A 138,971-nucleotide genomic window follows, 5' to 3' on the forward strand; every position below is an offset into this window, starting at 1 on the left:
CTGGTCTCAAAATCCTGACCTCAGGTGATCCACCCATCTCAATCTCCCAAAGTGCTGGGATTACAGGCATGAGCCACCATGCCCGGTAAGGTCAGGAGTTCAAGATCAGCCTGGCCAGCATGGTGAAACCCCTTCTCTACTAAAAATACAAAATTAGCTAGGTGTGGTGGCGCGCACCTGTAGTCCCAGCTACTGGGGAGGTGGAGACAGGAGAATCACTTGAATGTGGGAGGTGGAGGCTGCAGTGAGCCAAGATGGTGCCACTGCACTCCAGCCTGGGCAAGACAGAGCGAGGCTTCATCTCAAAAAAAGACTGTACTGTTTCTTGCACATGTGGACATCTGTAATGACTGGCGTTTACCTTATGAAAATTTTTGATGAATAGGAGCATGCCATTAACAGAGAAAAATGTCATCAAGGATTTTTAAAGCTCCTTCAGAGTCCAGACTTTGACTAAATGTAGTATGAATTATATCTATGTTGCATACAGAAATATCAAACAGTAATTCTCAACTGAAATATAAGTATCAATCAATTGCATAACAATGCAAAATCATTTTATTTAAACTTAATTTATAGCAAATAAATACTATAATAGCATAAGCATGCTGATACTTTACAAAGGTGAGAGTGGAAAGGTAGGATTATAACCAATTGATCAAATAATTGTTAAAATTTAAGTTTATTAATACTTTTACTTCTGTCTGTAGGGATCCATGTTAACTTGGGCATACTATAAACTTAACTGCTAATGATGAGGTCCTTTTGCTATTAGAAATCTATTTTTTCATTTTTTTAAATTATTTTTTGGAATCAGGGTCTTGCTCTGTTGCCCAGGCTGGAGTGCAGTGGCGAAATTACAGCTCACTGCAGCCTCAACCTCCTGGGCTCAACAATCCTCCTGCCTCACCCTCCCAAGTAATGGGAACTGCAGTCCTATACAAGGATGCCCAGCTAATATTTTGTTGTTTTTTTTGTAGAGACGGGGATTAGCTATGCTGTCCAAGCTGATCTCAAACTCCGGCCTCAAGTGATCCTCCTACCTCAGCCTCCCAAAGTGCTGGGATTACAGGCGGGAGCCACCATTCCAAGCCTAGAATGAAATATCTTTAGCTAAATTACAGGGCTGGGTGTAGTGACTCATACCTGTAATCCCAGCACTTTGGGAGATTGTGGCGCGAGGGTCACTTGAGGTCAGGACCTGGGCAACACAGTAAGAACTCCATCTCTATTTAAAAAAGAGAAAAATCCAGGGTATATTCTCTTAAACAAAACTCCCATCTGTAATGGTAGTTGATGAGGGTCTATGTAATATGCATTTCTTTGGTGGCAATAGCAAATTATTACACACAGAAAAAGGAAAGCCACATGTCACTCACTCACATATCCATGTCACTCAGCCGCATGTCACTCACTCACATATCCACACACAGGAGGGAGACTCCAGCCACGTGACTTTGAAAATGGCAAAGTTTCACATTGTTAGGGCTTAAGTGGTGCTAAGATTTCCCATCAGTACTCAAAAGATCAACTGTACGAACAAGTCACCTATTTTTAAGGCACTAAATAGTAATTATTCAACAGCACAGAAAACATGGTAGCAGACAAAAGCTGCTGCGCCCTTGTTTTTCCTTCGTAGTAATTTTTATGTGGTATTGCCCCCTGCTGGAGTATAACATTTATACACATCCTTTCTGGCTGGGCTGAAGTCCTCTAAGAACTGCCTAGGACCAGCCTTTTATTAATATTAATTCTTGGTTGTATGCAAAAGCCTTGCAAGTAGCCCCATTGTAAGACAGGAGGAGTAAGGTTGCTTTACAAATGAGCACATACAAGCAGAATGAGGCTGGCATAATTGAGATGAGGGTCCCCGTCCCCGGGTGTGTTCATCACTACTTCACCCTGTCATTCAGATCCAATGTGTGACCAGCCAGCTCCAATAACAGCTCCATATTCTGGGAATTATTTTTAACACTCAGCAGAATGTTTCTTTCATGTAGATTTAGGCTTAGCCCTTTGTGGATTTTTGGTCTCTTTCCCTTTCAATTTAGCCTCCAAGGAAGCGGTTATGACCAACGGTAACGGTAATGTTAAATGACAAAGTTCATCGTTACAGCAGATATTGACCCGGAGCATTATCCTTGCCCCTTCCTCGATAATCTGCAATAAAAAATATGTTCTTTCAAGTACAATATTAGTAAGTAAAGTCTAGGAGATTTTCTCCCCCTTCCTTTCTCTTTTGGAAAAATAAATGTTTTATCAAGTTTTGAGCAGATGATCCTTCTTATCACACCTCTTTCCACTTCTGCCCTCCTTGTTTTATAATTTTCCTCTCCTTTGGGTCTGTGTCATTGCTTTGTGTGGCTTGTTTTAGAGCCATTCACTCATTTCTCAAATCAAAATTCCTCCATATGCCGACGGCCTTCCTTTTCCCTGACCATGCAAAAGCAAATTATTGGCTTGTGGTTTTTTTTTGAGACAGAATCTCACCCTGTCACCCAGGCTGGAGTGCAGTGGCGCAATCTCAGCTCATTGCAACCTCTGCCTGCCAGGTTCAAGCGCTTCTCATGTGTCAGCCTCTGGGGTAGCTGAGATTATAGGCGTCTGCCACCATGCCCACCTAATTTTTAGTAGAGATGGGGGTTTCGCCATGTTGGTCAGGCTGGTCTCAAACTCATAACCTCAGGTGATCCACCTGTCTTGGCCTCCCAAAACCCTGGGATTACAGGCAGGAGCCACCATGCCTGGCCTTGTCTTTCATCCTTAATGACACTTTGGTCCTAATAATGCTAAAACCATTTTCTTCTCTTTGAACTGAAACACAGCTTATCTACATGAGCCCAAGGCAGTAGCAACATTCACCCCCATTTCTTCTCTGATCTCTACCTTCTGAACCCTGTGGACTTGGTTGTAAATGGATGAAGGCAAGTCTTGCTTCCTTCCCCTGTGTTTACAGAGGAGTGTGGCTGAGATGCTGGGCCACACGCTGGGCTTGCTGGCAGCCCTGGGCTGCTGGATGCTGTCCTCGGGGTGCTCGCCACCTAGACCAGAAGAACCAAGGTGAGGGAGAGCTTGTTCTCTTTCTTCCTGTGGCTGCAGGGGCTGTGAGGCATGGGTCCAGTGGCCGTGTTTAGCTGGGGATGCCTCCTAGAAATCAACTCCACAGTTGAAGACATCAAAGCAATCCACAGTGCCACTTGAAATGAAATGATTGAGTTTAACAGCACTTTTGCAAATGTACAAGAGGGTAGCTTCTCTGGGCATCCTGCACTGAGCCATGCTCTTCTGTTTTATGTAACAGCCCAGTGACCCCTGAGTCTTCCCCTGGGGCAGGTCCTTGAGGCTTCATGGAGGATGTTCTTCAGCGCCGAAGGCATGCTCTTGAGCTCCTAAATCTTTGTGATACTGTTTCTACATCTTTGTGCTGTACTTTTTAAGCTGCCTTCATGTTATCACCTGTATGATTTTATGTTTTGCTTCTAAATAAGTAAAGATTATTTTAAACTCTAACAACGGGTGCTACAAAATTAAAGATAACGTCAATCACTGTCTTTGATGAATTATGTAGATTTCAACACAATCATTGATTCATGTGTACTCTTGGTCAGTCATCAGTCATCTGAGTACCTAGTGGGTTTCTAAAATGGGTTCTGGATGCTGGGGATATAAAGATAAGCAACACATTTCTATCCTCAAGGAGCCTGTGGACTGCGAAGAATCGCTGCAGACAACGAGGGAAGTTACTGGAGAGAGCAGTGCACACATGGTCCAGAAATGGGTAGAACAAAGCTGAGAATCACTGAACTAGGAGGAAAGACAGGTCATTGACAATCCAAGCCTGGCCACAGTGACTCACGCCCTAATCTCAGTACTTTGGGAGGCCAAGGCAGGAAGATCCATCCAGCTCAGGAAATCAAGACCAGCCTGGGCAACCTATGGAGACCCTTCTCCACCAAAATAAAAACAAAAATAAACTAGCCTGGTGCGGTGGAGTGTGCCTGTGGTACCAACTATTCAGGAGGCTGAAGTGGGAGGATCACTTGAGCCAAGGAGGTCAAGACTACAGTGAGCCATGATCACACCATCACGCTCCTGCCTAGGGAAGAGTGATTTCACTGTTACTTTTCACCTCTCCTCATTTTATATCTCTGACCCATGCTTGTCCTCTGAGTATCTAGATATTCCTAACTACGGACTTGACATCTCCACATGGAGCCTCACAAGCACCCCAAACTCAACCTCCCCTAAGCTGAACCCATGATCTTTTCTTCCAAATCTGTTTATCACCAGGGTTCCCGTTTAACTATCCACTCAGTTGTTCAAGTCATCCCCAAGACCTCCCTCTCCTTCCCTGTCTATTCTACCCCCCAAATATCTGCTAAATCCCTCCCTCCTCCCCCACCTCACAGCCACCATCCTAACCCAAGCAGCCACCCTTTCTCACCCTATAATGACTTCCCAGCTGTTCTCTATAGAGTTGGTGAATCTTTTTGTCTTTAGCCTGAACCCCTTTCGACAGATTCCTTTTTTTTTTTTTTTTTTTTTTGAGACAGAGTCTCCCTCTTTCACCAGGCTGGAGTGCAGTGGTGTGATCTCAGCTCACCACAACCTCCACCTTCCAGGTTCAAGCAATTCTCCTACCTCAGCCTCCCAAGTAGCTGGGATTACAGATGGCCACCACCACGCATGACTAATTTTGTACTTTTAGTAGAGATGGGGTTTCCCCATGTTGGCCAGGCTGGTCTTGAACTCCTGACCTCAGGTGATCCACCACCCACCTTGGCCTCCCAAAGTGCTGGGATTGCAGGTGTGAGCCACTGTGCCCGGCCAGATTACTATCCTGAAGATGAAGCCCCAAACCATCAACACGGCCTGCAAGGCCCCGAGTGACTTGCCTCCTGCCCCAGCACCTCGTGTCATCTTGCTCTACTCTCACACAGCTCTTGAGGCTTTAGCCACCCTGGAATTCCAAGTCCCTGTGGCCATTTTTCTTTCCTGCTGAAGGTGTCACCATGTGCCATCCCCTCTGCTCTTATCTACACCCGTGCGTCCTTCTCTTGCCCCAGCCACACTCATGAGGCACACTGTCCTTCCCTGGCTAATCTTCCCACACTCAATACCACTGTCTCCAGGAAACTGTACCCGATCCTCAGTCGCAGTTGTCATCCTACAGCCCATTCCCACAGCACTTGCCTTGACGATAATTGCTTGATTCCCACTTGCCATCCCTGCTAAGCAGCAAACCCCAGAGGACAGGGGCCCTGTGTTCCTCTTCGCCTCTGGATCATCAGCACTGAGTACCTGGCCTACAAGAGATGCTAATGATGCTGAATGAATGAATGAATAAATAAGTAGAAAGACTCTCAATAAAGCAAAACCTTTCTTTACCATTTTATGGCCCTCCAGGAGAAAAACACATTATCACTGGAAAATACAAAATGAGGGGATTTGTTTAGGAAACCATGAATGCCTCCGGTAATCTGGTGGCTTTGGTTTCTTTTGATGAGGTCCACGCCGTTCCATCCATCTTCCGAGCTTAAGAGATCAAGCAACATGTTGTGGAATTAGATACTGGTGCTGGTTGCACAACGTTGTGAATGAACTAAAAGCCACTGGATTGTACAGCTGAAAATGGTTAAAATAGTGAATTTCATGTTACATGAATTATAACCTAATTGGGGAAAAAAAAGCTTAAAAAAAGACAAAGCTTCCCCCATGATGAAAAGAAAGGTATAAGAGAAACAGCAGTGCTCAAACCTTGGCAGCATAATCAAATCCTGTCTCTACTTTTAAAAATTAGCTGAGCATTGTGGCACGTGCCTGTAGTACCAGTTACTCTGGAGGCTGATGTGGGAACATCTCTTGAGCCTGGAATGTTGAGGCTACAGTGAGCCATGATCATGCCACTGTACTCCAGCCTAGGCAACAGAGTGAGATCCCACCTCAAAAAAATAAAACAAAACAAAACTCATCTCTCTCGGCTCCTGAGACTGTAATCCCTCACGGTTCTTTTCTACTTCTCTGGCTTTCTCTTCTAGTCTCCCTTTTTTTCTGGTCTCTCTGTCACCCAGGCTGGAGTGCAGTGGTGTGATCATAGCTCACTGCAACCTTGACCTCCTGGGTTCAAGAGATCCTCCCACATCAGCCTCTCGAGTAGCTGGGACTACAGGCGCACACCACCATGCCTAGCTAATATTTGTAGATATTGTAGAGATGGGGTCTTGCTATGTTGTCCAGTCTGGTCTTGGGCTGCTAGCCTCAAGTGATCCACCTACCTCGGCCTCCCAAAGTGCTGGGATTGCAGGTGTGAGCCACACTGCACCCAGCCAAAAGCAATTTTATTTCCTACCCCTGATTGCCTCTTATGCTGCTCTGCTGAGGTCTCAGATGCTTCAACCGTAGTACCTCTCAAATGACAGGCCTCATTTCCTCCCCAGTACCTGCTCTCCCCTTAAATTACTATCTCAGTGAAGAGTGCCCATTGACTCTGGTAAGAAACTGGGAATTTAATGTTCGCATTGCCCTCCTCTCCCTGACCACATCGCACTGACCACCCACCTGTGGATCCCTGCTCAGCCCCTTCCACCCCAACCAGTCCACGGCCCCACCTTGTCTCACCTGCACTACAGCCATAATTGTAACTGATCTCCAGACTCGTAACTCGTCTCTAGACCTAGTGTACCCTGGCGCTGTAGTCCCCATCATGGGTCATCTTTCATACATCTGCTAAGAGTGATCCAAAATCAAAGTGAATTCAAGTTATGACTCCACTTAACTTCCACTTAACTTATACTTTGTGAATTAATTGTTGTACATGTAATCATTGTATTATGAATGTACCTAATTTAATAATTTTTTTAAAATCCATTTTTAAAAATCATTTCCATTTAAGGTATCTATTTGTAAGGCCGGTTGCCTCGCCGGGAGCTCGGACGCACACCCCCCACCTTTTTTCCAAAAGCTCGGACATTCTCGGGCATGTTCCCTTCTCTCCTTCTCACACAGCCTGGCCTTTCCTTAAAGAACCCAGTATGCAAGCGGGGTCTTGTGATTCTAGCCAATAGCAGCCGAGTCTTTCTAGCCAATAGCACCCGAGTAAGTCTAACCAATAGCAGCCAAGTCCTGTATGCAAACAAAGGCTTGTAACCTTACCCAATAGTAGTCCTGCTCTCCCACAACCAATCGAGCTCCTTCACTCCCTATAAAACCCCATGTCTGAGAGGAGTCCGTGTGACTTCTCTGGCCCCTCCTGTTGGACCGCAGAACCTCGCCCGGGAGCCTGAATAAACCCTTCATATTGGATCTTCTTGTGTTGGCCTCAGTTTCTTCCTTTTAAACTCGGTAAGAACAAACCTTACACTATTTACAGGTCAGAAAATGAGAAAATGATTTAAAAAAAAAACAGAACTGTAAGTAAAACAGACTCAGTCAGGACATGATGGCTACGCCTGCAATCCCAGCACTGTGGGAGGTTGACATAGGACAGAAGCTTGAGGCCAGGAGTTTGAGACCAACCTGGGCAACATAGCGAGGACTTATCTCTACAAAAAAATTTTTAAATTACCCAGGCACAGTGGCATATACCTGTATTCTCTGCTACTTGGACAGCTGAGGCAGGAGGATCCCTTGAACTCAGGAGTTAGAGGCTGCAGTGAAACATGATTGTGCCACTGTACTCCAGCCTGGGTGACAGAGCAAGACCCTGTACCTATTAAAAAAAAAAAAAAAAGACTAAATCCAAATTTTAAAAGCTTCCTTCAACTTGCTCACCCCAGCCAAATAAAATAACTGTGAAGATGATTTATGTTTTAATCTTTCCAGGAATATAATATTTGCTGATCCTGAAAATATACTTCATGGCTTTACTCAAGTCACAGCGATGAGGCCTCATTGTCACTGTAGCCTAATTACAATTTTATAACTCCATTTAAAATTCAATTTAAAAACAGTTTAAAACAAATTCAGTCCAAGTCAAACACACGCTCAGTAGCTAGAAGCAAAATTCTGTTCAGGTCCTTGATGGATCTGTTTGTACCTCCCTTCATGAAAACAAAAAGAACTTTTTGACACACCTCACAACAGGAAAATACATAAGGGACATTGTTTTACCTGTTCTTGGCAAAGACAGCTTAGCTCTTAACAAGCAAGGTAACTGTGGAGATGATGGTTTGTTCCTGGGGCAACAGAGCAAGACCCTGTCTCAAAGAAAAGAAAATGATATTGCAGAAAAAGTACAATATTTTTAATTTTTTTTTCAAGACAAAGTCTTGCTCTGTCACCCAGGCTGTGAAGCAGTGGATCGATCTTGGCTCACTGCAACCTCCGCCTCCTGGATTCAAACAGTTCGCCTGCCTCAGCCTCCTGAAGGGCTGGGATTACAGGCATGTGCCACCATGCCCGTCTAATTTTTGTGTTTTTAGTAGAGACCGGGTTTCACCATGTTGGTCAGGCTTGTCTCAAACCCTGACCTTGTGATCTGCCCGCCCCAGCCTCCCAAAGTGCTGGGATTACAAGCGTGAGCCACCGCACTGGGCCAAATGTACAACATTTTTAATGACTTGTTCATTCTTTGTGGTTGCCCTGGGTGAGAGTGACTATTGATACCCAATAATGTTTCTTTTGTTTATGCATTGTTTCTATAGTGAAAATACCCATTGGCTTTGTATTAAAAAATGTATAGTAAAAATGCTTTTATTAAAAACAGCAAACAACTACAAAAACTCCATGGCAATGGAAAGCAGCCCTTGGATTTTCTACTTGAATGAAACAAGTAATTTATCCAATATTAGAAATGTCTAAAGGCTCGCTCAGGTTTCATGGGTAGAACAGGAATTGTATATCCAATTAAACGTACAATTGCAAAACCTGGTGAGGTGGTTTGTGCCTGTAATCCCAGCACTTTGCCCAGGCAGAGGGATTGCTTGAGCCCAGGAGTTTGAGACCAGCATGGGTAACATAAGAAGGCCCCGTCTCTCAAAAAAAAAAAAAAAAAAAAAAAAATCGTTAGCTGGGCAGGTTGGTGCATGCCTGTATTCCCAGCTACTTGGGAGGCTGAGGTGGAAGGATCATCTGAGCCCAGGAGGTTGAGGCTGCAGTGAGACATGATTGATGCATTCCAGCCTTGGTGACACACACACACACACACACACACACACACACACACACAAGGTACAATTGCAATTAAATGTCTTTGCATGGGTGGCTCCTGACCAAATTCCCTAAGCAAGCAGTACATGAATGAGCAGAGAGGCCACAGGCTCACCCTCCTCAGTTAAAGGCACGAGCAAGCATGAGCCAGACAGAAATCAAGATGTGAACTGGGCAGATCCTCAGATCCGGTGCTGAACTTGGCTTTGATGAAATAAAACATTACATTTCAAGGCTGGCAGAGAGGAATGAGGGTGGAAAAGGAATCTAGGGCCTTTTCGGGAAGCTGTGGACCCTCCTGCCCACACTAACGGGTTCCGGGGGCAGGCATTTTGCTAGGCTTGCTGTATTTCTTGGCAGGGTGCTCTGCTGCAAAAGCCAAGAATTCTAAACTGGATTGAACAGCCAGACACGATGTTAAACACTTGGACGTGACATCCTCCCTCACAGATTAGCTAGAGTGTGGTCTGCTATGCTAGAGACTTAAGTAAGTATCTCCCTCATTGTGAAGCCTACTTATCACAGTGCTGTATTTTAGGATGAGGTAATTATTTTCCTTTGCATATACATGCATTGTATCATCGTGCCAATGTAGGTCAGCCCAAAAGAATTGATAAATGTGTAGAACACACACTGGATTAGCTCGGGACAAAACTAGTTTACCAAAAGATGACAGATTTCTTAACTAATTTTATGAGCCAAGCAGCTTTGTATTCCAGCAGAGACAGACATTAGGAATCTTCTAAAATGAAAATTTTTAATTTTTGCCTGATAGCTCCAAAGGGCTAAGATCGCAAACAAATGTGTGTAGGTTTTGTTTTTGTTGTTGTGTTTAGAGACAGGGTCTTGCTCTGTCACCCATGCTGAAGTGCAGTGATGCAATCCTAGCTTACTGCAGCCTTGAACTCTGAGGCTCAAGTGATCCTCCTGCCTCAGCCTCCCAAGTAGCTGGGACTACAAGGGCAGGCTACCACCCCTGGGTAAATTTTTTTTTTTTTTTTTTTTTGTAGAGACAGGGGTCTCAATATGTTGCTCAGGCTTGTATCTTAACTTTAAAGCTACACATTCGCAAATGAAGATGGGATGGAATACAGACTTGAAGTATTAGCTGGTTTGGAGCGTCTGTCTTTTAAAGCAACATTTTACTTCACCACAGGGTGGTGGAGCAGGGGCCATCCTAGAAAGAAAAGTGTGAGTTTTATGGGATAGGGTCTGGGGAGGTGGCTGGAGGAGTTCGGGTTCTTTTGATCTCTGTGGTACACAGACAGATAACCAAGGAAAATGTCCAAACAGTGAAGTCAAGTGCTCACGGCACTAAAACACAGAAGGACCCTGCTGCCTGATCGCTGACCTTTGTTCTCATTGACTTCAAAGCACTTCTTGATTTCTACCTTAATTTCATTATTTACCCAGGAGTCATTCAGAAACAGGTTGTTCAGTTTCCATGTAGTTGTGTGGTTTTGAGTGAGTTTCTTAATCCTGAGTTCTAACTTGATTGCACTGTGGTCTGAGAGACTGTTTTGATTTCAGTTCTTTTGCAGGGGTGTTTCATTTCCAAGTATGTGGTCAATTTTAGAGTAAGTGCCATGTGGCACTGAGAAGAATGTATATTCTGTTGTTCTGGGGTGGAGAGTTCCGTATATATCTATTAGGTCCACTTGATTCAGAGCTTAGCTGAAATCCTGAATATCCTTGTTAATTTTCTGTCTCGTTGATCTGTCTAATATTGACAGTGGGGTGTTAAAGTCTCCTGCTATTATTGTGTGGGAGTCTAAGTCTCTTAGTAGGTTTCTAAAACTTGTTTATGAATCTGGGTGCTCCTGTATTGGGTGCATATATATTTAGGAGAGTTAGCTCTTCTTGTTGAATTGTTCCCTTTACCATTATGTAATGCCCTTCTTTGTCTTTTGTTTTTTGTTTTGTTTTGTTTGAGACAGAGTCTCGCTCTGTTGCCCAGGCTAGAGTGCAGTGGTGCAATCTCAGCTCACTGCAACCTCCACCTCCCGGGTTCAAGCAATTCACCTGCCTCAGTGTCCTGAGTAGGTGGGATTACAGGCGCGCGCCAACATGCCCAGCTAATTTTTTTTTGTGTGTGTGTATTTTTAGTAGAGACGGGGTTTCACCATGTTGGTCAGACTGGTCTCGGACTCCTGACCTCATGATCCACCTGCCTCGGCCTCCCAAAGTGCTGGCATTATAGGCATGAGCCACTGTGCCCAGCCTTCTTTGTCTTTTTTATCTTTATTGGAATAAAAGTATGTTTTATGTCCCTCCTTCCTATAGTTTGTCACCGAGGGATGGCAAAAGTTGACAGGAGGAAGACATTTGGACATTTGGTTTTGGATTATATTAGGTTATGGGGTTCATGGCCTTCAGTTTCTACATGAGTCCAGCTTTAAGTGACTGAAGGAAGGCCACGCACAGCTTCATTTCTCAAATCTTTGGAATTTTTCCTTGAAGAACTCTCACAGGGAATGGGGCTGTCTTGCTTCATAGTTACTCTTTCGTATACCTGATCTCAAGGACTGCCTGATCACTGCTAGGGTTAAACTAATACACTAACCGCCTGAAGTGCTGAACGGTCCAACAGGGGCTTAGAACCTCACTGCAGATCCTACACAAGCAGATGGTTCTGTTCCCAGAAACAGCCCGGCTTCCTCATTATCTATGGCCAGTGCCTTGGCAAGGAGCCGAACACCCCTTAGTGGGCTTTTCGGCTGGACCTAGAAATTAAATTGACACCAGGCAGATTAACAAGAGAAAAGTATACAGATTGTATTGGTTTTATGTACACGGGAATGAAGGGATGAAGACCACCTTTTTCTAATTTGCACAAAGATGCATTTGGCCTAACAAAACGGGCAAGAATTATCCCAAATCTCTTTCCACTTTTGTAGTTATATCCACATTTTTCTGTATAATTTAGCTATGCTATGGGACTTTTAAACCTTATCTATAGTAGGAAGATGAGGCTACATGGTATGGTCCTTTGCATTTTGATCCCTAAGCAAACAGTTGCAGCCTGGGCAACAAAGCAGGAGAATCGCTTGAACCTGGGAGGTGGAGGTTGTAATGAGCCGAGATCGTGCCACTGCACTCCAGCATGGCCACAGAGCAAGACTCCGTCTCACAAAAAAAAAAAAAAAAAAAGAAAAAACTAGTTCATCTCTGCTACCAGGAAGCACTTGCTCAACTTAGAAGACAATGACCTGTCAGCCTTTCACTATCAGTCATCTGTTCTTTAAGACCTATCAAATTAGTTAAGCTCCAGTGAAACAAAGGCTAAAGTCTGCCTCTCAGGTTCAAGCAGTTCTCCTGCCTCAGCCTCCTGAGTAGCTGGGATTACAGGCATGCGCCATCACTGCCAGCTAATTTTTGTATTTTTAGTAGAGATAGGGTTTCTCCATGTTGGTCAGGCTGGTCTCGAACTCCTGACTTCGTGATCCACCTGCTTCGGCCTCCCAAAGTGCTGGGATTACAAGTGTGAGTCACCGCTCCCGGCCTAGTATAATATTTTTTTAATGCTTAAAAGTTTTTTGTTGATCCTCCATTATGCCTCTGCAACAAAAATATTAATATAAATTAATATTTCTGTGGCCTTCAATTTCTGTGGTCTTAAGGCTTTAAATGTTCAAAGATTCCTTCAATTTAGTTATTTTTACAAGTCTTTTTATTGTTACCATGATCCACATACAATCAAAATAAATAAATTTAATCTTTTGTAAATCATTGTTAAACAAAATTTTATTGGAAATTATCATTTTAATGAGGGTGGGTATTTCAGAGCCTTTATTAAAGGAGGCTCTGCAGGCATCAGCTCGAATTTCATTTACTTGGGAAGACGGGCTTTTTATATACCTCAGGGCAATGCATGATATTAAAATGAAGGATGGGCCAGGTACAGTGGCTTACACCTGTCATCCCAGCACTTTGGGAAGCCGAGGTGGAAAATTGCTTGAGCCCAGGAGTTCAAGACCAGCCTGGGCAATATAGTGAGACCACCATCCCTACAAAAAAATAAAAAAACTAACTGGGTGTGGTGATGCACGCGTGTAGTCCCAGCCTTTCAGGAACAGACCTCGGACCCTTCCCAATTTGTTCCAAACCTGTTTTTGTATTCATTATTCCCACATTTCTGTTCCTGGATGGAAGCTTCCATATCTGCTCTTGACCCTATTTGAAATTCCCTAGATTTCCTTCCTGGCTTCTGGACTTTGGCTTTTCGTGTGTTCCTGATCCTACACACTCCCTTAATTTGGATTCTCCTGTCATTTCAGGTGAAATTTCCCACTACAGCCTCTTGGCCTCACCCCCAATACCCATTCCCATCGCAATAGCCTGGACCTTACCCTATGGTAAAGTAGAGACAGGATTTAAATGGGTTCTCAAGAAGTGCTTGGACTCATATCTAGCAAAATTACATGGCATTTAACCTCTGACACAAAAAAATGCAGCTTCTAAGAATCTATCTAAAGATACACTGTGGCAAATATACAAAAAGACATGTGCACAAATGTATTCACTGAAGCGTTATTTGTCAGGCAGTATTTCCTAATAAAAGAATTCTTAGGTCAGGCACAGTGGCTCAGGCATGTAATCCCAGCACTCTGGGAGGCACAGGAGGGCAGATGGCTTGAGCTTTGGAGTTCAGGACCAGTGTGGGCAACATAGCAAAACTCCATCTCTAACAAAAATACAAAAATTAGCCGGGCATGATGGTGTGCACCTGTAGTCCCAGCTTCAGGAGGCTGAGATGGGAGGATTACTTGAGCCTGGGAGGCAGAGGTTGCAGTGAGCTAAGATCGCACCACTGCACTCCAGCCTGGTGACAGAGTGACACCCTGTCTCAAAAGAAAAGAAAAAAAGAAAAAGAAAAAGAATTCTTACTAATAAATGCAGGAGGAATGACAGAACTGAAATATTACCATTTTTCAATTCCTGATGAAATAATGGATCTAGGCAATGACCATCAATAGCTAGATACTAAAATCATCTGATCAAAAACTGATGGGAATTTCATAACAGATGGATCAGGCTAACAACATCTGAAACCACTCATTGGTGTGGATGTCATAAAAAGAAAAGCAACCAGACATTTTGTGTCTCCTGATGAGTTATAATTGGAACTACGTATCACCTGTAAAGTCTTCAGGCCAAATAATTAAACCTGGCTGGATCTTATTAAACCTTTAACTCTAACAGTTAGCTTTGAAGCTTTTACAGATTAAATGAAGTCTGAGATTTGCTTCAAAATGAACCAGTGGTGGGGAGAAGAAGGTGAGGCGTAGAGGAAACAAGATTGACCATGTGGGTAATTGCTGGAGCTGGGCAAGGAAAGCGTGGGCATTTATCACACCATCTCTCTACTTTTGTGTATGTTTTAAATTACCCCCAGATAAAATATTTTTGGAAAAGTACTCGTTTGGATTCAATAGCTTTTTTTAATTATTATTTTAAAATCACTTCAATTTTTTTGCTTGCTCCAACCTGCCATAGAAATTCCTGAGGTTTCACTTGTCGCTTTATAATGAATTGTGTAAACACAAGCTGGAAGAGATTAGCTACACACAAGAAGGGTCGGTTAAATATTGAGATTGGCTTACTGAGAGAAGCCTTTTAATGAATCTCAGTAATTTTGCAAGAGAAAAGATAACAATGAACACTACCCATTAGACATCATTCTTTTGCACTTTGCTAAATACATGTATGTAATTACTGTCTGACTCTCACTGGATATATACAGCATATACATATATACTATTTATACATTTTTAGTATCATTTTGCCTTTACATTTTACATAATTTCAGATACATTTTCCTCATATCAAATAATTCAGTGTTTTTTAGTACTAACACCATAATCTGCAAGCCATTAAAAAATGTATTTCAAAAACTAGGCTATCTCATCCTTTGAGCTATTGAGATGAATTTTTTTTTTTTTTTTTTTTTTTTGGACACAGAGTTTTGCTCTTGTTGCCCAGGCTGGAGTGCAACGGCACAATTTCGGCTTACCACAACCTAGCCTCCTGGGTTCATGTGATTCTCCTGCCTCAGCCTCCCAAGTAGCTGGGATTACAGGCATGTACCGCCATGCCCAGCTAATTTTGTATTTTTAGTAGAGACGGGGTTTCACCATGTTGGTCAGGCTGGTCTCGAACTCCCGACCTCAGGTGATCCACCCGCCTCAGCCTGCCAAAGTGCTGGGATTACAGGAGTGAACCACTGTGCCCGGCCCAGGTGAATTAATTTATACTCCTCCTAAGATCCCTCTCATCACTAAGATTCCTTTATTTTATGACAAAATCATAGTTCTAGAAGCTTGTTCCTCCCACCTGAAAAGACTGGATTTGGGACATGATCCTGTAGAACTTCAGAGGTAAGCCTGGTGAATCTAAGCATAGGGGATCTGGAGGGTGAAAAAAAACCAGTTTGGTGCTCATGGATGGGACTAGTATTGGGGTTGGGGGGCGATTAGGTCAAAGCAAGAGGATTCAAAGGGGAAATGAATTCCTTTAGCTTGGGGAAGATAATCAGAAGAGGTAGATGACGCCATCCATGACATTTCCTGGGGAAGCAGATGTATGTGTAAGTATGAGTGCTGTGGTTTTGTAAAGAATGCATTCCTGAGATGTTGCATAATTTAAAACCTACATATCTGGATTTTCTCCAGAGAATAGCAGGACATGTGTTCTCAGGGTTCATGAATGTATAATCCATTGCGGCATATTTTTGCTTTAATTTTTTTATTTATTATTGTCACAGGTTCTGTGACAGAGTTCGGTTTCTAAATTCACAGCACATCAAGGTTTTTGATAAAGTTCTTGATACTGTTTTATCACATCTAATTTGTATTCCAAAATGGTTGATTTGGGGGCATATTTTTCCAGCACTAGCACCGCTATTTAATGGATGGTTGGAGAGGGGTCCAAAATTTCTAAAATTATGTTAAAAAATAACACAGCAACAAAATCGTAAGGAAAATCACTGCCAGAGTATTTCTTAGCTTGAAACAATATGATTCACATTGATAGAATATCGTATCTATTTCTGTTTAATCAGTTAACCCTGCAAAGTAGAAAGAGCTTACAGTTCATGTCTAAGATCATGATTTTACTAGTTTTTTAAAAAAATGTGGGCTATATATATACTTAATTTAACATTTTGCATATAAGACTTAATTTTGCCTGGGTATGGTGGCTCATGCCTGTAATTCCAGCAATTTAGGAGGCTGAAGTGGGAGGACTGCTTGAGCCCAGGAGTTCAAGACCAGCCTGGGCAACATAGTGGGACTCCATCTCTAAAAAAAATAAAAAAAAAAATTAGCTGGGCATGGTGGTGCACACCTGTAGTCCCAGCTACTTGGGAGGCTGAGGTGGAAGGATCACTTGAGCCCAGGAGGTCACAGCTGCAATGAGCCATTATTGCACCATGACACTCCAGCCTGGGTGATAGAATGAGACTATGTCTCAAAAAAAAAAAAAAAAGACAAATTTTTATATCACACTATTAATAAATTTATGGCCACATTATACCATATAAATGTGGCTTCTTAGGTAAGAAAAGAGGACAATACAGAAGAAAACGAAACTGATCCTACCAGAAGTGATCCTTTTATTTGCATAACTCTCAAGCAGTTGTGGCAAATAATTTGCAATATCTACCCTATTGTCCTGAAACCGGTTTTCACAACTTTTATAGGAAACACCATCCCCTCTCCTGCATGATCAGTTTCTCCTTTCCATGGATCATTCATATGAGTGCAGTCAGTGGTGTCCTGATAAATGATTAAGATCTTGTTCTTTGCGGAAAGAAGGTCCTAAGTTGTGGCAGTTGCCCTGGACAACTTCAAGGTATCGCCGTGGAAATTATGTGCAAAATCGGCTGTCACGAGCCAGTATGAGCTAACATCAACACACCACTGAGTGTTCTTCAAACTTCAGGTCACAGCCCATTAGTGGATCTTGCAAACATTTTAGTGGGTTATAAGCAGCATTTTTTAAAATAAAAAAGTAAGTTGCTTTACACGAGTATTGTTTTGTAAAAAAAAAACAATTTTTTTTTTTGTTTGAGACACAGTTTGACTCTGTCGCCCAGGCTAGAGGCCAGTGGTGCAATCTCAGCCCACTGCAACCTCCGCCTCCTGGGTTCAAGTGATTCCCGTGTCTCAGCCTTCTAGTAGCTGAAATTACAGGCATGCGCCACAGGGCCCTGCTAATTTTTGTATTTTTAGTAGAGACAGGGTTTTACCATGTTGGCCAGGCTGGTCTTGAACTCCTGACCTCAGGTAATCCACCTGCCTCAGCCTCCCAAAGTGCTGGATTACAGGCTGGCCACCGTGCCCAGCCAAATTTTTTTGTTTTAATAATTTTAAGTACATATGTAGTAAGTCTCAATGGAAATGTAATTCTTATTATAGGCCACTTAAAAAAAAAGTCTAAAAGTCGCCAGTGTAGTATCTTCTCTTTTTAAAAACAAAAACAACACGAGAAAACCTGAATCTCCCCTTTGCTCCACAGTTTCCTCAGCCATAATGCTGCCTCTCTGTTCCTACTCAGAGCAAAAAGTTTTGAAATATTTACAGTCACGGTTTCCACCAGTTCTTCACCACACATTTTTCAACCCACTCAGAGTCAGAGTCAGCAATGACTTTCGTGTTCCTAAGCCCATTGGTCACTTCTGTCTTCCTTGGCCTCTCAGCACACTTGGCAAAACTGGCTGTTCCTTTTTTTTTTTTTTTTTTTTTTTGAGACGGAGTCTCGCTGTCACCCAGGCTGGGGTGCAACGGCACGATCTCAGCTCACTGCAACTTCCACCTCCTGGGTTCAAACGATTCTCCTGCCTCAGCCTCCTGAGTAGCTGGGATTACAGGCGCATGCCACCATGCCCAGCTAATTTTTGCATTTTTAGTAGAGACGGGGTTTCACCATGCTGGTCAGGCTAGTCTCGAACTCCTGACCTCAGGTGATCCACCTGCCTCTGCCTCCCAAAGCACAGGGATTACAGGTGTGAGCCACCGTGCCCAGACTGTTCCTCTTTCTTTGGCGTCTGTGACAACACTCTCATCAGATTCCCATGGTTGTCCCGTCTCAGTCTCATTTATTGGTGTTATCTCCCCAGGGCTGTCCTAGGTGATTTTCTCCCTCTATCTATTCTCCTGGGTGGCCCATCCAATCCCATGGACCGCGTATCATTCTCTCCTCATGCTTCAGCCATGCTGATTGGTGGCCTTTGTTTCCTGAACACGTCTAATGCATTCTCAAGACCCTCGGGGACTTTGCAGTAGCTGCTCACTCAGGCTGGAATGCTCTTCCCCACCATCTTCAGATGGCTGTTTCCTTTAGCTTAAAACTTTGCCTCCCCTGAGAGAATTTCCTTGTCACCCAACTAAGGTTGCCAGTCAGGTGCTCCCAATTACATATATTAATCTTCTCTAAAGCACGTTACTACGTGTCCTCAGTTAGAGTCTAAGCTCTCTCGAAACCAGAACAATCAGAACTCCCTGCCCTCATGGAGTTTATAGTCTTATGATGGGTGAAGTAAAATAAAATAAAAAGTCACCTTCTATAGTCTATTAGAATGACAAATGTTAGAAATAAAGCAAGGACAAGTTGATAGGGAGTGTGTATGAGTGAGTTTCAGGAGAGTATTTACAATTTAAATATTGGTGGTCAGGAAGAGCCCCACTGAGAACTGACATTTGGATAGACTTGAAAGGGGAAAAGGAAACACTGAGTAAAGCTTTTAGGATGGGAGTGTGGCAGGCCTGCGGGAAGAACAGCAAAGTCAGTGTGACTGCTGCAGAAAAAGGGAGGAGGAAAATAGTAGAAGATAAAGTCACAGCGTGTGAGGTTGGGGCAGATCATGAAGTGCTCCTGTAAGAACTGGATCTTCACTCAAATAATGAGCGAAAGTTAGTAGATGGTTGGCCAGACCCCAGTGGCTCACACCTGTAAGCCCAGCTTTGGGAGGCCGAGGCAGGTGGATCACTTGAGGTCAGGAGTTCGAGACCAGCCTGGGCAAATGGTGAAACCCCGTCTCTACTCAAAATACAAAACTTAGCTGGGTGTGGTGGTGGGCGCCTGTAGTCCCAGCTACCCAGGAGGCGGAGGCTGCAGTGAGCCAAGATCACACCACTGCACTCTAGCCTGGGTGACAGAGTGAGACCATCTCAAAAAAAAAAAACAAACAAAAAAAAACGGTAGCTTTTAGTAAGGGATTAACATGATCCGAATTATGTTTTGTCATCATCTCTCTGGCTGCTGTGTTGAGGCTAAATTGCAGAGGGGCAAAGGCAAAAATAGGGAGACCAATTAGGCTATTGCAATAATAATGTAAGAGGTGTGGGACTATCTAGAGGGACCCATAGGTCCTTTGCATGCTAGTATTCTTTACTGCTGTGCCTTGCCATGATATGCATTCAGTGCATATTTGCTTATTTAAAATGACACACTGGGCTCATTGAACAGTGCCAAGGGAGGGAGATATTTCTAGGAATACGTTCTTAGGATTTATGGATATTTTAATCCAGATTTTCTTTGTTAACTCTGCTCTCTGGCCCTTTTACTTAGCCCCATTTGCACCTAAACACCACTTACCAAAGAAACACAGCATTTATGTGTACTTATGTCAACTTATTTTACCTTTGGAAAGGAGAAGTACTAGGCAGACTCAGGGCCCAGCTTGGTGTCTCACGCCTGTCATCTCAGCATTGTGGGAGGCCAAGGTGGGAAGATCTTGTGAGCCCAGGAGTTTGAGACCAGCCTGGGCAACATAGTGAACCCTGTCTCTACAAAAGATTCTAAAAATTAGCTGGGCATAGTGGTGTGCGTCTATAGTCCCAGCTACTCCTGAGGCTGAGGTTGGAGGATCACTTGAGGGAGACCTTGTCTCAAAGGGAAAAAAAAAAAAAGACTCAGGCAGAATTGTGAAGACAGTCAATGGCTCCTGACTTTATCAATAATCTAACATTTCAACCTAACATTGATATCTATTTTATGCAAAGCATTACATTATGGACTGAGCAATGCGTAAGACAAGTTTCTTTCCTCAAACTACAATCGAGATGGATAGATAAAACACATAACGCACATCAAAAGATGACTACACATCCAAGGCAGTGTATGTCCAGGGTAAATTCAGCTATTCAGATTGGATCTTGGGAAGTGCATCAAACTTGGAAAATGGGTAAGGAGGAGAGAAAAGCAACAGAGTATCAGAACATGAGTTTCCAGTTACGGGACTTGTAATGAATTCCTTAATTAAAATAAAAAATAATAAAAACAAAAGCCAGGGAGGAGAAAGCCCATGTTGGTGACACTAAAATGTATCTTTCCAAATAAATGTGGATAAAAGCCCAGTAGAGAAGGTAAGAACTTCAAGGTCCCTAATCCAAAAGCCATTCCAAGTGGCTGACATGACTTTAACCTTATTTGTATTTCTGGCTGGTGTTTTGCAGCCAGTAGGTCAAACTATCAGTCAGTGCGGGCCCCTGAGAAGCTGGCTAATTACGGAGCACCTAATACGCACCGAATTGTGCTCCATACTGCTTAAATCCTTCCCTAAGTAAGGGTCTAATTTGGAGAAAACACCAACACACAAGGTAACTGGCGAGTGACGCAGAGTTGCCAGTTATCCTGTGTGTTATCACTAACGGGAAGGGCGCTTGGGGATGGGCATAGTCCAGCGTACTGACCCCTTCCCCCAGCGTTTCACCCACACCGAGATGTGTGTACTGTCAAAAAGCAGCGCTTCCAAGTCGAGTTACCTCTTCAGCACTGTCTGGACTCCGATCCGAGGCAGACGAGGAAGTAAGCTCCGAGAAAACCCTGGCGCTGACCCCGCGGACCTGGGCGCCCCGGGAAGGCCAGCGCTGGGTCCAGGGACGCGGGGCCTGTACGGTGACCTCCCTGGTCCTGAAAGGTCCCAGCCCCGAGCGCTCTCCCTCCTAGATCTGGAGGCTGGAACAGCCTGGTGGACGTCGGCCCACTTGCTGCGGGAGACAAAGCCTTTCTCTTCTTTCCTTCCCGTTTTCCTACCACCTCCCACCCAACTCCGCCCTCGGGGCAAAGGCGGCCGAATCCACCCAGGACACATTTGTTTGTCTTTATCACTCTGTGCTCGTCCCACAGCAAGCCAGTCGCGGTCCAAGGCCCCAGAGGCTGTGCAGGAGGCCGAGCTGGGTGGCGGTCAGCGGTCCAAAAACCAGCAGAGTCACCAGGACGCCCAGACACAGAAGACGGGGCGCGGGGAGGGTCGGGGGAACCGCAGCCGTAGGGCGCGCGAGCGCGGACGTGAACGAGAACTGACTCCTGTCGCTTCCCGTAGCCGCCCACGGACGCCCAAGCCGGGAACCCGGACAGCACCTAGCGGCGGACAGACAACTACCTCCGTGGCGCGCTTGTAACACCAGTCCCTGGGTGAGTCGCGAGACCCCCGGCCTCGGGTGGCAGCAGTCGCTAGGGCCGTGGCTGTGCTGAGGGTCGCGCCAGTGGAGGATGGCATTCGGATGTCACGGCTCCTAAATCACAATTTGATGAGGGGACAGTGTCTAGTTCATCCTGACCCGCAGGTCCTCACCGCGGCAGAGCCCGGGCTGAGTGGCGGGGACGCTGCCTCTGCGGGCGAGGCGCTCCGAGACACGGGATTATCAGGAGTCGCGGCCTTTCTTGGACATCCCTGGCTGGCCTCAGGCTATTTGCCCCGGGGTGTCTCCTCGCTGCAAACCCACCCCACCTGGGCTGCTTTCTCACCTGCTCCCTCCTAGTCTGAGGCCGAGCGCCACCTCCCAAATGGAGGAATCTGGGGAAGTTTCCTTCCCGGAATTTGTAGTGACAGTGGAGTGACCTCCATTGCTCTCCCTGCCTCTCACACGCTCTTTAGGATGCGGAGTCATTTGACTGCAGTATTAAACATTACAAAGCGCAAGTCATGTGACTTCCTCTGCCCCTATGTGAAACTTAGGTGATGGCTTCTGGTGATGCAAAGTGTTCCTGCTAGCGAGACCTGTCTCGGGGGATACTTTGGGGGTTGCGTGATTTAATGCAAGCCTATGGCTTAAATTGGGTCACTCGCTGGTTATTATATATGTGTGTGGCAACTCGGCATCCATTCTTTTTTGCTCTTGTTCTTGCTTCCTGAATGTCACAGAGCCAGAGTTTTGAGGTTTTGACTAACGTGTTAAGTTAACGACACAGGCTGGGGCTATATTTAGGTGGTAAGCCAAGAGGGAGACAGTTTTTTTCCTTACTAAAGGAAAAGTAATAGATTTGATCCGTGTATATTGTTGGTGTGCAGTATAATGACAGAGTTGCTGGAAGTGAAATACAGGAAGCTCTAGTTTCATTTCCCTTTCAGTTCTGCTTAAAGTCATCAAGTTTTTCTTGGAGCTATTAAATGGGGTGTCCATGGGTGCTTTTATCTTTAAAAATGTGGCTAGTGCTTTCCAACACTGCCTTGCCCTGTGATTTTTTTTAAGCAACAGAGAAAACTGTACCTTAATCATATTAAAAGAATTTGATTCCCCCCCCTTTGATTTGTTTAAATTGGAGAAGGAAGAGCAATTCCTTTTATTCACAATAATAATAGCTAACTTATTCTTCCACTGTTTTATTAACACAATCCTCAGAACAAACCAATGATGTGAATACTGTAATTATTCTCATTTTACAGAAATGAAAAGTTAAATGAACACCTCTGGTAATTGTACAGGACTGTTTGATTAGTATTTGCTGTTAATTAACTAATTAATTTTTGAGATGGAGTCTCGCTTTGCTGCCCAGGCTGGAGTGCAGTGGCACATTCTCAGCTCACCGCAACCTCTGCCTCCTGGGTTCAAGCAATTGTCCTGTTTCAGCCTCCTGAGTAGCTGGGACTATAGGTGCATGCCACCACAACTGGCTAATTGTTGTATTTTTAGTAGAGACGGGTTTCACCATATTGGTCTGGTTGGTCTCGAACTTCTGACCTTAGGTGATCCACCTGCCTCAGCCTCCCAAAGTGCTGGGATTACAGGCGTGAGCCACCACACCTGGCCTGTTAGTATTTTTAATAATAAATTCCATGTTAGAAATTTTCTACTGATGTGCTTTTTAAATCAGTATTTCCTACACTCAAAATCTAAAATTATTTAGTATATGAGCACACTGGTAAGAATGGGAGGCAGAGCTTTGACTGTAATAACATTCTATTATTTGGTAAATATCAGTAAAACAATGTATAATTTAGATTTTAAAATAAGTTAGGAAGATAAATGCTGCATGTTTATTTTTCTTTTCCTCTATTTTTACTTTACACAGGGCCAGTGCCTCAGTTTCAATCTAGGTAACCTTTAAATGAAACCTGCCTAAAATCTTAGGTCATACACAGAAGAGACTCCAGTCAACAAGAAGCTGGAAAGAATGATGTCCTTAAACAACCTACAGAATATCATCTATAACCCGGTAACTGATTTCTATAAAGTGACTTTCTACCTATGGCAAGAATGAGAGAAAATCCAATAGAGTAGTAATTATCTGGTGGGAGATGGGGCAAGAATAAAAGCCAGTGAACATATGTAAAGTACCTCCTGTGTAATACAGATGGTGGTGGGTGCTGACTGTAAAACAGGTATGGCTCTTGTCCTCTAGCAGAGGAAGAAGTCACAATGACAATATGGCATGATGAAACAACGTTGTGAACAGGGAAGTCTGAGTACAGTGGAGGGAATGCCAACTTTTGGTGATGGCAGGAGGCTCAGATAATCATAAAATGTAATTCTTTTTTCTTTTTTTGAGATGGAGTCTCACTCTGTCACCCAGGCTGGAGTGCAGTGGTGCGATCTCGGCTCACTGCAACCTCCGCCTCCCAGGTTCAAGCGAATCTCCTGCCTCAGCCTCCTGAGTAGCTGGGACTATAGCCATGTGACATCATGCCTGGCTAATTTTTGTATTTTTAGTAGAGATGGGGTTTCACCACGTTGGCCAGGATGGTCTCGATTTCTTGACCTCGTGATCCACCTGCTTTGCCCTCCCAAAATGCTGGGATTACAGGCATGAGCCACCATGCCTGGCATAAAGTGTAATTTTTAAAGGAAAATGGATTTCTCACTCTACAAGTTTTTCATTTTCTTTTTAATTAGAACTGTCCCTGAGAAGTTAATGCCTCGACCTTTCCCTCAGCCTTTCAAATACTGCTTGGCACTTGGGCAAGGAAAATGTGAAAAGCCAGTGGGGAGATGGGGAGTGAGAAGTAGTAGGGTCTTGTGTAAGGGTTGTGTGCAGTTCAGCCTGGTCCTGGAACGCCTGAATGGCTGTAATTGCTGGAAATTGCCCTGTTATCCTGGGCAGTAAAGAACTTGTTTCAGTTTTATGTGGTGGTGAGAATCTTTAGGAATGTCTGGTTTTCACTTATTTGAAGCTGAATCCTGAATGGAGGTCTGAGAAAGGACAGCCACTTTTTTAGTAACCCCTTGGAAGATTCTTGGGCAAAAGGAAGTGTGAAAATCCTTGAAATAAGGCCCTAAACCAGTTTTGTTAGTGTGTGTGGGTTCAAGTTTTTGTTATTTACTTTATAGCTATAATTCCTTTTCCTCTAAGTTTTAATATCGTTGTGTAAGAATGAGGTACCACTGCTGTATCAAGTAAAGTCAGTTTTAGGAGAAATAGACTTTCAGTGGTAATAAGTTTAAAAAAGATGACTTCCTGAAATGGAACCTAGTGAGACATTTAAAATGATTTTGTGCATGTTAGAGTTAAAAACAACTCAAGGTTGTAGAATGATTTTCTGCAAAGATCTTTAAAAAAGAACAGAAGACTATTGGCTGCCTGCCAAGAGTGTCTGAAGGAACATCTTGGCTCAAGCTGGGAGGATGGATGAAGGTTACACTGTTCATTTCTGCTCTTCACACAGAAAAGAAAATAATTTTATAGGTAAAATTCCTGCATATCTTGATTCTAGCATACTGATGATTCCTGTAGTTTCTGGAGTCGGTACTCTCCACTATTGAGGTGGAACACGAATAAGTAGACTTCATTTCTTGAGGAAGGGGATCTGGAAAAGTTGTTCTGCTCCAGAGCAGGAAATGCCTTTAGTCCTGTGGAATGGCCTGGATGCTGTCCTCAGGATAATGCATTTCCAAGGGAAATATTTTTGGCAAATAGTTTTTTTTTTCTTTCTTTTTAAATTTGTTTTATTATCAGTTCTCACAAAAGAGTAGGAAAGATTAGAGGAAGAAAGACTGAACTGAATGGCAAAACCATTTTGCTCTGTCTTTAAATGTCACTACTGTAAAATATTTGTAGAATTAAGGGTCCATATTGCACTGAAGTTCTCTCGTTTGTAGCTAGCTGCCCTTTCAATGTTCCAAAATAAAAAAGGCTGCAAATAACTTAGTTATTTGATTAATTAATTTAAAAAAATTTTTTTGTGACACAGTTTCGCTCGTCACCCAGGCTGGAGTGCAATGGCGCAATCTCAGCTCACTGCAACTTCCGCCTCCCGGGTTCAAGTGATTCTCCTGCCGCAGCCTCCCAAGGAGCTGGGATTATAGGCTTGCACCACCACACCCAGCTGATTTTTGTGTTTTTAGTAGTTTCTCCGTGTTGGCCAGGCTGGTCTTGAACTCCTGACCTCAGGTGATCTGCCCATCTCCGCCTCCCAGAGTGTGGGATTATAGGTGTGAGGCACTGTGCCTGGCCAATTTGGTTATTTTAAGTTAATTATTTAGTATATTTTATAAGCTAGACTTAGAAAAACTGTTTTCAGCCGGGTGCGGTGGCTCATGCCTGTAATCCCAGCGCTTTGGGAGGCGGAGATGGGCAGATCACCTGAGGTCAGGAGTTCGAGACCAGCCTGGCCAAGATGGTGAAACTCTGTCTCTACTTAAAATGCAAAAATTAGCCAGATGTGGTGGCGGCCTCCAGTAATCCCAGCTACTCTCAAGGCTGAGGCAGGAGAAGCGCTTTAACCTGGAAGGTGGAGGTTGCAGTGAGCTAAGATGGCGCCACTGCATTCCAGCCTGGGTGACAGAGCGAGAGTCCGTCTCAAAAAAACAAAAACAAAAACAAAAAGACCTGTTTTCTTGCGTCATGGTTATTTTGTTACTGATGGGTTCCAACAGTGAGTAAATGTTTATAGAGTGTCTGCTGTATTCTTTGTTAGGCATTGTAAGCACACTGCTACTTTTACATTTTTATTTCATTAATATTTCTAAAAAAATTTTTAAGACAGAGGCTTGCTCTGTCACCAAGGGTGGTGCAATCTTACCCCACTCCAGCCTCCACCTCCTGGGCTCAGCCACCCGAATAGCTGGGACTGTAGGCATGCACCACCATGCCTGGCTAATTTTTGTATTTTTTTGGTAGAGACAGAGTTTTGCCACGTTTCGCAATCTGGTCAAGCACTCCTCCTGCCTCGGCCTCCCAAAGTGCTAGGATTATAGGCGTGAGCCACCATGCCTGGCCTATTTCTAATATTTTGGTCCACATTGGTGTTAGACCAACTGTTTACATTAAGCTTTCCTGGAAAAGATGAAGTAAATATTGTTACTGGCCTATGTATTTTTTCTCCTATTTAGTATGTTTCTTTGACTAGTTTAATAGGATTCCAAGACTTTAAAAAATCAGGCTCTAAGGCTGGGTCCAGTAGCTCACACCTGTAATTCCAACACTGTGGGAGGCCAAGGCTAGTGGATCACTTGAGCCCAGGAGCTTAACACCAGCTTGAGCAACATAATGAGACCTATTTTGTATATAAAAATACAAAAATTAGCTGGGTACTGTGGTGCACATCTGTAGTCCCAGCTAAAAGGAAGGCTGAGGTGGGAGGATTGCTTGAGCCCAGGAGGTTGAGGCTGCAGTGAGCCATGAGTGTGACACTGTGTTCCAGCCTGGGTGACAGAGAAAGAACCAGGCTCAAAAGTAAAAATAAAAAGTCAGAGGCCAGACGTGGTGGCTCATGCCTGTAACCCCAGCACTTTGGGAAGCTGAGGCAGGCAGATCACTTGAGGTCAGGAGTTCAAGACCAGCTTGATTAACATGGTGAAACCCTGTTTCTACTAAAAACACAAAAATTAGCCAGGCATGGTGGTGGGCTCCTGTAATCCCAGCTACCTGGGAGGTTGAGGCAGAAGTATCACTTGAACCCCAGAGGCGAAGGTGGAGGTTACAGTGAGCCAAGATTGCACAATTGCCCTCCAGCCTGGGTGACGGAGTGAGACTTCATCTTAAAAAAAAAAAAAGTCAGGCTTCCTTTTCTTTTTTTTTTAGAGACAGAGTCTTGTTCTGTCACCCAGGCTGGAGTGTGCAGTGGCATGATCTCAGCTCACTGCCACCTCTGCCTTCTGAGTTCAAGCAGTTCTCCTGCCTCAGCCTCCCACGTAGCTGAGACTACAGGCATATGCTGCCATGCCTGGCTAATTTTTTTTTTTTTGTATTTTAGTAGAGACGGCATTTCACTGTGTTACCCAGCCTCATCTCAAACTCCTGAGCTCAGGCAATCCACCTGCTTCAGCCTCCCAAAGTGCTAGGATTACAGGTGTGAGCCACTGCACCTGGCTGCTTTCTTTTCTTTCTATTCAAATTGAAATTGAATGAATAATTTGGAAGACATTATCTTCACTTCATACCAGGGATGCTGTCAGTGAAATCTCGTTTGGCAGTTCATTAGCTACTTATATATTTTATTATTGCTGTTGTTTATAGAGTTCTTAAGATATGATTAATGCTAGCTGGTTAAGAAATGACTTAGAAATGAAACAGAATTGGTTGTTACTCCAAGTTAATAAGCCACTTGTCAACATGAATCCTACCTGGTACAGAAAAGCTGATCATTCCAGTTTTCTTAGGAACCTTGCTTCCATGTTTATCATTTTCTCCTTAGTATTCTAAGTACCTCTCTTTCTATCTTACAATTTAGTCTTAAAACCCTCTAAATAAAGTCTTTCTTATGTAACCTGTGAGGTCCCTTCCAGCCTTTGTGCTATTTTTCTTCTTGTTTTTTGTTGCCTGCTTTCCTGAGTGAGCGCTGATTTCCTCACTAAGGCTCTGCCCTCTGATTTTTCTCTGTCTTAATTTCTTTTTTGGCTTTACTAATAAAATTTTGTCTTTGATGACTCTATTTCCTTTATGTCTTTACCGACCACTCATAGATTTTTTTTGCATATGTATCCAGTTCCAGCCTTTCACCTAATGTGAAGCTCCAGCTCTCAGTTACTTAGCCAGCCCTTCAAGACTAGGAGTTCAAAACCAAACTTGCATCTTCCTTCCCAAACCAGCTTTCCTCTTGTAGTTTTCCATTTCTGTCAGAATCCTTCTGCTGTGTAACTTTTGCCTCCTCCCTTGTTTCCTAGCACCCAATAGTTGGAAGATAATCTGTCTTCAAAATTTTAAACTACATGTATGTACAAACCAGTGGCTTTTCCTTTTTATAAAAATTTTCATTAAAAAATTTAAAGATAATATATGCAAATCATTTTTAAAAAATTCAAACAGTATTTAGGAGTTTCAGTGAAACATACATTGTCCTTCTACCCTTATACTTAGTTTTCCTCCCCAAGGGCAATCACTTTTTACCAGTTTTTAAATATATCCTTCCTGAGATAGTTATGAATATCCAAAAGTGTGTTTGTTGTGTATATCACCTTTTATATACCCTATCTCTTTACATGCATGCATTTTACTCTATGAACTCTTTTCTACCCTGCTTTTTCTGTTTGACATATTTTGGAAATGTCAGTTTATTTAGAACTCCCTTTCCCTCTCCCTTTCCCTTTCCCTTTCCCTTTCCCTTTCCCTTTCTGTCTCGCTCTGTTGCTCAGGCTGGAGTGCAGTGGCACCATCTTTAGCTCACTGTAACCTCCGCCTCCTGGGTTCAAGCTATTCTTCTGCCTCAGCCTCCCGAGTAGCTGGGATTACAGGTGTGAACCACCACACCCAGCTAATATTTGTATTTTTAGTAGAGACAGGTTTTCACCATATTGGCCAGGCTGCTGTCTTGGCCTGGCTGATCTCAAACTCCTGACTTCATGATCCGCCTGCCTCAGTCTCCTAGAGTGCTGGGATTACAGGCATGAGCCACCGTGCCCAGCCTAGAACTTCCTCATTTATTTTAACAGCTGCATAATTCGTAGTAAAACTTATTTTCACAGTGCCTTGTTAAGGGCTATAGTGTACATCTTTGTGTGTGCATCTTGGTGCACCTGTGCTAAGTATTTCTGTAGGATAAATCTGTAAAAGTGGAATAATTAATCAAAGGGAATGATCCATTTTGTTATCTTTATTTTCTTGGATCCTTCTTAGCTTTTTCCATTTTAAAGATATTGACAATTGCCCTCTTATTGAAATTGATGAATCCATTGATTCTCTTGATATTATTGCCCTGGCCTCCTGACTGATTCTTCTCTCTCTCTTCTCACCCCATGTTGAGGTCCCCAAGGTCACACCCAGTTTTGATGAATCACTAGCATAGATTTGTACTCGTGGCTATGATTTATTGCAGTAAAAGGATATAGAGCAAAACTGCAAAGGGAAAGGCACTTAGGGTGAAGTCCAGGGAAAACTCACTGCAAGTTTTAAGGTCAGCTCTTGCTAGAGTCACATAGGACGTGCTTGCATCCTCCAGCAAGCTGTGACAACACTTATGAAATGTTGTCTGCTAGGGAAGCTCATTAGAGACTCAGCACCTAGGGTTTTTATTGGAAGCTGGTCACATAAGCAGCCTCACACATATCAAAAAATTCTAGTCTCTTAGAAGGAAAGCAGGGTGTTAGGATAGCCATATTATTTGCATAAACAGTTCAGGTGCAGGAAACCCCTTTCATCAATTAGGCTGGTGGGTACCCTTCTAAAACCCCAAGTTCCTAGTCACCAGCCAGGGGCCAGCTTTGTAAGGAGGACGGCAGTCAGGCCTGCCATGTTAACTCTTTTCTGTGTACCTCCCAATTTCAGAAACCTCCGAGGCTTTGCTGACTGACCTTTCCTATCTTTCAGTGTCTTTATCTACTTTGATATCTTTACCAATTATCTCTACCCTGACTTTTAAATATGTGCTCTGGCCATTCACCTAACATGTGGTTCTCCTCCAAGTCTTCTCAGCAGATTTGCTCTTAGATGTCTACCAATGCTCCACACCAAGTGTTACAAACTAAACTCATCGTCTTTCTTCTGAAACCTGTTTCCCAGTCCAAGCACTGTGGCTCACACCTGTAATCCCAGCACTTTGGGAGGCTGAGGCAGGCGGATCACCCAAGGTCAGGAGTTCAAGACTAGCCTGGCCAACGTGGTGAAACCCCGTCTCTACTAAAAATACAAAAATTAGCCAGGCGTGGTCGTACACACTTGTAATCCCAGCTACTCAGGAGGCTGAGGCAGGAGAATCACTTGAACCTGGGAGGCGGAGGTTCTAAGATCGTGCCATCATACTCCAGCCTGGGCAACAAAGGTGAAACTCCGTCTTACTTAAAAAAAAAAAAAAAAAAGAAAGAAAGAAAGAAAAAGAAGCCTGTTTCCCCCAGCTTTGTCATTTGTATAGAGGCCCTATGTAGAGAGTTTCCTTTGAAACATCTCTCGGATTTCTTTGCTCTTCCAGGGCTGTTGCCACCAACCTGGATCATGTCTGTATTGCTTCACACCAGGCTTATGGCAGCAGTCAGTCACCCAGATGACCTCCTGATCTCTGGCTTATTTCACCCCCACTGGACTGTTGTTCCTAAACACTTCTTTCGTATGTCACTCTAAAACCTGACCCTGGCCCTACCTTTCTTTACTCCCTGACTACTCACTGAGAGCAGATAGGTCTTGTCTTTTCCTGCCTCTCTGCTTTTATAAACTGCCATTTCTACCTGAAGTGGCAACTGAAATCGCACCTTCTTCATAAACTGTTTTTGGCCACCTCAGTTAGAATTCCTTATCCCATTTTCCTGAGGCATTTATTTGATTCTTTTTTACTGCCCCATTTTTTTTGAAGATTTTGAGTTGGTCAGGGCTTGTAGTTAAAGCAACAGAAGTCAACTCTTTAAGCAGAAAGGGTATTTGCTAAATGATAGTGCAAAGTTCTCAGAATCTCTAGCAGGATGAAGAACCAGGCTTGGAGACTAGGTAGCCACAGATACACAAGCATGCTGTAGGACCGTTCCCTTGAAGAGGCATCTCTTGTCACCACTGGACCCAGATGGTACTGTGTCTCTGCTACTCTACCAATGCCACTGCTGTCTCTGACCCCGGATGCAGCTCCCTCTGACCCCAGATGTAGCTCCCTCTGACCCCAAATGCAGCTACCTCTGACCCCAGATGTAGCTCCCTCTGACCCTGGATGCAGCTCCCTCTGACCCCGGATGCAGCTGCCTCTGACCCCGGATGTAGCTCCCTCTGGCCCTGGATGTAGCTCCCTCTGACCCTGGATGTAGCTCTCTCTGACCCTGGATGCAGCTCCCTCTGACCCTGAATGCAGCTCCCTCTGACCCTGAATGCAGCTGCCTGTGACCCCAGATGCAGCTCCCTCTGACCCCGGATGTAGCTCCCTGTGACCCTGGATGCAGCTCCCTCTGGCCCCAAATGTAGCTCCCTCTGACCCTGGATGCAGCTCCCTCTGACCCCAGATGTAGCTCCCTCTGACCCTGGATGCAGCTACCTCTGGCCCCTGATGTAGCTCTCTCTGGCCCTGGATATAGCTTCCTCTGACTGCGGATGTAGCTCCTTTTGACTCTGGATATAGCTACCTCTGACCCAGATGTAGCTTTTCAACCCCAAATATGGCTGCTGTGCCCCCTTGCCAGAGTGAATACTGCATCATTGTGGCCTTTTCTTGTCGTTGGTTCTAACTTAAAATCTGAGCTGGAAGTTCAGATTGGCAGTTTTGTCACTTGCTCTTTCCTTGTTGCAGTCTAGATGAGGTCTCATGTTCATAAGGTAGAGGATTTTCCAGATATGGATGGGGATTCCAATTTTCAACAGCCAAGCAGAGTATCACATTTCCATTCTAATCATTTTTCCTGGGTGTCTGACTCTTACACTTCTTTCTAGCTGCAGTCTGCCTACTAGAAAACCTTGCATACAGCAGACATTTAATAAGTAATCATCAGAAAGGCAAAGCAATATGAATCATCTAGGATGTTTTGGCAAATAACGCCAAACCTGACTATGGCTTAAGCTTGTCTCCAGTGTGATCAGATCTGTATTTTAATTTTTAAAATGTAAATTAGTAATATCTATGAATCACCAAAATAGCTTGGAGTAGCCTAGAAAACAATGAATGTCCCTCTCTGTTTTCACAGGAGCCATAAATAGTAGTGGTTTAAATCAGTTGGGTGCAGGGCATTGTGTCACACTAACATAATTAAAAAAAAAAAAGAGTATTACTGAAGTAACATAGGATCTTTTCTGAAGTAGAAAGCATTAACCCAGACAACGAAAGCAGCAAGTGGCCACGATTCTCAGCATAGTTGTTTTCTGGTGTCATGGGCCTCCCACCCTGCTCCTAGCAATTGCCATGACAACAAACACATAGATAATTGGCTTCCATAATTTCTCATCTTACTGCCTAAGGCAACAGGGAGCTTGTGGCCTCAGCTTGCCGTTCAGCAGCTGCTTTGTTGCCTCTCTTCTGCATGTGTGAGGACTGCCAGAACCCACTTTCCAGACGAGTGAGAGTTCATTCATTCACCATGCAACTACCGATTGTCTCTTAGCCTCTGTCCTTGGGAGGTAAAGGTGATGATCCAGTCCTGCCTCATGCAGCTCACAGTCTACACAAAGTGCATGCAAACAAGCAGAATCCAAAGTGCTATAATGAACCCTCTGAGAGGGGCTGACTCAGTCAGCCCAGGGAGCTTGAAAACGGCTCCACACAGAAGGCTGTGCCTGAAGTAGATTTCAGTTTAGGAGCCACCAATTTATAACCACTTTTCTGTGGCCTGTCCTATTTTATTTCGTATTTCTTGACAATCCTCGCTACCTTGGATAGGTTTTACCATGCATATCATAATTTGGGTGAGCTTAGTGTGAGGCTTAATGGTGTGTGGGCTGCACATCCTGGTCAGATGTTCCAGATGGAGGGAGATGGTTGTGATGCAGGAGAGGAAGCCACATAGCACACATCCCCAGCCAGTGGACTGGGAGGACAATGTAGTCATCTCTGGGGAAGGGGAATGACAAGATCTGGCAGTGTGGCAGGTCCCAGACAAAAGGGGTGGGTTCTGGGCAGAGAGGGTGCAGGTAGAGACCTGAATACTGGGTGGGGCCAACTGTCAGAGCCCACATCTGCAGACTGGAGTGGTCCAAGGCAGGTAGATGCTGTGTCTTGAAGACCTACAAGCACCCATTCATCTTCATGATCATGCAGTTCTCTAGTTTCTAACAGTGCAGTCTGGGAGTCCAGCAGAGAAGAGCAGGCCCTGGAATCCCAGGTGTGGGGGCATGGCTTAACTTGGAGCTTCCTTCAGAGGCAGTGAGTGCTTGTCATTGTCTCCATCAGCATTGGCTTTGGGCCTAGTGAGGTCTAGAACCTTCTGTTGGGATCAGCAGTGGAACAGGAGGAAAAGGAATGAGTAGACATGGCATTGCAACAAGTCGTTTTGTTTATTTTACTAGTAGAATTATATTAGGCAGAAGTTTTGCTTCATAAACTCTCAGCTATATACAAAATATTGTGAATAGTATTTACCTTGTATCTCTTTCCAAAGAACTCATAGTAGTTTGCAGTTATTGCAAATATCCTAGCCATGTGGTTCCTTTTTATAGCTGTTTGAATAGGTAAGATGACTTGGAAAATGCTGGATTCTGAGCAGATTTATGTGCACTTAAAAAATGTAGTTTTTCTCTATCAATAATGGGTTTGGGTTGTAATTGCTTAGTAAGTAATTTTGTTTATGTAAACATGTTTGTTAAAAATTTTTTTCTTAGGTAATCCCCTATGTTGGCACCATTCCTGATCAGTTGGATCCTGGAACTTTGATTGTAATACGTGGGCACGTTCCTAGTGATGCAGACAGGTAAAATCATTGTGCTAAAGGAGGGAGCATGAATAAGCTGTCTTTTTGTGATTGTGAAATGGTAACAAAGAGTAATGTGGGAGAGACCATATGATACTTAGAGGCCTAATTTGCTTTCATCAGCAGCCCTGTCCAAGGTGCTGAGGAGATTGGAATGAATGACTAAATAAAGGTTATTGGGATTTGTTTCATTGCTGTAAGTCTGATTTCAGTACAAAAAATTAGAAATATCAGCTGGATTTGGTGACTTACACATGCATTTCCAGCACTTTGGGAGGCCAAGGAGGGAGTAGTATTTGAGGCCAGGAGTTTGAGACCAGCCTGGGCAACGTCGTGAGACCCCCATCTGTAAAAAAAAATTTTATCGACCCCCATGTGTAAAATTTAACTGGGCATGGTGGTGTGTGCCTGCAGTCCCAGCTACTTAGGAAGCTGGGGTAGGAGGATCACTTGAGCCCAAGAGTTTGAGGTTGCAGTAAGCTGTGAACGAGCTACTGCACTACAGCCTGGGTGACAAAGAATTACATATGTCATTAAAAGAAAGGAGGTGTGGTCAGATGACAGGGACCATCTGGTTGTAGTCTGACATTCCCACAGCATCTCGGAAGATCTAGTTCAGATGGTTTTACTGAATACTCGCTTTGGATACAAGCTGTGGTTTCATCAGTGTTGGGCTCAGCTCTGTGTAGCTAACACTTGAAGAGCAGTGGTTTAAGTAAGATGTGAAAATTAAGTCTCAAGGAGACAGCCCAGGCCTTTTCAGTCAACTCCTTTAAGTCATTAGAGAAGTAGGCTCCTTCCAGCTCACCACACTGCTGTCTTGAGGGTGAGGTGAGGTCCCCTTTCCCATTATCCTTGGCAGCTAGATTTCCAGCCCTCACATCCGTGCTTTGGGTAGCTGGATGGGTGCATGTGTGGTGTTTGTGGGGAAGCAGAGAAGGACAAAAGGCAGGTGCTTGCTGACTTTGAAGGCAGTTTCCAGTAGTCTTCCCTGAGCACTTCACTTCCATCTCATCAGCAGAGTTTTAGCGGCACAGGCAGGCCTAGCTGCAAGGGAGGCTAGGAAAGGTACGGTTCTTATTCTGGGCAGATTCAGACCCGTTTCAAATTCAGGGACTGTGTTACTGAGGAAGACGGAAAAGATTAGGCAGCTAGCTCTTTAGGCCTCATAGTGAATGAACGAGGAGGCATCAGTCAGTCCCTTGTCACTGGGCCTGGAGTCTGGGCCTTTCCTGGTGGCTTTCCTTTCTCAGCCCCTGTGTCTTCCCTCATACAGATTCCAGGTGGACCTGCAGTATGGCAGCAGCGTGAAACCTCGAGCCGATGTGGCCTTTCATTTCAATCCTCGTTTCAAAAGGGCCGGCTGCATTGTTTGCAATACTTTGATAAATGAAAAATGGGGACGGGAAGAGATCACCTATGACAACCCTTTCAAAAGAGAAAAGTCTTTTGAGATCGTGATTATGGTGCTGAAGGACAAATTCCAGGTATGTTTTGGAGAGGGGCAGATTGAGTTCTCATTAGTGGGTAGGAGTGCACAGGGGTGCTTTTCAGTTTGCAAGCCCACCCTTGTATTTCCTACACCTGAGACATTGTTTGGCTTTCGTAGTTTTTCTCCATAAAAGGACCAGGAAGGCACCTAAATGTGAGGTGTGGACCCGCTACTCTCCAGCCAGTTGTTGCTCTGCAGAAATATGGTCCATTGTGACCAGATCTTTCTATTAGATCCTATTTCTCCTAGCAGGGCTAAGTTCTGAATTGGCACAGTATTATGTTAACGATGAGAGGGTAAGTTACAATACAACCGCCACCACCCAAAGAACTAATGGGGGCAATCCCGGTGTAGATATCAGAAGGGTTTTGTAAATTCAAGTCTTGCCACAAGATAGTTTTGTAGGATCATGAGATTTTAGACCCAGAGGAGATCCTAGAAATCCTTGATGCCAGTTCCATCTCTGGCTTCTTGGAGTGTCTCCTACCTTTAGTAAGGCTAAATTTGGTCCAGAGGTTGTTACACCTGCTGGCCCTCCTGCCTGTGGAGCTTTCCCAGAGTAGAGGTGTGTACCAATTCGAGTGAAGACTAGCATATCTCTGACGGAGATCCTTTCTGATCCTCAGGATACCGCTCCCGCTCGAAAATCTCTCTGAATTTCCCAAACTCCATTCACCTCTCCCTTCTCTGGCCTTTCAAGCCTTTGTCTGTATCATTCTTTTTAACGGTTTTTAACAGTTGAGCTTTGGCTTTATGTGTTTATTTTGCCCCCACAATGGGATTTTAAGCTCCTTGAGTCAGAGACCATATTGCATGCTGCTTGCATTTTCTGCACATAACCTAACTTGGTACTGGCATTTGAGAGGGAGGGAAGAGGAGCCGCGTAGAGTGCTGAGGACCCGCAGAAGCTACTTCATCGTCATCTTACTGCTGTAGTCTGTTGAGGTGGAGATTGTTCCTACTTCAGAATAAGAAAACCGAATCTCAGATAAGTTGGGTAACTTGGCCATGTTCATTTGTTTCATTTAGCAAATTCAACAGATTTTGAGTGTCTGTCACACAGGTGGTCTCTAGGGACAGCGTTGTGCACAGCTCGCAGGGCAGGTCCTTCACTGGGTTCGCAGCCTGCAGGGCACCTGTGCAGGGCTTCTAGGCGACCGCTGAACGCAGATGTCTCACATGTACACAGAGGCGCACACAGGCACACGTACATATATTTGTGACTGCATGTTTGTCTCGGGAGAGACAGTTCATGGTGCTTATCAGATCAGGAACTCAAATGAAGTTCAGAAACACTGCTAGTGTTTTGGGTGCTTTCAGTTACAATTTGGTCAGATGTATGTGGAGACCTGTGAGAAAGGGTATAAAATTGGATACAAGGAAACATTGAAATTTGGATAAGTTAATTTATTAACTGTTTTTTTTTGGGGGGGGGGTGTCTGTCTTCTGTTTCTCTCTAGGTGGCTGTAAATGGAAAACATACTCTGCTCTATGCCCACAGGATTGGCCCAGAGAAAATAGACACTCTGGGCATTTATGGCAAAGTGAATATTCACTCAGTTGGTTTTAGCTTCAGCTCGGTGAGTGACCTTCCACAGCCTGGGGTGTTTTATGAGGATGGTTTCTGATGAGATAGTAGAAAAAGTCTTCAAATAACACTTCTATTGAGATAAAAAGGACGCGTCTCCCGGCCTGTAGTATAATGTTTTGGATGCGGATTGTTCACACTGGCAGAAGGCTGTTTATCAGCCAGGGCTTGATTGTCTGTAGGATCTCAAATCTAGTGTGGGTTTAGCAAAACACACACCGTTTTCAGCCGGGTAGCGGCCATTTCCTTTGCATGGGTGTAAAATGGAGTATTTCTGTTAGAAAGTTTCCTAGGCTGGGAGTGTCTGAGTCAGAGAGTGTCCTTATGTGTTGCATAAGGGCAGTTCAGTCAACGATGAACTGCATAGACAACAGTGGTCCCATAAGGTTGTCACACTGCATTTTTACTGTACCTTTTCTGTGTTTAGATGTGTTTACATGCACAAATACTTACCATGCTGCTCCGGTTGCCTGCAGTATTCAGTACAGAGCATGCTGTACAAGTTCGCTGTCCAGGAGCCATAGGTCATACCCTACAAGTCTGTAGTAGGTGGTACCATCTAAGTTTGTTAAGTAATATTCTATGGTGTTCGTACGATGACATAAACCACCTCAGAACACACTTCTCAGAACGTACCCCCTTCATTAAGCAACACATGACTGTATTTGCATTCAGAATTTTGATAGATACTGCTAACTCGCCCTCCAAAAGGGTGAAACAATTTGCACTCTCAACCACTGTGCCCATCTTCTCACCTCCTTGTTGCTGTTACATCTTATTCTCTGTAATGTTTGCCAGTTTGATGGGGGGTGGGAAGGACCCCAGTGTTAAGTGTATTTTCGGGTCATAGTTTCAAGCATATTTTTAGTGCCATTTATAATTTTTTGATATATCAAACAGGTTGTAAATAGAAAATATTTTCTACTGGATGTTACGAATTAATCTTTATTATCTTTTTTCAGGATTTACAAAGTACCCAAGCATCTAGTCTGGAACTGACTGAGATAAGTAGAGAAAATGTAAATATTAAATATTTTACTGAGCCACTGGTTTAAAAATGTTCGTTTAACTGCCATGTAAATGAAGTGAAGAGAAGACCGGGTTTTGGAAATTATGCTTTTAGAATGCAAGTGTTCATTTGAAAATTGAGATATATGTTTGTGATGGCAGGCACTCAATAAGGTTTTGCTGATGCTTCACTTGTCAGTTTATGTAACTGCTACCCACTGCTCTGATGTAAAAAGAACTCTCTTACTCAACTGCTGAATAGTACTGTTCTGGGGTATTTCTAAATATTGAACATCAGCCAGTGCACTTGCAAGTGAACTTCCACATGTATCTTCAACCCCTGGGAGAATAAGTGCAATTTAAAAATGAGCTGGTCCAGGCATGGTGGCTCATGCCTGTAATCCCAGCACTTTGGGAGGCCGAGATGGGTGGATTATGAGATCAGGAGATTGAGATCATCTTGGCTAACATGGTGAAACCCTGTCTCTACTAAAAATACAAAAACTTAGCTGGGCGTGGTGGTGTACGCCTGTAGTTCCAGCTACTTGGGAGGCTGAGGCTGGAGAATTGCTTGAACCTGGGAGGCAGAGACTGCAGTGAACCGAGATCGCGTTACTGCACTCCAGCCAGGGTGACAGAGCAAGACTCCATCTCAAAAAAAAAGAGCTGTTCTTAATGGAGGAAGTGAGGTCTTACCGACTGGCACATTCACACCTCACGGATAAAAGAGAATCTCAGCATTCTGGGGGCATCCTGACAGGGAGACCCCCATCTCTACTAAAAATTAAAAAATTAGCCAGGCATGGTGGCACATGCCTGTGATCCCAGCTATGGGAGGCTGAGGTAGGAGGATCACTTGAGCCCAGGAGGTCAAGGCTGCAGTGAGCCATGATTGAGCCACTGCACCCGTGTCAGTGACAAAGTAAGACCCTGTCTCTTAAAAAAAGTTCATATAGTTCTATGACAAAATATTAATTTATGGTGAAGGATAAAAGGCTCAGATGAACAGGGATATCAGACTCTGTTCTCAACCGGTGTAGCCTTTCACAACTCTATACCATCCCATCATAAAGCACCAGCTGCCTGGAGGTCCCACCAGAGTGGAGCAGGAATGTCCCAGGCTCCGGCCGGGCTCAGCTCAGCAAAACCAAGACTTCATATTAGAAACTATCATTCTTCCCCTTCTAACATTCTTGTGTTTTCTTTCTTTTCCAATAGGTACCAAGGTCTGGCATGCCCCAGTATGTGAGTATTTTTGCCTGGGTTATTTCATGTGGAACATTTTATTAAATTGCATAGAAAATGAACAGTTTAAACCTTGGAAGGCAGCTTCACTCATTCCATTCCTTACTGTAGAACTGTTTCCCTACAGCCTAGTAATAGAGAAGGAGACATTTCTAAAATCGCACCCAGAACTGTCTACACCAAGAGCAAAGATTCGACTGTCAATCACACTTTGACTTGCACCAAAATACCACTTATAAACTATTTGTCAAAGGTTTGAAGCGCCCCACATTTTCTTAACTCTATATAAAACTTCAGTTGTAATTAGCTGTTACAAGTAACCCCCACCCACAGTAGAAGCCCAAAGCAGCCCCTCTGCATCTGTGTGGTGTCCCTGGACAGATTCGAGAGTCAACCAGGCATGCCTCTGAGCCATTCCTGTGTATTTCCTCCATGCCGCCCAGCCTGGCTGCTTCCCCTTCAAGCGGAACAAGTGCTGCCTCAGATCCCAGGCACAGAGGCCTTCCTGGGGTGTTCCACTCATACAGAGGGCATCGGGTCCCACCCTGTCACTCATTTCATCGTCTAAAATGTAGTCAGTGAGTGTTTGTCATGAGCCAGGCACGGTGCTGCTGCAGGGGACCCAGCTGGGACCAAGGCACACTGTCTCTCCCCTCATGGGATTTACATGGTCATGGCTCCTTTTTTTTTTTTTGGAGACGGAGTTTCACTCTTGTTACCCAGGCTGGAGTGCAATGGCGCGATCTCGGCTCACCGCAACCTCCGCCTCCTGGGTTCAGGCAATTCTCCCGCCTCAGCTTCCTGAGTAGCTGGGTCATGGCTCTTAAACACTCTCTAGTGTTCTCTGGACATGAGTTTTCCCTGGAGATCCCTTTCTCAGGCCTCTTGGTCCTGACCGTGCCTTCTTTTCAGAGCCTGCCATTCACTGCAAGGTTGAACACCCCCATGGGCCCTGGAAGAACTGTCGTCGTTAAGGGAGAAGTGAATACCAATGCCAAAGGGTCAGTATCCTTGGGTTACCAGGAACAGTGCAAGTACTTCTGTGCCTGTTAGCGCCTTTCACCCAGTAACAGTCCTGTGAGCTAGAAGCAGGGCTAGTGTCAGAATCTTCATTTCCAAGGTGAGATGATTCAAGCAGGAGGAGGTTAGATTGCTAACAGCTAGCTGGCGGCAGAGCCAAGACTGAAGCCCAGTGTTCTGACTTTGGCTTTTTTTGGCCAGACAAGAGAGGAAAATTTTTGTCCACGAGGCCCACCCTGCCTTGTACAACTCCAGGGCAGCCCCATAGGATCAGGCAACATTTTTTTGTTGTTGTTGTTGTTTGAGATGGAGCGTCTCACACTGTCACCCAGGGCAGTGGCACAATCCTGGCTCACTGCAACCTCCGCCTCCTGGGTGTTCAAGTGATTCTCCTGTCTCAGCCTCTGGAGTAGCTGGGATTACAGGCATGCCACCACACCCAGCTAATTTCTGAAATGTATTTTTAGTAGAGATGGGGTTTCACCATGTTGGCCAGGCTAGTCTCGAACTCCTGACCTCAAGTGATCTGCCCACCTTGGCCTCCCAAAGTGCTGGAATTACAGGAGTGAGCCACTGTGCCCGGCCCAGACATTTTTTGGGGCCCCTCTTGTCATGTGATTCAGAAAATTTCTGCTTTAAGAACTTTGTCCAGACTTCTGAAAGCTTGAAATTAGAGCTATTTCCTAGAAAGTGTCATACTTCCCAGAAGGAAGGAACACGTGTAAATGATGGAAAGAGAATACCTGCTTGGAAGGATCCCAGGCTCCTGCAGCCTGAAGTCATCATTCGGGCTAACTAGTGTTAAGCCTTCAGTTTCTGTCCAACCACATCTCAGCCTCAATGCTGATTTTAAAGGTTTTTTTTTTTTTTTTTTTTTTTTTTTGTATTTTTATTTTGCAAGTAATGAATTAGTAGAATGCTGAGTTTAAAATTTTAACTTCATCTGTGTTCCCATGTCCACGTGGATACATATATTTCATAGAGTAAGAATCATAGTTCAAGTGTGGTCATTAACTCTGCTGAAACTGCCACCACTCTGTCCCTACTTGGTTAATTAAGGTGTTTTTTTTTCTTTCTCAAAAGCTTTAATGTTGACCTACTAGCAGGAAAATCAAAGGATATTGCTCTACACTTGAACCCACGCCTGAATATTAAAGCATTTGTAAGAAATTCTTTTCTTCAGGAGTCTTGGGGAGAAGAGAGAAATATAACCAGTTTCCCATTTAGTCCTGGGATGTACTTTGAGGTGAGGTTATAGTTTTTGAAAATGGGACAGGAACAATAATCCAGGGAGCAGGGGTAGGATAAGTGGTCCTTTAAATCAAGTCCTAACTCAATGTGTGGAGATTGTGTATGTTTTTTGTTTACTTAGAGATTGTAACTTGCTCCCTTTTATAATGTGGTCAATCAGTGTAAATGGCAAAGCCAGCAGAGTGTCATATTATATGCATTGAAATTGACATTTGTCACCATGTTAAAATTCCTGTGTAGTCCCATATTGATAATAGGAATTTAACCAGGAACCTTGTCTCAGGACTGGAGTCATATATTTAATTGTATAAGTGGACATGGGGACATGAAGACCCCAAAACTGCTTGCACTGGGCATCATCTCCCATCATAGTAGATGGTTTCAGGTGGCAGTCCTTTCTCCTAAGGAGTTAGTCCTGTTGGTATGTATTCAAGGAAAAATGCATCAGTCCCTTGGAACTAAAAGGCATGTAGTCCTGAGTCCCCAAATAGATGAATATTGTAACACATACCTTTCCCAAAATATGATTCTGGGATGCTGAGCAGAGAATAGCCTCCTTGTGATGTGGATACTGGGTGGTTGGCCAGCCTCACTCACTAGCTCAGGTGCCACTGCCTCACAGTCACTTAGGGTCATTGGTTTAGGTTATAATTCTACAGCATTTCAAACTGCCACATCCTCTGGACCATTTGGGTTTTTAAGGACTCATCAAAACCCATTACTAATCGCATGAATATCAGGTGGAATAGATGGCAATGTGACATTCATATTTATTCCTAAGTTTCAGTCTAATGCAGTGCCCTGGTATGTGGAGTGTAGACAGATGTGGGCTAAGCATGGAAGGTTCTCTGGAAGTTGTGGATATTGGTTTGGAATTCAGAAAGCTGAGGTGTGGAGGACTAAAGGTTGGCTTTTGTAGATTTAGGGCATGATGTGAACAAGTCCTTAGAGGTGGGAAGGGCAGCACGAGGTTGTTGGCTTGGCAAGAGTTAAGGCATAAAGGGTGACTTGGGGTTCACTGGAGGGAAATAGAGGTGAGTGTTCCAGAAGGAAGTTGAGCCCTGTGGTTAGTGACAGGAAACTAATGATGCAACTTGTTTTTGACCTATCTGGGCCCCAAGTTTGGATCTACCAATTAATATGAAAAAGGACAATAATGATACATTCAAGTAATGCTGAAAAAAACTAAGATGAAAATATCTCCAACTTCATAATTCAAATCATACCATTAGGATTAGATGAAGCACATTCCAGATATTTTTTTGTAGAGACAGTGAAAAGGATGGCTGGCTGAAGGAATGAATAGATGGATATTGTATGCTTCTAACAATTGTCTTTTCCGTTTGTTAATTTTCTACTTCAGGAACAGTCATTATCCTCATGTTGACCACTGCTGACGATGTTCTATACTGACAGGTCCTTTCCAGGGGCTTCCATCTCTTGCTTTTCCAATATGCTTGCACTGAGATTATCTCAGGTCTTTCCATTATGCCATTACTTTCATTTTAAATCTTCTTGCTGTTTCAAACCTACTTTAGTTGTATCTACAGTGTTGTTTTTTTTTTTTTTAATCTCATTCATTGTCATTTCATCTGTGGGCTCTTCTTCTGGATGAAATCCATGTTCTCCCCAGCTGTTCGACAGCATCAGATGGTTGTGAGGGATTCTGTTTTCTGTTTTCCTCTAGGCTGGGGGTCTTGCAAATGATGAGCTTTCTTTTCACTTGCAGTCATCTGCTCACCCAGAGGCATGTCATTTCCTTGCCACTTGGTTGTAACTCATTGGCTCTGCACTTGCTCTCATGTGGTCCAGGCTTTGACTCCCTCTGCTGCCAACTTGGTTTTCACTTCTGAGCTACAGCATGAGGCTGTGTGTTTTGTGTTTTCCTGAGATTTTGTGAAATATGTCCAAGTCCCTTGTACCTGGTTAGGACTGGGATTCCCACCATTCTTGTGGGGATAGAATCTCAGGTTACACATACTTCCCCAATCCTCTGTAGCCATAGAAGCTTCATTTTGGCCAGCTCTGTTATCAGAGGGCAGGACTCAGCTGAAATTTCCTCCTCTTCTATTTTCCTTGACAGCCCTTTCCACTGCTCCTATCAAAAGAATGAAGACCTCAACTTGCTGCTTTGCAGATTCAGGTTTTGTGCTTCAGTCTGGCCTCTGGAGTGGGGCCAGGTTAGCAGCAAGGTTGAGCTTCCCTTCTTTCTTCTGAAGCCTTCATGGGGGCGAGGAGCACAGGGAGAGCTCGGTGCAGGACCTCCCAGTGTCGTCTTCAGTGTGGGTGGAAACCCAGCCTGGCATTGACAGCGTGCACCAGAAGTATGAAGTTTAGGTATAAAGATGATGTAAAAGGCTAGTAGGTTTTCTGAGTTTTCATTGTTTGAGTTTTGGGCACAGACGACTGTCAAGGGCAAAGACTAGTGATGAATTTGAACTGACTCTGCCAGAATGTGCATCCCTGCTGACTGATGGTACCCGGCTTTGAGGACTTTGGAGAAACACACTGAGGCCAAGATGTGCTGAGCTGGGATGGAATCAGGGTCACCAAGCAGCTGTAAAAACCCTAGCAGCAAGTGCCTTAAGCTGCTGAAATTTCATATTAATTGTCTGGTTTGTTCACGGTCCTAGAGTTTGAGGCAGAAAAGTCAGGATCCAAGTCCCTTGGTTCCAGTCTACTAGCTGGAATCAGCATCTTAGTGAACTAGAGTGACAGTGTAAGTTTTCCCACTTTAGGAGAGTCCCCAGCATCGGTGAGGAGGGGCAGCACTCCACCTTTCCAGGAGCAAGGGGCAGGATATCCTGGCCCAGGAAGCGGGGCCTGTCCTGAAGAAAGGAGGGCCGCAGGCCCTGGGGACGTGTGAGGCTCCAAACATGTCCGAGTAACTTCCCTGGGTGGCATGAGGCAGACAGTGCCACTACCAGGGGTACTTTAGTTAGATTAGAGTCTCGGGAGTCACAGAAGGGAAGTCGGCAGCAGCAGGCTAGAACTTTTCTATGTATAAAGCAAATCAAATAGTTTACTCTGACACCCTATTAGTGTGCAACAAACACAGCATTTTAAACCAAGGGGAACCACTAATGGCTTGTTTCCTTTCCTTTCAGATGATAATTTATTGTGACGTTAAAGAATTCAGGGTTGCAGTAAATGGTGTACACAGCCTGGAGTACAAACACAGATTTAAAGAGCTTAGCAGTATTGACACGCTGGAGATTAATGGCGACATCCACTTACTGGAAGTAAGGAGCTGGTAGCCTACCTACACGAAATACAGAATGCTACAAAAACCGAAATACAGAATGGCTTCTGTGATACTGGCCTTGTCGAAACGCATCTCAACTGTCACTCTATTGTTTATATTGTTAAAATGAGCTTGTGTACCGTTAGGTCCTGCTGGGTGTTCTCAGTCCTTGCTATGAAGTATGGCAGTGTCTTGCACTGAATGGGGAAATTGGGGCAGTAGCATTTATAGCCACTTAAAGCCACTCTGCCCTCTCTCCTACTTTGACTCTAAGAATCACATTCAACAAGTATTTATGGAGTACCTACTATAATACAGTAGCTAACAGGTATTGAGCACAGATTCATTGGTTAAAACTGTGCAAGGAGATGGGATATATAATTGGTGGTGAAACAAACCAGTATGTTCCCTGTTGTCTTGGGCTTCGACTCTTCTGGGCTTTACCGCTGTGCACTGCTTCTACAGGCATTGCATCAACTCCTAAGGGGCCCTCTGGGATTAGTGATGCAGCTGTTAAATCACCTGAAGACACTAATTTATAGAAGACACTACCCCTTCCCCAGTGATCACTCATAACCAGTGCTCTAGCATATCCCTTAACTGAGAGGACTGATGTTGACTTACATCAATTAATTTTCTTTAGCATAATAAACATATAGCTCTATTAGCTGCAAGCTTTACCAAATAATAACATGACATCTGAACACAGCACAGAAATTAAGGCAAAAAACAAAACAAAACAAAAAAAATAAATGGTGCTGAAATTAACCATTGATGATGCCAAGCCCAAGGCAGCTGATTTCTGTGTATCTGAACTTAAGGTGAATCAGAGTCTACACAGACTCCTACAGAAAGTTTAAGGAAGAGGCAAGATGCATTCAATTTGAAAGATATTCATGGGTAGTAAAGTAAGGTCAGGATTAGACTTCAGGGATTCATAAGGCAGGCACTATCAAAGTGTACACCAACTAAGAGACCCACAAAGCAGGTAGAGGTAATACAAAAATCTGTTTTGTTCCCATGCAGATCACCACTCAGGGCCTCCATTCTTCTAAAGATTAGTCCATCGTTAGCACCTGAGATCAAAGCGCTCGTCTGCTTTAAGTGATTAAAGTCAAACCTGTATCAAGTTAAATTGTTGCATTTCTGTAATTTTTCTATTATTATTTGAGGGGAGTTGGCAGAAGTTCCATGTATATGGGATCTTTACAGGTCAGATCTTGTTACAGGAAATTTCAAAGGTTTGGAAGTGGTGAGGGAAAAAAGCTCAGTCAGTGAGGATCATTTTATCACATTAAACTGCAGGGCAGAACTCTGCCAGGACTTAGGAATCTTTTCAGAACAGATTTTAGTTAGATATTATTTCTATCCAAATATTGAAAAGAATACCATCATCAATCTTATTTTTTAAAAAGTACTCAGTGTAGAAAATGCTAGCCCTTAATTCTTTTCCAGCTTTTCATGTTATTTATGCAGAGTCTCACCGAGCTCAAAGACACTGGTTGGGGGTGGAGGGTGCCACAGGGAAAGCTGTAGAAGGCAAGAAGGCTCCAGAATACCCCAAGAGTTCTTTTTCTTCATAAAGAACATCAGAGTGCTTAACTGAGCTGTTGGAGACCGTGAGGCCTTTAGGAATAAAATAGCCCACTCACAGCATTCCTTGTGAGTCTTAAGTTCATTTTTATTTTATGTGGAGTAAAAAAAATTTAAAAAGTGGTATTTATTAACGCATTTTAATGAGACATTTCTTAGAAATATGCACTTCTATACTAGAAAGCTCTATCCCTAAACTGTAAGTTAGCCTTTTGCTTGTCACAATTCTGCATTAAACTTCTCTATTAGTTCCAAAGGCTTTTAAACTCAATGCAAACATTCTACGGGATTGTTCTTAGATGCCTTTAAAAAAGGGGAAGATCTAATTGTATCTGAGCCCTCACTTTCCAACTTTACCATGACCTAGTACTAGAGATTAGGGCACTTCAAAGCATTGCAAAAAATCTAGTGACACTTACTTTCTTAGACAAGTAATTCCTAGTTAACCACCAATGGAACTGGGACCATTCGTAATCCTGGAGGAGCTTCCTCACGCCACCTAGTGTTTCTGGGCCCTCTGTCTGTGAGCAGCCAGGTGTGAGCTGTTTTGGAAGCAGCATATTGCCTCCATCTCTCCCGTTTCCTCAAAGAGTAAAAGATAAAGGTGACAATCACACTCCTGGGTTAAAAAGCATTCCAGAACCACTTCTCCATGGGCACACACAAAGAAATTAAGGCTGAAGTTCGCCTACCCAAAATGAAAAGTAGGCTTTACCGTGAAAAGTATTTGTTCATTGCTAAATTATTGTCATTTTCTGGAAGTAGAGAGCAACTCTTGAGTGACATCTGTAACACAGATACCACGTATATAAGACACTGCTATACAGAAGAGTTAAGGCTTACAGTGCAAATGAGGCGTCAGCTTTGGGTACTAAAAGTAAACAGGTCTAATATTATTAACATCAATCAGGAAGAGAATAAATGTTCAACAAACACAGCAGTCTGTATCAAAAGACGATGCATCATTTACTCTTTCTGCAGCTCTGTACAATTGGCAGGAGAGGCTTATGTGGTAGCACAAACCAGGTGCGAATTTTGTAAAGATACAATAAAATATTTGTAAGTAGTCCAAGTAGGTGTATTAAGGCACCAAAAGTAATAGGGCACCCAACACCCAAAAATAAAAATATGAAAAATAAATCTGAACTCTGAGTAGAGTACGAAACACCAGTCTTAGAAGTAGCTCTGGAGTGGCTCCCCCAGCACGGTTTCCAGCTGTTGAATCGTCTTTTGGCACTGATGTTCTACTTCTTCACATTCATCTAAAAAATAATCAGAATTAAAATTGGAGTCAGTTCACCTGCCTCATTTCTCATTAGTTTAATTCTTAATGTCTGGAATTCTCTGGCAATCATTCAAACAACAGAGTGAGATGAGGCACATTAACAAAGCAGGAAGCGCCACATACCACCTCCCTCTACACCGTTCCTTCCGCCTTCATTCCCTTCTCAGAGGCTTGCACCGGAAGCTGAATAAGAACCCCGAAAACTCAAACTTCCTAGGGATACCACCTGTTTAGTAGCTCACACTTGCCCCCTCCAGGAGCTAAGAAACAAAGGAGAATGCACTTTTTTGGCTTAGCTAAGCGATGAATCAGTAAAGCACCGATCTACGTGCTCCATCACCCTTCCCATGTTCTTTCCTGGGCCTAAGACTGTTCCAGAACTGTCATAGCTCCCCATGTCACACTCACTAGCTTGCTATCTTTGTCAAATCATTGAAACCTTTTAAGCCTCTAGTTTCTTCCTTTGTAAAACAGAGACAAAATGTTGTGATTTTTAAGTGAAATAATCCATGTAAAACATCTAACATGGAGTAGTGAATGAATGTTGGTTATTACTAGAAGTGGACATCCTACTGCATCCTTAATGGCACTAGGCATTTCCGTACAATAACCTTCCATCTGGGGACCAAAACTTCAATCATATAAATGTATGAAGTTAATTAAAAACACTATTGTAATCTGCTTGTATGATCACAAAACACCACAAAAATAAAGATAGTGAAGATTACACTGCAAACAGACTCAAATGATCATGAGGTGGTCACTTCTCAACTCACTCCCTACACCCAACTCAAAACAGGAGCTCGAGCCTGCCTGTTTTTGAGAACGGAGCCGCCTGTAGGAGGATGGGAACAACTGCTAGTCACGTTATATCCAAATCTGCGTTATCACTGGGCACATTTTCACAGAATTTTTCTGATTTATTCCTTAATTGTTTAATAGTTTGGACATTACCTTCCATCAGCTCTGCTAAGAAAGGAATGGATTCTGGCAGCAAGACAATGTAATTCTCCTTTAGTTTTTCAGCCAGTGCTAACACAGTAATCAAAGCCGCAAATCGAACCTGAAAGGGATAAAAGAGTAAAGAATGAGAAATCTTAGTATATTTATTATTTTAAGAGCTGTACTGACTTGAGACAAGCTCTAAGTTTTTAAGCTAAACGTTAGTTCACATGCGTTTATTCCCTTCATTATGCTCATTCATGTTTCATCTTAGGATACCAGTTTATTTAAATCAGTGTTTTCCAAACTGTGTCCCACCACTGCAAATCTTTAATGTGAAATGTGTTTTTATAACCTCTTCCTTTAGAATAAAATAAAATAAAACAAAATAAAATGCCACATGCAAACTCAAGTGTGTCGCCAAATCTTACTTCACTGGAGGTCGCCAGCCCGCCAAGCTGGCAATAAAGTACCTCCAGCCACTTCTGGCAGGTCTCCCTACCCACAGCCCCTGACGGGTCACCACTATAGTTGTATGAGGGGCCAGGACACTCGCTTGGGGTAAGCTCCCATCTCAGCACTGAATAAAACACATTCTATGTCACAATATCCTAGTTTTGGGCATTGAAGAAGTCGGTGTTTCTCACATGCCTTGTCTGTGATAAGGACAGCAGTAGCTGGGGACTGTTAGCTTTTGAAACAAAAGCCCGAGTGGTCTTCTTTCTAATTTTGGATATTTTCATTAAAGACTGTCTGGATAGTACAAAGTGAATTATTCAAAAACCATTTGTAACTACCTAGATTCAATCAGGATTTCCTTGATTTGTGCAATCAAAGTAAAATACTACAATAAATTTGACGCTGCTACTTGTATAAAAACCTATGGTTTAAAACGTGGGGGTTCATCAAAATAGTCTCATTGTTAGCATATCCTAATAAAGAATTTGAACTAATAAATCCTATTAATGAAATTCTGCCTTGGTGTGTTATATCCAGTAAGGTTCTAATATAATCATTAGTTTAAGAAATGGCAAATCATTGCTGAAACAGTTTGAAATTTGTGACACCTGGGTGTGGAATTTTGACTTCCACTCAACCTACCCATGTTTCATTTCTGCTGCCACCACTAATTCAACAAGATCACAGGCCTTGTATTTACAAACAAGAGAATATATTGCTCTAACTCAAAAGACTATTATTTTTCTGTGGACAAATTCAATGCATTTATCTTTGGAGCACAATGACATTTCAATGGCACTTTAAAAACAAAGAATTACTTCAAATCATTGTTACTTGAAGTATTTAGAAGGTATTTTAGTACTTGTATCCAAGCACCATTGGGGTGGGGATAGGGCATTGCTGTTCTTTACAAATAGCCTCTAAGTAAAATCCAAAATTTTCTCAGGCTCAAACTTCTGCCTGATACAAAAGACTGGACCTCTAGTACTGGATGACAAATAGCAATGTTCTTCCCTGCCAGTTTGCCAGGGCCTACATCTGTGACCACCTGCAGGCTGTTTAGGCTATGCAATGAAAACGCACAGTTTCCATACTTGTGACCCAGTTCCTAACCTTAGGCGAGGAATCTCTTGTCTTTAGCAGAATCTGGTAGTTCAGTGGTTTCCAAAGAGAGTCATCCGCCATGGCCACTGAAAACTGTGCGATGCAAGGGATCAGGTGCTTTGTCACCCGTTCCTGGAATTTCTCTTCTCCCCCAAGCCTGTTTTCCAGCTATGAAGAATAAGACAAAGACTTTGAACAACAGGTCTCATTTTTTGTTTCTTCTGTTTGAAAAAATACACAACATTTTACTATCTTTCATGGTATTAGGAGGTTCAAAAACAAGGCATTATTCTAATACTTTCTAGGGCAAATTTATTGCCTTCTGGAACTCAAATGGAATCTCATGCCCTTTACCATTGCCCCTTTTTCTCCAGCAGAACATCTTGGAGGGTTTCTTTCCTCCAGAGGGCAGCCATGCTCTGAGGCGTTCTCAATGAGGCCCAGTTAAAACAAATTAATAAGTTAACCATGACACCTTATATCATGTCTTTCTTTTGAGCAGTTAAAAAACAAAACAAAACAAAAAACAACAACTCAAGGCCAGGCACAGTGGCTCACGCCTGTAATCCCAGCACTTTGGGAGGCTAAGGTGGGCAGATCACTTGAGGTCAGGAGCTCGAGACCAGCCTGGCTGACACGGCAAAACCTCATCCCTACTAAAAATACAAAAAATAGCCACGTGTGGAGGTAGGCACCTGTAATCTCAGCTATTTAGGAGGCTGAGGCACAAGAACTGCTTGAACCTGGGAGGTGGAGGTTGCAATGAGCGGACATTGCGCCACTGTACTCCAGCCTGGGCAACAGAGCAAGGCCCTGTCTCAAAAAAACGGAACAAAAAAACTCGAATTCCACAATGAAGTTGTATCTTTGAAAAAACAATTTTCAAATAAAAAATTTCATTTAAAAGAGCAAAAAATAAATAAACCTTACAAAGAAAAAAGCCTAGCAAGCTGTCATTTGAGCAGATATAAAACCCGCCAAGATCAGTGATGGCTTCCTCAGTAATAAAAGATGATTCCGTTTGGTTACCTGATCCACCAGAGGCATCATCAAGGCTTCTGCTCTCTCTTTACTTATAAAATGCTGGGTATCAAAAAGGAAGATTTTGTACAAACAGTTCAAAATATACTGCAACAGCAAGCAGCACTTTTCAGGGTCATTTTCAGAGTCAAAAAATGCTTCATCTGTAGATGTGGGAAGAGCAAAATGAAAAACACTGAATTTATTTAATCTCCAATGTCTACACTGAAATCACTATTATAATAACTATAATCATAAGAGTCTAAATAATCTAGAAATCCTAATCAGGATGAAGGTAGAACACAAAATGGATGGCCTCTGGAAAAATGATTCCTTCTTTTAGAGTTAAGATTCTAACACTCAGTTTGGGAAGTTAAATTCCTTCCAAAGTCAAGTGGGTCATGTATTAGCAGTAGAGAATAATCTTGATTTCTAGGTTTTAAAGTCACTCCCAGTAACTGACAGTAATGCCCATTTACTTTATTCTTTCTCTCGAGTGAGTCGACTTACAACATTTTTTCATCATGCTAAAATAACACTTCACTGTCCAACAACAATGAAGTAAAAAATTCACCCTCCTTGCTTAGAACATAAGAACCTTTAAACTCTTGTCTCTGAGCGCTAGGTTGTATCTTACTGGTATCTTGTATACGGTACACAGAGCAAAAAGTGACAACTGAACTGAAGCAACTACCCACCTGTTTTGGAGATGTTCACCTGGTTCAAGGTGTCAGCAAAAGGCTTCACTAAGTGGCCGGCAAACAGAGTAAAAAGCCCTTTCAGCTTTTCAGCAATGCAATCTGCCAAGTTGTAAAATGTCAGCAGCCTGTCCTTTGGGGCATCTTCAGTTTTAGCCCAATCAAACAGCTAAAAGGGTAAGATAGTAGTAGTAGTTTCTTCGACATATTGTCACTGAAATCTGAGCGCAAAAGAGAGGAAGAAGGAGAAAGCCTCACCTTGAAGAACAGGGGTCTGAATGTGACCTCGGAAAGTTTCACAACCATGGCTACTAGACAGTCGATGATACAATTTTCTGTTTTTCCAATTTCCTCCAGATCGTCCTGAAAACAGAAGAGTCCATTTATTAGAATACTGCTATCTAACTGTAAATTATTTTGGCAAGTACAACTGTTACGCAGCTAGATAATTCTCAGACTCTTAAATAGGTAGATACAAACTTTAGGATTTGGAGGACTGAACTCAAGCTCACCTCAGAGTGCTGTGCTCGGAAGTCCAGGGCCTCCAGGAAAAATGTGGTTAGCTGAGACTGATGGGAGGTGAGCTCTTCCTTCTTCATCACCCCAATATGCTCTTGCAAGATGCTCATAAATGGACCCATGTGATTCTACCAATAACACAGTAAAGAGATGTGCCATTTTCAAATTACTCCTAGAGTTCAGCAATGTGTATTTTAAAAAATTAAATAACCATATTCTTCTTTAAGTGAAAGTTTACACATTTCAGTACCACCTCTCCCTTCTCCAAAGTCTTAATACTCAGTATGAATCTAACCTTCCAGCTCTTCTCGATCTGCTTGTAAGTTTTTTTGATGGCGGGCAATAGGACTCGGGGTGCAAGTGTGGTAGCCAGTGTCTTTTTAAGAGATGTGAGACGGATATTGGCCTGTGAGGCAGAACCCATTTCACTAGTGATTTTCTCCAAATGAATCACCTGCAGGAATATAAAAAAAAACAGTGATCGGGGCCATTGCAGATCCTCACTGACAAACACACTTACAGAAAGGCTTCACGCTGACGTGCTAGTGTTTGGGAAATGCTTAGCACCTTTTAACTACACACGGAATCCCTTCTAACGTCAACCCTAAACGTCAGTGGGTAAAACTGGGCAGATACCTCTTGCCCAACTTGCAATCAGGGACGAAGACCAATGGCAGACGCAGAAGCACCCAGACAGATGATTTTCCTGGAGGACAGGCATGCAAGGGACCACGGCAAGAGTCAAGTTCTTCCTTGCTAAAAAACCGAGAAAGCGCCTCAGAGCACAGGCTTCTTTCTGTGAGAACGCTACTTTGAAGCCCTGGCCATGGCATATGTGAACTGGTTTAATCATTTGCCCATTGTAATGAAGGCTCCTAACCTTGTAAATGGCAAATGATCAACACAATGAAACAGCCAGGGTTCAACATTCTTGAACATTTTCGATTAGAAACACCACTGGCCCCTAGCGTGTTGACAGGAAATTGCTGACCTGCAATACAAAAATTCTGCTTTGCAAGATGCCTTAGGATTAAACCTCTCACATTAGAAACAGGGCACACTAATTTCCGCAAGTAATAAAAGGCAGCTCTACCAGCCCAACTCCAAAAATCTCACAGAAGAAAAAAAAATCCAGAATACATTCTGCACAATTAAAGAAGAAAAGCACCTCACTAAAAAGTGACCCCATATTGATTTCAAGACTAAGTGGCAAGGATGATGGGACAGAAAAAGTATACGTTTAATAAAAGCAAGCACATCTTTTCAGAAATAAGACTCCTTTCTGTTGAACACAAGCTAACACTTAAAAAACAAAATCACTGAATTCGTTATCTTTGACTTTCCCCAGTCACCCCACGTAGCATGTTGTGATCACCACGGCTCACCTGGGAGAGAATACCTTCCAGGTAGGGGCTGATGAAGTGCGGGAGAGTCTCTACGACCTTCTGCAGGGCAGCCAAGGCACTGAGCAGATAGACCTCGCTGGAGACCAGGTCACTGGTGTTCTTCATTGTTGTCAGCAACAGTGGCATCAGGCTAGAAATAGAGTAAGAGCTAAACTAGAGGAACTTCAAGCAGAAACGGAGACGAGGGAATGGAGTAGAGGGCATTAGGAAGAAAAACCAACAAACTATGCTTATTACATCACTATATACCTCATAGCCTAAAAAGCGCTGTCTACACATTTCATGTGACTAAGCACAAGAAATCTCCCGGTGCCAACAGTGAGGACACAACAGTAATTTAAAAAATAATGATGTCTTTCATTAACTGAACACTTACTATGTGTCAGGCACTATACAAAACTCCTTGCAAGCACTGCCCTACAGAAATCCTTTGAGGTGGACACCATCTCTCTTTTACAGGCGGCAAAGCTCTAACAGGTTAAGGAACCTACTGGCTGCACGGTAAGGAACTACCACAGCCAGGAGCTTCTAACTTCCATATTTGGCAGCAGAAGGCAGCTTTGGCCTTGTCCACCTGGATGGGCCCCTCTACCAAGGCCCTTCACCCATTGCTTTTTGACTGTACTAGACAAAAGGAAGACTGGGGGACAATTAACATCACAAAGCAGTGCATCTGAAGATAAATAGGAAGGCTGTGTCTTTCCACTCAAAGAGTATTTTTTTTTAAGAGACAGGGTCTCACTCTGTTGCCCAGGCTACAGTGCAGTGGTGCAATCGCAGCTCACTGCAGCCTCGAACTCCTGAGCTCAAACGATCCCCCTGCCTCGGCCTCCCAAAGTGCTGGGATCGCAGCCGTAAGCCACCACACCCTGCAAGATCAATTCTTTAACAAATCCAATTTTATGCAACTTCTACTCAGAGGAAAAAGAAAAAAGACCCCAAGGTGTTATTTTTCAATGTGTTCCAGATGGTAACAGCTCCTGTTCCAAGTCTGCAGCCGCATACCTGGGAAGCTGAGGGATGGCCAGTGCTTCCAGGGTGGAGGCCACCTCTGCTATGCATAGCAGTGCACTTCCCAAGACATTCTTCTCTTCCTTTCTCTCTGGAGCAATCAGTTTCACAGCAGTGCTCAGCACTGGGACAAAAGGATCTGGATTTTCTGCACCAAAATTCTTGCATAAAAGCTTTAAGGCATACAACGCTGTCTGTCTGTTGATGGCTTGCTCTTCCTCCCCTTCCTTTTTCTTACGCTGCACAATGGCCAAAAGGTCTGGAACCAGTTTCAGGAAGCGGTAAACCTGAAGGGGACAGCCACAATCCCCCAATCATTAAAGCTGCAAAAAATGCTTGTCCATTTTCCCACTGTCATGGCCTGAGATTGTCTAAATGGAAATCAGACTAGGGGGTCCTGAGCCACAGTCACGCTAAGCAAAATGCATGTTCTAACTAGCTTTTCACGTATACAAAGAACCTACTGATTTGGAGTAAAAGGGACTTAGAATTATGCTAAGGCTAAGGCCACATAAACTCCACAGTAAGAATTCCACTAGGCTGGAATTCCATTCAAAGCACTCTTATAGCACAAATAACTCCCATTAGAATTAACATCACACAGTAAAACATGTCACGGTATTACATTCAGATAACAATAAAATACTTCAATTTTAAACTGTAACACCGAGAAATTTAAGGGAGTCAAATGTAGCTCTTTGATAAACTGAAATAGTAAATAGGTGTGTCCTGGGTCTTCACTCACTATTGTCTTCTTCCAGGATATATTCTGCTGTAGCTTGTTATTCAAAAGGTCCAGTGCTTTCCGGCGAACAGATGGCAGGGGATTGCCCACCAGCCCTCTGATGACAGGAATGAATGTCTCTGTGGGCAGCAAGGCATTGACCTAAAGAGAAGTTTTATATTTAACATGAAAAGAAAAAAAACATTAAAAGAAAAAGATGAACTTCAATTAAGACAGACTGATGTCCACTGCGCACCACCAGGTACAAGGCATTCCCACACATTTTCTTATTAATTCTTAGAATAACCTTTCAGGTAGGCTGTACTAACCAACACTATCAAACAAAACAAAAAACGATGTTGGGGGAAATGTCAACGCCATGAAGCTAAATCATTTTGCTAGATTTGAACAGCAATCCTAATTTCAAGGCCAGTGATATACAGGTAACATACTTAATATTTTAATTTTATTGCACTTGAATAAAGTAGAACATTATATATTACATGGCTGAGTTATTAAAATATATGAGGAACATGTTCTCATAACTGGTAGGGAAAGAATTTTTCCAGAAAAATTTATTTCTAGTCATCAAGATATTTTCTAAGAAAAATCTGAGCTTCATTATATTCATAAATGGAACTGCTAAGTTTATTCTTAAAAACTTTAAATAATTTCACAATAATATAAAAAACAGCAATGAAACTAATTCTGGGGAGAAACGAAAACCCACCTTGTCTAACAGGTCATAAGCTTTACTAAGGAGTGCTCGCCAGAACTTCACGGTGAGTTTGTCTGCGTTCTTTTCCACGGACTGTGCGACAGCGTTGATATAGCCGAGAACGGTCTCCAGCAACCTGGAACACGGGGCGTCGCTCAGCAAACAGCAGCTGAAGGCACTCAAAGAACTCACTCATGTCTATCTCATACTAAATGTTTTAAGTAGAAATTAAATAATTCTGAACTAAATTATTTCCAAAACTACTTGGAAAGAAAGGAAGCGAGAGATTATTGTCACAGAGAGAGATCACCTAGAAGTAAACAGGCACTCTGTGCAAAAGTGTTGTCCTTGCTCAGACTCTGAGGTGCTGAATAAGCAACAGATGCTGAAGGCGTTTAAAGAGCTCACGCATATCTATCTCATGCTTAGTGGGCCTGACTGTGCTGTCCAAGTGGGGTGTTCAGGGAGTTACGGCCCTAGGTTAACGGCAGATGTGTGCGTGTGTGCACGTGTGCACACACACAGGCACACACACCATACACCATTTAGATTAAGGAGAAATATTAATACAAATGAACATATAACCCACATCTTCCACACTGTTAGGAGACATAAAAAGACTACAAACTTCAAATAACCTGTAATTAGAAAAACACACCAAATTCCTACACAACCACCACTGGAGCCCCCCGACTGCTGCCAGCCTGAGCGGGGAGCTAGAGGGGAGAGTGGGGACAGAGGCCGCCACTGCACAGCCGAGGAGCGGAGAAGAGGGCTCAGACAAAATCAGCCCTGGAAAAGGAAAGTCCTACACGTAGCTCTGAAAGTCAGCCCACAGGACTGGAGCTCAGCAGCTTACAATCCTGGCTATAGGGCAGGCACTTTGCCGTGGATGGGGCAGGATGGTGGCCCTGGGAATGCCAAGCATCCAGGGCGTATACAGCAAGGCCAGGAGGCACTCCCTGAGGACATGGGAGTGAAAGGAAAATTCCTGCACCCAAATATATAATGGCAGCATATGGATTATAATCCATAGAAGGAAGAATTCATGAGCTTATAGAAATCAGAGCCAGATTAAAAGATACTAAAAAGATATGGCAACTAAATACAATATGCAAACTTGAAATGGGTGATGAGGCAGAAACAAAGGTGGTGTAAAGGACACCCCTGGGATCATTAGGGAGACTGGAATATGAACTGCAGATTCGATCACTGTATTGTATCAATGTTAAATTATCTGAATTTGATCAATGTAATGTGGTTTTATAAGAACATATCTTATTCTTAGAGACATAATGTATATGACTTACTTTCAAATGGCTCAGAGAAAAAGCCCTACGTAGGGAGAATGCTGAAGCAAATGTGGCAGAAAGTATTATCAAACGGTGAACCTGGCTGTAAAGACATGTAAGTTTTCTGTACTATGTTTCCAGTTTTTCTGTAAGTTTGAGTCCTTTCCAAATAAAAAGTAAAAAAAGAAAAGTAAACACACCTCTCTTCAAGGCCTTTTAAAACCTCAGGACCACCACTCTCAACCACCTAATTTTTAAAGAAGATGTCATTAGAACAGTATGAAAGTCAATAATAAAAGTCATTTCAAGTCAGTTCAGTGAAACACAGGCCATTCACTCAAACCTTCCACAGCACTGTTTTCTGACATTATTACAATTTAATCAGGTTCATATCATCCTCATTATAATAATTTGTTTTAATTACATTCTACTAGTAGTTATCTGAAAACTACTACAAAGGTTCAGAAAAATACAGCAATCAACACTCAATTACCCACCACCTAATTCTATGACATGCTGATCTGCTGAGCTCATATATCATTTGTTAAGAAGTTAAACATTACAGATTCAGCTGGAATCTCCCAAGTACTGCTCCTTGGTCCTATTCTTCCACTACCCCAAGCCCCACAAAGACAACCATCATTCCGAATCTGCTACCTTTTCAAACAGTACATATCATGGAACAACATGTTTCCCTAGAAACATGTATTTGAGATCTATGCATGGGGACAACGTTCTAGTTCTTTCATTTTAACTGCATATGATGTTCCTCTCTAAATACAACTTATCTATCCATTTGCCTCTGTTGCTAGATGTTTAGTTTATGTCAATTTTTCCCCATTTACTAATAATGCTACAGAAGAACATCTTTATTTCCTTTGAACATCTCGGCAAGTTTTTATAGCATATATGCCTAAGAAAGGGAATGACTAGATTACAGGAATTACTAGAACCTTCAACCTCATGGGATCCTGCCAACTGCTTTCTAAAGTGGTTGGAACAACTCACATTGTCTGCCACTATGTACCCACTCCCTGCTCTTAACAACTTTTTTAAAAACAGTTTTGCCAATTTGATGGGTATCACACGTAATCACATTTCCTGTTTACTGGAGAGGCTAAATGACATGTATATTTTAATTGGCCATTCTTTGTCAGTTGTTCTAATGGAAACTGATGCTTTTTGATTTATAAAGAGCAATAATCTTCTCTTAGGCTGTGGCTTTCTTTTCACCTTGTTTATGGTGCCTTTCTATTCAATTAAATTTTAAAGAAATTCTTTTCTATCCTCTGGTCGCAACAATGTTCTCCTTGATTTACTTCTATACATTTGAACTGTTGTTTTATCCAGTGAAGCTTTACTCTGCCTAAAGTTGTCTTTTGTATAAGGTGTGACATCAGACTTTTCCCCAAATGGAAAACAAATCCTGGCAGGGCCAGTACCTGGACTGTTCTCTTCCCCCCTTGCTTTGTAAAAGTATCTGCTGCACTTCTTACCTCCACCTGGGGGTGCTTCTGGGCTTACTGTTCAGTGGCATGATCTGTCTGATTACTCCTGCACCACTGTCCTTGGCCCCTTACAGTTTGGTATCAATCAGTATGATTTCTTAAAATGATATAACTGAAAAAGTACATTGAGTTTCTAGACTAATCTGGGCAGATCTGGCATCTTTAAAGAGCGAGGCTTCTGATGCGTAAACACAGGGTCTCTCTATTTCTTCCACGTTTTCATCTGTGTCCCTTAATATCTTGGACATTCCCCCATAATATTTGTGCACATATTTTTGTCAGGCTTATTCCTGGTACTTTCTAAGTCTACTTCTTTTTTAAGTTTATGTTTTTATTATACAGGAAATCTTTTTTTGACTGTTTTCTAATTTGAGGAATAACAACATTATATAATAGTGTGTGAGACTAATTAGTTCAGCCAGCTTGCTTGATACAGATCACAACCTACACTGATCTCTCTCAAGCAAGCTTACTGAACTCATTATTAGTTCTAATTGCTGATTCTCTTCTTTCTGGATTCTTACACTTCCTTTCTTTTCCCAAATAGAAACAATGACAGAGGGCATTCTTTCCCTAACTTTAGCGGGCACACCATTAGTATTTCATCATTAGGTATGATATAAATCACAAGCTTCTGATTGTCACCTTTATTAGGCCAAGTAATTCCCACCTATCCTGTACTGCTGACAGGATTTTTTTTTCTTAAAGTGTGAATGAGTATTGAATCTGCTGCATTATTTCTCTGTAAAAAGCACAACGATCATATGGTTTCCCCTCTTCATCTGTTAATGCATTATAGTACTTAATGTACTTTATAGTACTCTAATGTCAAACCATTTTGTATTCCTGGTCATGATATTCCTTTCTTTCCTTCCTTGTCTCTCTTCGTTCAAACAAGTTTAATACACAAACTGAAACGTACACGAATCATGCATGCAGAACTCACTATATCCAGGTAAGAAAGGCTGGGCATGGTGGTTCATGCCTGTAATCCCAGTATTTTGGGAGCTCGAGGTGGGAGGATCGCTTGAGGCCAGCAGTTTGACATCAGCCTGGGCAATACAGCGAGACCCCATCTCTAAAAATTAAAGTTTTAAAATTAGCCAGACGTAGGTGGCACACGCCTGTAGTCCCACTACTTGGGAAGCTGAGGCAAGAGGACTGTTTGAGCCCAAGAGTTCCAGGTTGCAGTGAGCCATGATCACTCCATTGTACTTTAGCCTGGTACACAGAGTGAGACCTGTCTCAAAAAACAAAATAAAATGTAGGCAATTTGCTCTCCCAGTAGACACTTGGGTTGTTACCATTTTGGGCTACCATGAAGAATGTTACTAATATTATAAACATTCTTGTAGACTTGTTTGGTGTACAAGTTCATACACTTCTGGTGGGTACACAACACTTAAGAATTAAACCACAGAGTCACAGAGTTTACATTATGTTCAATCTCAGTGGATCACGACAGTTTCCCATGGTGAAATGTACTTTCTTCCCCTATTATCTTAAAGGCATGCCTCACATTTTCATGAGCCACTTACCAAGCTACTTTCACTAGTTTAAAACATAGTTCCCTTGGAAACAGCAAAATCACTACTATAAACGGTTGAAGAACACATTACCTTTTTCAGAAAATTATCGGAAGACAGGAGCTGCGACATGAAGGACACTGACAAAAACTTAAAATGCCGCAGCTGCTTGCCAGTGTGCGTCTCCACGTTAAAAATCAGCAGCATTTCTTCTTGTGATTCACTCTTATTAGACACTGCTTTGGGAATGGTTTCTGAAACAGCAACAAAATAAGTGACCTCACTCATTTTCACCTGAATCCTCGGTACAGATACATTAATAGATATGACCTTTGAAGTACAGGATGGTTAAAGGGATAACATTTTCACAGAGAAATTTGTCATTCTATTACATCCAGTTTCTCCTCTTCTAAATTAGTGAAAAATGTGAGTCTATTTATTTGCCAAGAAAGTACTCAACAGCCCTGAGAAGTGGGTGTTTAAGGCAAAAAACAAAAGACAACAGGGAAACAGGACAATCAACAGGAGTCTCTGAACTTCCGACTGCAGATGTAGATGTTTTTATTCAATGCATCTAATGTAAACAGGGTTGGCAGTGCAGCGTCTGGTGTGGCGTCCGTGGTGGTCCCCTTAAAAACCACTATCCTAGAGAATGACTTACTGTGAAGACACTTCCTTACCCACATCACCACATACAGCTCTCCAGGAACCCCTCTAGTCTGTCCCTGTCAAACCTGAGCTGACTGCAGGATGGGACAAGTTACTGCCTGGCCAAAAAGGGATGACAGGGCTAATGGCTGGCCATGCAGAAAATTTCTCTGCGAAGCTCTTAGTACCTTCTTTCTAACGTGCCTTGCTGTTCTGCTTTGAAGGGTAGAGAACTAAGAACTTTCAACACATCAACCCTTTCTTAATGAAAAAAAAAAAAAAAAAATTTTTTTTTTTTAGAGATAGGGTCTACTATATTGCTCAGGCTGGTCTTGAACTCCTGGACTCAAGTGATCCTCCCATCTCACTCTTCTGAGTAGCTGAGACCACAGGCTGACACCATCACACCTGGTTTCATCAACCTTTCTAAGCTAGCCTCAGTGGTGCTGCGATTAGTGAGACTATCTTCAAGGCTCTGCTGCATGGTACAATTTCAGTATTTCACTACCACTCCTGTGGTACCTATTTTTTTTCTTTTCATGTAAATATCTCCAGATATTTTAAAGAGAAGCTGAGAGATGGCTAACGAAGTCCTGATCATTTATAGGCATTTGAACCTAACTCATCCTGGATATTGGTAACATTCCATAGCTAAGACGTCAGCACAGGGCACAGAGGTATAAAAGACAATGTGTGAGGAATGGCAAGTGGAATTCCTACTGACTATTTTCCATAAGGATTCAAGAAAGTACACCATCAAATTAAAATAACTAACTTACTTTAAAAATCCTTCTGAAGATGTACTAAGAATAACCTGACTTCTCTTCTGCTTCTCTTTAGCTTACAGATTGAACAGTCAGTGACACCCGAGCTACGCTTACCTTCTTTTTCCTCTGGCAGCTTTAGCAAGTACTGGAGGATTTTCATCAAGCTTTGTATCTGATGCTGGACACTAAATTCACAACAGACTGAAAACCAAAATTCAGTGTCTGCTTCTAAAATAGCATCCTGTGCAGAAAGAAAAATGTAACAAATCTGTACTTATGGAATTGCAAAGGCATAATTTCAGGACAACATGCATTATGATTTCTAGCAGAACAGAGTACACTACTTTATTTAGAGTAGGTCGAAATCTACTCCCAGATCCCATATCTAAGAAGTCATTTGAAAACGTTCCTTGACTTACCCAAACAGGGCTTTTCTAAACAATCACCCGTGTCTGTGTCTTACTGACTGCAGGGACATGGGCGCTCTTCCATTTCCCCCCACACTGCCTTCAAAATCACTTTCAAGAGACACTGTTTCATTACTCTTTAGCCGTACTCTGCTGGGCTTAAAACAGAACCACCGCATGGCACCAGATCTGTTTCTCAGAAAAGTTAATTTGCCCTCAGAAGATATTTTGCTACAACTGAGGATATTCAGAGTGCTATGGGCTCTGAATGCAATTTTTTAAAATGCCAAAAACCTTTCTGAAAAAGGTTCTGAGCAAAAAGGTTCTAAATAACACACATTAAGCATCATCAGTCCCATGTTTAAACTGGACAGTATCATAAAATCTTTGTGAGCAAATCACCATTTTCCTTATCTTCCCACCCTAGGTTCTGACCTTTTCTCCATAGGCAGCTGCCAGCACTGTTTTTGTGACATACTGTTCAAAAAGCAAGATGAGGAGAACCCAGAGGAATTTTTCTGCACCCAGGGTATCAACAAGTTGAACAAGGATGGGCAGGCGCCGGTGCTCTGGGACATGTGGTAACGCGTCCACAAATACATTAATGATTTTTACCACAATCTCTTCAACGTTTCTTGTAACTTCTATAGAATCTCCACTATCAGACTGCAAAACAGCAAGCAGAGACAACGAGTAGGTGCAAGTAATCCTCCACAAAACAAGCTTTAGGTGGATAAGATAAGGCTTTGATGTACCCCAAGAAGTTACTGGAAGAATGAATGAATGAATGAATTTATATATATATATAAATAAACAGGGTCTTTCTCTGCGGCCCAGGCTGAAGTGCGGTGGTGTGATCATATCTTACTGCAGCCTGGATCTCCTGAGTTCAAACTGATCCTCCTGCCTCAGGCTCCCAAAAAGCTGTAACATCCTAGCATCTCCCACTACTTTTTAAAAATTTTGTAGAGATGGGCTTTTGCTATGTTGACCAGGCTGGTCTCAAACTCCTGGCCTCAAATAATCCCACCTCAGCCTCCCAAAGTGCTGGTGTTACAGATGCATGCCACCACACTCAGCCAGAAGAGTTTTAATAATCAAAGGCCTAACAATAAATATTCAGTAAGTACCTATCATGTCCAGGTCACTATTTAGCCCCGAGGGGAATACAAAGTGTACAATGTGAGCCCTGTCCAAAGAAGATTTATTTTCTGTATGAAACAGGATATATGGCTGGGTGTGGTGGCTCACGCCTGTAATCCTAGCACTTTGGGAGGCCGAGGTGGGCAGATCACCTGAGGTCAGGAGTTCAAGACCAGCCTGGCCAACATGGTGAAACCCTGTCTCTACTAAAAATACAAAATTAGATGGGTGTGGTAGTAAATGCCTGTAGTTCCAGCTACTCAGGAGGATGAGGCAGGAAAATCGCTTGAAAGGAGGAAGCTGAGGTTGTAGTGAGCCGAGATCGTGCCATTGCACTCTAGCCTGGGAAACAAGAGCAAAACTCCGTCTCGAAAAACAAACAAAAAGAAACAGGATACATATGTGAAAAGATAACAGGAGGCAGCAACGGCAGATGCCGACTATGTGACACTGACAGCAAGTCTGCTTAGGCTGCCTGGGAAGGCTGCACAAATCACGCAGGATTTGGGCTATGCCTCAAGAAGAATGAAGATAAGCAGAGCACAGAAAAAGCCAACAACTTCCTGCTATTTTCACAATAAAGTCTGAACCATTTTACTCTGGGGTATTGGTGATCAAAATATAGTTGTTGAATAAATGACAGAAGGAATGAAAAAAACACTGGAATGAATAGATAAACCCATGTCTACCTGTCTCAACCTCTGCTCTCCATCAAACGATCTACATTACATTCTTCAAACACACTGTGCACATTCCTAGATCATGCCTTTTCTCATACTATTGGCTCTCCCGTCACTGAACAAATCCTATCCTTCTTTCACACCAGTTCAAATTCTAGTTCTTATGAAATTTTGTGGTCATCCTGGCCCATATGGACTTTCCCATTCCGACCTTTTCAGCATTTACTTATTCAATTGGCACTGATCATATGAATGCACACCGTTATTTTTCTGTTTATGTATCTATCCTATGCTTGCCCACTTGGTGGACACTGAGAACACCAATCTAATACTAAGGTTAAGAGAAGGTGCTGAATATGGTCATCCCTGGGATGGCCAACAGCATAAGAAAAGACATTAATTAACATGTGAGGGTAAATAGAAAACTCAAGTAGATGACCAAGCTCTTTCACTCTTGAGGCTACTTTTATCTTTTGAATTATTCATTCCTTACTGGGAGAGAGAACATCTCGCCTCTCTCTCTGAGTTTAGCTTTTAGAGAATGCTTGGTAAACATTTGATAAACTTCATGTTAGCAAACTTGTCACTTTAGCTCTAAAAGTTCCCATCTTCGTTAACATATAAGAAGGTATTATCAAACTGATGCAATGTCCTAAAATAGACAGTGGACGTAAATTCACCCCATCAGAATGATGTTAAGACACTTATAGTCACACACTCACAGTACAGCAGAACCAACTATAACATGTTTGTTTATATTATTGGAAAAGACTTTGCCAAGACTGCTTCTTAACTTCAACATCCTAAAACTGAAGGGCAATGTACTTGAGTATTTCAGAAAGGCCTTTATATAGTACAATTGCTGAGAATATAAAAAAAAAAAAAAACCTAAAAAAAAAAAGGCTTTTAATGCTATTTATATGCAAAACTTTTAAATTGAAAAAAGAAACCCCAAGATGGCAAAAAGACAGCTTACCTGAATAAGTGCGGGAATAACCATTTTCACTGTCTTATTAATAACTTGAAAACTGTAAGTATCATCTAGGCGCATGACATTGGCTCCCATAAATGTAAAAATAGACATGATATTGTGTAGAACTTTATCCTGAAAGAAAATGTAACTATCAACATTTTCTATATTTATTAATTTATATATCATATATATATATGATATATATATATGTCCTAAGCCTTCTGAGTTGCTAGGACTACAGGTGCACACCACCATGCCCAGCTAATTTTTGTTCTTTTTCTTTTTTTGTAAGGATGGGGTTCTCACTATGTTACTCAGGCTGGTCTTGAACTCCTGGCCACAGTGATATTTCTGCCTCAGGCTAACATTCTCTATTTCAAACACATCAAACATCAATGATTGATTACAACTCACGAATAAAAAGAGAAATAACCTGATTAAAAAATACGCAAAGGATTTAAAAAGGCATTTCTCCAAAAAAAAATTCATACGAACAGCATATAAGCATAAATTCATATGAAAAGCATATAAGCATAAATACTACTTCACACGCACTAGGATGGTGGTAAAAAAGACAATAACAAGTCCTGGCAAGAATGTGAAGAAACTGGGATCTTTACAGCCTGCTGGTGGGAGAAAAATGGTGTGGAACTATGGAAAATAGTCTTACAAGTTACGCCAAAGTTAAACATAAAGTTCCGCATGACCCAGCAATTCCATTCCTAGGTATACATACCCAGGAGAAATGAAAACATGGCCACACAAACCTTGTCTAGAATATTCATAGCAACATAATTTATAATAGCCCCAAAGTAGAAACAACCCAAATGTCCATCAACTGATGAACAGATAAACAAAATGTGGCATACACATACAACAATATGATTCAGTCATAAAAGGAATACTGATTCAAGCTTCAACATGAATGAACCTCAAAAACAGTACGCTAAGTAAAAGAAGTCAGACACAGAGGGCCACATATTTTATGACTTAATTTATATGACATGCCCAACATAGGCAGATTGATAGAGACGGAAAATGGATTAGTGGTGGCCGGGAGAAGGGTGGTGGCGGTAGGGAGCAGGGGGAGGAAGAGTGACTGTTAATGGGTGTGGAGTTTCTTTTCTGGGGTGATGAAAATGCTCTTTAAGTAGATTGTGGTGGTGGTTACACAAACTTTGTGAATATACTAAAATCACTTAATTGTATACTTTAAATGGGTGAATTTTATGGCATCTGAACTACATTTCAATAAAAACAGAAAAATATTAATGATTCTTAACTGTTTCTGGTTTATCAACCCCTTTGAGAAGCACAGATTCTCTTACAAGAAAAAAAAATCCCATATACATAAAACCTTGCATATAATTTCAGAAGATTAAGACCCCCTAAAGCTCATGGAGAACCCCAGGTTAAGAACCTCTGACCTGAATCCCCAATACGAAAATAGTTTCAATCTCTTTACAAATTTTTAAATGATGTTTTTCATAAAAGGGACATGATTTCTTTAAATGACATAGTTTATGATCAAATTAATTTTCTCAAGTCGCTAGTTAAAGGTTATTTTGAGGATTACTTGAGGATAAATAAGTTATTAACTTTACCCAAATAACACTAATACCCACTGTTTTATTAGACAGTTAGTGTGCCAGGTACTATGCTAAGTACTAATCACAAATTATCCAACTGAATTCCCCCAACAATCCAATGAAGAAGGTTATTATTCCCACTTGATAAAAAGGGAAACCAAAGCTTAGCAAGATCAACTGGCTCATACTGTCCCAGCTATGAAGAGTCAGGGCTGAGAGTCTCACCAGTGCTGGAAGATTCCAAAGCCTAATTAATTTAAATCAGCAGGTGCCGATGCATTTCTGTGGAAGAAAAATATCTGAAATATCTGCTAAAATCTTAAATCATTTACACTTACCGGAAATATTCCAGCCACAGTGCCCAAAAGTAAAAGGGCATGGTGATGGGTCTGAGGCATCTCTGAAAGGCGGATGCATTGAACGATCAACTCCACATTGAACTTCTCCTCATCTAAAATATCTACAGTGTTGAGAAAGACAAAAACCCTAAGTGGCAGGTACCTTCACACTCAAAGTAGACAATTTTTCTAACATTTCCTTCCAAAAAGTACATACCTTTGGGTATTTTGCCACCATCTGGAGAGAGTTTTTGGCAGATGTTGAGCAGACAACTAAGAATTAATTGTTTGGTGTACTCTGTATTTCCCTGCTCTTGTGGTAAGGGTTCTAAACACCTTCAGGACACCCAAAAGAGAAATGATGGGAAACATGAAAGTTGTAAATTCACTGTTGCCTTAATGACCACTGTCCAGAACTCATATTCAATAACCAAAGTACTATCATTAAACATGAAATCTATAAGTAAGATGTAAGATTTCGAACTCTAATTTCCTCTCATATAGACAGGTGCTATGTCAAATTCCCTTTCTTCTCTACTGCACTTTTCATTAATCTATTTGGAATCTTACAGGACACCTCCTGAATCACTTTGCCTTTCACATGAAAGCACATTCCACAATTCATACTCTATAGCTGTCTAACAATTTACACCAAAGAAATGTATCTATATATATACATATAAATATACATCTATACGTAGAAATATATATAGATTGCAAACACTATATATACACTCACACACAAATTCAACACTGTATCTTGAAATACAATTAAGGATGCCCCAGGCTGAAAAGTTCAGAAGGAAAATAGGCTGTAAAGTGAGTGGTCATTTACCACATGATACAGGGCACTAAGGTCAGTTTGGGGCACTGGCAATGGATACCTAAAACCCATCTTTCAATTTCACCTATAGTTCTTGCTTTATTTTACAGACTACCTAAACAAAAGAGTATATTGAAAAGAGAAGGTTAGATAAGGTGGGCAAGAATTAAGAGTCCTGTTCTTCTCACAGATCAATCACCTTGAGAGCAGGTTAAAAAGAGTTGGCACCAATATCTGAGGACTTTTGAGCTTCTTTTTGTGCTGCAGTAATTCCAGGATGAGAGTTACTCTTTGCCAGTAGGAACCTCCAACTTCCTGAACAAATTCTAGATCTTGTGATTTTCTGGAAAACAGAGAAGACAAAAAGTTGGAAAAGCAAACACTATCATGTGCTAAGTAAAAACCATTGTGCCTGATTATGGCAAACTGACGGGTGTCAAAAAGTCCCAATGGCTTCCTAACATTCAAAGCCAGGGGAACAACAGCATGTACTCAACACATCTGTAGCTCTTACTTCTGCTGCATTTTTTGCCTTCTTTTTTGCTGAACTGTGCCCAAGGATTTAGCTTTATCTGGTGGCTCCAGTTCTATTCTGACTTGTTCAGCGTTAACGGAAATCTGAAATATTGAAGGAAGAACAGTTGATAATATAATCCATTGGGATAAAATTAGAGCAATAAATGTTAGATTAAGACATACAATGAAAGCATTTACATCCATTTTTATGTCTTTATACCGCTTTATAGCCCAGGTCAATCACCAAACGCAAACATCACTGACAATTTCTTATGCTTCCTTTAAAAAACTTTCCACATACCAATGGCTATATATTCTATTAAAAAACATAAATAGAAACATACTATGCACATTGCTCTGTACCCTGGTATGTTTCACTTAGTGTACCTTGGATACCCGCTCTCATCAGTATATACTTAATTTATCATACGGTATATATTGTCACAACGCATAAGAGAGTGCTTCATATAATCAAGTGTATTTCAGTAATCGAAATAATTTTTGTTGTCAAAGTACAGCTGGCCTGACATTTAAGGCCAATCTTATCTCTGGCTGATATGGCATGACTAGCAAGTATCTCATATACTCTCTAGCCCACTGTCAAATAGAAGAGGGAGGAATTTGGATTAGCACTTTCCTTCTAATAACCCTTTAAATGCTTTAAGATGTTCTCATTTGGACTAGATCTTAGCTCATCAATCAGCACTTAATTAGTACTATACTTAAAGCCTGCTAAAAATGTGCTTCTTGTGATTCTAATTTTTTCCCACATTTCTTTAAAAATATTAAGACCAAAATCAGACAATAACCCCTAGGAAGGATTTATTCAATTAAGAGGGAAGAATGACTTACTGGATATGCAGCTACAACCCCCCAGCATTTGATGCTACTGCCTTGTTACAGAACTCTTGAAAAACCAGAATGAGAAGAAAGCAAAGTAGAGAAGGGTAGAAACAAAAAGCACTAGCCAACATAAATTCAACTTCAGATTTTCATTTTAACTGAGATCTCCTACTACCATGCACTTGCTTTCTATATGGTTTGTCTTAGGAGTCTCAAGTTACAGCCCTGCACTTGCTTGATTATGATATGGTATCACTTCTTCAGTCCAGTCAATTTCATGTTCATCCCTAAGAGTGGAAAACTAGTGGCCGGGCGCGGTGGCTCACGCCTATAATCCCAGCACTTTGGGAGGCCGAGACGGGTGGATCACGAGGTCAAGAGATCGAGACCATCCTGGTCAACATGGTGAAACCCCGTCTCTACGAAAAATACAAAAATAGCTGGGCATGGTGGCGCATGCCTGTAGTCCCAGCTACTCGGGAGGCTGAGGCAGGAGAATTGCTTGAACCCAGGAGACGGAGGTCGCGGTGAGCCGAGATAGCGCCATTGCACTCCAGCCTGGGTAACAAGAGCGATACTCCGTCTCAAAAAAAAAAAAAAAAAAAGAAAGAGTTCAATATAGAATCATCCATACCAATTGGTTCCAAGTGTCAGATCAGGTATGTATATTCTTATCAGTCAGGAAGGAATAAGACATATACACACACCCACAAAAACAGATTCATACCCCCAGAGATTCTTTAGATATGGGATGGGATCCAGATAACTCTTTTTAAAAGGTTCTAACAAATCTTTGGATTCTCATTCAAAGAAAACAACTATAAAAAATACTTTTGAGATAACCATGGAAATATGATTATGCACTAAGTATTAGATAATATCGAGGAATGATTTGATTATTAATTTTTTTTACTACTAATGGCATTGTAGTTGTATCCACTTTGCAAAAGATGCACACTGAGGTACAGAGGGATGAAAGTGCACGACATTTTGAGACTTATTTTAAAACACTTCAGCAAAGACAAAGAAGGAAAAAGATTAAGTAAATATGTTAAAATTCTGAGAATTGCTGAATCTAGATACTAGAACTTCATATTATTCTATATTCAAAAAAACAGAATAACCAGGTGGCTAGTCAGATAATAGCTAGGTTTCAATATACATATGAACCCAACAAGCAGAATTTCAATTCCACTATATGTTATTAAATAACTGTTTAAATTAAGTAGAATGAAGTTACCTAGTTCAACACTGAGCCACTCACTCATTCCCATTCCCTGCATAAAGGAATAGGTAGATTCCACCTAGTACCAGTAAGAGCACACACATACAAATTCCTACACACTCCATCTGGTTCAAACTATCAATAAATATTTCATAAAATAAAATAATGGTAAAGACTTAAAATTTTTATTTTATGCTTCTCTATGATTTACTTTTCCATGACTCTTGTTAATGGTAACATCTGACCTCTTAGAAGCACTATAAAATGCAGGACTCTTAACCATGGTGTCCCTTGGAAGAGACTAAACATTAATAAAAAAACTTACAAGAAGTTTGCAGCTTACCCCTTTAAAAACACTGCTGACAGTCTGAGCACAATGTGAGTTTTTACAGTTCACCAATAAATCAAACAACATTCTTAAAAGTTTCTGCTGAACTTTTTCATCTGATATGGCTGCGAAAAATGGTTTTGTAATCTAGAGGGGGTAGAAAAAAGGTAAATGAGTTCAGTGACTAAGTTTAAACTCCAGAAATAAATTTTTTTATCACCCTCTCTGGAAATATAAAATTGCTTCCCATTTAAATATGTCAGTGAAAATGCCAATTCTTTTTAATGACCCATGTACAACATTCACTTTTGCAAAATGGGTCAAATATATCACATTCCTTTAAAACATGTCAAGTTCACCTATAACTATCTTCTCCAAATAAAATACTACATTTTTCTTTCACTCTGTTCCTGTTGCCTTTACCTTCAAATGCTTGAACTTGCCATGCCTTAGTTTCTCAAAGAAATCACTGACCTTTTCAAGGGCTGTAATCTGAATGGTTGGCATTCCTGCGTAAAGTTCGTTTGTTGTATGCACAGCTTTTATAAATATATCTAGACTCTTCGGATCCTTATTTAAAAGGGAAGATGAAAATTCATTATACTTTCCCAGAGTGAGATGCAAAACAATGGCCTCATCTTTCAGGACAGCTGTGGGCTCCTTCTGAATCTTTTCTAGCAGTTGTTCAGCCATAGGTAATAGCTGAGAAAGCACCATCTAAAGATTGAAAGACTTATTAGTAAATAGTTACCTACACTGATATGTTTTTGCTCACTCTACAGAGACACCCAAAGATATCCTGTTGGATGATGGAAGTGTAGCCTGGAGGAAAAAAACCCAATAACGGTAACTTCTTAGATATGGAGACAGCTATTAATTCACACCAAGGCACTCAGGTCCTTTCTGATAGTTCATGTGTAATGCTCAAAAGCGCTAAACCCTTAAAAGACGAGTAGAAAGATAATCCGTGAGCATCCTTCAAGACTTGAGAACAGAAGTCACAAACTAAAACTTTAGCATATAAAAACAAAGCTTAACATTCCCTAAAACACTGTATGCATCCCTCAGTGTTTCCAACTCGGTATAATAAATATTAATTCAAATTATGTATGTGAATCTTTAACTACTAAACCAGGGGCCAGTAAATTATGGCTTGCAAGCCAAATTCAACAGACCACCTGTTTTTGCAAATTTTATGTGCTGAAACACAGCCATGCATATTTGTTTATATGCTGTCTGTGGCTGCTTTCCCGATAAATCAGCAGAGATGAGTAGCTGTAAGAGACTGTGTGGTCCAGAACGCATAAAATCTTTACTATCTGGTCCTTTACACAATTTGTCAGTTCCTAATTTAAACTATGCCAGGGACAACTAAGAGTTGAACGCAACCTGTTTGTTCCTACCAAAAAAATGTAATCAAACGGTCTTCAGTCCACTTTACTCATTTTAGTTTCCTAAGTCTATAGTCAGTCTAAGGCTGATGAAGTGCACAGGCGTTTTTGGAACACTGCGGTGAAGAAACCTTTTCTCTGCTGGTCAGCACGTGCCAACACATAAACAAGTGTTTCACAACTGCTTTCTTTTCTAACACAAGCTTCCTTGAGAACATAATGAAAGCTCTAAATATATCTAATAAACAGGCAAATGATTTTGGAATTTTCACAGACTCAAGTCCAAATACATTCCTTTGTATAAAATTTTCACTTGAAAAACAGATATACAGCAGTGCAGCCCCATGAGACAGACACCAGACTGTTAAGTTCATTTCGAATAAACAATGATTAGACAGGGACAACACATTTAATTTTAAAATAAAAAGAAACTCATCAGTACTTGTTTTTGTATCTTGTATCTTTTTTTCTCTACCTCAACTCATCCCCCCCTCAAATTAATATTACAGTTATCTCTCCTGAGTGCACGCATGTAACTCTTGCAATTGTCTTCCTCATCCACAAGCAGTTACAATTCTTTAGTAACATCACAGGAACGTACAATCCACTTAAATGGCACATACCTCACTGTTGACTCCCTGAAGTACTTTCATCAAATCTTTTGCTATATAAGATGGGCAACTATATACACAACTAAGTAAGTTTTTCAAAGTTTCAGACAACTTCTGATGAGATTTCAGTTTCTTTTCTCTCTGTAGTTCCTCAAACAAAGTAGCCAAATCCTAAGATACCAAAAAGAAAACTGGATTAAAAAAGGGTTAAGAAACTATAAAGGCTAAATATATTAATTATGGAAGACTCTTACCCAAATGATGTGACATTGTTTATAATTTTCCATTTCCCCTTAAAACCTTAATAAGAAAAGTTATTTATAATACATAGTTGGCTTACTATGAAAAGCTATACACTAGTCCTTTATCCAATGATAAGAAAGAAATTGAAATATGACATTGCTATCTTTTAAAAAGTAGGGGGAGACAGATGTACAGATATTGACATATCAGTTCCTAAATTCAAGGACTTAGTTCCTCAAAATCCCCACACAGTAAAACGTCGAGAATGGAGAAAATTGCTCATGTGTACGCACAGGCATGAACACACTCAATCTTTGCTAACGAGCTTACCTGAATAACATACGTAGCATCTGAAGTGATCTCCTCTGCTTTAGAAATCAAATAATCTATGATCAGATGAAGCGGGGACGCCACTCCACTGAGGGCCTGGAGACACTGAACGGCAGCCCTACGAACTTCTTTTATGGGGCTTCCCAGGTTAATGAGTAAAGATGTCACCACTAAAACCAAAAGGGAAAAAGATTTTAAAAACAATTTTAAAAACTAAGACAGTACAAAATTTACATAGTTCCAAAGGCACTTGATAAAAAGTTTCACTTCAAATTCAAACTCCCTCTCCAGAGACTGTTCACTGTTTAAGTATTTAATATTCCAGAGAAATGACAGGCATATGTTATCTGGCACAATCTTGTGAAAATACAGAAAGAAGAGCATAGTATAAACCCTGTTCTACACCAACTACTATCACATCTGAACGGGATGTTGCGTAGGGGCGTGGTCTCAGCTCACTGCAACCTCCGCCTCCTGGATTCAAGCAATTCTCCTGCCTCAGCCTCTCAAGTAGCTGGGATTATAGGTGTGCGCCACCACACCTGGCTAATTTTTGTATTGTTAGTAGAGATGGTGTTTTACCACGCTGGCCAGGCTGGTCTTGAACTCCTGATCTCAAATGATCCACTTACCCTGGCCTCCCAAGGTGCTGGGATTACAGACACATCTCAACTCTTGGGAGTGTTTTCCATAAGTACACCTATATCCTAATTAAATCATTCTTTTTAATTGTAAAGTATAATGTATTTTCCATATTTTTAAAACCAGTACCTTACTGGTAAAGTTCAGGTTGTTTCTATTCCTTTGTCATCATTACAATGCTGCAACAAACACCCCTGTACATACAGCTTTGTACGAGTGTGTACAGGGAATTATCCATTTGTGCATCATACTTTGCGAATATTTGGTCTCTGGTGTGTGTGATTTCACTTTTTGACCAAGAATTGTTATGGTTAAATTTTTCTTCTAGTTTTTTTCTGTTGCTTAGAAAGGCCCTCCCCACTCTAAGTGAATTTAGAAAGTCTCTCTCTCTATATTTAGAAAGAGATCATATGTACTTCACGCTTTCTTCTAATGCCAGAGCTAAGTTGATGTTAAATCTTTAGTTCACATGAAATTTTTATATAAAGAATGAGGTTGGAGTCAAACTTTCTAATGTTTCCAAATGGATAGCCAGATGTCCGATTTAACAATCCACATAACCATATTACAGATCTTTGATTTCAGCTTTATTATATTGATACATTCCATAAACACTTGAAACTTGTCTATTTCTGCCAGCTAGTACTTCTAGAACCATTGTCAATGATAGTGGTGATTGTAACAGGAATGCCTTTGTTTTCCCAATTATGAAGTGAAAATGCTAGCTTTTGATTTGAGGAATTTTTGGATCACGTTACTCCTATTTTGCTGTCAATTAGGAATAACCACTGATTTTTGGCTAATTATCTTTTCAGATCTTTAGACATTTTATGGGTTTTGACCTTCAACACTGATATAGTCAATTATATTAACATACTTCCTTTTACTGAACCAATTTTATATTCTGGGCGTGAACTCTAGCTGGGTAAATGATTATTTTTATAAATACGCTGTTAGATCCTATTTGCAAATATTTAGGATTTTTACATAATATTCTTCAAAGCAACATGGATTACAGTTTTTTGTCTGGAGGCCTTCTCAATTTTCGGTGTTATGCCAGATTTAGACAAAGAATCTGGAAGCTTCCCTTCTCTATGCCCTGCCCAGTTCAACAACATTGAAAAAATCTGCTTCAAAGATCTAGTAAGAATGCATCTGTGAGACCAACTGCACTAGGGTTTTTAAAAAGATGTATTTGGAACAAAGAGATATCTAAATTCCTTTTACAGTAATTAGTTATTTAAGCTTCATTTCATGCTATCTACTGCAGCAAACTCGGTCATTTATATTTTGCTAGAAATTATCCATTATACTTTCCACTTCTGAAACACTAAGATAAAGCTTGACAAGCTTTCAAACCTGTCTAAGAAGTTCATACAGGTTGAGCAACCTTTATCCAAAAATCCAAAACCTCAAATTTTTGGAGTGCCAATATGATGCAAATGGAGAATTCCACACCTAACCTCATGTGATGAGCTGCAGTGAAAATGAAGGCATATACCTGTTTATTCAGTATCCCTACAGAAAAAGAGCCTCCCAGCTCCCTGCAGCTGCAATATATCTTTTTCAAAAGCCAAAATTCCTCCACACAAGCATGCCCACAAAGGATAAATGGTTCAATGTACCCAAACATTGTTTCAAGCACAAAATTATTAAAAATAGTGTATAAAACTGGATGAACACAGAGGCTCATGCCTGTCATCACAGCACTTTGGGAGGCTGAGGGAGGAGAATCACTTAAGGCCAGGAGTTCAAGACTAGTCTGGACAACATCACCCAGACCCTGTCTCTACATATTTAACAAAAAAATTACAAAGGTATAGTGGCACAGGCCTTTAGTCCTAGCTATGAAGGAGGCTGAGATGGGAGGATGGCTTGAGGCCAGGAGTTCAAGGCTGCAATTAAAAACTAAAACAGGGCTGGGTATGGTGGCTCACACCTATAATCCCAGCACTTTGGGAAGCCGAGGCAGGTGGATCACTTGAGGTCAGGAGACCAGCTTGGGCAATATGGCAAAACCCCGTCTCTACTAAAAATACAAAAACTAATTGGGCATGGTGACGTGCGCCTGTAGTCCCAGCTTCTCAGGAGGCTGAGGCAGAAGAATCACCTGAACCCAGGAAGCAGAGGTTGCAGTGAGCTGAGATCGCGCGACTGCACTCCAGCCTGGCAACAGTGACTGATCGAGATTCTGTCTTAAAAAAAAAAAAAAAATTCTTAGCTGGGCATGGTGGCAGAGAAGGGTGGGGAGAGGTTGCCGTGAGCCAACATTGTCACTGCACTATACCCTGGGCAACAAAGTAAGAAACTGTCTCCTAAAATAAAATGTAAAAAATTAGATAAAATTACCTTCAGGCAATGTTCAAAAGGTGTATATAAAACATATATTGTGTTCAGACCTGGGTTCCAATCCAAGATATTACATTACATAGATGCAAACATTCCAAAATCTGAAAAAATCTGAAGCCCCAAGCACTTTTAGTCCCAAGTATGATGTTGGATAAGGGACACTCAACCTGTATAATCTGTGAAAGCTGGAAATCCTTTTTGGTTTTCATATGGATAATTTATAAAACAAAGTCAGGAACAAATAGCAGGAAAGTTGAGTTCACACAAGGGGCAGCCTTGGGCCAAAACATCCGTTTGATAATATTCCCTGAAAAGTGGGGAGGAGAGCTTCTAAAATACCGAAATTCAAAGACAAATTCAAAGTACCAACTACCAAAGTTATCATGTTCAAGTAAGATAGTGGAATCCAACATTAAATCACAGCTACTTACTTAAATGATCAGCTTTTAGAATTTTTTTTTTTTGGAGATGGAGTCTCACTCTGTCATCCAGGCTGGAGTGCAGTGGCATGATCTTAGCTCACTGCAACCTCTGCCTCTTGGGTTCAAGCAATTCTCCTGCCTCAGCCTCCCCAGTAGCTGGGATTACAGACATGTGCCACCACACCTGGCTAATTTTTGGATTTTTAGTAGAGACGGGGTTTCACCATATTGGCCAGGCTGGTCTTGAATTCTTGACCTCAGGTGATCCGCCCACCTCAGCCTCCCAAACTGCTGGGATTACAGGAGTGAGCCACCACACCCAGCCTAGAATTTTTATTCTTTGATTTAAAAATCTATGTGATTTCATTCTTTCAACTGATTTTATTTAGATTTACAATAGCATGTTGTTACATAAAAACTGAAAAATACTTGAGGTTTGCTTTTAAACATAAAAACAGACTTAATACATTGATTGAGCATACAAAATAAATGAAAGGTAGCCCCATCTCATAAATGATAGGTAGAATAGATTTGTATTGGCCGAGTGCAGTGGCTTACGCCTTTAATCCCAGCACTTTGGGAGGCTGAGGTGAGTGGGTCACCTGAGGTCAGGAGTTCAAAATCAGCCTAGCCAACATGGTGAAACCCTGTCTCTACTAAAAATACAAAAATTAGCCGGGTGTGGTGGTGTATGCCTGTAATCCCAGCTACTTGGGAGGCTGAGGCAGGAGAATTGCTTGAACCCAGGAGGTGGAGGTTGCAGTGACCCAAGATGGCACCACTGCACTCCAGCCTAGATGACTAAGTGAGACTACGTCATGCAAAAAAAGAAAAAAAAAAAAAAGATTGTATTTATTCATTTAACAAAGACTTTTTATAATACATACCTGCCTAGAAAGTAATAAATGGTGGTTAGATTCCTAAGCCACTGACAAAAACTCATATAATATTATATTATATTACCATGTCATATTATATAATTGTAATATAACATTGTATTATCTTCTACTTTTGAAGACAAAAATTTAATAAATATAATTAATTATAACATATTTATATATGATTAATACATTACATGACATCTTGTTTTACTTTTGAACGTGACATTTTTTAAAATATATTAAAACAGATGCCAAGCAGTAATTCCCAGACTGCTCACAGACAAGGTAGGGCTAGCAGCTCACTGCAGACCTCAGCTGGGAGCCCTTAGGGCAAGTGCAGTAAGCAGCCTTCCACTTGAGGCCCTCTGCAACTCTACGGTCTGCTCTTTGAACCTCCATGTAGAACAAGGTGCATCTCTCCGGTGTTCAGGGGTACTGCGACAGGTCTACACAGCGTAAATGCAAAGTACACTAGGAAGGCAGGAGGAGATGGACGACAAGGCAGCAGGGGTAGGCAGGGAGCCTGTCTAGCAGCAATACCCGTGGAAAAGTGAAGTTCTTCCATCTTGCTATTTATAGTCAAAATGACATAATTACTCAGAGGTCACTGTCAAAGGACAGTAAACATTTAATACCAAATTGGAAAACTGAAAGTTATCTCTAAATAAAACATATTTACCTTTTTGAAAACTCACAAGTTTAATAGAAAATAACTATTTTAATAAATTGCTATCGCCATACAATGGAACACTCTGCAGGCAGTTGTAAAAAGATAAATTTTTACATTTGTTAATATGGAAAGATGTCTATAACATTAATTAAAAAATAAAAGTTAAAAAATGTATAGGGAGTTGTTCTTATCCAAATATAACTAGCAAAACCTTAACAGTAAACTCACCTAAAATAAAGACCGAAATTTTGTAAGTGGATAAAAAATTACTTTTATGGAATTTTATTTTGGAAATAAAACTTGAAATTACATATCTACTTTACTTCATATGCAACAAAATTTGGTTATGAATGTAATTATGTGCTCTTTCAAAGAACTAATAAAAAGTGAATACTGCAAAACTGTTCAGGGAAAAGTGTACAATCATTTACCTTGCTTCCACAGAACATTTACAAAGAGCAATTTTGGAATTTAAAAAAAAGAAAAAAACCAAGGACATCTTCAAATTTCCCAAGGGCCACTCTTATCCCTCTGCTATTAATATCATTCCAGTTTGAAGCATCAATCATGTCCCTTATTCAAATCAATTTTTTTATCTTCAACCATTCTTCTCTGATCTAAATCTGCCACATCCCCTCATGTCAAAAGCTCTGTAAGTCAACCCACTTTTCAACATCGCATTGTTTCTTGAAATTCTGCATCTTTTGCAAAATTCGCAATTTCACATTATAAAAAATTCAACTTTCAGATATTTCATTAGAGAACACTGAAACTGAATATGACTTATGCCTGATAAAAGAGATAAATGCAGGAGGGTTTCTTTGTTATTTCATTATTAAATTGTATTATGAAGATCTGGCTTCCATATCTACCTTACTGATGCTACAGCTCAGAAAATGAATAGCTGATTATTAAGAACTCATATACTTAAGGCCATTTCTATTATTAAACTTTTGAGTTTGGTGAGATTTTGAGAGTGCCATGCAATACTTAGAAGTAAACAGAAATATGTAGAGATGTACAGCTTTTTTTTTTTTTTTTTTTTTAATTGAGAGAGGGTCTCTCACTCTGTTGCCCAGTTTGGAGTGTAGTGGTACGATCACAGCTCACTGCAGCTTTGACCTCCCAGGCTCAAGCCATTTTCCTACCTCAGGCACCTGAGTAGCTAGGACTTACAGGTGTGCACCACCACGCGCAGCTAAATTTTGAATTTATTGTAGAGGCAGGATCTTATCACATTGTCCAAGCTGGTCTCAAACTCTTGGCCTGAAGTGATCTTCCTGCCTTAGCTTCCCAAAGTGCTAAGACTATTGGTATGAGCCACCTCGCCTGGCCTATAGCTACATATACATATATTTTTTGAGACAGAGTCTCACTCTGTTGGCAGGCTGGAGTGCAATGGCGCAATCCCAGCTCATGGCAACCTTCAACTCTCTATTTCAAGTGATTCTCCTGCCTGAGCCTCCTGGAGTAGCTGGGATTACAGGCACGCACCACCATGCCCAGCTAATTTTTACATTTTTAATAGACGGGATTGTACCATGTTTACCAGGATGGTCTCGATATCCTGGCCTTGTGATCCACCTCACCTGGCCTCTGCTATTTTCTTTTTAAGTTGTAATTTTCTAAACTACATAAACCATACAAAGAAAGCATGAACAGTTGGTCATGACAAAACATAACAATGCTACTTTTAGTACCTGGAGAAGACATGGATGCCAGTTGGTGTTTACACTGTGTCTTCTGAGAAGAGAGCATTGCACAGCCCACATAAAGAGCTTGAGTCTGCAGCGCTGTTTTCACATTGCAGTTAAGTGGATTTGAAAGGCTAGAACCATAGGTCCATAAAACAGAAAAAAACTTGAATAACTGAAAAACATCTTGTAGATGTACCTAATTGCAAAAAAAAGATAGTAAAGTTTTAATTCTTACTCAAATAAGTTGGTTCCAAATCCTCTTTTGATTAGTGTACAATTATAAAGAAACAAATAATGTAACGCAATGTTTTGCTCTAATTATTTCAAATTATTGTATATTTCATGTTTTAAACAACTGGCAAAGATGTCAATGAAGAGTGATATTCTGAAGCTTCACTCTAACTTTGCACTTGAAAACACTGAGAATCAAGACAAGAGTGGTATCTGGGATGCCTAATTAAGAAAATAATTCAACAATGCAGTGAACCATGCCAACTCAATGTCGAATGCTGTAGAGAGAACAAGTCAGACAAGAACAGCAACTGATCACTGGGCCCAGCAATATGGAGGTCACTGGTACTGGGGATGAAATTTCCTGAGTAACTTCACACATGCTAAATAACCTCTCTGAACATCAGTATTCACATTTTTAAATGATATTAACCAATCAAAAAGACTGGGTTGTTGTGATTTTTAAATACAGTAATGGGCCTAACATGTTAGTAGGAGCGTAGCAATGTTAGTTTCTGTTCAATCTGCCGATGAGTACTGTGATGAGTACTTTTACAGGGCCTGTGCTTACTATTATATATTCTTCACTGTTTACAAGTCTACTTTCGTTTTCATTATAAACTGTCCAAACTCAACCCACAGTATCTTCTTTTTTCATTTTGAGCAGAGTCTTATTCTGTCACCCAGGCTGGAGTGCAGTGGTGCAATCTTGGCTCACTGCAGCCTCCACCTCCCAAGTTCAAGTGATTCTGCTGCCTCAGCCTCCCGAGTAGCTGGGATTACAGGTGCGTGCCACCGCGCCCAGCTAATTTTTGTATTTTTAGTAGAGATGGGGTTTTACCATGTTGAACAGGCTGGTCTCAAAATCCTGACCTCAAGTGATCCGCCTGCCTCAGCCTCCCAAAGTGCTGGGATTACAGGCATGAGCCACTGCCCTCAGCCAGTCATATCTTCTTTAAGGGTAGAGTACGCCTGGAAAGCATGAGCCTTGTACCTTTATGAAAAGTTTCATCAGAACCCTGAAATGAACAGCATCGGCACCATTGAGCATCATCTCGAAGAGTCCAATAAGCAAGTGCAGATAGTCCCTGCTGTCTTCTTTCAGTTGCTCAGGATTCCACCATATATCACCTACACGGACATGGAAAGAGAAAGGATACACAACCCTACAGGAACATGCCAGGAGCTTTTCATTCAAGACAAACGATCACTGTGGAGTCAATAATTCAGTTTTGCAGAGTATCACATTTAAAAGATTCACAGCTTGTATCTTACCTTTAGGAAAAGACTTAGGAGCTTTCAGTGCATACATAAAATTTTTCAGGGAAAATACAAGTAAAACAGAGTCTTCCACGGCCACCCTCTGGGTGGTGTTGAGCTCTTCCACATAATGTGCCCACAGCTCCACTGGTATCCCTCTGTCTAGCATCAGTTCAATGTGCCATTCTGAGGGGATTTCCTGAAATATGAAGGGAAACAAAAACTAGTATAAATGAAGGGTTCTGAACTGGGGTTATATGGGTAAACTGCAACGATACATGAATTCCTCTGCGTGATATGCAAAACTTTTGTTTATGTGTGCATTTTGGTGGGGAAAGGAGTAACAGAATGGCTTTCGTCAGATTTTTAAAGAGGTCTAACTATCACTATTCCCAAGGAAAGACAAAGATTAAGTTAAATTTTCTCTATGTCTTACCTTAAAACACTACCTCTAAAAACAAACTTTATTCATATAAACTGTCTATCAAATAAAGGGTAGGAATAAGTAGGCATCTTTCTTTCTTTCTTTCTTTCTTTTTGAGATGGAGTCTTGCTCTGTTGCCCAGGCTGGAGTGCAGTGGCACAACCTCAGTTCACTGCAAACTCTGCCTCCCAGGTTCAAGTGATTCTCCTGCCTCAGCCTTACGAGTAGCTAGGAATACAGGCGTGTGCCATCATGCCAGGCTAATTTTTGTATCTTTAGTAGAAATGGGGTTTCACCATGTTGGCCAGGTTGGTCTTGAATTCCTGACTTCAGGTGATCCACCTGCCTTGGCCTCCCAAAATGCTGGGATTACAAGGGTGTAAGCTACTACGCTTGGCCAAAATAGGCATATTTCAAAACAGGAAGATAAAAGAGTTGGATTCTCAAGACATCGTTAAAGGGACTTCTTTCATTTCACGGTTTTACCACTAATCTGAATAACGTACACGGTAAAATTTCCAAACCTGCAGATGATTTTAAACAAGCAGTAAAATGTTAGGTGTTTAGAAATTATACTGCAAATGCCAAAAGAATGCAGAAGAACAGCTATAAGAAAAAGACAAATGTGACTCCATACAACCAGTACAGAGTAATAACTTAGAAGGAAAATAATCCAAAGCCAGATTTAAATGTAATGTCTCCAGCGAGGGATTTAATTAACTCAATGTGCTACACAGGGGAAAATATGTTCATGACCTCAAGAAAGGGTATTAAAAGTAAAGCAATATAAAATAACCTGTTATCTAAATATGTATAATAAAACCTGTTATCTAAATATGTATATATTTTATAATATTTTTATATTTTAAATTACACAGTGAATTTGTCCAAACTTTTAACACTGAGAACCAGTATAGTTCAGGTCATCACATATCACAAAAGGCACAAAGAAATTAGAAGTTAAGAAGGGTCTATCTAGAGAATTGACAGAAAACTCATGGAAGAGGGAAGGATCGACAAGATGGCCGCTTAGGAGGAAGTCGGGATTGCAGCTCCGAGAGAAGGCGCAGAGGGTGAGTGGACACCGCATTTCCAGACGGATTTTTACTGCCCACAGACCAGGAGATTCACAGGAGGAGAAGCCCCACGGGTCGCCAGCGCCGCTGGTTTGAGTGGCGTGGCCGCTCAGCCTACACCCTGGGGCGGGGGGCAGTGGCTTCTTATGCGGAGCGAGAGAGACAGAGTTCCCTCTGAGCCAGCAAGGGGAGCTGAAGCAGGGAGTCAAGCCAGGAGACTCCCTGGCAAGGGCGTGCCACGAATCTCAGTGCCGCTGCTTCGGCTGACGCAGCGGCACACAGGGCAGCGGATTTTAACTGCCCACAGACCAGGAGATTCACAGGCGGAGAAGCTCCACGGGTTCCCAGCGCCGCTGGTTGGACCGGAGCAGCCGCTCGGCCTGCACCGGGGGCAGGGAGCAGCAGCTCCTTGAGCAAAGTGAACGAGACTGTGTCCCCTCTGGGCCAGCAAGGGGAGCTGAGGCAGGGAGTCAAGCCAAGAGATTCCCATGCAAAGAGGGCCCCACTGGAAACACGGCTGAACCAGGGACGGTCCAGCTCTGTGAGGGAGAGGCGTCCTCCATCGGGAAACACCCTGCAGTTCCCGGGGCAATTTGCCGTAACCAAGACAACCCGCCACTACAGAGACTCCGTCACTACAGGGGTGGGCCAGCATAGCGGAAGCAGTTCTAACTACACCCATATAAACAGGACTGCAGGGAAGCTCACACGGAAGCTGGGCGGAGCCCACAGCAGCTCAGCGAAGCCTCTGCAGGCTGTGACTAGACTGCCACCTTGTGGGCAGGGAAAACAACAGCAACACAGCTGAAAATCATAAAGCCCTAACTACTCCCTGGGCCAGAACACCTGGGGGGAAGAAAAGGGGGTTTATGAGTTCAGCTGCTGCAGACTTAAAATTACCAAAATCAGAAAGACAGCAACTACAAAGTCGATAGGTGGATAAATCCACAAAGATGGGAAGAAACCAGCGCAAAAAGGATGAAAACACCCAAAACCAGAACACCTCTCCTCCTACAAGGGAGCACAACTCCCCACCAGCAAGGGAACAAGACTGGATGGAGAATGAGTGTGATGAAATGACAGAATCAGCTTTCAGAAAGTGGATAATAAGAAACTTCCATGAGCTAAAAGAACATGTTCTAACCCAATGCAAAGAAACTAAGAACCTTGAAAAAAGACTTGATGAAATGCTAACGAGAATGGACAACTTAGAGAGGAATATGAGTGAATTGATGGAGCTGAAAAACAACACGAGAACTTCGTGAAGCATGCACAAGTTTCAACAGCCGAATTGACCAAGCAGAAGAAAGGATATCAGAGGTCGAAGATCAACTCAATGAAATAAAACGAGAAGGGAAGATTAGAGAAAACAAGGTAAAAAGGAATGAACAAAGTCAACAAGAATTATGGGACTATGTGAAAAGACCTAATCTACGTGTGATAGGTGTACCTGAATGTGACGAAGAGAATGCATCCAAGCTGGAAAATACTCTTCAGGATATTATCCAGGAAAACTTCCCCAACCTAGCAAGGCAGGCTAATATTCAAGTCCAGGAAATACAGAGAACACCACAAAGATATTCCTCTAGAAGAGCAACCCCAAGGCACATAATCATCAGATTCACCAGGGTTGAAATGAAGGAGAAAATACTAAGGGCAGCCAGAGAGAAAGGTCAGGTTACCCACAAAGGGAAACCCATCAGACTCACAGCAGATCTCTCAGCAGAAACCCTACAGGCCAGAAGAGAGTGGGGGCCAATATTCAACATCCTTAAAGAAAAGAACTTTCAACCTAGAATTTCATATCCAGCCAAACTAAGCTTCATAAGTGAAGGCAAAATAAAATCCTTTGTGAACAAGCAAGTACTCAGAGATTTCATCACCACCAGACCAGCTTTACAAGAGCTCCTGAAGGAGACACTACACATAGAAAAAAACAACCAGCACCAGACACTCCAAAAACACACGAAATGGTAAAGAGCAGCAACACAATGAAGAATCTGCATCAACCAATGGGCAAAACAGCCAGCTAGCATCAAAATGGCAGGATCAAATTCACATATAACAATATTAACCCTAAATGTAAATGGACTAAATGCCCCTATCAAATGACACAGACTGGCAAATTGGATAAAAAGCCAAAACCCATCAGTGTGCCGTATCCAGGAAACCCACCTCACATGCAAGGATACACAAAGGCTCAAAATAAAGGGATGGAGGAAGAGTTACCAAGCAAATGGAGAGCAAAAAAAAGCAGGAGTTGCAATTCTCATCTCTGATAAAATAGACTTTAAAGCAACAAAGATCAAAAGAGACAAAGAAGGACATTACATAATGGTAAAAGGATCAATGCAACAAGAAGAGCTAACGATCCTAAATATATATGCACCTAATACAGGAGCACCCAGATACATAAGGCAAGTTCTTAAAGACTTGCAAAGAGACTTAGACTCCCACACAATAATAGTGGGAGACTTCAACACACCATTGTCAATATTAGACAGATCAACGAGACAGAAAATTAATAAGGATATCCAGGACTTGAACTCGGACCTGGAACAAGCAAACCTAACAGACATTTACAGAACTCTCCAGCCCAAATCCACAGAATATACATTCTTCTCAGCACCACATCACACCTACTCTAAAATTGACCACATAATTGGAAGTAAATCACTCCTCAGCAAATGCAAAAGAACGGAAACCATAACAAACAGTCTCTCAGACCACAGTGCAATCAAGTTAGAACTCAGAATTCAGAAGCCAACCCAGAACCACACAGCCTCATGGAAATTGAACAACTTTCTCCTGAATGTTGACTGGATAAACACTGAAATGAAGGCAGAAATAAAGATGTTCTTCGAAACCAACGAGAATGAAGATATCACATACCAGAATCTCTGGGACACATTTAAAGCAGTCTCTAGAGGAAAATATATAGCAATAAGTGCCCACATGAGAAGAAAGGAGAGATCTAAAATTGACACCCTATCGTCAAAATTGAAAGAGCTAGAGGAGCAAGATCAAAAAAACTCAAAACCTAGCAGAAGACAAGAAATAGCTAAGATCAAAGCAGAATTGAAGGAGATAGAGACACGAAAAACCCTACAAAAAATCAATAAATCCAGGAGCTGGTTTTTTGAAAAGATCAACAAAATAGACAGACCACTAGCCAGATTAATAAAAAAGAAGAGAGAGAATAACCAAATAGATGCAATAAAAAATGATAAAGGGGATATCACCACAGATGCCACAGAAATTCAAACCATCATCAGAGATTATTACAAACAACTCTATGCACATAAATTAGAAAACCTGGAAGAAATGGATAAATTCCTGGACAGTAGCCTCCTCCCATGCCTAAACCAGGAAGAAGTCGAAACCCTGAATAGACCAATAACAAGGTCTGAAGTCGAGGCAGCAATTAAGAGCCTACCACCCAAAAAAAGCCCAGGTCCAGATGGGTTCACAGCCGAATTCTACCAGACATACAAAGAGGAACTGGTACCATTCCTACTGAAACTATTCCAAATAATCCAAAAAGAGGGAATCCTTCCCAAATCATTTTATGAGACCAACATCATCCTAATACCAAAACCTGGCAGGGACTCAACAAAAAAAGAAAACTACAGGCCAATATCCATGATGAACATAGATGCAAAAATCTTCAATAAAATACTGGCAAGCCGATTACAACAGCACATCAAAAAGCTTATCCACCATGATCAAGTAGGATTCATCCCGGGGATGCAAGGCTGGTTCAATATACGCAAGTCTATAAATGTAATTCACCACATAAACAGAACCAAAAACAGAAACCACATGATTATCTCAATTGATGCAGAGAAGGCCTTCGACAAAATTCAACAGCCCTTTATGCTAAAAACTCTCAATAAACTAGGTGTCAACGGAACGTATCTCAAAATAATAAAAGCTATTTATGACAAACCGACAGCCAATATCATACTGAATGGGCAAAAACTGGAAGCATTCCCTTTGAAATCTGGCACTAGACAAGGATGCCCTCTCTCACCACTCCTATTCAATATAGTACTGGAAGTTCTAGCCAGAGCAATCAGGCAAGAAAAAGAAATAAAGAGTATTCAATTAGGAAAGGACGAAGTCAAATTGTCTCTATTTGCAGACGACATGATTGTATATCTAGAAGACCCTATCACCTCAGCCCAAAATCTCCTGAAACTGATAAGCAACTTCAGCAAAGTCTCAGGATACAAAATCAATGTGCAAAAATCATAAGCATTCCTATACACCAATAACAGACTTAAAGAGAGCCAAATCAAGAACGAACTGCCATTCACAATTGCTACAAAGAGAATAAAATACCTAGGAATACAACTAACAAGGAACGTAAAGGACCTCTTCAAGGAGAACTACAAATCACTGCTCAACAAAATAAGAGAGGACACAAACAGATGGAGAAACATTTCATGTTCATGGTTAGGAAGAATTAATATCGTGAAAATGGCCATACTGCCCAAAGTAATTTACAGATTCAATGCTATCCCCATCAAGCTACCAATGACCTTCCTCACAGAACTGGAAAAAACCACCTTAAACTTCATACGGAACCAAAAGAGAGCCCGCATAGCCAAATCAATTCTAAGCAAAAAGAACAAAGTGGGAGGCATCACACTACCAGACATCAAACTCTACTACAAGGCTACAGTAATCAAAACAGCATGGTACTGCTACCAAAACAGAGATATAGACCAATGGAACAGAACAGAGGCGTCGGAGGCGACACAACATATCTACAACCACCCGATCTTTGACAAATCTGAAAAAAACAAGCAATGGGGAAAGGATTCCCTGTTCAATAAGTGGTGTTGGGAAAACTGGCTAGCCATATGCAGAAAGCAGAAACTCGACCCCTCCCTGACACCTTACACTAAAATTGACTCCAGATGGATTAAAGACTTAAACATAAGACCTAACTCCATAAAAACACTAGAAGGAAACCTAGGCAAAACCATTCAGGACATAGGCGTAGGCAAGGACTTTATGACCAAAACACCAAAAGCATTGGCAACAAAAGCCAAAATAGACAAATGGGACCTAATCAAACTCCACAGCTTCTGCATGGCAAAAGAAACAGTCAATAGAGTGAATCGGCAACCAACAGAATGGGAAAAAATTTTTGCAGCCTACCCGTCTGACAAAGGGCTGATATCCAGAATTTACAATGAGCTAAAAAAGATTTACAAGAAAAAAACAAACAAGCCCATTCAAAAATGGGCGAAGGGTATGAACAGATACTTTACAAAAGAAGACATACATGAGGCCAACAAACATAGGAGAAAATGCTCATCATCACTGGTCATTAGAGAAATGCAAATCAAAACTACATTGAGATACCATCTCACGCCAGTTAGAATGGCGATCATTAAAAAATCTGGAGAAAACAGATGCTGGAGAGGATATGGAGAAATAGGAACACTCTTACACTGTTGGTGGGAGTGTAAATTAGTTCAACCACTGTGGAAAACAGTGTGGCGATTCCTCAAGGACCTAGAAATAGAAATTCCATTTGACCCAGCAATCACATTACTGGGTATATATCCAAAGGATTATAAATTGTTCTACTATAAGGACACATGCACACGAATGTTCATTGCAGCACAATTTACAATAGCAAAGACCTGGAACCAACCCAAATGCCCATCGATGATAGACTGGACAGGAAAAATGTGGCACATATACACCATGGAATATTATGCAGCCATTAAAAACGAGGAGTTCATGCCTTTGTAGGGACATGGATGAACCTGGAAACCATCATTCTCAGCAAACTGACACAAGAACACAAAATCAAACACCACATGTTCTCACTCATAGGCGGGTGTTGAACAAGGAGAACACATGGACACAGGGAGGGGAGCACTATATACGGGGGTCTGTTGGGGGGGATAGCGGGGGGGGTGGGGAGTTGGGGAGGGATAGCATGGGGAGAAATGCCAGATATAGGTGAAGGGGAGGAAGGCAGCAAATCACACTGCCACGTATGCACCTATGCAACAACCTTGCATGTTTTTCACATGTACCCCAAAACCTAAAATGCAATAAAAAATAAAAATAAAAATAAAAATAAAAAAAAGAAGGGTCTATCTATCTGGGCTATTTTTCAAAATATGAACACTTTACTCTTTTTAAAGCTTAGAGATTTTAGCTAACAATGGTTATGATCAGAACTTATAAAATCCTGGGGGGTACATGTAAATGTGAAAAAGATATAATTCATTTAGTGAATCCTATAATGAGAAGCCCTCTAAAATTTTGGGGACAAATAAAAACAAAATCCTATTACATATAGCAGATATTAAAAAAAAGTCTTGCTACCTCAAGGTGTATCATGAAGTAAAAATGCAAACAGTTGAAACAAGTCCCTTAGTAATATTATCAAAGACAGCAGTATGATGGAGGGATACAAATCTATGTAATATTAAAATTTTATAAAGCTGAAAAGATCTATTTTTAGTAAACAATTGAATGAAATAGTATTTTGTTCAAGCACTAACACATCAAGTGAATTCTTCATCACTAGAGGTAGTTAGGTGTAGCTTGGGTAATTATCCAATAAAGATAACAAGAAGGAGTCAGGCATTAGATACAAAATACTGCAACCTTGAAATTTTATAATTCAACTAAATTTTCCATAAAAAGCAAGGGAGTGCCTAATTGACTATCCCACTGCTACCCAAGACTGCTTCACGTTTCATCCAGCTAGTATCCACAGACTCAACATCTCGCCTCTGATTTTCAGTTTTGCTGTGACTAATAGGCCAGGCTGTTGCTTTATTCAACATCCCACTTTCTGGAGATTCTGCTTTCCTTACCACTGCAGTAATGACACTTTCAAGTTTCTTTATTTTTTTCAGCAACAAACTGAAGACTCTTATCGCAAATGGAAAGTGGGTTTCTTTCAAAGATGAACAACAAGAGACGAGCACAGACGTGATCACGTGAAATGTCACTTTCTGCTTCAGGTTAAAGGACTCCTTCTCAACCATGCTTATTAAATCCTCCACCTGGAAAAATAAACACACTCTATTATTAGTTGCTCTTGATTTTCATAAAACAATTTTTTCAACTCAGGTCTATCTAGGTATGATGTGTTTCACACTTAAAGTGAGATGACACCTATAAAGCCTTTATAAAGTATTAAGCACTGATTTCTAAGTAATTATAAGAATAACTTCAGAAATTATAATGAACATACTTGCACTTGCCAACTGGTTAATGTATTTAAAGCACACATCTAATACCTTTACAACTGTTTATTTAGTAAGGCAAAAATAATCTTCTCTTCTTTTGGATTGTATTTTGCTATTTTAACAAGGAAAAAAAATAAGACTAATATTTTAAATGGGAATGGGAGAAATGGCGGCAAAAAGGATATATTATTCTTATGGCTGTGATATGGATCCACATTGAAAAAATATATAAAATGTTAAAGATGTCAAACATTGCACAAAATATATTAACCAACACTGTAATGTTTAAAGTAAAACCAAGTACTCGAGAATGAAAAAAAAATTTTTTTTAAAAGAAAAATCTACTGAAGCAAATGCTAAGAATTTGTAAGAGTATGAGAAAGAAATCCAGGGGGAGGACTTCCACGGCACACTTACCACATTCAACACTGAAGACGGATCTCCTAAACTTATATTATCAGCCAATAACTCAATCATCTTCTGATTCGCTACACCAATTAGTTTTCCCGGCTTTGTGCTTTTAATCACATTTTCGAGAGCTGTAAAGCAAAATTGAATACAGAGAGCTTTTATGTCACCAACACTCAAAGAATCTTAAGAAGAATTCAGGCAAACATTTTACAACTGTTTATGAAGGTTTGCTTTTTATTTTTCCTTGTATCCAATTCTGAATTTGTCTATCGGTTAGTTGGCTTCCTTTTCATTGTATACTTTTTATTTTGGTAAAAATTTTAAAAGACCTTACTGGCATATAACAGGACAAACAATAAATTTTACATTTTCTTTGTTTTCTTTTGTGTTATCTGTTCACTTTTTCTGAAAACAACTAAATTTCTTACCTTCTTCCCAGCCTCTTAATAGAGGGTGCAGAGAGCAGATTCCTGATTTTGATAAATATATAGCAATTTTCATCTCGGCAGATTCCATATCATCATTATTGATGACCATAAATGGCAATAAATGTATAACCACCTGATTTGACAACTGATAATTTTCACTCAGTATCTCTTCTTTAATTAATATGTCAGCTGCTATCTTAAGTACCCTGTACCTAAAAGACATGCAAGCACATTTAGTTGAAAGACACAAATTAATCATTACATTATTACAGCTTAGCTGACAGTATGCTGGTCTCCTGATCAAAAATATTATTCAGACACAGTAAGACACCACTTAAAATCCATGCCAATAACAGGAGTTATCTGTGAATCTGTGACAATACATTTATTATTTTTTTGTACAAGTGCTGGGATCATAGGCATGAGCCATGCTGCCTGGCCAAAAATACTTTTAATCTGCTCATCCTGTCTAATCTTAAAAAAAAAAATTCTTAGAGAAATCACTAGAGGTTAACTATAACATAAAACATATCACACTAGATATCTCACCTCCACTGGAAATCAGATTCACTCAGGCATTAGGAAAAAAAAAAATGAACCAAGCACATCCTACATGATAGATACCTACCCATATGATGGATACAAAAACATGTAAGACACACTCTCATCCTCTATGGAGCTTACCTACTTTTTCTTACAAAAAGCTTTGATGCCAAAAATGAAACAACTAGAGCTTATTAAATACTTACCACAGATGGTATCATGTGTCTCTGAACTTATTTTTTAATTTGTTTAATATATTGGTGTTTGTTTTTAATTATAAAGTAAAAATTCTATAAAATTATATAAAGTAGAAAATTAGAAAGTACTTCCCATCTTACTTCCCAGAATTCAGTATCATATATTATATACTTCCTTTTGCATTTTATTAAGGGAAATTCCAAACATAGAGAGTAGTACAATGAACACACACACATTCACATTAATTAACTATATAATGAAAGAGTATTACATTAAGATCTGTTCTACTACCACAAAAGGATCATGTAACCAGAAAGAATTTGACACAAGAACTTCATCAATTCAAAACAGGAGAAGAAATGAATACATACCATTCTCTATTCTTTGAAAGTTCTGCTCTTTGAAAAAGATTCAGAAGATTTGAAATCGTCACTTCTGAACTGAAGTGTTCTTTGAAAATCTAAAGGGAAAAAAATATCCATGAGTAGATTTGTACTTGCTTTTTAAATGCTTTTTAAACGCAAATTTTAAAAAGAATGAATTATAAGGAACTTCTCCCAAGAATCCTAGTACAACTTAGAAGTTTTAAGATCTATTTCTCAAAAGTGGCATTCATAAGATAATTTTCATTGGTTCCAAAATATTTGCTATTGATAAAAATATGTTAAAAGCAATACAAAAATTCACAAAGCATTTTTCCTGTATTATTAAATACATATACTTAATATATCAAATTGTAAATTCCTATGAGTTCCTCCTAACTAGACTTAAGTCTTTACTCTCAAGAGAACAAATTTCCCATGGAAATTTCCAAAAATATTCTAATCTCAAACAGAGAATCATGTGAGAAGGGCAAGAAAATTTATAAAATTGTATATAGCTCAACAAATGACAAATTCACTTACCTCAAAAGCACTTACTGCCGCCAAAACAACATCTATATTATCATCACCTAATCGGGCTAAAACAGCTTCTTTTATGAAAGACTCATCAACACCCTCCTGATCAATAAAAAGAAAAATTAATTTATCTGTTGCTAAAAACCCCTTAAGGCTTTGCCCTAGAAGGGAAGCATGGTTGTGTGAAAAACACTCCGGAATAACAGTCTAACACAGGCTCTGCTCTGGATGAGAATTCATACACTAGAACTAGATAATCTCTAAAGGGCCTTTTGAGATTAATAATTGGTACAAATCTTTTTCAAGTTTTCACTGAAAATATAGTAAATATGTATACTCCAAACAGAGTTTTTGCAATTAAGGAGTTCATCTTATTAAAGTGACAGCCCAGATATTGACAGTGCATAGACTAAAGAACAAGAATGTCTCATTTAAATCCCAGCTCTACCACTTATTAGCTGTGTGACTTTGGTCAAGTTACTTAACCTTTCTGGATCTCACTATTCTCACCTATAAAACAGTTTTGCTAATAATAACACCTACCCTCAAAGGGTTGTTAGAAGATTAAAAAATACATGTCAGTCTGTAGCATAGTGCTTTGCACATAAGTACTGTTAAAAAAAAGCTAGCTAGTATTATCTAAATTTTTACAAGGGATAAGGATATGTACTACAAAGCCAGTCTGCCAAAACTAGAGATCATTTTTTATATATAACAAATAAAAGAGTATATATTCATTCACAGAAAAGGAAAAATAAGACTGCTAATCAACGTGAATATATCCCTATCCGTATGTGGCAAGAAAAAAACAACTAAATAATATAAAAAATATAGGTCACTCTATTGGGAGAAAAATGAATATTCTTAGAATTCACAAAAATTAAGTTAGTTAGGCACAGTGGTACGTGCCTATAATCCCAGCTACTTTAGAGGCTGAGGTGGGAGGACTACTTACGCCCAGGAGTTTGAAGTCAGCCTGGATAATACAGCAAGACACCATCATTTAAAAAAATCCTCAAGAGCTTTAAGTAGCTAGATACCTGAACCTGGAATTTAGAATAAAACCTATGACTTGTCATCGATGGAGAAGAGAAAATGAAACCTGGTACGCAAAGGAAGACACGAACGGCAGTTACAATACTCAATCCTGTAAGCTTGAACGCATACAGGGCCCTTCACTGAAACACTAACCAAATCCAGACAACAGGTGAGAAAGGCAGTGAGAGCAAAAGAAGGATGAGAACAGCTTCAGAAACAGAAGATTCTAGGACTCCCTTTTATTCTAGAAGAATTTCCTATCACTGAAATCTTCCTATCACAATGAAGAGTATTATTCAATGAATTTATTTAACACATCAACAAAATAAAACTATTGGCAGTTTATGAAAGCAGAACTCATACCAGATCAAACAGAGCAACATTTCTCAAACCTGAATATTACATCAGCCACTTTTAAAGAAATACTCTCAAAGACCTAAATGTTATTTAAATTTTATTTATATATCAATTCAAAATTAAATATAACTCCTTAAAATACAGAAACAAATACAAAATATAAAAACAAATATATAATATAAAATATAAAAACACATTTTTTTAATCTACAAGGGAAATACTACAAACTCTATAAAACCAATAAAATTCAAAGGAAGAGGAATTTAGTGTGATTAATTGTAATTAGCTGAAATTAAATTTTACTGATCACATGAATTTACTTGTAATATGAATCTGGTTCTAATTGCGATGATAAAAGTTCTAGAGTTTGACATGTTTTTATACTGCCATGTGCTGCAAGGAAACTAAACTCTGTTACCACTTTTCTCTATTCCAGAAATTTCTCAAATATGCAAATCCTGGTATTACACAGATGGAGCATTCCTATTTTAATTATAGTAACTATAGTAAAATGTATATACAATTAGCACTTCACAACCACAATCTGAAGGCTATGTAAAAAAATGAGTCCATCTGAAACAAAGAAAAATTTTGAGAAAATAATACTATTAGTGGTAATTTATAATTTACCAAAAATTGTATAGGTACTGCTTGAGTGACTAAAATTTGGAAACTACTATTCTATTTGAATCACGGCCAAGTCTTCATACTAATGCCTTTTGGTATAGATGCAAATTACACCAAATTATTTACAAATAAAATCAGCCTCAATACATATTTGAAGCCACTAAAATTTTAAAGACAATTGAAACTGCAGGCACCAAAATCATGGAAGTGTTCAAAAGTTATCATTCAAATGTCCCAAAATTAAGACTATCAAAATCAAATTTTATTTATTTATTTATTTATTTATTTTTGAAACAGGGTATTGCCCTGTCACCCAGGTTGGAGAGCAGTGGTGTGATCATGGCTTGCTGCACCCTCAACCTCTCAGGCCCAAGAGATCCTCCTACCTCAGCCTCTCGAGTAGCTGGGACCACAAGCGTGTACCACGAAACTTGGCTAAGTTTTTCTTTTTTTAAATTTTATAGAGAAGGGGGTTCCTCTATGTTGCCCAGGCTGGTCTCAAACTTTTGGGCTCAAGTGATAATTCTCCCAAAGTATTGGGATTACAGGCATGAGCTACTGTGATGAGCCCAAAATCAAATTTCAAAACTAAAAGAATTCACAGATAATTAATGAATCTATGTGAATTAATCTAAAATTTCCAGTTTAAAAAACACTAAAGATAAATAATTTTCAATGTGGAAACATAACAGCCATTGTTATTCGGTTACGGTTAAAATGGGGACTACTGGCATATGCAGTCCTAAATATTAGTCTAAAGTAATCTCATGAGCTTTATACAGCTCATCTGTATAATTATACACTAACAATTCTAGGTAGTAACTTTAATTTCTTACTCAGAATTACACTCCTCATCATAAGAAAAAAAAAAAAAAATACATGAAAGCTATCCAGAACAAACCTTTGATGTTTTCATGATATTTTTCAAATGATTAATGGCCAGAAGTCTCACAGGAACAAGTGGATGATTCAGACTGAGCATCAAAGAAGTATCCGAATCTGCTAAAAACTATAGGGTTCATTCAACATAATTATCAAATGATTTCACTTAATCTGAATAGTCTATAATCAAGAGCAAAACCCAGAGATAACCACCCCAAATTGCCCAACGTTTCAGTAACAACCTTCTAACCACAGAAAACAAAAAAAGGCAAAATATTTGTTTCTAGAACATTATATGAATTGCAGTAGATGAAAAAAGTTTATATTGTTAATGGTATGATTTCATGTATACTTGTGCCTGTGTGTAGGTTTAATTTAGTAAAGTAATTCTACAAAGTAATTCTGTATTTTTTATGCACATCTGATTCCAAAGTAAAGAGCACCTAAGATAAATCACTGTTTTAACACCTCCTGGAAGACAGAATGCAACTCATCTAAAAGATGTAATAAACACTGACGCTCAAATTAGTAACAACTTAGTTCACTTACACAATTTGACTAAAAAGCAAGTCTATCAACCTAAGATTTGGAAAAGCAACACCACTGAAAATGAAAGTCTAATTATGGAAAAGAAATACTAAAGCAATCATATTTCTCTTCATAATTATCTGTTTTTAAGGCTAATTACAAGAACTTCTGCTTAAATGTCTAACCTCTATATAAAGCTTTAGGTTTGAATCACCAGAAAATTTCTGAAGTTTTAACATGGTCATGAAATAGAACCAATCTCTCCCTTGCTAATCAATCATATAGACAGCCATATATGGCTGGTAAACAGGAAAGCATGGACCTACGGGAAAGATGGAGAACAGTAGAAACCTACGTGAGGCTGTCCTTTGATGATTCTTAATGAATATCCCATACAAAACACCCAAATCATACTCTTCCTGAAATAAGTATCACATTCATAGTTATGTACAAATTACTGTACCTTTCTCCAATTATTCTATTCCTGCCTCAGAGCCATACTTCAGGCAACTAGGCAAACCGTATAAGGTCATCTCTGTGAAATTTTCCACATAAAAGAAAGAAGTGGCAAATTTCCTTCTGAAGCTCTTCATATAATCATACAAATGTAGCCCAAACTGTCATCGTTCCTTTGGAGAACAACATACCTGGTATTTTCCTCCACTTGTAGAAAGGGAAACAAACCGGTGAAAGAGCTCTTGTTTTTTCAGGTCTGCAATTTCCTTTAGGTGTTCCTCTAATACAACGTCTAATGTTCTGGGGTATCTGGGAAGCAGTTAAAGAGTGAATTCACTATTCTTAATATTAACCTCATATACCATATGTCTATAAAGACGTAACATTTTAAAAATTACTGACAATGTGACTTAAATTTTAACAAATGTCATATGTAAAACCTAATGTCATTGGTCAACTTTGTTACTCTGACTACTCCAATAACAAAATAGTCTCTCGATAAAAAATTATACTCTCCATAGCCCCCACACAACCACTATTTCCTCTTATATTTCAAATATTTGTGATTTCGATACTGGCCCCTTCTTGAAGAAGAAATTCAAAAAGGACGGTCTCTGTACAATTCGGTATATGAAGATGTGACTTGTGAATCATATCTTTATAGAACAGGAAGTACTTTGGAAGGATAAACATACACACATAACTTACTTGCTTTCTAAAAGCCTAATGAGTGGAAGAAACTGTTCATTAAGCAAAGACACTTTATCAGAATCCATTTCTTCCTGTGAACTATATGAAATATACTCTTCAAATAGAAGGCTGTAAAAAAAAAACCCAGAAATATCAGCACACATAAGAGTTGCTATTTATTGAGTACCTACTACATTCTAAGTGCTTTAGAAATATTATCTCTAATTGTCTACATATACAAGGTATAGTATAATACTTATTTTACAGATAAAGAAATAAGGGCCTGGTATAGTGGTTCACGCCACTGGCATTACAATCCCAGCACTTTTGGAGGCTGGGGTGGGAGGACTGCTTGAGGTCAGGAGTTCAAGACCTGTCTGGAGAACACAGCAAGACCACACTTCTATTTAAAAACTTTAAAAAAAAAAAAGGAAAAGAAAAGAAACTAGGGTATAAAAAATCTTCCAATTTGCTTGTGAGAACCAACACTCAGTGAGCCCTTTTGTGCCATAAAGAGTGGGGTTTCACATTTCAAGACCCAGTCTGATACTAGAGCCTATGTTCTCAACATTACTTCATGTGTCTACTCTCCTTTAATCCACAAACCAAACCTCTGAGCAAAGGGGCATGAATGAAGCACACCAATAGACAGGTACCCTCTTGATGCTACAAACTGGCAAGTCCACATCCAGTCTAACCTCCAGAACTTACTATACACTTGGAAGTAGTAAGGACAGAATTTACACCTATGTCTGACTGCAATGCCTACATTCTTTTCACTGCATCAAGTTGCCCATTAGGAAAAAAAAAAACTGAATTATCTTTACAGTAAAAAAATATTCCAGCCAGGTATGGTGGCTCATGCCTGTAATCCCAGCACTTTGGGAGGCCGAGGAGGGTGGAACACCTGAGGTCGGGAGCTCGAGGCCATCCTGGCCAAAATGTGGAAACCCCATCTCTACTAAAAATACAAAACTTAGCTGGGCATGGTGTTGGCACCCCTGTAGTTCCAGCTACTCGGGAGGCTGAGGCAGGAGAATCGCTTGAATCTGGGAGGCAGAGGTTGCAGTGAGCTGAGATTGCGCCACTGCACTCCAGCTTGGCGACAGAGCAAGACTCCATCTCAAAAAAAAAAAAAAAAAAAGATTAAAAAGAAGAAATAATCCTTACTCTATGCCTACCTTCAACATTAAGTTTCTAAATGACGTTTACTGTGTTTCAACTGTGATGTACTACTTCAAATATTATGGTCCGTTTACTAACAGAAAACTTCAAACAGCCAAACTGCGTTTAGTTATTACCCAAATTTAGCTTAACCATTAACTTTCCATTTTCATCTATAAGCACTAAAGACATGCAAAAACAATTAGTTTTGCTTTTAAGCCTACCAGTTATTGGATTAAGTACTTATAGTTAATGAAATGATACAGACAAAGCAAGATATACGTTAAAAAGGAATAGCGAGAAATTTCTAACCAATCTTGAAAATCACACTGAGTCACAGAAATGTAAATCAAAAGCACATCAAAGATAATAGCTTACCTAGCCAACAAATGGTCTAAGTTGTTCTTCAGTGATATTTTTGTAAGTATAGCTTCTAAGTGGCTCTTGTAGATTTGACCATCTATCCCTTCAGTTTCTTCTCCTTAATAGGGAAAAAATTCAAATTGTGTTGGGAAAAATTTATTTTGCAAGCTAACATTATTAAATTTCACTTACAGCAGAAAATCTTTCTTAGAATAAAACACGCACACTGATATCCAGCTTTTTATCTATTTCCAGAAGTGCATTCCACTTATTTATATTTTTCACAGCTTTTTTGTATAGATCACCTTCATTTGTTTTTTATCTGAATTCTCTATTTTTTTTTTTTTTTTTTTGAGACGGAGTTTCGCTCTTGTTACCCAGGCTGGAGTGCAATGGCGCGATCTCGGCTCACCGCAACCTCCGCCTCCTGGGTTCAGGCAATTCTCCTGCCTCAGCCTCCTGAGTAGCTGGGATTACAGGCACGCACCACCATGCCCAGCTAATTTTTTGTATTTTTAGTAGAGACGGGGTTTCACCATGTTGACCAGGATGGTCTCGATCTCTTGACCTCGTGATCCACCCGCCTCGGCCTCCCAAAGTGCTGGGATTACAGGCGTGAGCCACCGCGCCCGGCCTGAATTCTCTATTTTTAACAAGTATTATCATGCTTCTAACAATAATAAAACAAAAGTCCAAAATTAGTCTTTCACCAGGTCATATTACAAATTAGTTGTGATAGTCCCAATCAACTATCTCTGAAAACAGGCTACACTTTCATCTCAGTACCTACCCCTTTACTGTACCAAGAGCTGGCATCTATTTCAGATTTCTAATAAACCTAAGAATCTGATGTTAGCTCTTGCTTTCAAACACTGGAACATCACTCATTACCTTCAGAACAGGAAGAAAACATTTTCATTTATGCTAGTCATTTTTCTAAAATATATGTTTAAACCAATATTTGGTTATGAAAACCTCATTTTCCAGCAGGCTGACATAAGTTTACAGAAGTCTTTCTTAGTACTCTCCAAGTAGGAATAGAACCAAGTGTTTCTTCCTAGTCTTTTTGTATTTGTTAAAAGATGTAATGCCAGAAATCATTCTAATTATGATGATGATGATGATGATGATGAGATACGGTTTCATTCTGTCACCCAGGCTGAAATGCAGTGGCGCAAACACAGCTCACTGTAGCCTCGAACTCCCTGGGCTCAGATGATCCTCCCACCGCAGTCTCCTGAGCAGCTGGGAGCAGGGGTATATGTCACCATGCCGGGTTAATTTTTGTATAGTTTTGTAGAGACAGGGTTTTGCCATGTTGCCTAGCTGGTCTTGAACTCCTGAGCTTAAGTGATCTGCCCGTCTCAGTTTCTGAAAGTGCTAGGATTACATGTTTGAGATACCTAGCCCTCTAATTATAATTTTTTGCTTTGTTTCATAATTTAGATTTTTATATATAAAAATTTTCTTGGTCTTATATTTTTAATTACTCTAGGGAGAAAAACTTTTTTGGCAACTGGATATTTATTGTAAATGAATCACTAAAGTTCATTAAATTCCTAAATGAGAAGGCAAAGGTTTACTCAGTAAAAAATTTTAAAATTATTCCAGTCTTTTCCATGTAACGACTATTTAAGAACTTGTTCTAAGAAACCACTCAATTAACAAGGATCTCTCTTCAACCAACCTGCTCCCCACCCCAAATGTTTCTCACTTAATACACAAGTTACACAAAAACAACTGGAAAACAGAAATTTCCAATATTTTAACGCTGTTAACCAGGATACGGTTACTATCTTAAGATCAAATCTTACAACGTTTCTGGACAAAAAACGTAAAACCACATACCTGTAACGTGATGAATGACGGAGACAACCAGATGGGGAAGCATGTAACGCAGAAGAGGACTGACGTCGTAAGTTTCAGAAATCCCATGAAGTATTGTAATAAAATCAGGAACATTACATAAGTGAAGGAATGGCCTTTGAAGAAGCAAAAGTACATATCTTGTTGACTTTACAAGTTAGACAATGAGTGACAATATTTAAAAATATATATAATCACTTATCTTACAAAAATAATTATTCAAAATAATTTTATTCACTTCTGACTAACACCATTTCTCAATTCAATTGTACATACTTTTTCCCAAGGCTCTCTGGCTTCTGTCTCTGCAGGAGTACTATCAAGCAACTTAATCCATCCTTGATCAAAGAGGGAATCTTGGTCAATGTTTTGATGATCTGTGATGCCAATGAATTCACAAAGGTATCTTCCATTGTCACTTTCACACAAATCTGACATATTATCATATATGTTGCAGCTCTGTAATCTGGTAAAGATGATTTCAATCCCTAAATATTTTTTAAATATAAGGAAAAATGATAAACTATATTATTTTCTTCTACTTAAAATGTTAATCTGACAAATTAGAAATGTCATAAATTAGAGATTAATACAACCTAATACATAGTAAACCACTCTTCAGACATAAACAATAAAGGAGTTGACCCCTTTTTCAGAGTGGATAAAGAGATGAGACAAGTCTGTTGGATGAGACAAAGGATCTCGGAAAATTTTCCAACTCAAAATATCTACCACGTGTCTTAACAGGAGCCAGTAAGCTCTTCTTTTATATGTAAAAACCTACTTATTGAAAGGAGACCTCAATCAGATCACTAATGGAAGAAAAAAGTCTGATGAAAGATAACAAGTTGAGACAATGGTGGGAAGTAAAAGCAGTATCTCCATGGGGCACCTGGGAAGGTAACAGACAACAAGACACTCAGGAAAAAAAACCACGGAGATGTGGGAGCCAGTGCACAAAGAATGCTGAGAGGCTGCTTCTGCCCCGAAGACAGTCTACTCCATCCTCCTTCCAGTAAGGAACAAAGATGGCAACGAAAATCAATCTAGGAGATGGTGGCAGGGCCAGACAGCCAATATTTATTTTTAAGAGTCCTAATTAAGGTCCCACTCTAGTGAGTTTCTAACAATAAAGTGTCATATTTTCAACCTAAAAGTTAAATTTCATCAATCACCTGAAATACATTGTCAATTTAAAAATGCTTAAATCTAAAAAAAGTTCAAAAGCAAGAAAATTCCTTTAAGTACAAAATAATCTACTTAACACATCAACTGTGCCAACCTTTTGGATATAGGGAAATAATTTGGCGATGACACTGTCTGATACATCTTCCACAGCTACCAGTGCCGACACAATGGTAGAAGCATAGAAAGCCAAGAGCACTCTCAACTGAGCTAAGCTGCCCGGGTACTCAGCAAAAACCTGAAACAAGGAACACAAGCACATGTAACAGTGAAACGGAGGTAGGAGGACTGCTTGAGGCCAGGAGTTTGAGGCTGAGACTTCAGTGAACTATGATGGCACCACTGTACTCTAGCCTGGGCGACAGAGCAAGACAATGTCTCCAAAAAAAAAAGTAAAGTGAAAGGCCAAATAAATATTTACAGCTCTCCTGAACTACCATATGAAATGCTTAATACATATGCAATGTGACAAGAATGAACTAATAATATTCCTAACATATTAATTTAAAAACAATTTTTTTTTTTGAGACGGTCTCGCTCTGTCACCCAGGCTACAGTATAGTGGCCCAATCTCGGCTCACTGCAACCTCCCCCTCCCAGGTTCAAGCTATTCTCCTGCCTCTGCCTCCCGAGTAGCTGGGATTACAAGCACATGCCACCATGCCCAGCTTATTTTCTTATTTTTAGTAGACACGGTGTTTCACCATGTTGGTCAGGATCGTCTCGAACTCCCAACCTCAAGTGATCTGCCTGCCTCAGCTTCCCCGCAAGTACTGAGATTACAGGCATGAGCCACTGCATCCAGCCTTAAAATTTTTTAAACAGCTTTCCCAGGTTGAATATTCCTGACATTTCCAGACAGTCTCTTCAAATAGTCACTGTAACTAGAATTTAGCAAGGAACAGACATTTATTTTTGTAGAAAAACACCTTTGGAAAAAAACAAAACAAAACAAAACAAAAAAAACTGATTCTCAAACTGCTCCCACTTCAAAACACCAGACCATTTAAGAAAATAAAATTATCCAAAGTACCATTCTTATTAGGGAAGGCTTTAGTGTATTTTCTTCATTTAAAGCAAGCAATCTTTTCATAAAATTATATACTTATGAAACAATATACTGCTCACCTTCACAGATTTTGTCACCAAACTACAAATGAAATCCATGAATCCCAGGTCTTTGTAGCAGTGGGTAATCAAAGTTCCTTTAGCTAAGGGCACTCCAGATTGCTATTATTAATGGAAAGAACAAACTATTAGCAACATCCATCAACTAATCCTTATTTTAAAGTATTTACCCCAGTAATCTCTTCATACTGCTATAGTTCATGAATTAAAAACATAATTTCTCCTTGTGACTGGTGATGGTGATGAAATTAACACACAAAATCATGGGAACTTAGAAATTCAAGAGAACATCTGCAATGAGGGCAGAAGTATTTCGTGAAAAATGTTTGCTTAACATATGGCACATTTTGAAAGGTACTTATCAAAATCTGTTTCTCTAGATTCTTAGCAATTTTACTGGTTCTATTTGGTTTCTGAGCCAATATGATATGCTTCTGTCATTGCTTTCAAATAATGCTAAGAACAGAAATAAACTAGGAACCTGGGCAACTAATACCACTATTCTCACCATCCAGCATTATACATGGTATGTAACAGATGCTCAATAAATATTGACCAAATAAATGAAAGGAGAATTTTAAGTGAACTTTAGTAGGTGAGTGGAGTTTAGATACCTAGAATAAGAGGGCCTAGGGAGCAGCAAGGTCCAAGGGTAGATCACAGGGAGAATAATTTTGAGGCTATAAGCAGAGTGAATGTTGGGAAGAGCAGTTTGACAGCTTTATCAAAGCCTGACCTTCTCCAATGTTCTTTAGTTCAAGTGCTTTACATTCAGATTCTTAAATTCTCCTTCTAATTAAAAAGTCCTCATTACTCCTGTCTTACTAATTCTGAACACTGACCTCACTACCACCGTCACTCAAATGTACATAGCCCATGATCTGTTAGCCTACTTTCACTCCGATTTGCCTCCCCTCCTAACCTGGATTACCAGGCTCAACACGTGGTAAAGCTCCTGCTAACTACATCTGCTTTCCTCTACCACATGTTGCCAGAGTGCTGATAGTCAGCTGGTTTCCCGTACAATAGCATGCTGTTTGATCTTACCCAGACCCTTCCTGTTATACAAGTATACTTATATTCGTCTGTAAATTAACTCCTAGCATCTTCCTCACAACTTTAATAAATTCTTAAGCCCTGAAGTTATCCTTGTCCTTTTAATTTTTATAATTATTTTCTGGCTTTCTTCCCCTCCAACTTTTTTTTAAGCTCTCAGTTCCAAAATTTAAAATGCCAAACAGCATGGTACAACAGAAAGACACGAGGTCTGGAATCAGACTGGGGTTCAAATCCCAACTCTGCCACTTAATAGTTATGCGAACTTTGGCAAATAGTCTGTCCTCATCTGTGGAAACAAAGTTTTGGGTTAATCCATGACAATACAATGTACACTGCCTAGCCTGATGTCAGATACTAAATAAAAGCTAAATATTATTAACATTAATAACGGTTTCACTGGCAAGTTAGGAAATAAAAATGATGGAGGTAATATCTGGACCATTCCCAGGAGCGCTGGCTTATTTTTTCCTAATTAAATCCCTTAATCAAGATTTGTAATGCCTACAGACGTGTGTCATTCAGCAATCATACCTTAACTGGCAACAGCCAGAACCATTTGTGCTTTGAATTATTAATTTTTAGCAGCTGTATGACTCGCACAAATATTCTTGTCTCGTGGTATGGCAGAACACAAGCAATGAGGCTATCTTGATTATAAAGATGTATATGGAACCTGGGGAAAAAAGCAAATAGTTCAACTGGACACAAAACTTAATAAAAAGCACCTATTTCTTCATGTGCCCAAGCTGTGTATTAATGAGCTAAAACAACCTAAAACGAGTAGCAGTAAAAATCACATAATTATAAGCAAGATACAGAACATTTTAAAAGTCCTCAATTTTCCATTCACATATGCCTCAACATGGGCCTGCCAATTCCTATCCATTATCTTTAAATATTCAAAATCAAAATATACACCCCATTCACTTTCTCTCAGCTTTAAAATTTTTATTTTTTTGAAATAGGGTCTTGCTCTGCCACCCAGACTGGACTGCAGTGGCATGATCATGGCTCACGGCAGCCTCGACCTCCCAGGCTCAACTGATCCTCCCACCTAGGTCTCCTGAGTATCTGGGACCACAGATGAGCACCACTACAGCTGGCTAACTTTTTATTTCTATGTAGAGACTAGGTCTTCCTGTGTTGCCCAATCTGGTCTCTCAACCTTTTGTTTTTTTTGAGAGGGAGTCTCGCTCTGCTGCCCAAGCTAGAGTGCAGTGGCACAATCTTGGCTCACTGCAACTTCCACCTCCTGGATTCAAGTGATTCTCCTGCCTCAGCCTCCCAAGTAGCTGTGACCACAGGCACACACCACCATGCCCAGCTAATTTTTTTTTTATTTTAATAGAGTTTTACCATGTTGGCCAGGTTAGCCTCAAACTCCTGAGCTCGGGTAATACGCCTGCCTCAGCCTCCCAAAGTGCTAGGATTACAGGCATGAGCCACTGCACCTGGCCAAGATGCTTTTTCTAATTCTCTCTGCCAAATGATCTCTCTTCTGTATAAACTCTATTCTTTTATATGGACTTCTTTTTCTTGAGATAGGAGTTTCACTCTTGTTGCCCAGGCTGGAGTTAACAGTGCGAACTCAGCTTACTGCTACCTCCGCCTCCCGGATTCAAGCGATCCTCCTGTAGCTGGGATTGCAGGCATGTGCCACTACACCCAGCTAATTCTGTTTTTTTAGTAGAGATGGGGTTTCTCCATGTTGATCAGGCTGGTCTTGAACTCCCGACCTCAGGTGATCCGCTCACCTCGGCCTCCCAAAGTGTTGGGATTACAGGCGTGAGCCACCATGCCTGGCCTACACGTACCCTTTTTTTTTTTTCTTTTTAACAGTATCATACATTGCCTTTTATTAGTTTTTTTCTTTTTTTTTTTTGAGATGGAGTCTACTCGGTCACCCAGACGGGAGTGCAGTGGTGTGATCTCAGCTCACTGCAACCTTCATCTCCCAAGTTGAAATGATTCTCATACCCCCACCTCCCGAGTAGCTGGAATTACAGGTGTACACCACCATGCCTGGCTAATTTTTTTTGGTATTCCTAGTAGAGACAACAGAGTTTCACCATGCTGGTCAGCCTGGTCTCGAATCCCCAATCTGAAGTGATCTGCCCACTTCAGCCTCCCAAAGTGTTGAGATTACAGGTGTGAGCCACTGAACCCAGCCTATTAGTTTCACATATGATTTTAGTACTATCCAAGCTGTTACTTTTTCTATGAAGCGTTCTTCAACTATTCCAGGCAGAACTATATCCACAAAACTATGCTTAATTCTTTATTACAGCATTTATTTCAAAATAGTAATCAAGCGGAACCTACTTATCTGTGTAGTGAACTTAGTATTTGTTGAATAAATAAGTAAGTCTTCTGAAGAAATAAATGAAATACCAAATTTAAAAAGTATTGCTTACATGAAGATCTACTTAGGGGTAAAACTAGATGCTAGAAAACAGATGGCAATATTACAGACTTTTAAATATTCCTTTTTGTCTGATTGCCCTAATGTTCTGACAATCAGAAGACCCAAGTTAAAAATTATGTTTTTTTGCTGACTCATTTACTTTTTAAAAAAAATTAGTTTATCTCCATGTCTCCATTTTTTGTTTTTTGTTTGATACAGAGTCTCCCTCTGTCACCCCAGTTGGAGTTCAGTGGCGCAATCTCAGTTCACTGCAAAATCCCAGGTTCAAGGGATTCTCCTGCCTCAGCCTCCCAAGTAGCTGGAATTATAGGTGCTCACCGCAGCGCCCTGCTAATTTTTGTATTTTTGGTAGAGACAGGCTTTTACCATGTTGGCCAGGCTGGTCTTGAAGCCATGGCTCCAATTAATGGGATAGAAATCTACTTTTAAAACATGTAAGGCAGGTGAGGTGGCTTGTGCCTGTAATCCCAGTACTTTGGGAGGCCAAGGTGGGGGTGGATCACCTGAGGTCAGAAGTTTGAGACCAGCCTGACCAACATGGAGAAACCCTGTCTCTACTAAAAATACAAAATTAGCCAGGCATGGTGGCGCATGCCTGTAATCCCAGCTACTCTAGAAGCTGAGGGAGGAAAATAGCTTGAACCCTGGAGGCAGAGGTTGCAGGGAGCCAAGATCGTGCCATTGCACTCCAGCTAGGGCAACAAGAGCGAAACTCTGTCACAAAAATAAATAAATAAAAAATAAAATAAAACATGTCAGTTGGATTTAGTGTGGCAGCTCATGCTTATAACCCCAGCACTTTGGGAGGCTGACGAGACAGGAGGATTGCTTGAGGCCAGGTGTTCCAGACTAGCCTAGGCAACAGAGACACTGTCTCTACAAAATAATAATAATAATACTAAGAACTAGCAGGGCATGTGGTACATCCCTGTAATCCCTGCTACTTGGGAGGCTGAGATCCGAGGATCATTTGAGCCCTGGAGGTCAAGTGAGCCACGATCACACCTCTGCACCCCAGCCTAGGTGACAGAGTGAAATCTTGACTCTCAAAAAAAAAAAAAAAGAAAAGAAAAGAAAGAAAGAAAGACAGCTGGGCAGCTCGGCACAGTGGCTCACGCCTGTAATCCCAGCACTTTGGGAGGCTGAGGCGGGTGGATCATGAGGTCAGAAGTTTGAAATCGGCCTGGCCAACATGGTGAAACCTGGTCTCTACTAAAAAAAATAAATACAAAAAAATTAGCTGGGCATGGTGGCACGTGCTTGTAATCCTAGCTACTTGGGAGGCTGAGGCAGGAGAATCACTTAAACCTGGTAGGCAGAGGTTGCATGAGCAGAGATCCTACCACTGCACTCCAGCCCAGGAGACAGTGCAAGACTCCATCTCAAAAAAAAAAAAAAAAGACATGTGGAGAATAAACTAAACAAAAATGTGTATGCTGTGATGTGATACCAATATGTGAGAAAATAAACTGAGTAAACTTGCTGAGACAATTCCCAAAGCAGATAAAAGTTCGGACCTTGGAAATAAACTTCAGTTGTATCCTAGCTTTGCCACTTACTAGCTGTGTAACTCAAGCAACTTAACCCCTCTAAGCCTCAGTTTTCTCAACTGTAAAACAGAGATAATACAAGTAATCTCACCAGATGAATGCTTCGAGGATTAAATGAGATAATGCAGGTAAAGTGCTAACCAGGGTCTGGGTATAAATGCTCAATACACATTAGCTATCATTGTTTTTCTCAAGTAATGGTATTTCAGAAGATGTTACTGCCTGCTTCCCCAACCATTTTGTTATTTTGGCAAGAAAGAAGCTTAATACCCATTGCCCCAAGTGTGCAGGAACAAGCTGTCACTTTGCCATTACAGCTTGTTCCTGCACACTTGGGGCAATGGGTAGGTATTAAGCTTCCTTCTTGCCAAACAACTAAGGAGCTTAGGCTGGGCGCAGTAGCTCACGACTGTAATCCCAACATTTTGGGAGGCTGAGGCAAGTGGATCACCTTGGGTGATCAGGGGTTCAAGATCAGCCTGGCTAACACAGTGAAACCCTGTCTCTACAAAAATACAAAACTTAGCCAGGCACTATGTCAAGTGCCTGTAATCCCAGCCACTCAGGAGGCTGAGGCAGGAGAATTGCTTGAACCCAGGAGGCAGAGGCTGCAGTGAGCCAAGATTGTGCCACTGCACTCCAGCCTGGGCAACAGAGCAAGACTCCATCTCAAAAGAAAAAAAAAAAAAGAACTAATGAGGTTAGACCATTTACTCAAAATCATCAGTAGTTCTACTTTTCATTATCAACAAAAAAGAATTTAAAGACAGAAGAGCATGCTTATCTCACACAACTGATGTTGTCTTAATCTCTTAATATATACCAATTTTTCAGCTTTAAATTGATAAGTTTTCTCAACTACTTAATTTTTTAAAAGACCAAAGTGATTAGCCCATAGTTATATCTGTAATTCTATTAACTACCTGTGAATCAACCACTCCAGACACTTCTGCGCTGGCTTAAGCAGAAAGTAAGGCGACAAGTGAATAAGGAATAATGAAATGTTTTCATCCAACTGTTTGTTTACTGCTTTGGTCTGAACGCTTCGCTCCAAGGTTTTTGCTAGCTGACTGAACAACGGTGCTTCAAACTGCTCAAAGGAAGGATCAATTCCAAGCAATTCTTCCAGGCCAGTGCATCCTAAATTTCAAAAAAGGCCAGTTTAGTTAATAAATCTTTGCAAGGAAACTCATCCCACCCCTCTTTTGCAGTTTTACTTACTCCTAAAAAGTCTCTGAATTCTTTAAGTATGTACAATTTGTAATACAGTCCCAAACACTGCTTTCTAGTTTTCAAACATATAAAGTAAGTCCTATCTCATCTACCAGAACAGAAAGTACTTCGTGGCAGGAAACGCTGCTTTTTTTTTTTTTTAATATCCTCAACAATAACTATGCCAGTCCTCTGAGAGGACTCCTCCGTCACCCAAGTCACTGCCTCTATCCCCTTTTAGCTGTTCTCTTTTTGATCTATTAGTTGACCTCTCTAACCTTGTTTCTTCATCTGTGAGATCCAGATACCACTACTCATAAACATTTCAAGCACAGCTAAAAGATGGCTCACCAATGGCAAAGGCGGTGTCCCTGTCGATGGTTGCCGCTTCTTTAGGGTCAAACAACAAAGAGGCAACTTCATCTCTAGAGAAGAGGCTGGGATCGCTTTGAGGAAGGGCAAGTCGTTGGAGCTGCTGGGCTAAGGACGTCATCTTTCAAGCCAACGGATTTGTAATGACAGGGGCTAAAAAAAATAAGCACTTTGAGAAGTCTCTACGAAATTGTAAGGCGCGTCACATACAAGCAATTTTCCTCTGCACTCGGCGCCGTCATGGACACACAACGCGGTTGTCCTGAGATCTGTGGACCCCGGAGATGCAAACACGACAGCAACAGCGCTAAGAACTAATTACAGTACCGGCGACCGCGCCAAGGCTTTCCTTCAACCCTGATTCCGTAGATATTCGGAAAACTCTTACCCTTCCTCGATATGCCACCCCCATCCGCAGCCACATCAAGCGGCTCTGTGCGCCTCCTTACCCGGAATTGGGAATTTGGGTACACCTTGGAAGGCAACAACTCTTCACAGCAGCTCCCACATGGTATCAAGGAGTTCAACCCTCTCCCGGAAACCTAAAACATGCTGTGGCGCCTCTTCCGGCTGCAGACACTACGGCAAGTGAAGAGGTTCAAACTTGCCCTGAAAAAGACGAGACAGCTCCGCCTCCCGAGACGAAAGCCCGCCCCTAAGCCCGCCCCTAAGCCCGCCCCTAAGCCCGCCCCTAAGCCCGCTGATCTCGGGCTCAAGTCTTGAGTTTCTTATACTCCGCAGCTCGGGTCCCGCCGTTTGCGCTGTGGCTTACATCTGAGGCTTTCGGTCTCTGGATGGGCCTTTTGTGGGCTTTAAGAATCCGTAGCCGGAATCATTCATTCAGTGTATACTTATCCAGCCTTTGCTAGATGCCAGCAGCATCGCTTAGTGCTGAAAGCTACGGGTTGTGAAGTCACGTGGTTTGGGTTCAAATCCGGCGCTGGCGCCTGTGGGTCTATGTTTAGGTTTACAAGTTATGCTACAGTAGTGCTAAATGGCAGGTTTTGAAAGACAGGTTCCCACATTTTTAAGAAAATTTATTTCGTACGATTTGTGATACGCAGAGATCAGGATCTTACCCTCATTAAAGGCTGATGTTGAAGACTTTCCCATGTTTACTACTAAATCCTAATTACCAAATAAAGTACCTGAGATGTGGATAACAAAACATATTTATTGACTAACTGAATGAATGAATGTAAATGTGCATAAGCTGTATCTGTATCTCCTTCCTGTTCAAGAAATGTGTATCAGAATGCAAGTGAATAAGTGTAGCATTATTATAGGAATAACTTAGAATTATTCTAACTATAATAAAGGTAAAATGTTCAGAAACTTCAATGTTTTATTATTAGTAGAGTATTTACATCATATGTCACAACTGATGGGATACCATCCAGTTGAAAATGTATCTGTTGCTTGGCTTGATCAGCACGTTGAGAGGCCAAGACTGGCAGATCGCCTGAGCCTGGGAGTTCAAGACCAGTCTGAGCAACATGAGGAAACTCCACCTCTACAGAGAGCACAAAAATTAGCCGGCCTTGGTGGCACGCATCTGCCCGGGAGGCTGAAAAATGGGAGGATTAATTGAGCCTGGGAGGTAGAGGTTGCAGTGAGTTGAGATGGCACCACTGAACTCCAGCCTGGGCAACACAGGGAGACCCTGTCTCAAAAAATAAAAATAAAAAAAGAAAGAAAATATATCTTATTAACGAGAAAATAAATAGGCTGTATGTAAGTAGCAGTGTAAAGTCAACATATGAAATCTACATTTTGGCCAAGTGCTAAAAAAAATTTGACTAGTTAGATGATTGAGAAGTATGAATGTTTCTTCATACTGCATCCCAAACAAATTTATTTGCATTTTTATAAGCTTGAGCACTAGCGCTCTTGCTACCAAAAAAATTATAATTTCTTTTTTGCATATTTTGAAATGTGCTGGAAGGGAACTAGGAGTTTAAAAAAAAAAATTGGAAATCAACCGGAGCAAGTTCCTGAAACATCTTTGGAAACCGGCAGGTGGCACCAAAGCATTTTCCTGACCCCAGAGAGCATTCAGCGGTGTCGCCAGTTGCCTTACGGAAGTAGCCGTTTTCACGGTTTTTTTTAATGGAAAAAATTATATACAATAATCTAAAAATTGGTTCATGAAAGCTTCCATATGTCATTAAATGCCGTAAAAATAATGCCTTCAGGCCGGGGGCGGTGACTCACGCCTATAATTCCAGCACTTTGGGAGGCTGAGGCGGGTGGATCACCTGAGGTCGGGAGTCCGAGACTAGCCTGACCAGCATGGTGAAACCCCGTCTCTACCAAAAATACAGAATTAGCCAGTCGTGGTAGCGCATGTCTGTAATTTCGGCTATTCGGGAGGCTGAGGCAGGAGAATCGCTTGAACCTGGGAGGCAGGGGTGGTGCGAGCTGAGACCGCACCATTGCACTCCAGCCTGGGCAACAAGAGCGACTCCGTCTCAAAAACAAACAAACAAAAAACAAATAAATAAAGACTTCAAAGGTTGTTTAGAGAGCTACAGGACTTAACAATGTTAGATATTCTTGGCTAATGAGAACCATTCAAAGTCTTTTAATAAATATATTGAATTTAGATATGGGTAGCCTGAATCCCTTTCTTCTCTCATCCACTCCACATTCTAAGTTAGCTTCTATTGACTGTTTGCCACTGGGGACACTTTTTATTGATTGAAACAATGGTGAAGTAGAGAACTGGGAAAGCCAGCAGGTGAAACCAGCATATTTATCATATAAATACGATAGCAGCATGTTTATCATATAAATATGATAGCAAAAATTATCCAGGATAGTTCTTTTGGGGGAAGTAAGGGATAGGAGGATTTGGTTCTATGTGAGATGGTTTTGAAGGGAAATTTGGGACAGAAGAGTTTTGGGAGGAAGTTGGAGAGAAGGGCAGCTCCCTGTGTAGATAATATTACATACTGGATTGATAGGAAATACAGAGAAAAAAAGATTTTTGCTTTATGTTTGGATGCTTCCTTAAGTATTCTTGAAAGACATGAAAATTTCAATTTATGTTTAGTTCTATGTGAGAGTCACTAGTATTTCTTTTTCATTTTCATTTTTTTGAGATGAAGTTTTGCTCTTGTCACCCAGGCCAGAGTGCAATGGTGCGATCTCGGCTCACTGCAACCTCCGCCTCCTGGGTTCAAGCCATTCTCCTGCCTCAGCCTCTGAGTAGCTGGGATTTTAGGCGCCCACCACCGTGCTCAGCTAATTTTTGTATTTTTGGTAAAGACAGGGTTTCACCATGTTGGCCAGGCTGGTCTTGAACTCCTGACCTCAAGTGATCCACCCGCCTTGGCCTCCCAAAGTACTAGAATTACAAGTGTGAGCCAGCACATCCGGTCACTATTTCTTATAGTGAAATTCTATGCTGTGGCTGGTTTCAAGACCCAGTAAGCCAGTCTAGTTTTATGTGGGTTATTGGAAGAAAGAGACAAAAATATCAGTATTTCCTAGTTACATGATCATATACCTAGAAAAGCCAAGAATTTCATTCTATAAACAGCTGGCATTAGTATGGATAGGAAACTAGGCAGTGCAAGTATACACACACAGATACACAATATATACATGTGTTATCAACATTTAGCTACAACTGGAGGAAAACAAGCTGACCAGAAAAAGAGCCAATTTCCAGTAGCAACACAGACACACACACACACACACACACACACACACACACACACACACACAGAGTACCTGAGAGTAAATTAAACTTACAAGAAGATCTTCATGAATAAAACTATAAAACCTTATGGAAAATTAAAACAAAAGATTTGAGTGAGTGGAGAAGATGGATTGTTATACTAGATGGACTGTTGTATTATACTTTTGGATGGGAAAACTAATATATAAAATGTCTATTTGCCTACCCCAAGTTAATTTACATATTTAATTCCGATATTTAAGAAACTGTTTTTTTAAATTTGACAAAATGATTCCAAAATATATATAAAAGGATAAGTGTACTAGAATCCGTTTTAAAAATTCTCAGAGGAACATTTAATAGAAAAATATAATGGGGTATATTAGCATTATCAGATATTAAAAATATGTGGCAAAGCAGCTGAAGGTAAGAGAGTATAGCTCTAGGGTAAAAACTGGCAAATAGATCCCCAGGACCAAATAGCTAATCCAGAAATGAACACCAATATATGTGAGTAATACAGCACAAAGAAGTATAAAAAAACCATCAGGGCCGGGCGCCGTGGCTCATGCCTGTAATCCCAGCACTTTGGGAGACTGAGGTGGGTGGATCACCTGAGGTCAGGAGTTCAAAACCAGCCTTGCCAACATGGTGAAACCGCATCTCTACTAAAAATACAAAAATTAGGCGGGCATGGTGATAGGCACCTGTAATCCCAGCTACTGGGGAGGCTGAGACTGTAGAATTGCTTGAATCCAGGAGGTGGAGTTTGCAGTGAACTGAGATCACGCCACTGCAGTCCAGCCTGGGTGACAGAGTGCGATTCCGTCTCAAAAAAATAAAAATTAAAAATAAAAAACCATCAGGGAAGAAAATGTTCACTAATTAATGTTGGGTTAACTAATTTTGGTGGAATAAAAATACAACAACAGATATCCATCTCAATCTATACACAAGGATGGAATCCAGAGTACATAAATAAACTATGGTTTCGAACAGGATGGAGTAAGAGACCATACTTATTGTGCCCCTGGAAGTAACCAAAAAATGGATGCAATATATGAAACAACAGTTTTTAAGACTCTATCATCAGGCAGCTAAGTTACCAGCAAGCCCAAAGAGACATGAAATAAATGAGGTAAGCCTAGGAGTGCCCCAGTTTACTGCATCGGGAGAGTTTTCAGGCAGTCCAAGGAGGAAACCCAAGCAGAGCACAATAAACCCTCTGAGCTGAAGAACTGGAGCTAAGAGTTCAGGGAGAACAAGGTAGCTAGAGTTCGCAGGGCAGAATAGTGAAGAGGACAGCATCTCAAAGAAAGAGACTCTGGGGCTTGGCGTGGTGGCTCACTCCTGTAATCCCAGCACTTTGAGAGACCAAGGCGGGTGAATCACCTGAGGTCAGGAGTTTGAGACCAGCCTAGCCAACATGGTGAAACTCTGTTTCTACTAAAAATACAAAAATTAGCCGGGCATGGTGGCCTGTAATCCCAGCTACTCAGGAGGCTGAGGCAGGAGAATTGCTTGAACCCGGGAGGCGGAGGTTGCAGCAATGAGCCGAGATAACACCATTGCACTCCAGCCTAGGCAACACAGTGAGCTCCATCTTAAAAAAAAAAAAAGAAAAAGAAAGAAAGCAAGCTCTGGAGAACTGCAGAGGGTACCTCTCTGGAATATTCAGTGGAGTACTAGTCAGGGCTTTCTTGTGAGAAAACTACCTAAAGCTGAGGAAAGAGCCATCTGAAAGGATTAGAGAAAACGATACCTACATTCACAGAGCTGGGAATAGAGTGTGTTCCTACCAGTGAGATTGAAAATCTCATGATTTACAGTGTTATACAAAGTGTACTGAAGGGTCTTGCCTTGTAAGTGAGAAATTATTGACCCTAGACTGAGCACTGCTCCAGTCCCACCTAACATATCTCAAAAGCAAGATCTGAAAGATAAAAACCATTTTCAAGAGACCTAGCCACATTCCAGAACAATGCTCAAGAATACAGGATATACAAAAATATCGAACACCCAACAAGGTAAATTCCACAGTGTCTGGGATCCCATTAAAAAATTACAAAGCTGCCGGTTGTGGTGGCTCACGCCTATAATCCCAGCACTTTGAGAGGCCGAGGTGGGCGGATCACCTGAGGTCAGGAGCTCGAGACCAGCCTGACCAACATGGTGAAATCCCATCTCTAAAACAAAATAAAATGAAACAAAAAAAGAAAAAATAATTACAAAGCATGCAGAAATGTAGGAAAATACTACCATGATGAGGAGAAACACCCATTGAAACTGACCCAGAACTGACACAGGTGTTAGAATTAGCCAACAAAGACAATAAACAATTAGTATAACTATATTTCATATGTTCAAAAAGTTAAATAGAGACATGGAAGATTTTTTTAAAGACCTACATTGAACGACTATAGAAGAAAACCACAATATAGGAGATGAAAAATACACTGGATGAGATGAATGGCAACGTAGGTATTATAGAAGAGCAGTGAAGTTGAAAGCATAGCAATAGAAACTATCTAGAATGAAACATACAAACACACAGAGAAAAGATAATTTTTTTGAAATAAACTAAGCAAAAATAAATTATGGAACAACCTCAATGGACTAATCTATGTGTAATTGGAGTGCCCAAAGGAGGCAGGGGAACAAAGCATATTTAAGGAGAGAATGATTGGCCATTATCCAGACTTGATAAAAAAATGACATATCCACACATCCAAGAAACTCAATAAACACCCACAGAAGAAACAGGAAAAAAGCAATCTCGAAGTTCATTATACTCAAAATGCTAAAGAAGTTAGATAAAAACTTAAATAGCAGAAAAAGGAGAAATAATAGAATTGTATATTTATCAATTTTAAGGAGGCTATGAGAGACTACTTCCTGGACGTTTCAGAAAAAAAAAAAATTATTGAGGAAAAGATCAGCAGAGGTAACTACACATAAACTGAAAATTCAGGTATGTTCTGCTCTTTAAAATAGTGCATAAATAAATTAAACAAATTGAAGAGACGAGTAATAGAGTAGAAAGCAACGAATATAGAATATCAAAGGACAGTAATACATATGCATATTTGTATGTATATAATGCATATCCCATAATAATAATTAGAAAAACACTAAGATTTCAATAAATAAACTGCCACAACAATAATCAAAGATTCACACACACAAATCTAACTATTAAATTTACAGGAAAATGTTTAACTCTGTTAGAAAGAATAATGTAAAGAATAATTCACACATTAGAATAATGTATCTTATACCAAAGAAATTAGAAAATATTTAAAGCAATTATTTTACAAAGTAATGTTATTTATTACTTAATAATGAGCATTTAAGATTTAGTAATATCATTTAAAGTAATAGTATTTGTTCCTGGAAAAGGCATAGTTTAATTTGTATTTTCATGCATTACCAAGGATAGTATAAGGTGTTATCACCCTCTCAGAAGCAATTTGGAACTATGCATCAGGAACTCAGCAAATGTTCATCATATCCATTAATTTACTAATTCCATTTCTGGAAGTCTTTTCTGTTTTTTTTTTTTTTGAGACAGAGTCTCACTCTGTCACCCAGGCTGGAGTGCGGTGGTGCAATCACGGCTCACTGCAACCTCCGCCTCCTGGGTTCAAGCAATTCTCCCTGACTCAGCCTCCCAAGTAACTGAGATTACAGGTGCCTGCCACCACACCAGCTAACTTTTGTATTTTTAGTAGAGACAGGCTTTCACCATGTTGACCAGGCTGGTCTCGAACTGCTGACCTCAAGTGATTCACCTGCCTCGGCCTCCCGAAGTGCTGGGATTACAGGTGTGAGCCACTATGCCTCACCTCATTTCTGGAAGTCTTTAACAATCCAGCATTCCATAGCCACAAACAGTCTGTATGGGAAGGCGAATTTTAAAAATGTATGATTACATACAGCTAAGTATAAATACAATTAATATAAGTATATATATTTAAACACAAATTTATAAAAACAATAGTTTGACAGTTTTAAACAAAAATAATCAAGGATTCTTTTTCTAATTTATCTATTGATACCAACCATTTATTATTATTATTATACTTTAAGTTCTGGGGTACATGTTATCATTTTCCCTTTTAAATCAGCCTCTAATATTTAAACCTTAATAAATATAGTTTAAAATTTTTTCCCATAAATGACTCCAGAGGAATAATGTGCTAGAGACTATATATTAACAATTTTTTAAATACCAATGCGCATTTGGGGTTATGCTATTTTAAAGACTATTTTATAGACTGAGATCAAACAGCTGACTTTGAAGAAGACATTCAGTTCTGGGAGTCAGGTTTCTAAAACAGAAGACATAATGGAATGAATTTACTCCTTTAAATTACTTACAAAGACATTTGGAAAGTTTTCATTATGTATCTGAGAGGACCTGTCTGTAAAAGTCCTTGTACATGTAAAAATTTTGAGCTACAAGTGAATTGCAAACTTTAAAGAACTTAAGGTCTTAATTAAAGGGTAATATATTTACATCTAATGCCATTATTATTTTGTACTGTCAGAAAATTAAATGAGGAAATACATCCCATCCAAAAATTCCAACGTTGGACAGCTCAAAATTATTTGAACATTTTGAAGGTTGGAAGGATGATAGTATACCTTTAAGAAATTACTTGATGAGTACTAGCCAAGTGAGTTCTATTACGCTTCACACATGTTAGTGTTGTGTTTCATTGAATGTCTCCCAAATGTTTCAAAAGGTCTCAGAATCCTTAGGGAAACATGGTTATTGTACAAGCAGTGTAACAAAGAAGACTATAAAAATAATGTTGAAATACCTCTCATGCCTCATTCTCTCAATCATAAGGAGTTTTGGATCACTGTGTCCATTGGCATTTTTCCCAGAGATGAGCTTTGTTAGTAGTTTGCATAATTTGTAAGTGTAACTTATTTGACAAAACAATGCTTTGTAGTAATTTGTGCGAAGATCACCAATAAAATGAGTCTTCAAGTAATTTCAGATTTATCACTTTGTCATTCAAGGCAAGTCAAGTCAATGAACCTTAATCACATCTCTACAATATGCCTGTCACTTTAATAAATGACACAAAGATGACCAACATACAGGGCCCGTGCTGGCCAGAAAGAAGCCTTAGCAGAGTCTGGTACAGAAAGGAGGCAGGTCAGATAAACCATGCCAACCATCAAGGTTATAGAGATCGAGGGCATGGAGGGGTCAACCTTCCCTGGGGAGTTAATCTTTCCAGGGAAGCTGACATTTGAACTGCATCTTGAAAGGTTAACTAGAAACAAGCCAGGGGATGATACTCCAGGGGACAAATCATTCCGGGCAGTGGGTTGGCATGCAAAAGGCACAGAGACATGAAGCAGAGCATTCGAGGAACTACCAGACTGATTGCACTAGTCCATGGGGTGTGCTAGAAGGAAAAACCAAGAAATCAGTTGGAGCAAGAGATAGAGGTCAGATATGGAAGGTGTTCTAAATTGCAGATGGTTGATTCTGGCCAAGGAGTGGAGGAGGGTACACTGGAGGGGTGAAGGCTGATGACACAGAGACCAGTAAGGTGGTGATTGCAATAGTTCAGTACTGGTGTTAACATTTTAGTAAATTTCTCTACAGATATCATTTTAAAATAATTTCTTCCATTTTACAGTATAATTGATTGAAATTAAAAGCATGAAGGATTTTAAAACTGTGCCAGAATTTCATGAAATAAAAAGAGCTATCAGAAAGGAAGGCATTACACAAAAACTAATGGTGACTAAGAAAGCCTTTGCAGAGCTTAGGGATAGCTCACTAGTGCCTTAAATCTAGGCCAAACTGCCACTCAAAACAGACACTATAACACTAAATGGAAGAACTGCATGCTCAGGCCAGAAGGGCACATCAATCAAACCGACTCGACTTTCCCCTGGAAGATTTTCCACTGCTCTGTCATAATCTTTTTTTTTCCCCTTAGGGTGAACTGAAAGTTAGATTAGCATCAGTACAATATCTACATATCCAAAATTTATCCAGAAAGAAGACATTAGCTGAGATGGTTTCATCGGCACAATTATTATCATTCCTTATTGAGTCCCTGCCAAATGCTGGATTTTGCAAAGCCAGAACTTTTTAGATGAAATACTAAGCTTCTGTCCTTGCTTTATAATAAGCAGTGCTAAAGAATTTAATATTTTAAGATTTCAGGGGTTTTTCTGGTGTTAAGTTTTTCTCTCTTTGAGCTAAACTTGCTGAAAATAGCAACATTTGTCTTTTTTTCACTTGATAAGATTGACAGGTGGCGCCGTCTACATCTCTTCTGCTTGGATGCCTTCTACCCCGCCTCCTCTGGAACTCTTTGGAAACTCTCAGGTCTGGGCATTGTAGTTTCACAGATGGGTCAGGAAGGGCCCGGGACAGTCCACTGTGACACTAGACATTTATGGCTCTAGGTAAAGCAATTATGTTTTCCGCAGTTCTGCAGAGTTGCAGCATTTTTGAAGTCAAAACATCCTTAGAGACCATGCTGTCCAGCTCTTCATTATATAGATGAAGAAAGTTTCAGTAAAATTCCATTTTCACTGATTAGATTGGCAGAGTATAAAAAAGATTTACAATATTCAGTGTTGGTGAAGGCATAAAAGGGGAGCATTTTTGTACCTGTGGAGGAAAACATCAAACTGCACATTTTTAGAGGGCAGTTTGGCACTACCTGTACAATATTTTTTTGAGACAGAGTCTCACTCAAATGTTTAGTGACAAAAATGGGACTAACTCCCAGGTTTTGAATCCAGTCCAGTGCTTTTTCTACTAAACCAAGATCTTGAGACACATTTACCTGAACCTCTGGCTTTCTGTAGATCTAGTCCGGTTTTTATTTTCTTAATAAAGTAAATAAAACAGATGATTTACTGCTTTTATCAGGCCAATAAATTTCTGAGCCTCTAAATTAACAGTATATCCCTTTGTAGATTTTTTTTTCTCAGCATTATTTGGTTATTCCCAAAGAAACGTTAACTTACGTTACTAGAATGACCAATTCTGACCACTTCCCTAACCACTAAGCCACAAACACAGGATTGAAATCACATGTTGGGGTTGGGCGTGGTGGCTCATGCCTGTAATCCCAGCACTTTGAGAGGTCGAGGCTGGTAGATCACCTAAGGTCAGGAGTTTAAGACCAGCCTGGCCAACATGGCGAAATCTCATCTCACTAAAAAATACAAAAATGAGCTGGGCATGGTGGCGGGCACCTATAACCCCAGCTACTAGGGCAGCTGAGGCAGGAGAATCATTTGAACCCAGAAGATGGAAGTTGCAGTGAGCTGTGATCATTGCACTCCAGACTGTGTGACAGAGCAAGACTCCATCTCCAAAATAAACAAACAAAAAATAGAAAAAAGAAAGAAATTACACATTGGATATTATTCTCTAGCTGAACAGAAGACCCAACTTTTCCAACAGAGGATGGATGTCTATTTGCAAACTACAGAGGAATTTGCTATCAAGTTTCCTCATCTGTTCTTAGACTATCTTCTGCAGTCTTACTCAGCTATAGTCGTTATTTTTAGCTGCATTTTGGTATTCATGGTGGATAGCACACTGCTCTCCATTAAATTAACTTAAATATATGTTGGTTTACCTTAAAATTTATAGCAATATTGGCTTTTCACATGTTTGTTTTTTAAGTTTAATTTTTGCTGATCCAAAAATTCAAGTGTAAAGTTAGATTTTTCAAACTTTAAAAATAGCCATAATTATGGGGTTGATTTTTTTCCCAATTAATAAATGAGGGGAAACATCTGAAAGCAATTCGAAGGTAGACTTTCAAAATAATGTGATTAAAAGACTATTCAATTATGTGGGGAGATATCATAACATCATGCTAAAGGGAGATACAGAAAAATGTGTGTCCAAAATTACCCTTCAGCAAACATATATATATTTTTATATAATCATACATGGATAGATTAAGGTCTTGAAAGAAATAGGTGTGGATATTAATGAGAACTCTGGATGAGGAGACTGATTTCTATTTTCTTCTACTTCCCTGTTTTCTCAAATGCTGTCAAAAAATGTTTACTTTTGAAATCAGAAAAAAATTGTCAAAAGATGGTGTACAAACTAATCTAATCTAAAGCAACATTTCCCAAATGTATTTTTCTGGGAATAACAGTCAGTTATAGATATTCCTAAAAGAGAGTAGAACAACCTCATATTAATTTGTGTATACAGTTGCTGGTGGAGTAGGGAACTGAATTTGACTTTGAAAAATAAAACGTGGATGCAGTGATAAAGAGAGAAATGAAGGAGACAGAAGGCAAGTGGAGAGAGAAAGGAGGTGCAGAGGCTGACTACTGATTTGCTTGGGTGGAGCTCAGATTTCAGATATGAAGTGTACAAAGCCAGAGTGACTTCCAAGACAGGACTTGGTAGAAAGTGGAGGAAGGCACGTGTGTTAGAGAATGAAAGGGAAATTAAAACACTCCTCTGGGCACGGGAAAGGAACCGTATAGCTAACCTTCCTCTACCCACCCCTAACTTTCAGCCAGGACTTGGCACAATTTCCAGCACGTGTCAGCCTCTCCATTTTTCAGGAAGGTAAACACAGAAGGTGTGGCATCTGAGAGACTGTGGCTGAAGACACAATTTCGGGGGAAACTGAACAAGGTGACCTATGCCAGTGAAGTCTTGCTGGCATCATCACTTGGTGGACAGTTGTGTTACTCCGCTGAGGCCAGAAGATTCTGTAATTGAAAGCATTCTGTTGGGTCTTGACACATTTCTTGTGCAAATAGTAGGTTTAAAAAAGGAATACCGATCTAATCACTATAAAATATTAGAATCACATGAGTAAAAAAAACCTGCAGGAAGTAAAGGAACAGGGCCAGGCACAGTGGCTCACACCTGTAATCCCAGCACTTTAGGAGGCCAAAGCAAGTGGATTTCTTGAGCCCAGGAGTTCAAGACCAGCCTGGACACCATGGCAAATGCTGTTTCTATTAAAAAAATAACAAAATTATCTGGATGTGGTGGCATGCATCTGTAGTCCCATCTATGCAGGAGGCTGAGGTAGGAGGATCACTTGAGCTTAGGAGGCCGTGGCTGAGGCTGTAGTGAGCTGTAATTGTGCCACTGCATTCCAGCCTGCGCAACAGAGTGAGACCCTGTCTTCAAAAAAAAAAAAAAAAAAAAAAAAAAATTAGAATCATAGAAGGAAGAAAACCCCACAATTCTCTAATTTAGTTATTTGTAATTTTATTTTCTTAGGGATCAAGAAACTGGTGAGTAGGAAGTAGAAGAGTCTTGGCTAAATTTACAGAGGGGGATCAATCAGAACCTTAATATCTATTATTTGATGGGTCACTGACTTTTCAAATCATCATGTAAAATTTCTTTAGCCTCTTTCTGTGCTTCAATATTCCCCTCTGTAAAATAAAATTCAAATTATATTTGCCCCCATTATCCTTAAAAATAATGTGAGCATAAGTGCAACGCTGAAATAATGACTTATAAACATACCGTGACATGTTCCTGCTTAGTATCCTTGGGGAAAAAAATCTCCTACTCACTTACCCATGGTGAATAACAGTTTATTTTGGGTGAAGTAAAAAGCAGCAAAGATTTACTTATAGTACAAGGGTCACTTAACTGGCCCCTTATTTTTCCTCCTCCTCCTCCAATCTATAAAACTCAAATTGAATTAAACGCTTATTACCAACTCCTACAGTGGTGGAATAAAGCAAGAAGTGTAATGACAACTCCATTAGTTTTTATCCTTACTAGTTCCCATTTCAAAAGTCATATTGGGAAAGACAGTTGAAACTAAGACTAAAACAAGAAATATTAAATTACTTATGAATTTCACCATACTTAACTGACAACCCTGCCATCGGCCATCTTTATCTCCTGGTCCCTTGTGGTATAATAGTTAACTGCATTATGAGGGTAGTGGGGGCGGATTTGGTCTCTTCAAAGAAGTAGAGGCCAGGTTTGGGGGATTTTTTTGTTGCAGTTTATAATAATGCATATGAAGTAGTACCATCTGCATATTCCCAGAGAATATCTGTATTAGTTTTTTAATTTCTGAAATCTGTGTGTTTGTTCAAAAATGTTTATTAAGAGCTTAATATGTCCAGAGAAGTTATGCTAGGAGCTAGAAACATGAAGATAAATAATATAGTCTGCAATCTCAAATAGCTCCCACTGTAAAATAAAGATAAGCAAACACTTCTAAAGCTTGTTCCTTTAATACTAAAATGATACAATTCATTATTTTTTTGATAGTGCTAAGTTAAAGAAGGAAATATAAAATCATCAGTTATCTTTACCACCTAGAAATAATCACTTTTAATTTTTTTGACATTATGTATGCATATATTTAAAAGGAATGATATTTGAAATATCTCCTATTTTGTAAACTACTTTTTTGTCCCAGGAACATTTTTCCATGCTAAAATTTCTGTGAATACATACAAAATTGGTATTATAATTTATGGATATCATAATTTATTTAAATATTTTCCAAACATGTAGGCTGTGGAAAATGACCAAATACACACACACAAACACACAGATGAGGATTGTGGGATTGTGGTATCCAAACGAGACTCACTTTTAACTTCATTTTCTGTGCTTCACCTGAACCAGGCAGCCACTGATAAAGCCTTTGCTCTCTCTAAGTTTTGGCTGTCCCTGTGTGCCAGGGAGGAGCAGGGAGGCCAATAACATCAGGGTACTCTTTTTTGAGGGCCATAAGGCAGAGGAACCTGGGTAGAACATGCATTGTTAAAATTTACACATCCTCCTATGTAAGTTGACTTTGAATGCATGAATGGGTCTAGTCTCCTTGACCCCAAGGTGCTAAGAAGAAACTGTGACAGATGGACTGTAAGGTGGAACCCATCACCTCTGTGCTGATTTCCATGCCTTTATCAAATCCCCTCTTCTTGAGTGTATGTGGGACCTGTGACTTGCATCTAAGAAATAAAATATGGCAACAGTGATAGGATATATGGGATTATATATATGGGATTATGTTGCATAAGCACGTAATGTCCATCTTGCCCAGAGTCGTTCTCCTTTGCTGGCTTTGAGAAAACAAGCTACTGTTTGGAAGCATTCTTCAGCCTCCCACTAGCAAGATACTGTGACCCTCAGTCCAACAGCCCACAAAGAACTGAATGCTGCCAACAACCACAAGAGCTTGGAGACAGATCCTTTCTCAGTTGAACCTGTAGTTCTAGCTGATGCCTATTGCAGCTTTATGAGACCCTGAAGCTGACGACCCAGCTGAGCTGTGCCTGGATTCCTGACCCACAGGAACTGTTAGACAATAAATACATGTTGTTTTAAGCCATGACACTTGTAGTAATATTGTTACACAGCAATAGATAACTAGAACAGATTTCAGTACCAGAAGTGGGGTGCTTCCATAACAAAAAAACTAACAATAAAAAGGGGTAGCTTTGCAAACAAGCAGTGGATGGAGGCTGGAAGTATTTTGAGGAGAATGCTAAGGAAGGCTTACCTTGTAAGTAGAAATCTAGACACAAACGATGCTGCTAGTAAGGGCTCAAAAAGAAGTAAGGAGGTGATGAGTATGTTATTGGAAACTGGGGGAAGGGGAGATCTATGTTACAAAGTGGCAGAAAATTGTTGCCAGTAATTATGTGAAAAGCAGAGCATGCAAGTGATGAACTTGGTTATTTAGCTGATGAGATCTCCAGGCAAGATGTTGATGGTATCTTCTGGCTTCTTCTTGCTACTTGTAGCAAAATGTGAGAGGAGAGAGACAAACTGAGGGAAGAATGATTAAACAAAATGGAACTAGGACTTCATGATTTTGGAGACTCTCTGCGTTTCCAGATGTCAAGGATGTTAAGATAAAGAGATGGCTTCTGAGGATGGTTAGGACTGTAAGGTATGAAGATAAAGCTGAGGATGTTACTGTATCATCTTTTGTTAAGACCCCAGAAAGATCAGAGGATCAGAGAAGCATTCAGTCACATAAATGACTTTCAAGAGATCAAGCATGTGCCTCATGGAAACTCTCCATCAAACTGAGAGCCTTGAGGCAGCTTAAGAGTGTTGTCCTTCAGCCCTCTCATCAGGGACCTAAGGTAGAGGTCTCAACAAGGTCTGTGGATGTGACCTTTGCCTGATAGAATGAAAACCAGGAAAATTCACAGGAAACCCATGAAGTATTTGAGAAAAGTATTTCAGCAAGACACTGCCACCTTCAAAGGAACAAAAGGCACAAAATAAGAGGAGGTTGTCAGTTCCTCCAAATCCTACTGGCAGGAAGCAGACCAATAAAACTATTTAGTTGCAAACATATGCTACCTTTCATGAAAAGAGGATGACTCAGAGGGCAGAACCAAGAATTCGAAGGGTGGAGCCAAGAGCTACAAAGAATTGTTCTCAAGCCTTGAAATCTAAAAAAGAAACTCCCAGTATTTGCCTGATTGGATTTCAGAATTTCTATGGATAGTCATTTATTTATATCTTCTATTTTTGCTCTTTTTGAATGGAAGTGTTTATAGCTTTATAATAGGTCTATACCACCATTCTATGTTGGGTGTGGGGAGTGGGGACCAGATAACTTGCCTCTCATGGGAAACTGAACTTAATCTAATCTTCTGAGGAATGTTGATGAATATGACTAACCATATGTACTGTCAAGTAGACACAGTGCTCAAGATAACCCTAAGCAGTACTGATAGAGAATTATGAAAACAGGACATCAGCCCAGGCACAGTGACTCATGCCTGTAATCCTGGCACTTTGAGAGGCTGAGGTGGGCAGATTGCTTGAGACTAGGAGTTGAGACCAGCCTGAGCAACGTAGAAAAACCCCAACTCTACCAAAAGAAAAACTAAAAGCCAAAAATTAGCTGGGCTTGGTGGAGTGTGCCTGTAGGCCCAGCTACTTGGTAGGCTGAGGTGGGAGGATTGCTTGAGCCCTGGAGGTTGAGGCTGTAGTGAGCAATGATCATCCCACTGCACTCCTATCTGGTTGACAGAGTAAGATCCTGTATCCAAAAAAGAAAAAAAAAGAAAATAGGGCATTAGAGTAAGCTTCATGTAACTACAGATGTTTATTGAATAATCGATGAGTATTTATAAAAGTAGGGATTAGGTATAACAATTGTAGCTTTAATTCTAGATATGTAGAACTAAAAATTCACTAGAAATTTATGTCACTCATGACTACCTGCATGCATGAATTTTGGATGTTTTTTGTGGGTGCATGTGTTTTTGCTTGATAATAAATTTAGCTAATTCTGTATTTATGAACTGGCATGCTTTGGTGGATCTTGATTTCTTTTTCCTCCAACCTCTAGTTGTATAGACTCACAATGGAGAGGAACTACACCCAAAGAGCCCCACCTGCACCTGGATCTTATTTAGATTATGAAATTATGAATTCAAACACACATTGCAATTGGATGAGACTCTTAGGAACCTTAAGAGGGGTAAATATATTTTCACGTGAGAGAGGCATGAATCACCGGGAGTCAGAGGGCAGACTGTGGCAGACTGATTCTAAAAATGACCTCCATAATCCCTGCCTCCTGGAATTTATGCCTTTGTCTAATCCCCTCCCTTGAGTGTGGGCAGGACATGTGATTTGATTCTAATGCACAGAATACAGCCAGGGTGACAGAATATGTGTGATTACAAGTACATGATTATGTTACATATGATTGTAACATCAGTCTTTCCAGGAGACTCTACTTTGCTGGCTTTGAGGAAGCAAATGATCCTTGGGAAGACCAATGTGGCAAGGAACTAAAGGGACTCCTTCAACTAACACCCAGCAAGAAACAGAGGCCCTTACTCCAACCATCCACAAAGAAACAGATGCTGCTAACAACTACATGAGCTGGGAAGCAGATCCTTCCCCAGTCGAGTCTCAGAAGAGCCTGCAGCCCAGGTGACATCTTGATCACAACTTTGTGAGGCCCTAAAACAGAGGACTCAGGCTAGTTGTGTCTGGAATCCTAAACCTCAGAAACTGAAACAATAAGTTTACATTGTTTTAAGCCACCAAGTTTGTGATGATATTGTTACACAGTAAAAGAAAACTGATATAAAGCTTAACAATGTCTTTAGTGTTTACTGATCCTGTGACAAGGAAAATAAAAAGAAACAGAACAGAAAGACTTTGACCATGATTCTTAATGGAATTGTTAACTTGCCTGCTTCTACACTGCCAACCCATAGGAGTAGAAACAGCGTTAGCTTTCATTACATGAAAGTTACTGCCAACTTGGGTAATTCAATATAAGACCAGAGCCTGCAGGGAGCCAACAAAGAAAAATACATCTTATTTAAGGAGAACTGGCAGCCAAAAAGAAGAGTATAAGTCAAAACTAACAGAACATATATCAAGCAGGATAGAGTAGCTGAAGAAGATAGACATCTTGAATTTTAAAAAGTAGTAAAACAGAGCTAGGCATGATGGCTCATGCTTGTAATCAGCTACGTGGAGGCTAAGGTGGGAGGATCACTAGAGGCCAGAAGTTCAAGACCAGCCTGGACAACATAGAAAGACCCTGTCTCTGCAAACAATTTTTAAAATTAGCCAGACATGGTGGCATGCCTGTGGTTCTAGTTACTCAGGAGGCTAAGGCAGGAGGATCCCTGGAGCCCAAGAGTTTGAGGCTGCAGTGAGCTATAGTCACATTACTGCACTCTAGCCTGGGAGTGAGCAAGCACCAACTCTTAAAAAAATAGTCAAAGAAGCCTCACTTTTAGTGATGGTGTAATAGCTGGATTGAACTTATTCTCTTGCAGATAAAAATAGTAAAATCTTCACAAAATATTAAAAACTTAAGGTACTAAAAAGTGACCCAAAGCAGGCAAACAGTGGCGAGAAGTTGATCCTTGCATAATGAGCTTTGCACCAGTAAAGATCTTTTAATGTGATCTCAGCTCTTTTTCTCATTTATTAATTCACTGCCAGAAGCCAGCTAGGCTTGGTTATACCTCTAGGACTGGAGTTTGTTCATTCCCTCCCATGTCCTGGACATCCCTTGAATCTTCTTTTCCTTATGGAACTAGGATCTCTATGTTCCTGCTTCATTGGCCAAATCCCTGGCCTAGTAACATGGCCCTTGCCCTGGCTGTGGTTGTTTTTTCTGTTATTTTTTAAACTTACTGGTAATTTTATTTTTCTAACAGCTTTAATTAGATAATTCACATATGAAAATCATACATATTTGAGATGTATAGCTTGATGTTTTGATATTGCAGTATGCTGTTCTTTTTTTTTTCTTTTGAGACAGAGTTTCACTCTTGTTGCTCAGGCTGGAGTGCAGTGGTGCCATCTCGGCTCATCGCAACCTCTGTCTCCCAGGTTCAAGCAATTCTCCTGCCTCAGCCTCCTGAGCAGCTGGGATTACAGGCATGCACCACCATACCTGGCTAATTTTGTATTTTTAATAGAAACAGAGTTTCTCCATGTTGGTCAGGCTGGTCTCCAACTCCCAACCTCAGGTGATCTACCACCTCGGCCTCCCAAAGTGCTGGGATTACAGGCATGAGCCACCATGCCCAACCAGCATGCTGTTCTTAACTCAAATGACAGCCATCTTCCTTTTCTACACATATGGCAAACTTGGCCTCTGAGTACCACTATCCTAAATTAGTATAGCTGACATATATATCTGACAAATGACTCATATGCAGAAAATTTTAAGGAACTGCTTCAAATCAAAAAGAAAAGATAAACATTCAATAGTAAAAAATGGGAAAAAGACTTGAACAAGCACTTTTTTTTTTTGAGATGGAATCTCATTTTATTGCCCAGGCTGGAGTGAAATGGGGCGATTTTGGCTCACTGCAAACTCCGCCTCCCAGGTTCAAGCTAGTCTTCTGCCTCAGCTTCCCAAGTAGGTGGGATTACAGGAGCCTGCCACCAAGCCCAGCTAATTTTTGTATTTTTAGTAGAGACAGGGTTTCACCATGCTGGCCAGGCTGGTTTTGAACTCCTGACCTCAGGAGATCTGTCCTCCTCAGCCTCCCAAAGTGCTGAGATTATAGCTGTGAGCCACTGCGCCCAGCTGAACAAGCACTTTTAAAAAGACAATACCTGAATATGTCTAATAAACATATAAATATGTTCTCCGCATCATATTGAAAGTCAATGACACACGAGACCTTACCTCTTTTATACCTCTTTGGCCTCTTCTCTTATTGCTCTCTGCTTTTCTTTTAACTCCATCCACATTTGCTTCTTGACTGCTTGTTGTTTTTCTTTTTCTCCTTTCTTTCTTTCTCTTTCTCTTTCTTTCTTTCTCTCTTTCTCTCTTCCTTCCTTCCTTCTTTTTTTTTTTGGGATGGAGTCTTACTCTGTTGCCTAAAATGGAGTGCAATGGCACAATCTTGGCTCACTGCAACCTCTGGCTCCTGGATTCAAGTGATTTTCATACCTCAGCCACCCAAGTAGCTGGGATTACAGGTGTGTGCCACCACACCCAGCCAATTTTTTTATATTTTTAGTTGGCCAGGCTGGTCTTGAATTCCTGACCTCAAGTGATCTACCCACCTCAGCTTCCCAAAGTTCTGGGATTACAGGCATGAGCCACCATGCCCAGTCCTGCTTGCTGTTTTTCTAAACACTAGACATGTTTTCACCTCAGGGCCTTTGAATTCACTGTTCCTTCTGCCTTAGCTGCTCCTCCCCCAGATAATGTCATAGCTATCTCCTTTTTTCAAGTCTTTGCTCAAATATCACCTTTTTAGTAAACTCTTACCCGGAAATCCCTATAAAACTACTAACAACTCATTACCACCATCCTAACTCCTATATCCCTTTCCTTAGCACTCATTACCTAATATGCTAACTGCGTTATTTATTTAGCCTGTTTACTGTCTGTCTCTCCATCTAAAATACAAGTGCCATGTGTGCATAGATTGGTGTCTGTTTGTTTTTTGGTTTGTTTGTTTTTTTTTGCTTTTTGCGACTTCTGCAATATTCAGAACAGTGACTGACACGTATCAGGCATTCAGTAATTGTCAAATTTCTCAATATCTCAATTTGGCATAAGGATTTCATTTGCCCACAGTATATTTTCTTCCATGGATTGGTGGGCTGGTACTAGTTTGCAGGGGTGTCTTGGTGATTCACAATCATGGTTTTAATGTCCCAGTTCCCTTTGGCTACAGGAGGTACTTGATCCTAGGTGACTAAGGCAGAAAGAAATAGAACGTGTAGGACTCCCCTGGTGTACAAAGTCATGGGTTCCAAAAGTTCATTTATAAGTCAATTGTTTGGACATCCTGAACTTATTTTCAGAACACGATTGGGCACAGCTAGTTAACTGCAGGGAAGCCTGAGAAGACTGGAAGATGCCAGAACCTGGAACCAGATCTACCCATTAGGACAGGACTGGCCCTGGAAGGACAGGAGCAGGTGCACTGGATTCTGAGGCTGTTCTGTGCAGCCAGCAGGGGACACTGTCCTGAAGTCAAGATTACAGACAGCAATCAACATTGGAGAGGGCTCAGAGGAAATGGCGTGACCCTGTTGGGAAGCGGAGTCTAGCAACTGGCAATCTAGAAGTAGTGATAGGATGTTTACCAAAAACATCATTAAGATAGTGCAATAGTAAGTTGCAAAACAGAGAAAATATTTGTAATTCATATGTAGCTGACAAATGACTCATAGCAGAATATTTAAGGAACTGCTTCAAATCAAAAAGAAAAGATAGACATTCAATAGAAAAAAATGGGCAAAATACTTGAACAAGCACTTCTAAAAAGACACTGTCTGAATGTTTCTAATAAACATATTAGTAAGTTCTCCACGTCATTTGTAACCAGTCAAATGAAAGCCACCATGAGATTTCACTATACACCCACTAGAATAGCTAATACTAAAAAGACAGGCAATACCAACTGTTGGTAAAGGTGTGGAACAATTGACATTTTTTTATACTGCTGGTGTAAGTACAAATTGGTACAAATATTTTGTAAAATTATTGTTTTATCAGTACTGAAACTCGCAGGTATACTATACTCAAGAGAAATGTGTGTGTATGAACACCAAAAGGCATGTTCAAGAATGTCCATAGCAGCATATTTTGTAATAGCATAACCTGCTTCTGATGCAGATGTTTATCGACAGAAGAATGAACATATGCATTGTGGAACTGTCATACAATCGAATACTATTCAGCAATGAGGATAAACAAACCACTGCAAAGCACAGCAATATGGCAGACTCTTACAAGCCTAACACCAAGCAATAGATGTCAGCTACAAAGGGATACAAATAGCACCATTCTATTGATATAAAGTTCAAACCCAGTAAGAAGTAATCTATAATAAAGGAAATAATTTGTGCAGCAGATTGGTAGTTACTGGGAGGAGTCATGAGGGGTCACGGGAATGTTCTGTGTCTTGATTTTGGCAGTAAATACACAGATATGCTCATTTTGTGAAAACCATCAGGCTATAAACTCTACTTTTCTGTATGTATGGTGTACTTTAATAGAATATGCATTTAATTTTTTCAAAAGAAAGAAGTCATGGAGTCAGCAGCAGGAAGTGTCTCGGCATGTAGCATTACCCAAAATCCAAGCAGGTGTCAGGAGTTAGAAACTATATCAGGTAAGGGAGACTGATGAGAGTTATGCGTTGCCACAACTCAGGAAGAGTTTGGGAGTACACAGACACGTTTTAGCCCAGACCATCTGAGCCTAGGTTATCAGTCTACCACTTACTACCATGAGCCACCTAACTAACCTCTGTGGATCTCAGTTTTCTCATTTGCAAAATGAAGATAACATTAAACTCTTAAGGTTTGCTTGGTACAGAGAACAAGTTTTACAAATGTTTGCTGTTAATAATAATAGTAATTTTACCTCAGCAGGTGCAAGAAGGAGATTTAGTAACTGCAGCTGCAGTATAGAGTTCAAGCTTTGGGTCTTAGGAATGATGTAGAAACCCACTAATGTGAACCAGGGGTCAAAGTCAGAGCTGAACACATATTTAAAGGCACTCAGGTGAGTTCCTGAGTCCTGGGCTAGAAATGCTAAAAATTCCATAGGCCAAATCTGCATCATGTGAGGAGACAGGAGGGATGCTGAGAATGGACTGAACCCAATGGGATAGTTTGACCCACAGATATGACTGCTGACAATTTCTCCCATCCACACATACTCCAGGAGATGGAGTCTAGTTTTTCTCTTCTTGAATCAATATTGGCCCCGAGAGTTGCTTTGAACAATAGAGTCAAAATAGCAATGATGCTCTCTATACCTGACAGTTTTTGTTTTGCTTCCTATTGTGGCCACACTATAAGGAAGTCCAGGATATTCTGCTGGAAAGAGAAGTCACATGAAGAGGACATGGAGGATGAATCACCACATGAAGAGAGAGGCTATGTGGAGGAGAGTCAAGGCGCCCCTGCTGAAGATTGGCACCAAGGCCCCAGATGTATGAGACAGACCTTTCTTCCAGAAAAGCCCAGCTACCTGCTAAATTCAGCCATGTGGGTGATCCTTGGCCAACAGCTTGTAGAGCAGAATAGTTGTCCACTGAACTCCACAGAACTGTGAGAAATAATAAGTGATTGTTGTTTTAAGGTCTGGATTGGTTTGTTATGTATCAATAGATAACTGATACCTGCTTTGGGAGACTGAGGCAGTGCCGAGATCAGCTTGGTCATGGAGACCCCGACCCAGGCAGCACTGAAGAAATTAAGAAACAGACAGAAAGATAGAGTGCAAAGTGGGATCAGGGGGCTAACAGCATTCTGAGCTGAGAGCCTAGAGCAGACTCTGACCCACGTATTTATTCTTTGTGAACAAGTGATTATTTTAAATGAGCAGGCGTTCTGTGTTTTTTCATAGAATAAAGATAAACTAGGCAGGCAGCTAGTTCCCATTCACTACTAATTAAAGATAAACTAGAAAGCATTCTTTACGAGGGAGCAATGGGGGCTGAGTCATATACACTGTGTTTTACGAACTGGTTTAACTAGTGCATGACATCCATACATTGTTTACTATTTTAGAACACCCTGAGCAGTCTTCTGCCTGGGGACAGCTCAGTGTTCCTTGCCGTCATTCTCAGTAAACAATATAATCCATCACACACACATCAAGACCTGACCCCATCAAGGCAGGAAAGATCACTTGAGCCCAGGAGTTCGAGATCAGACTGGGGAACAAAAATAAATAAATAAATTAGCTTGGCATTGTGGTACCCACCTGTACTTGGGAGACAGAGGTGGGAGGATCACTTGAGCCCAGAAGTTTGAGGTTACAGTGAGCTATGATCTTGTCTCTGCACTCCAGCCTGGGTGATAGAGCGAGACCCTATCTCTTAAAAAAAAGGTAGCTGGTACCAAAATTGATACCCCAAAGTTGGATGCTGTTATAACAAAAACTTAATATGTGTGTCATTGACTGTAGGATTAGGGAGATGGAGGCCAAAGGAGTGATAGGAATAGAGGCTGGAAGAACAATGAAGAAACTCCATTGGAAGCTGGAGGAAGGACGACAAGTGCTATAGGTGGCACTAAGTTAATGTGCTAAGTTAAACGTGGGTCCCGTGTACTTGTGGGGTTTGCCAAGGAGATTTCCCAGCAAATTATGAAAAGTGCCAATTGACTTGTCTTAACTCACTGCCTGTGATAAGGTAAGGGAAGAGAGAGATGTGCTAAAGAAGGAACTATGCAGTTTCCAAGCAAACGTTAGAGGATGTATTTCCAGACCAGGATTTGTGGGTTTGGAAAATAAAACCACTTCCTTATTCTCAGCATCTTCAGCTGGAAAAAGATTTTTTTTTTTTTTTTTTATTGTAGGCAGAGTCTTGCTCTGTCATCCAGGCTGGAGTGCAGTGGCATGATCTTGGCTCACTACAACCTTCACCTCCCAGGTTCAAATGGTTCTTGTGTCTCAGTCTCCCGAGTAGCTGTGATTATAGGCACATGCCATCAGGCTTTTGTTTTAGTAGAGACAGGGTTTCACCATGTTGCCCAGGCTGGTCTCGAGCTCCTGACCTCAAGTGATCCCCCTGCCTCGGCCTTCCAAAGTGCTAGGATTACAGGCGTAAGTCACCGCACCTGGCCCTGAAAAAAAGATTCTTGAAGTAGAAAAATAGTCTCAGGGAAAAGATCAAATCCAGGATGCAACTAGTGTAACAGAGACTTTGGTCGAGATTAAAACAAAGTGTCCCTATAAGACCCTTTGTCAAGGTCACATAAAAGTTTGAAGTGGCTTCACAGATCCTTTCTAAGGTTTCTGAGAATCTTTGGAACATTGTTCCACAGCACCCTGACTTGTAGCCCTAAGTGGAAAGGAGCTCATCTTGACAATAATTGTGAATGTGGTTTTTGTTTAAGGAAATGGATTGGAATTTGATAAAAGACTTCAAAGGAGCTGTACCAAGTTGGACTCAATGGAAGCAGACAGAGTTCAAAATGCAGACTTTGGGACTCCCACTTCCTTTGGTGAAAAGTAGAACCAGGTGTAAGCATCGCTCAATAACTATGGAAAGGGGCAGACAGCACAGGGAAGACGCAGGAGCTCAAGTAGTGGAATCAAGAGCAATGGAGGATACCGGATCAGGAGACCCAAGCCACGTCCACTGACAGATGAATGGATGAACAAAACGTGGCACAGTCATCCCTTGGTATCTGCAGACAAATGGTTCCAAGACCCCCATGGATACAAAAATCCACAGATGGTCAAGTCCTTTATACAAAGCGGTGTAGTATTTGCAGGCCAGGCACCGTAATCCCAGCACTTTGGGAGGCCGAGGTGGGTGGATCACCTGAGGTCAGGAGTTTGAGACCAGCCTGGCCAACATGGTGAAACCCCATTTCTACTAAAAATACAAAAATTAGCTGAGCGTGGTGGTGGGCACCTGTAATCCCAGCTACTCAGGAGGCTGAGGCAGGAGAATCGCTTGAACCCGGGAGGTGGAGGCTCCAGCCTGGGCAACAGAGTGAGACTCTGTCTCAAAAAAAAAAAAATTGTTACGATGGTAACTTTTATGCTATGTGTATTTTACCACAATTAAAAAGTTGAAAAATAATAGAACTAGCATGAATAAAAATGTAAATGATGTGGTGGCTTGGCTGCCAGGAGGGCGCAGGAAGGAGGGAGAGCAGGAGATGCTGCTGGAGGGCGGAGCGGAGCTGGGTGGTAACGGGCCTACGTAGCATAATGAAATTTGCACTTTATTCAATAGGCATTGTGAATTGTCAGAGTCCTAACTCTAGATGTTGAGGACATATGTCTCCACAGCTGCGGTCCTCCAACCAAGATTATAAACCTCCCAGGTCTACCACCAGCAAGGATCCTATGGCCAGGGGCAGAGGTCATTGAGCCTTGGAGGCTGGGAAGAGGTGGGAAGCAAGGATTGGGGGTCTTAAAGTGAAAGGACCAGGGGAGAAGCTGTTGGAGTGGGGAGGGTATGGGAACCGATGGGCAGGGCGGAGAGTATGTGGACCCTTTTGTCTAGATCAGAGGGTCAGGAGCAGTGAGGGCAGCTCTGGGCTCCACTCTATAGATCAGTCGTTTTCCCATCTCCCTCCCACTCTCCTTGCCACAGGCATGCTGGGGGAGTGAGGTGGTAAGGACGGGAGGGAGATGCAGTGGCAGAGACCAGGACAAGGGTCTCTTCCTTCTCTTCCCTCCACACTCAACACCATGAACTGGTGTTGGGGTGACAGGAACAGTGGGGATGGAGTGAGGAGGAGGAGACGGAAAGTCTCTCTCTCTCTCTCTCTCTCTCTCTCTCTCTTTCTCTGTCTCCTTCTTCCACTGAAGGTCCTATTTCCATCAGATCCTGCTACTAGAACTGAGAGGGGTGGTGTGGGTGGTAATGCGGTAGACAGCCCCAGCTTGACTCAGACACGGTATTTTGCAGTGATGCTTCTGCAACAGCCAAGGAACAGGGGAGGGAGAGGCAAAGCATGCCTCTGTGTGTGTGTGTGTGTGTGTGTGTGTGTGTGTGTGTGTTGTGTGCGTGTACACCTCCAGTGTTATAGAATGAAGGAAAGGGAATCCCTGGAATCACCCGGCTGCTGACAAGGTAAGTGACCAGCATAAATAAACATACTGCATTCAGTACATGACAGGAACCTCCTTGCCCATGGAGGCATGGCACACAGCAAGGCAGGTGGCCTGGCAGAGAGTGTTGTTCTATCTACCAAGGCGACTCCCTGGGCCAAGTGCCCACGAACCCTACAGGAGTGCTATTGGCCTTTGGTGAAAACAATAGCTACCACAAGGCAAGACGAGAGGGTGTCAATTGGAGAAAAGCATGCTGGTCGTTTGCTAGTAATCCTGTCTTCTTAATTTTTTTTTTTTTTTGAGATGAGGTCTTGCTCTATTGCCCAGGCTGGAGTGCAGTGGCGTGATCTCAGCTCACTGCAACCTCTGTCTCCCAGGCTTATGCAATCCTCCCATCTCAGCCACCCAAATAGCTGGGACTACCGGCACAAACCACCATATCCAGCTAATTTTTTGTATTTTCAGTAGGGACAGGGTTTTCCCATGTTGCCCAGGCTGGACAAAAACTGAACTCAAGCAATCTGCCCACCTTGGCCTTCCAGAGTGCTGGGATTACAGGTGTGAGCCACAGTGCTCAGCCTCAAAATTTTTTTTAAATCAAGAATCTTAGAGGAAATATTTCAAATTTGCCTTTAAACCTTTTGCTGAATTTCTACAAAAGTTCTACTTCTGCACATGGCTTTTCCAAAACAACACAAACCAAAAAGATTTTGAATGACACATTTGCCTTCTTCACCAAAGCCCCGTTCCATCATTGTTAGAAGCAATTGTTTAAATTTAATTTTTGATGGAGTGTGGTGGTTCATGCCTGTAATCCCAGCACTTTAGGAGGCCAAGGCAGGTGGATCACCTGAGGTCAGGAGTTCGAGACCAGCCAGACCAACATAGTGAAGCCCTGTCTCTCCTAAAAATGCAAAACTTAACCAGGTGTGGTGGTGGGGGCCTGTAGTCCCAGCTACATGGGAGGCTAAGACAGGAAAATTGCTTGAACCTGGAAGGCAGAGGTTGCAGTGAGCCAAGATTGCACCACTGCACTCCAGTCTGGGTGACAGTGAGATTCTGTTTCAAAAATAAATAAATAGGCCAGTGTGGTGGCTCATGCCTGTAATCCCAGCACTTTGGCAGGCTGAGGCGGGTGGATCATTTGAGGTCGGGAGTGTGAGACTAGCCTGACCAACATGGAGAAACCCCGCCTCTACTAAAAATACAAAATTAGCCAGGCGTGGTGGAGCATGCCTGTAATCCCAGCTACTTGGTTGGCTAAGGCAGGAGAATCGCTTGAATCCAGGAGGTGGAGGTTGCAGTGAGCCGAGACTGGGCCACTGCACTCCAGCCTGGGCGACAAGAGTGAGACTGTCTCAAAAATAAACGGATAAATAAATAAATTTAATTTTTAATGGGGTCAGTTTAATTGTCAAAACCTTATAAACAGCATTTCAAGAAAAATAGCACTTCTATATATTTTTAAAGATTCAAATATAAAATGTTTCATTTGGTTGTGCAACACCAATAGTTTTTCATTGAAAGAACACATGAGGAGAGAGATCCAAGATGGCTGATCACTAGCAGCTCGGGCACGTACCTCCCAGTGAAAGCGCAAAGAACGAGAGGACGCCACACTTTCAGACGAATATTAGTTGCTCACGGACCAGGAGATTCCCAGTGGAGGAGCTCCACGGGTCGCCAGGGTGACTCTTGTGGCCGGCGTGGCGGTTTTGCTGGTGCCTTAGCACGCCAGTTCTTGGTGCAGAGTCCGGAGATTCCCGGGCAGAAAAGCACCATCAATCTTAACACCGCTGTTTTGGCCGGCTCAGTGGATTGCTCAGATTTCGGCGCAGGGAATCAACAAGTTGGACGTCAGAGACCCAGTTAGAAAGTCGGTAATTATAAAGACGACAGACGGACAAATATATAATGAAGGGAAGAAACCAGCGTAAAAAGGTAGAGAATACTCAAAATCAGAATGCCTCTCCCTATACAGGGGATTGCAATTCCTCATCAGTAACGGAACAAGGCTTAATAGATTACACGTGTGTTCCAATAACAGAAGCAGGTTTCAAAACGTGGGTGATAAGAAACTTCTGTGAATTAAAAGAACTTGTTCTAACCCAATGCAAAGAAACTAAGAACCTTGAAAAAAGGTTTGACGAAATGTTAACGAGAATGGACAATTTAGAGAAGAATATAAGCGAATTGATGGAGCTGAAAAGCACAACACGAGAACTTCGCGAAGCATGCACAAGTTTAAACAGTCGAATTGATCAAGCAGAAGGAAGGATATCAGAAGTCGAGGACCAGCTCAGTGAAATGAAACGAGAAGACAAGAATGCAGAAAAAAGGATGAAAAGGAATGAGCAAAGTCTCCAGGAAATAT

At 40.9% G+C, this 138,971-nt stretch overlaps 2 protein-coding genes across 4 annotated transcripts; one reads left to right on the plus strand and one right to left on the minus strand.

Moving 5' to 3' along the window:
* The first annotated feature begins 21,460 nt into the window (after positions 1 to 21,460).
* On the plus strand, positions 21,461 to 48,575 carry LGALS8 (galectin 8). Of its 2 annotated transcripts, XM_012459903.3 has the most exons (11): positions 21,461 to 21,564; positions 23,443 to 23,586; positions 34,021 to 34,109; positions 35,386 to 35,596; positions 37,062 to 37,181; positions 38,152 to 38,208; positions 39,416 to 39,442; positions 39,570 to 39,695; positions 40,355 to 40,443; positions 41,546 to 41,708; positions 44,821 to 48,575. In XM_012459903.3, the coding sequence occupies exons 2-11, from the start codon at positions 23,545 to 23,547 to the stop codon at positions 44,968 to 44,970; spliced, it is 1,074 nt and encodes a 357-aa protein (XP_012315326.2). In that variant the 5' UTR covers positions 21,461 to 21,564; positions 23,443 to 23,544; the 3' UTR covers positions 44,971 to 48,575. The 2 variants fall into 2 exon arrangements, with proteins under 2 accessions (XP_012315326.2, XP_012315325.2); XM_012459902.2 differs by lacking the exon at positions 39,570 to 39,695 and having other exon boundaries at positions 21,462 to 21,564.
* Positions 47,492 to 110,430, minus strand: HEATR1 (HEAT repeat containing 1). Of its 2 annotated transcripts, XM_012459901.2 has the most exons (45): positions 110,332 to 110,430; positions 109,862 to 110,035; positions 109,222 to 109,438; positions 104,855 to 104,996; positions 103,265 to 103,366; positions 102,234 to 102,374; positions 101,228 to 101,439; positions 100,934 to 101,067; positions 99,101 to 99,203; positions 97,577 to 97,687; positions 97,060 to 97,177; positions 95,904 to 96,011; positions 92,987 to 93,082; positions 92,453 to 92,541; positions 91,341 to 91,552; positions 90,919 to 91,040; positions 90,124 to 90,315; positions 81,785 to 81,968; positions 81,504 to 81,640; positions 80,282 to 80,474; positions 73,618 to 73,787; positions 73,057 to 73,215; positions 71,517 to 71,759; positions 71,058 to 71,189; positions 68,645 to 68,748; positions 68,330 to 68,473; positions 67,525 to 67,643; positions 67,308 to 67,429; positions 65,384 to 65,512; positions 63,020 to 63,250; positions 62,292 to 62,418; positions 60,856 to 61,016; positions 57,929 to 57,975; positions 56,449 to 56,572; positions 55,740 to 55,880; positions 54,989 to 55,281; positions 53,963 to 54,113; positions 52,873 to 53,031; positions 52,571 to 52,705; positions 52,317 to 52,421; positions 52,059 to 52,227; positions 51,370 to 51,524; positions 50,350 to 50,508; positions 48,790 to 48,898; positions 47,492 to 47,812 (listed from the first exon to the last, which is right to left on the minus strand). In XM_012459901.2, exons 2-45 carry the CDS (start codon positions 110,001 to 110,003, stop codon positions 47,724 to 47,726), a joined length of 6,432 nt encoding a protein of 2,143 aa, XP_012315324.2. In that variant the 5' UTR covers positions 110,004 to 110,035; positions 110,332 to 110,430; the 3' UTR covers positions 47,492 to 47,723. The 2 variants fall into 2 exon arrangements, with proteins under 2 accessions (XP_012315324.2, XP_012315323.2); XM_012459900.3 differs by having other exon boundaries at positions 47,636 to 48,898.
* Between the last annotated feature and the right edge of the window lie 28,541 nt (positions 110,431 to 138,971).

The sequence above is a fragment of the Aotus nancymaae genome, unplaced genomic scaffold, assembly GCF_030222135.1.
Source record: "Aotus nancymaae isolate 86718 unplaced genomic scaffold, 86718_ANA_hifiasm-v0.15.2.pri h1tg000032l_0, whole genome shotgun sequence".
In the NCBI taxonomy this organism is placed as follows: Eukaryota; Metazoa; Chordata; class Mammalia; order Primates; family Aotidae; genus Aotus; species Aotus nancymaae.

What these genes read in the sequence shown, in the direction of transcription:
- HEATR1 (XM_012459900.3), bottom strand. Translation starts at nt 110,003, where the DNA reads ATGACGTCCTTAGCCCAGCAGCTCCAACGACTTGCCCTTCCTCAAAGC. An exon ending in ATGCTACGTATGTTATTCAG is followed by an intron (nt 73,216 to 73,617) that starts GTAAGCTCGTTA and finishes TTGGTATCTTAG; the next exon opens with GATTTGGCTACTTTGTTTGA. An exon ending in TGGAAGGTATTCTCTCCCAG is followed by an intron (nt 53,032 to 53,962) that starts GTGAGCCGTGGT and finishes ATATTCCTGCAG; the next exon opens with GTGATTCATTTGGAGAAAAT.
- LGALS8 (XM_012459903.3), top strand. Translation starts at nt 23,545, where the DNA reads ATGATGTCCTTAAACAACCTACAGAATATCATCTATAACCCG. An exon ending in GTTCCTAGTGATGCAGACAG is followed by an intron (nt 34,110 to 35,385) that starts GTAAAATCATTG and finishes TCCCTCATACAG; the next exon opens with ATTCCAGGTGGACCTGCAGT. An exon ending in TGCTGAAGGACAAATTCCAG is followed by an intron (nt 35,597 to 37,061) that starts GTATGTTTTGGA and finishes GTTTCTCTCTAG; the next exon opens with GTGGCTGTAAATGGAAAACA.